The sequence below is a fragment of the Drosophila mauritiana genome, unplaced genomic scaffold (assembly GCF_004382145.1).
Source record: "Drosophila mauritiana strain mau12 unplaced genomic scaffold, ASM438214v1 U_39, whole genome shotgun sequence".
Lineage (NCBI taxonomy): Eukaryota > Metazoa > Arthropoda > Insecta > Diptera > Drosophilidae > Drosophila > Drosophila mauritiana.
The window spans coordinates 1-130,965 of NW_022881476.1; the positions used below are offsets into that span (position 1 = coordinate 1).

The 130,965-nt window shown below is 36.9% G+C and overlaps 25 non-coding genes and 2 pseudogenes across 25 annotated transcripts; 10 read left to right on the plus strand and 17 right to left on the minus strand.

Moving 5' to 3' along the window:
• Positions 1 to 5,576: 5,576 nt before the first annotated feature.
• LOC117149854 lies at positions 5,577 to 7,574 on the plus strand. Its single transcript, XR_004460567.1, has one exon. It is a non-coding gene; the product is annotated as a small subunit ribosomal RNA (ribosomal RNA).
• A 675-nt stretch (positions 7,575 to 8,249) lies between these two features.
• LOC117149844 lies at positions 8,250 to 8,426 on the plus strand (annotated as a pseudogene).
• Positions 8,427 to 8,818: 392 nt separating this feature from the next.
• LOC117149863 lies at positions 8,819 to 12,772 on the plus strand. The gene has a single exon (XR_004460575.1). It is a non-coding gene; the product is annotated as a large subunit ribosomal RNA (ribosomal RNA).
• Positions 12,773 to 16,833: 4,061 nt separating this feature from the next.
• LOC117149853 lies at positions 16,834 to 18,826 on the plus strand. Its single transcript, XR_004460566.1, has one exon. It is a non-coding gene; the product is annotated as a small subunit ribosomal RNA (ribosomal RNA).
• A 691-nt stretch (positions 18,827 to 19,517) lies between these two features.
• LOC117149845 lies at positions 19,518 to 19,698 on the plus strand (annotated as a pseudogene).
• Positions 19,699 to 20,092: 394 nt separating this feature from the next.
• Positions 20,093 to 24,048, plus strand: LOC117149864. The gene has a single exon (XR_004460576.1). It is a non-coding gene; the product is annotated as a large subunit ribosomal RNA (ribosomal RNA).
• A 10,730-nt stretch (positions 24,049 to 34,778) lies between these two features.
• On the plus strand, positions 34,779 to 34,957 carry LOC117149839. The gene has a single exon (XR_004460555.1). It is a non-coding gene; the product is annotated as a 5.8S ribosomal RNA (ribosomal RNA).
• Positions 34,958 to 35,349: 392 nt separating this feature from the next.
• Positions 35,350 to 39,284, plus strand: LOC117149865. The gene has a single exon (XR_004460577.1). It is a non-coding gene; the product is annotated as a large subunit ribosomal RNA (ribosomal RNA).
• A 4,512-nt stretch (positions 39,285 to 43,796) lies between these two features.
• On the plus strand, positions 43,797 to 45,791 carry LOC117149846. Its single transcript, XR_004460559.1, has one exon. It is a non-coding gene; the product is annotated as a small subunit ribosomal RNA (ribosomal RNA).
• A 686-nt stretch (positions 45,792 to 46,477) lies between these two features.
• Positions 46,478 to 46,656, plus strand: LOC117149851. Its single transcript, XR_004460564.1, has one exon. It is a non-coding gene; the product is annotated as a 5.8S ribosomal RNA (ribosomal RNA).
• Positions 46,657 to 52,329: 5,673 nt separating this feature from the next.
• On the minus strand, positions 52,330 to 56,291 carry LOC117149855. Its single transcript, XR_004460568.1, has one exon. It is a non-coding gene; the product is annotated as a large subunit ribosomal RNA (ribosomal RNA).
• Positions 56,292 to 56,686: 395 nt separating this feature from the next.
• On the minus strand, positions 56,687 to 56,865 carry LOC117149861. The gene has a single exon (XR_004460573.1). It is a non-coding gene; the product is annotated as a 5.8S ribosomal RNA (ribosomal RNA).
• Positions 56,866 to 57,551: 686 nt separating this feature from the next.
• Positions 57,552 to 59,546, minus strand: LOC117149847. Its single transcript, XR_004460560.1, has one exon. It is a non-coding gene; the product is annotated as a small subunit ribosomal RNA (ribosomal RNA).
• An 8,922-nt stretch (positions 59,547 to 68,468) lies between these two features.
• On the minus strand, positions 68,469 to 72,430 carry LOC117149857. Its single transcript, XR_004460569.1, has one exon. It is a non-coding gene; the product is annotated as a large subunit ribosomal RNA (ribosomal RNA).
• A 395-nt stretch (positions 72,431 to 72,825) lies between these two features.
• LOC117149866 lies at positions 72,826 to 73,004 on the minus strand. The gene has a single exon (XR_004460578.1). It is a non-coding gene; the product is annotated as a 5.8S ribosomal RNA (ribosomal RNA).
• A 686-nt stretch (positions 73,005 to 73,690) lies between these two features.
• Positions 73,691 to 75,685, minus strand: LOC117149848. The gene has a single exon (XR_004460561.1). It is a non-coding gene; the product is annotated as a small subunit ribosomal RNA (ribosomal RNA).
• Positions 75,686 to 81,340: 5,655 nt separating this feature from the next.
• Positions 81,341 to 85,302, minus strand: LOC117149858. Its single transcript, XR_004460570.1, has one exon. It is a non-coding gene; the product is annotated as a large subunit ribosomal RNA (ribosomal RNA).
• A 395-nt stretch (positions 85,303 to 85,697) lies between these two features.
• Positions 85,698 to 85,876, minus strand: LOC117149867. The gene has a single exon (XR_004460579.1). It is a non-coding gene; the product is annotated as a 5.8S ribosomal RNA (ribosomal RNA).
• Positions 85,877 to 86,562: 686 nt separating this feature from the next.
• LOC117149849 lies at positions 86,563 to 88,557 on the minus strand. The gene has a single exon (XR_004460562.1). It is a non-coding gene; the product is annotated as a small subunit ribosomal RNA (ribosomal RNA).
• Positions 88,558 to 93,242: 4,685 nt separating this feature from the next.
• Positions 93,243 to 97,204, minus strand: LOC117149859. The gene has a single exon (XR_004460571.1). It is a non-coding gene; the product is annotated as a large subunit ribosomal RNA (ribosomal RNA).
• A 395-nt stretch (positions 97,205 to 97,599) lies between these two features.
• On the minus strand, positions 97,600 to 97,778 carry LOC117149841. Its single transcript, XR_004460556.1, has one exon. It is a non-coding gene; the product is annotated as a 5.8S ribosomal RNA (ribosomal RNA).
• Positions 97,779 to 98,464: 686 nt separating this feature from the next.
• Positions 98,465 to 100,459, minus strand: LOC117149850. Its single transcript, XR_004460563.1, has one exon. It is a non-coding gene; the product is annotated as a small subunit ribosomal RNA (ribosomal RNA).
• Positions 100,460 to 106,276: 5,817 nt separating this feature from the next.
• On the minus strand, positions 106,277 to 110,238 carry LOC117149860. The gene has a single exon (XR_004460572.1). It is a non-coding gene; the product is annotated as a large subunit ribosomal RNA (ribosomal RNA).
• A 395-nt stretch (positions 110,239 to 110,633) lies between these two features.
• Positions 110,634 to 110,812, minus strand: LOC117149842. The gene has a single exon (XR_004460557.1). It is a non-coding gene; the product is annotated as a 5.8S ribosomal RNA (ribosomal RNA).
• Positions 110,813 to 111,498: 686 nt separating this feature from the next.
• LOC117149852 lies at positions 111,499 to 113,493 on the minus strand. Its single transcript, XR_004460565.1, has one exon. It is a non-coding gene; the product is annotated as a small subunit ribosomal RNA (ribosomal RNA).
• Positions 113,494 to 123,971: 10,478 nt separating this feature from the next.
• Positions 123,972 to 127,933, minus strand: LOC117149862. Its single transcript, XR_004460574.1, has one exon. It is a non-coding gene; the product is annotated as a large subunit ribosomal RNA (ribosomal RNA).
• Positions 127,934 to 128,329: 396 nt separating this feature from the next.
• LOC117149843 lies at positions 128,330 to 128,508 on the minus strand. The gene has a single exon (XR_004460558.1). It is a non-coding gene; the product is annotated as a 5.8S ribosomal RNA (ribosomal RNA).
• Between the last annotated feature and the right edge of the window lie 2,457 nt (positions 128,509 to 130,965).

Sequence of the window (130,965 nt, forward strand, 5' to 3'; positions counted from 1 at the left end):
TTTTAGGGTAGATCTCGCTCCTCAGCAAGGGGGAGTGCTTGCCCGGCAAGCAAGTACTCGAATTGCTACCGGGGTGGTCGCTATGTACATAGCTATAGCTTCTAGTCCGGGACGCTTGTCTGGCGTATCCAGACACATACACCATGTTGATACATGCACCACTTGTGGGTGTTCAGGGTGTCGTGGTTGTAATCCCTTCAGTGTGGAACACGCCACGTAAAACAAGTTCGGAGAGATCTGAAAAGTCGTCGTTGTCCCTATCTACTATCTAGCGAAACCACAGCCAAGGGAACGGGCTTGGAATAATTAGCGGGGAAAGAAGACCCTTTTGAGCTTGACTCTAATCTGGCAGTGTAAGGAGACATAAGAGGTGTAGAATAAGTGGGAGATATTAGACCTCGGTTTGGTATCGTCAATGAAATACCACTACTCTTATTGTTTCCTTACTTACTTGATTAAATGGAACGTGTATCATTTCCTAGCCATTATACGGATATATTTATTATATCTTATGGTATTGGGTTTTGATGCAAGCTTCTTGATCAAAGTATCACGAGTTTGTTATATAATCGCAAACAAATTCTTTAATAAAACGATGCATTTATGTATTTTTGATTTGAAAATTTGGTATAACTCCAATTACTCAGGTATGATCCAATTCAAGGACATTGCCAGGTAGGGAGTTTGACTGGGGCGGTACATCTCTCAAATAATAACGGAGGTGTCCCAAGGCCAGCTCAGTGCGGACAGAAACCACACATAGAGCAAAAGGGCAAATGCTGACTTGATCTCGGTGTTCAGTACACACAGGGACAGCAAAAGCTCGGCCTATCGATCCTTTTGGTTTAAAGAGTTTTTAACAAGAGGTGTCAGAAAAGTTACCATAGGGATAACTGGCTTGTGGCGGCCAAGCGTTCATAGCGACGTCGCTTTTTGATCCTTCGATGTCGGCTCTTCCTATCATTGTGAAGCAAAATTCACCAAGCGTTGGATTGTTCACCCATGCAAGGGAACGTGAGCTGGGTTTAGACCGTCGTGAGACAGGTTAGTTTTACCCTACTAATGACAAAACGTTGTTGCGACAGCATTCCTGCGTAGTACGAGAGGAACCGCAGGTACGGACCAATGGCACAATACTTGTTCGAGCGAACAGTGGTATGACGCTACGTCCGTTGGATTATGCCTGAACGCCTCTAAGGTCGTATCCGTGCTGGACTGCAATGATAAATAAGGGGCAATTTGCATTGTATGGCTTCTAAACCATTTAAAGTTTATAATTTATTTTATAAACGACAATGGATGTGATGCCAATGTAATTTGTAACATAGTAAATTAGGAGGATCTTCGATCACCTGATGCCGCGCTAGTTACATATAAAAGCATTATTTAATACAATGACAAAGCCTAGAATCAATTGTAAACGACTTTTGTAACAGGCAAGGTGTTGTAAGTGGTTGAGCAGCTGCCATACTGCGATCCACTGAAGCTTATCCTTTGCTTGATGATTCGATAAATAAATGATTTTTCCTGTAGCCAAACAAACACCTCGTCATCAATTTAGTGACGCATATGTATTGTCCCTATCATATAATTTTTGATATAAAGACTTTAAAGAATATATAGTCATAGTTGCCATAAGTTGCCAAACCTCGTCATCAATTTAGTGACGCATATGATATTGTCCCTATCATATAATTTTTGATATAAAGACTTTAAAGAATTCTATCAGTTGCCAAATACCTCGTCATCAATTTAGTGACGCATATGATATTGTCCTATCATATAATTAATATAAAGACTTTAATGAATTGTGTCAAGTTGCCAAACACCTCGTCATCAATTTAGTGACGCATATGATATTGTCCCTATCATATAATTTTTTGATATAAATTTAAAGAATTGTTCAAGTTGCCAAAACCTCGTCATCAATTTAGTGACGCATATGATATTGTCCCTATCATATAATTTAATATAAAGACTTTAATGAATCAAGTTGCCACCTCGTCATCAATTTAGTGACGCATATGATATTGTCCCTATCATATGATAAAGAATGATCAAGTTGCCAAACACCTCGTCATCAATTTAGTGACGCATATGATATTGTCCCTATCATATAATTATATAAAGACTTTAAAGAATTGTACAAGTTGCCAAATACCCGTCGAATTTAGTGGTAATATACGCCTTGTGATATGTAATATCAATTTTGATATAAAGACTTTAAAGAATTATATCAAGTTGCCAAATACCTCGTCATCAATTTAGTGACGCATATGATATTGTCTCTATCATATAATTAATATAAAGACTTTAATGAATTGTGTCAAGTTGCCAAACACCTCGTCATCAATTTAGTGACGCATATGATATTGTCCCTATCATATAATTTTTGATATAAAGACTTTAAAGAATTCTATCAAGTTGCCAAATACCTCGTCATCAATTTAGTGACGCATATGATATTGTCTCTATCATATAATTAATATAAAGACTTTAATGATTTGTGTCACGTTGCCAAACACCTCGTCATCAATTTAGTGACGCATATGATATTGTCCCTATCATATAATTAATATAAAGACTTTTTAAAGAATTGTATCAAGTTGCCAAACACCTCGTCATCAACTACTATATTATGGTTGCGCCGACCTCTCATATTGTATTCTCTTATGTCTTCATAGGATTTTGGCAATTATACGAGTAAATTAAATAATATACATATGAAAATGATTAATTATTATATGTATAAGGGAAAAAATGCTGAAATATTCCCATATTATCTTAGTATTATAGAGGAAAGACCGTTGCCGACCTCTGATATTGTTCAAAACTTATGTATTTATATGATTTTGGCAATTATATGAGTAAATTAAATAATATACATATAAAATGATTAAATATTATATGTATAAATGTATAAAGGAAAAAATGATGAAATATTCCCACATTATCTTAGTATTATAGAGGAAAGACCGTTGCTGACCTCTGATATTGTTCAAAACTTATGTATTTATATGATTTTGGCAATAATATGAGTAAATTAAATAATATACATATGAAAATGATTAATTATTATATGTATAAATGTATAAGGGAAAAAATGCTGAAAATATTCCCATATTATCTTAGTATTATAGAGGAAAGACCGTTGCTGACCTCTGATATTGTTCAAAACTTATGTATTTATATGATTTTGGCATTATAACATATGAAAATTAATTATTATATGTATAGGGGAAAAAATGCTGAAATATTCCCACATTCTCTTAGTATTATAGAGAAAAGCCATTATAGTGATAAGGCAGTGGTTGCCGTTTCTTACATATGAAAATTATTAATTATTATATGTATAGGGGAAAAAATGCTGAAATATTCCCACATTCTCTTAGTATTATAGAGAAAAGCCATTATAGTGAGAGGGTATAGTAGTGTAAACGACCGGAATTACGACAGAGGGTTCAAAAACTACTATAGGTAGGCAGTGGTTGCCGACCTCTCATATTGTTCAAAACTTATGTATTCATATGATTTTGGCAATTATATGAGTAAATTAAATAATATATATGAAAATTATTAATTATTATATGTATAAGGGAAAAAATGCTGAAAATATCCCACATTCTCTTAGTATATAGAGAAAAGCCATTATAGTGAGAGGGTATAGTAGTGTAAACGACCGGAATTACGACAGAGGGTTCAAAAACTACTATAGGTAGGCAGTGGTTGCCGACCTCTCATATTGTTCAAAACTTATGTATTCATATGATTTTGGCAATAATATGAGTAAATTAAATAATATACATATGAAAATGATTAATTATTATATGTATAAGGGAAAAAATTCTGAAAATATCCCACATTCTCTTAGTATTATAGAGAAAAGCCATTATAGTGAGAGGGTATAGTAGTGTAAACGACCGGAATTACGACAGAGGGTTCAAAAACTACTATAGGTAGGCAGTGGTTGCCGACCTCTCATATTGTTCAAAACTTATGTATTCATATGATTTTGGCAATAATATGAGTAAATTAAATAATATACATATGAAAATGATTAATTATTATATGTATAAGGGAAAAAATGCTGAAAATATCCCACATTCTCTTAGTATTATAGAGAAAAGCCATTATAGTGAGAGGGTATAGTAGTGTAAACGACCGGAATTACGACAGAGGGTTCAAAAACTACTATAGGTAGGCAGTGGTTGCCGACCTCTCATATTGTTCAAAACTTATGTATTCATATGATTTTGGCAATAATATGAGTAAATTAAATAATATACATATGAAAATGATTAATTATTATATGTATAAGGGAAAAAATGCTGAAAATATCCCACATTCTCTTAGTATTATAGAGAAAAGCCATTATAGTGAGAGGGTATAGTAGTGTAAACGACCGGAATTACGACAGAGGGTTCAAAAACTACTATAGGTAGGCAGTGGTTGCCGACCTCTCATATTGTTCAAAACTTATGTATTCATATGATTTTGGCAATAATATGAGTAAATTAAATAATATACATATGAAAATGATTAATTATTATATGTATAAGGGAAAAAATAATCATATTATATATGAATAATGGAAAAAAAATGAAATGTTCCTATAATCTCTTAATATATAAGAGAATAGCCCGTATGTTGGGTGGCAAACGGAATTGAAAATACCCGCTTTGAGGACAGCGGGTTCAAAAACTACTATAGGTAGGCAGTGGTTGCCGACCTCCCGCATTATTCGAAATATTTATTTCGGATTATGTTTATATTGGTTACATACAATAAAGTATATTATTATCCGTACAAATTTGTTTCTCAGTTCTATAGAACACGGGACTTGGCTCCGCGGATAATAGGAATATACGCTTTATAGATAATATCGTTGAAACAAAAGTCAAGTTTCTATTATATATAGAATAACAAATCGTTTCCATATATTATCGTTAATTTTTGGAGGCAGGCAAATATTAATTTATTACCTGCCGTATAGTTGGATTATTATATCGTTACGGTATAATACAAATATGGATTCTTATGAAAGAAATATAAAATTATATATTAAATGTGGAAATATTATCATATGCGCTTGGTTTTATGTTATATATTACCAGAGATATATATGAAAAGAGATAAATTTTAAATTTATCTTCAAAATGCAAATGATTTAACTTAATATTTATATTGGTTAAACAAAAATTGTACATGTGTGGATACAATAATTATGTATGTTGGAAATAAAATGATATTTTATAATGAAATATGTATGTATAAAAAGATAAAATTATAGAAATATATATATTACAATAATTAGATGAAATTCTTGTTATATTGGTAAAACAAGTATAAATTAAAAATGAAAATATGGATTACGAATGCTATATAAAAATGGCCGTAATCGAATGGATTTTTTTACTTATATATTTAAAATTTTACCCAAAGGCGAAATATTGAATTTTATTCAATATAATAAAAATCATGGAATTATATAAAGTGAAAAATCTATATATCTATATATCTATTATATTGCTTATTTCGATTCAAAATATATGAATGGAATATGAAGGAAAAACATTATTCTGGTTGATCCTGCCAGTAGTTATATGCTTGTCTCAAAGATTAAGCCATGCATGTCTAAGTACACACGAATTAAAAGTGAAACCGCAAAAGGCTCATTATATCAGTTATGGTTCCTTAGATCGTTAACAGTTACTTGGATAACTGTGGTAATTCTAGAGCTAATACATGCAATTAAAACATGAACCTTATGGGACATGTGCTTTTATTAGGCTAAAACCAAGCGATCGCAAGATCGTTATATTGGTTGAACTCTAGATAACATGCAGATCGTATGGTCTTGTACCGACGACAGATCTTTCAAATGTCTGCCCTATCAACTTTTGATGGTAGTATCTAGGACTACCATGGTTGCAACGGGTAACGGGGAATCAGGGTTCGATTCCGGAGAGGGAGCCTGAGAAACGGCTACCACATCTAAGGAAGGCAGCAGGCGCGTAAATTACCCACTCCCAGCTCGGGGAGGTAGTGACGAAAAATAACAATACAGGACTCATATCCGAGGCCCTGTAATTGGAATGAGTACACTTTAAATCCTTTAACAAGGACCAATTGGAGGGCAAGTCTGGTGCCAGCAGCCGCGGTAATTCCAGCTCCAATAGCGTATATTAAAGTTGTTGCGGTTAAAACGTTCGTAGTTGAACTTGTGCTTCATACGGGTAGTACAACTTACAATTGTGGTTAGTACTATACCTTTATGTATGTAAGCGTATTACCGGTGGAGTTCTTATATGTGATTAAATACTTGTATTTTTTCATATGTTCCTCCTATTTAAAAACCTGCACTAGTGCTCTTAAACGAGTGTTATTGTGGGCCGGTACTATTACTTTGAACAAATTAGAGTGCTTAAAGCAGGCTTCAAATGCCTGAATATTCTGTGCATGGGATAATGAAATAAGACCTCTGTTCTGCTTTCATTGGTTTTCAGATCAAGAGGTAATGATTAATAGAAGCAGTTTGGGGGCATTAGTATTACGACGCGAGAGGTGAAATTCTTGGACCGTCGTAAGACTAACTTAAGCGAAAGCATTTGCCAAAGATGTTTTCATTAATCAAGAACGAAAGTTAGAGGTTCGAAGGCGATCAGATACCGCCCTAGTTCTAACCATAAACGATGCCAGCTAGCAATTGGGTGTAGCTACTTTTATGGCTCTCTCAGTCGCTTCCCGGGAAACCAAAGCTTTTGGGCTCCGGGGGAAGTATGGTTGCAAAGCTGAAACTTAAAGGAATTGACGGAAGGGCACCACCAGGAGTGGAGCCTGCGGCTTAATTTGACTCAACACGGGAAAACTTACCAGGTCCGAACATAAGTGTGTAAGACAGATTGATAGCTCTTTCTCGAATCTATGGGTGGTGGTGCATGGCCGTTCTTAGTTCGTGGAGTGATTTGTCTGGTTAATTCCGATAACGAACGAGACTCAAATATATTAAATAGATATCTTCAGGATTATGGTGCTGAAGCTTATGTAGCCTTCATTCATGGTGGCAGTAAAATGTTTATTGTGTTTGAATGTGTTTATGTAAGTGGAGCCGTACCTGTTGGTTTGTCCCATTATAAGGACACTAGCTTCTTAAATGGACAAATTGCGTCTAGCAATAATGAGATTGAGCAATAACAGGTCTGTGATGCCCTTAGATGTCCTGGGCTGCACGCGCGCTACAATGAAAGTATCAACGTGGTATTTCCCTAGACCGAGAGGTCCGGTAAACCGCTGAACCACTTTCATGCTTGGGATTGTGAACTGAAACTGTTCACATGAACTTGGAATTCCCAGTAAGTGTGAGTCATTAAACTCGCATGATTACGTCCCTGCCCTTTGTACACACCGCCCGTCGCTACTACCGATTGAATTATTTAGTGGAGGTCTCCGGACGTGATCACTGTGACGCCTTGCGTGTTACGGTTGTTTCGCAAAAGTTGACCCGAACTTGATTATTTAGAGGAAGTAAAAGTCGTAACAAGGTTTCCGTAGGTGAACCTGCGGAAGGATCATTATTGTATAATATCCTTATCGTTAATAAACATTTGTTATAATACAAATAAATACAATTTACCAAAATAAAAATATTACAAAATGATTCCACGGAATCAAAAGTTAAAGTCAAAATAAAATGAAGATGGCTTTTATTTATATGTGGGGCTTGGCAACCTCATAAAAAGACTTTAACATTATTAATGTTGTTGTGCGTATTTGTGGCAGTACCTACTACAACAATGGCGTTTCCTATAAAAACAAATTCTCGAAAATGGAAATCGAAGAAACTGAACAAAATTTGAAAGTAGAAGTCGAATTAAAATTAAAATAATTTTGAATGTGGTATTCAAAATAAGTGTGTGTATATGGACCATAATATACACGCGTGCGAATATGTATGTTCATCTAGTATGAGCATACGTTGGCTAATGCAACAACCTAAAATATACAATGTTTGTACCTGTCATCCATCAGGTTAATGTTTATATAAATTTTGCAGTATGTGTCACCCAAAATAGCAAACCATAAACCAGATTTTATGATACATAATGCTTATATGAAACTAAGACATATCGCAACATTTATTTTTAGGTATAAAAATAAATTTATTGAAGGAATTGATATATGCCAGTAAAATGGTGTATTTTTAATTTCTTTCAATAAAAACAATATTGATATATTAAAAATGAATTATAAACTCTAAGCGGTGGATCACTCGGCTCATGGGTCGATGAAGAACGCAGCAAACTGTGCGTCATCGTGTGAACTGCAGGACACATGAACATCGACATTTTGAACGCATATCGCAGTCATGCTGTATGTACTTTAATTAATTTTATAGTGCTGCTTGGACTACATATGGTTGAGGGTTGTAAGACTATGCTAATTAAGTTGTTTATAAATTTTTTATAAGCATATGGTATATTATTGGATTAAATAATGATTTTATCATAATATTAAAAAAGAAATGAAAAACATATCTCACATTTGAATGTGAAAAACGAAGAGAAATATTTCTTTTTCAATCAAATAATACTGAGAAATGTCTAGCATAAAAAATTGAAATATTTTTCATCTAGAATTGTCTCTTATTAATGATTCGGAAAAAGAAAAATCTTGGTTTTGTTATTATTCTTCGTTGGTTCGTTAAATGGATAAAAAATAACTTTGCTTACAAGAACTATTGGAACTATTTATAACGAATTTAATTGATTGTTTTATCATTTATATATAAAGAATTTATGGCAAAAAATAGTTATATATACAACCTCAACTCATATGGGACTACCCCCTGAATTTAAGCATATTAATTAGGGGAGGAAAAGAAACTAACAAGGATTTCTTAGTAGCGGCGAGCGAAAAGAAAACAGTTCAGCACTAAGTCACTTTGTCTATATGGCAAATGTGAGATGCAGTGTATGGAGCGTCAATATTCTAGTATGAGAAATTAATGATTTAAGTCCTTCTTAAATGAGGCCATTTACCCATAGAGGGTGCCAGGCCCGTATAACGTTAATGATTACTAGATGATGTTTCCAAAGAGTCGTGTTGCTTGATAGTGCAGCACTAAGTGGGTGGTAAACTCCATCTAAAACTAAATATAACCATGAGAACCGATAGTAAACAAGTACCGTGAGGGAAAGTTGAAAAAGAACTCTGAATAGAGAGTTAAACAGTACGTGAAACTGCTTAGAGGTTAAGCCCGATGAACCTGAATATCCGTTATGGAAAATTCATCATTAAAATTGTAATATTAAATAATATTATAAGAATAATGTGCATTTTTTCCATATAAGGACATTGTAATCTATTAGCATATCCCAAATTTATCATAAAATATAACTTATAGTTTATTCCAATTAAATTGCTTGCATTTTAACACAGAATAAATGTTATTAATTTGATAAAGTGCTGATAGATTTATATTATTACAGAGCGTAATTTTTCGGAATTATATAATGGCATAATTATCATTGATTTTTGTGTTTATTATATGCTCTTGTATGATTAACAATGCGAAAGATTCAGGATACCTTCGGGACCCGTCTTGAAACACGGACCAAGGAGTCTAACATATGTGCAAGTTATTGGGATGTAAACCTAATAGCGTAATTAACTTGACTAATAATGGGATTAGTTTTTAGCTATTTATAGCTAATAACACAATCCCGGGGCGTTCTATATAGTTATGTATAATGTATATTTATATTATTTATGCCTCTAACTGGAACGTACCTTGAGCATATATGCTGTGACCCGAAAGATGGTGAAACTATACTTGATCAGTTGAAGTCAGGGGAAACCCTGATGGAAGACCGAAACAGTTCTGACGTGCAAATCGATTGTCAGAATGAGTATAGGGGCGAAAGACCAATCGAACCATCTAGTAGCTGGTTCCTTCCGAAGTTTCCCTCAGGATAGCTGGTGCATTTTAATATTATATAAAATAATCTTATCTGGTAAAGCGAATGATTAGAGGCCTTAGGGTCGAAACGATCTTAACCTATTCTCAAACTTTAAATGGGTAAGAACCTTAACTTCTTGATATGAAGTTCAAGGTTATGATATAATGTGCCCAGTGGGCCACTTTTGGTAAGCAGAACTGGCGCTGTGGGATGAACCAAACGTAATGTTACGGTGCCCAAATTAACAACTCATGCAGATACCATGAAAGGCGTTGGTTGCTTAAAACAGCAGGACGGTGATCATGGAAGTCGAAATCCGCTAAGGAGTGTGTAACAACTCACCTGCCGAAGCAACTAGCCCTTAAAATGGATGGCGCTTAAGTTGTATACCTATACATTACCGCTAAAGTAGATGATTTATATTACTTGTGATATAAATTTGAAACTTTAGTGAGTAGGAAGTACAATGGTATGCGTAGAAGTGTTTGGCGTAAGCCTGCATGGAGCTGCCATTGGTACAGATCTTGGTGGTAGTAGCAAATAATCGAATGAGACCTTGGAGGACTGAAGTGGAGAAGGGTTTCGTGTGAACAGTGGTTGATCACGAGTTAGTCGGTCCTAAGTTCAAGGCGAAAGCCGAAAATTTTCAAGTAAAACAAAAATGCCTAACTATATAAACAAAGCGAATATAATACACTTGAATAATTTTGAACGAAAGGGAATACGGTTCCAATTCCGTAACCTGTTGAGTATCCGTTTGTTATTAAATATGGGCCTCGTGCTCATCCTGGCAACAGGAACGACCATAAAGAAGCCGTCGAGAGATATCGGAAGAGTTTTCTTTTCTGTTTTATAGCCGTACTACCATGGAAGTCTTTCGCAGAGAGATATGGTAGATGGGCTAGAAGAGCATGACATATACTGTTGTGTCGATATTTTCTCCTCGGACCTTGAAAATTTATGGTGGGGACACGCAAACTTCTCAACAGGCCGTACCAATATCCGCAGCTGGTCTCCAAGGTGAAGAGTCTCTAGTCGATAGAATAATGTAGGTAAGGGAAGTCGGCAAATTAGATCCGTAACTTCGGGATAAGGATTGGCTCTGAAGATTGAGATAGTCGGGCTTGATTGGGAAACAATAACATGGTTTATGTGCTCGTTCTGGGTAAATAGAGTTTCTAGCATTTATGTTAGTTACTTGTTCCCCGGATAGTTTAGTTACGTAGCCAATTGTGGAACTTTCTTGCTAAAATTTTAAGAATACTATTTGGGTTAAACCAATTAGTTCTTATCAATTATAACGATTATCAATTAACAATCAATTCAGAACTGGCACGGACTTGGGGAATCCGACTGTCTAATTAAAACAAAGCATTGTGATGGCCCTAGCGGGTGTTGACACAATGTGATTTCTGCCCAGTGCTCTGAATGTCAAAGTGAAGAAATTCAAGTAAGCGCGGGGTCAACGGCGGGAGTAACTATGACTCTCTTAAGGTAGCCAAATGCCTCGTCATCTAATTAGTGACGCGCATGAATGGATTAACGAGATTCCTACTGTCCCTATCTACTATCTAGCGAAACCACAGCCAAGGGAACGGGCTTGGAATAATTAGCGGGGAAAGAAGACCCTTTTGAGCTTGACTCTAATCTGGCAGTGTAAGGAGACATAAGAGGTGTAGAATAAGTGGGAGATATTAGACCTCGGTTTGGTATCGTCAATGAAATACCACTACTCTTATTGTTTCCTTACTTACTTGATTAAATGGAACGTGTATCATTTCCTAGCCATTATACGGATATATTTATTATATCTTATGGTATTGGGTTTTGATGCAAGCTTCTTGATCAAAGTATCACGAGTTTGTTATATAATCGCAAACAAATTCTTTAATAAAACGATGCATTTATGTATTTTTGATTTGAAAATTTGGTATAACTCCAATTACTCAGGTATGATCCAATTCAAGGACATTGCCAGGTAGGGAGTTTGACTGGGGCGGTACATCTCTCAAATAATAACGGAGGTGTCCCAAGGCCAGCTCAGTGCGGACAGAAACCACACATAGAGCAAAAGGGCAAATGCTGACTTGATCTCGGTGTTCAGTACACACAGGGACAGCAAAAGCTCGGCCTATCGATCCTTTTGGTTTAAAGAGTTTTTAACAAGAGGTGTCAGAAAAGTTACCATAGGGATAACTGGCTTGTGGCGGCCAAGCGTTCATAGCGACGTCGCTTTTTGATCCTTCGATGTCGGCTCTTCCTATCATTGTGAAGCAAAATTCACCAAGCGTTGGATTGTTCACCCATGCAAGGGAACGTGAGCTGGGTTTAGACCGTCGTGAGACAGGTTAGTTTTACCCTACTAATGACAAAACGTTGTTGCGACAGCATTCCTGCGTAGTACGAGAGGAACCGCAGGTACGGACCAATGGCACAATACTTGTTCGAGCGAACAGTGGTATGACGCTACGTCCGTTGGATTATGCCTGAACGCCTCTAAGGTCGTATCCGTGCTGGACTGCAATGATAAATAAGGGGCAATTTGCATTGTATGGCTTCTAAACCATTTAAAGTTTATAATTTATTTTATAAACGACAATGGATGTGATGCCAATGTAATTTGTAACATAGTAAATTAGGAGGATCTTCGATCACCTGATGCCGCGCTAGTTACATATAAAAGCATTATTTAATACAATGACAAAGCCTAGAATCAATTGTAAACGACTTTTGTAACAGGCAAGGTGTTGTAAGTGGTTGAGCAGCTGCCATACTGCGATCCACTGAAGCTTATCCTTTGCTTGATGATTCGATAAATAAATGATTTTTCCTGTAGCCAAACAAACACCTCGTCATCAATTTAGTGACGCATATGATATTGTCCCTATCATATAATTTTTGATATAAAGACTTTAAAGAATTATATCAAGTTGCCAAATACCTCGTCATCAATTTAGTGACGCATATGATATTGTCCCTATCGTATAATTTTTGATATAAAGACTTTAAAGAATTCTATCACGTTGCCAAATACCTCGTCATCAATTTAGTGACGCATATGATATTGTCCCTATCATATAATTAATATAAAGACTTTAATGAATTGTGTCAAGTTGCCAAACACCTCGTCATCAATTTAGTGACGCATATGATATTGTCCCTATCATATAATTAATATAAAGACTTTAATGAATTGTGTCAAGTTGCCAAACACCTCGTCATCAATTTAGTGACGCATATGATATTGTCCCTATCATATAATTTTTGATATAAAACTTTAAAGAATTGTATCAAGTTGCCAAATACCTCGTCATCAATTTAGTGACGCATATGATATTGTCTCTATCATATAATTAATATAAAGACTTTAATGAATTGTGTCAAGTTGCCAAACACCTCGTCATCAATTTAGTGACGCATATGATATTGTCTCTATCATATAATTAATATAAAGACTTTAATGAATTGTGTCAAGTTGCCAAACACCTCGTCATCAATTTAGTGACGCATATGATATTGTCCCTATCATATAATTTTTGATATAAAGACTTTAAAGAATTCTATCAAGTTGCCAAATACCTCGTCATCAATTTAGTGACGCATATGATATTGTCTCTATCATATAATTAATATAAAGACTTTAATGATTTGTGTCACGTTGCCAAACACCTCGTCATCAATTTAGTGACGCATATGATATTGTCCCTATCATATAATTTTGATATAAAAACTTTAAAGAATTGTATCAAGTTGCCAAATACCTCGTCATCAATTTAGTGACGCATATGATATTGTCCCTATCATATAATTAATATAAAGACTTTAATGAATTGTGTCAAGTTGCCAAACACCTCGTCATCAATTTAGTGACGCATATGATATTGTCCCTATCATATAATTTTTGATATAAAAACTTTAAAGAATTGTATCAAGTTGCCAAATACCTCGTCATCAATTTAGTGACGCATATGATATTGTCCCTATCATATAATTAATATAAAGACTTTAATGAATGTGTCAAGTTGCCAAACACCTCGTCATCAATTTAGTGACGCATATGATATTGTCCCTATCATATAATATTTGATATAAAGACTTTAAAGAATTATATCAAGTTGCCAAATACCTCGTCATCAATTTAGTGACGCATATGATATTGTCTCTATCATATAATTAATATAAAGACTTTAATGAATTGTGTCAAGTTGCCAAAACACCTCGTCATCAATTTAGTGACGCATATGATATTGTCCCTATCATATAATTTTTGATATAAAGACTTTAAAGAATTCTATCAAGTTGCCAAATACCTCGTCATCAATTTAGTGACGCATATGATATTGTCTCTATCATATAATTAATATAAAGACTTTAATGATTGTGTCACGTTGCCAAACACCTCGTCATCAATTTAGTGACGCATATGATATTGTCCCTATCATATAATTAATATAAAGACTTTTTAAAGAATTGTATCAAGTTGCCAAACACCTCGTCATCAACTACTATATTATGGTTGCGCCGACCTCTCATATTGTATTCTCTTATGTCTTCATAGGATTTTGGCAATTATACGAGTAAATTAAATAATATACATATGAAAATGATTAATTATTATATGTATAAGGGAAAAAATGCTGAAATATTCCCATATTATCTTAGTATTATAGAGGAAAGACCGTTGCCGACCTCTGATATTGTTCAAAACTTATGTATTTATATGATTTTGGCAATTATATGAGTAAATTAAATAATATACATATAAAATGATTAAATATTATATGTATAAATGTATAAAGGAAAAAATGATGAAATATTCCCACATTATCTTAGTATTATAGAGGAAAGACCGTTGCTGACCTCTGATATTGTTCAAAACTTATGTATTTATATGATTTTGGCAATAATATGAGTAAATTAAATAATATACATATGAAAATGATTAATTATTATATGTATAAATGTATAAGGGAAAAAATGCTGAAAATATTCCCATATTATCTTAGTATTATAGAGGAAAGACCGTTGCTGACCTCTGATATTGTTCAAAACTTATGTATTTATATGATTTTGGCAATTATATGAGTAAATTAAATAATATACATATGAAAATTATTAATTATTATATGTATAGGGGAAAAAATGCTGAAAATATTCCCACATTCTCTTAGTATTATAGAGAAAAGCCATTATAGTGAGAGGGTATAGTAGTGTAAACGACCGGAATTACGACAGAGGGTTCAAAAACTACTATAGGTAGGCAGTGGTTGCCGACCTCTCATATTGTTCAAAACTTATGTATTCATATGATTTTGGCAATTATATGAGTAAATTAAATAATATACATATGAAAATTATTAATTATTATATGTATAGGGGAAAAAATGCTGAAATATTCCCACATTCTCTTAGTATTATAGAGAAAAGCCATTATAGTGAGAGGGTATAGTAGTGTAAACGACCGGAATTACGACAGAGGGTTCAAAAACTACTATAGGTAGGCAGTGGTTGCCGACCTCTCATATTGTTCAAAACTTATGTATTCATATGATTTTGGCAATTATATGAGTAAATTAAATAATATACATATGAAAATTATTAATTATTATATGTATAAGGGAAAAAATGCTGAAAATATCCCACATTCTCTTAGTATAATAGAAAAAGCCATTATAGTGAGAGGGTATAGTAGTGTAAACGACCGGAATTACGACAGAGGGTTCAAAAACTACTATAGGTAGGCAGTGGTTGCCGACCTCTCATATTGTTCAAAACTTATGTATTCATATGATTTTGGCAATAATATGAGTAAATTAAATAATATACATATGAAAATGATTAATTATTATATGTATAAGGGAAAAAATAATCATATTATATATGAATAATGGAAAAAAAATGAAATGTTCCTATAATCTCTTAATATATAAGAGAATAGCCCGTATGTTGGGTGGCAAACGGAATTGAAAATACCCGCTTTGAGGACAGCGGGTTCAAAAACTACTATAGGTAGGCAGTGGTTGCCGACCTCCCGCATTATTCGAAATATTTATTTCGGATTATGTTTATATTGGTTACATACAATAAAGTATATTATTATCCGTACAAATTTGTTTCTCAGTTCTATAGAACACGGGACTTGGCTCCGCGGATAATAGGAATATACGCTTTATAGATAATATCGTTGAAACAAAAGTCAAGTTTCTATTATATATAGAATAACAAATCGTTTCCATATATTATCGTTAATTTTGGAGGCAGGCAAATATTAATTTATTACCTGCCGTATAGTTGGATTATTATATCGTTACGGTATAATACAAATATGGATTCTTATGAAAGAAATATAAAATTATATATTAAATGTGGAAATATTATCATATGCGCTTGGTTTTATGTTATATATTACCAGAGATATATATGAAAAGAGATAAATTTTAAATTTATCTTCAAAATGCAAATGATTTAACTTAATATTTATATTGGTTAAACAAAAATTGTACATGTGTGGGATACAATAATTATGTATGTTGGAAATAAAATGATATTTTATAATGAAATATGTATGTATAAAAAGATAAAATTATAGAAATATATATATTACAATAATTAGATGAAATTCTTGTTATATTGGTAAAACAAGTATAAATTAAAAATGAAAATATGGATTACGAATGCTATATAAAAATGGCCGTAATCGAATGGATTTTTTTACTTATATATTTAAAATTTTACCCAAAGGCGAAATATTGAATTTTATTCAATATAATAAAAATCATGGAATTATATAAGTGAAAAATCTATATATCTATATATCTATTATATTGCTTATTTCGATTCAAAATATATGAATGGAATATGAAGGAAAAACATTATTCTGGTTGATCCTGCCAGTAGTTATATGCTTGTCTCAAAGATTAAGCCATGCATGTCTAAGTACACACGAATTAAAAGTGAAACCGCAAAAGGCTCATTATATCAGTTATGGTTCCTTAGATCGTTAACAGTTACTTGGATAACTGTGGTAATTCTAGAGCTAATACATGCAATTAAAACATGAACCTTATGGGACATGTGCTTTTATTAGGCTAAAACCAAGCGATCGCAAGATCGTTATATTGGTTGAACTCTAGATAACATGCAGATCGTATGGTCTTGTACCGACGACAGATCTTTCAAATGTCTGCCCTATCAACTTTTGATGGTAGTATCTAGGACTACCATGGTTGCAACGGGTAACGGGGAATCAGGGTTCGATTCCGGAGAGGGAGCCTGAGAAACGGCTACCACATCTAAGGAAGGCAGCAGGCGCGTAAATTACCCACTCCCAGCTCGGGGAGGTAGTGACGAAAAATAACAATACAGGACTCATATCCGAGGCCCTGTAATTGGAATGAGTACACTTTAAATCCTTTAACAAGGACCAATTGGAGGGCAAGTCTGGTGCCAGCAGCCGCGGTAATTCCAGCTCCAATAGCGTATATTAAAGTTGTTGCGGTTAAAACGTTCGTAGTTGAACTTGTGCTTCATACGGGTAGTACAACTTACAATTGTGGTTAGTACTATACCTTTATGTATGTAAGCGTATTACCGGTGGAGTTCTTATATGTGATTAAATACTTGTATTTTTTCATATGTTCCTCCTATTTAAAAACCTGCACTAGTGCTCTTAAACGAGTGTTATTGTGGCCGGTACTATTACTTTGAACAAATTAGAGTGCTTAAAGCAGGCTTCAAATGCCTGAATATTCTGTGCATGGGATAATGAAATAAGACCTCTGTTCTGCTTTCATTGGTTTTCAGATCAAGAGGTAATGATTAATAGAAGCAGTTTGGGGGCATTAGTATTACGACGCGAGAGGTGAAATTCTTGGACCGTCGTAAGACTAACTTAAGCGAAAGCATTTGCCAAAGATGTTTTCATTAATCAAGAACGAAAGTTAGAGGTTCGAAGGCGATCAGATACCGCCCTAGTTCTAACCATAAACGATGCCAGCTAGCAATTGGGTGTAGCTACTTTTATGGCTCTCTCAGTCGCTTCCCGGGAAACCAAAGCTTTTGGGCTCCGGGGGAAGTATGGTTGCAAAGCTGAAACTTAAAGGAATTGACGGAAGGGCACCACCAGGAGTGGAGCCTGCGGCTTAATTTGACTCAACACGGGAAAACTTACCAGGTCCGAACATAAGTGTGTAAGACAGATTGATAGCTCTTTCTCGAATCTATGGGTGGTGGTGCATGGCCGTTCTTAGTTCGTGGAGTGATTTGTCTGGTTAATTCCGATAACGAACGAGACTCAAATATATTAAATAGATATCTTCAGGATTATGGTGCTGAAGCTTATGTAGCCTTCATTCATGGTGGCAGTAAAATGTTTATTGTGTTTGAATGTGTTTATGTAAGTGGAGCCGTACCTGTTGGTTTGTCCCATTATAAGGACACTAGCTTCTTAAATGGACAAATTGCGTCTAGCAATAATGAGATTGAGCAATAACAGGTCTGTGATGCCCTTAGATGTCCTGGGCTGCACGCGCGCTACAATGAAAGTATCAACGTGTATTTCCTAGACCGAGAGGTCCGGGTAAACCGCTGAACCACTTTCATGCTTGGGATTGTGAACTGAAACTGTTCACATGAACTTGGAATTCCCAGTAAGTGTGAGTCATTAACTCGCATTGATTACGTCCCTGCCCTTTGTACACACCGCCCGTCGCTACTACGATTGAATTATTTAGTGAGGTCTCCGGACGTGATCACTGTGACGCCTTGCGTGTTACGGTTGTTTCGCAAAAGTTGACCGAACTTGATTATTTAGAGGAAGTAAAAGTCGTAACAAGGTTTCCGTAGGTGAACCTGCGGAAGGATCATTATTGTATAATATCCTTATCGTTAATAAACATTTGTTATAATACAAATAAATACAATTTACCAAAATAAAAAATATTACAAAATGATTCCACGGAATCAAAAGTTAAAGTCAAAATAAAATGAAGATGGCTTTTATTTTAATATGTGGGGCTTTGGGCAACCTCATAAAAAGACTTTAACATTATTAATGTTGTTGTGCGTATTTGTGGCAGTAACCTACTACAACAATGGCGTTTCCTATAAAAACAAATTCTCGAAAATGGAAATCGAAGAAACTGAACAAAATTTGAAAGTAGAAGTCGAATTAAAATTAAAATAATTTTGAATGTGGTATTCAAAATAAGTGTGTGTGTATATGGACCATAATATACACGCGTTGCGAATATGTATTGTTCATCTATGTTATGAGCATACGTTGGCTAATGCAACAACCTAAAATATACAATGTTTGTACCTGTCATCCATCAGGTTAATGTTTTATATAAATTTTGCAGTATGTGTCACCCCAAAATAGCAAACCATAACCAGATTTTTATGATACATAATGCTTATATGAAACTAAGACATATCGCAACATTTATTTTAGGTATAAAAATAAATTTATTGAAGGAATTGATATATGCCAGTAAAATGGTGTATTTTTTAATTTCTTTCAATAAAACAATATTGATATTATATAAAAATGAATTATAAAACTCTAAGCGGTGGATCACTCGGCTCATGGGTCGATGAAGAACGCAGCAAACTGTGGCGTCATCGTGTGAACTGCAGGACACATGAACATCGACATTTTGAACGCATATCGCAGTCCATGCTGTTATGTACTTTAATTAATTTTATAGTGCTTGCTTGGACTACATATGGTTGAGGGTTGTAAGACTATGCTAATTAAGTTGTTTTATAAATTTTTATAAGCATATGGTATATTAATTGGATTAAATAATGATTTTATTCATAATATTAAAAAGAAATGAAAAACATTATCTCACATTTGAATGTGAAAAACGAAGAGAAATATTTTCTTTTTCAATCATAATTACTGAGAAATGTCTAGCATAAAAATTGAAATATTTTTCATCTAGAATTGTCCTCTTATTAATGATTCGGAAAAAGAAAAATCTTGGTTTTGTTATTATTCTTCGTTGGTTCGTTAAATGGATAAAAAAATAACTTTGCTTACAAGAACTATTGGAACTATTTTAACGAATTTAATTGATTGTTTTATCATTTATATATAAAGAATTTATGGCAAAAAATAGTTATATATACAACCTCAACTCATATGGGACTACCCCCCTGAATTTAAGCATATTAATGTAGGGGAGGAAAAGAAACTAACAAGGATTTTCTTAGTAGCGGCGAGCGAAAAGAAACAGTTCAGCACTAAGTCACTTTGTCTATATGGCAAATGTGAGATGCAGTGTATGGAGCGTCAATATTCTAGTATGAGAAATTAATGATTTAAGTCCTTCTTAAATGAGGCCATTTACCCATAGAGGGTGCCAGGCCCGTATAACGTTAATGATTACTAGATGATGTTTCCAAAGAGTCGTGTTGCTTGATAGTGCAGCACTAAGTGGGTGGTAAACTCCATCTAAAACTAAATATAACCATGAGACCGATAGTAAACAAGTACCGTGAGGGAAAGTTGAAAAGAACTCTGAATAGAGAGTTAAACAGTACGTGAAACTGCTAGAGGTTAAGCCCGATGAACCTGAATATCCGTTATGGAAAATTCATCATTAAATTGTAATATTTAAATAATATTATTAAGAATAATGTGCATTTTTTCCATATAAGGACATTGTAATCTATTAGCATATCCCAAATTTATCATAAAATATAACTTATAGTTTATTCCAATTAAATTGCTTGCATTTTAACACAGAATAAATGTTATTAATTTGATAAAGTGCTGATAGATTTATATTATTACAGAGCGTTAATTTTTCGGAATTATATAATGGCATAATTATCATTGATTTTTGTGTTATTATATGCTCTTGTATGATTAACAATGCGAAAGATTCAGGATACCTTCGGGACCCGTCTTGAAACACGGACCAAGGAGTCTAACATATGTGCAAGTTATTGGGATGTAAACCTAATAGCGTAATTAACTTGACTAATAATGGGATTAGTTTTTTAGCTATTTATAGCTAATTAACACAATCCCGGGGCGTTCTATATAGTTATGTATAATGTATATTTATATTATTTATGCCTCTAACTGGAACGTACCTTGAGCATATATGCTGTGACCCGAAAGATGGTGAACTATACTTGATCAGGTTGAAGTCAGGGGAAACCCTGATGGAAGACCGAAACAGTTCTGACGTGCAATCGATTGTCAGAATTGAGTATAGGGGCGAAAGACCAATCGAACCATCTAGTAGCTGGTTCCTTCCGAAGTTTCCCTCAGGATAGCTGGTGCATTTTAATATTATATAAAATAATCTTATCTGGTAAAGCGAATGATTAGAGGCCTTAGGGTCGAAACGATCTTAACCTATTCTCAAACTTTAAATGGGTAAGAACCTTAACTTTCTTGATATGAAGTTCAAGGTTATGATATATGTGCCCAGTGGGCCACTTTTGGTAAGCAGAACTGGCGCTGTGGGATGAACCAAACGTAATGTTACGGTGCCCAAATTAACAACTCATGCAGATACCATGAAAGGCGTTGGTGCTTAAAACAGCAGGACGGTGATCATGGAAGTCGAAATCCGCTAAGGAGTGTGTAACAACTCACCTGCCGAAGCAACTAGCCCTTAAAATGGATGGCGCTTAAGTTGTATACCTATACATTACCGCTAAAGTAGATGATTTATATTACTTGTGATATAAATTTTGAAACTTTAGTGAGTAGGAAGGTACAATGGTATGCGTAGAAGTGTTTGGCGTAAGCCTGCATGGAGCTGCCATTGGTACAGATCTTGGTGGTAGTAGCAAATAATCGAATGAGACCTTGGAGGACTGAAGTGGAGAAGGGTTTCGTGTGAACAGTGGTTGATCACGAGTTAGTCGGTCCTAAGTTCAAGGCGAAAGCCGAAAATTTTCAAGTAAAACAAAAAATGCCTAACTATATAAACAAAGCGAATATAATACACTTGAATAATTTTGAACGAAAGGGAATACGGTTCCAATTCCGTAACCTGTTGAGTATCCGTTTGTTATTAAATATGGGCCTCGTGCTCATCCTGGCAACAGGAACGACCATAAAGAAGCCGTCGAGAGATATCGGAAGAGTTTTCTTTTCTGTTTTATAGCCGTACTACCATGGAAGTCTTTCGCAGAGAGATATGGTAGATGGGCTAGAAGAGCATGACATATACTGTTGTGTCGATATTTTCTCCTCGGACCTTGAAAATTTATGGTGGGGACACGCAAACTTCTCAACAGGCCGTACCAATATCCGCAGCTGGTCTCCAAGGTGAAGAGTCTCTAGTCGATAGAATAATGTAGGTAAGGGAAGTCGGCAAATTAGATCCGTAACTTCGGGATAAGGATTGGCTCTGAAGATTGAGATAGTCGGGCTTGATTGGGAAACAATAACATGGTTTATGTGCTCGTTCTGGGTAAATAGAGTTTCTAGCATTTATGTTAGTTACTTGTTCCCCGGATAGTTTAGTTACGTAGCCAATTGTGGAACTTTCTTGCTAAAATTTTTAAGAATACTATTTGGGTTAAACCAATTAGTTCTTATCAATTATAACGATTATCAATTAACAATCAATTCAGAACTGGCACGGACTTGGGGAATCCGACTGTCTAATTAAAACAAAGCATTGTGATGGCCCTAGCGGGTGTTGACACAATGTGATTTCTGCCCAGTGCTCTGAATGTCAAAGTGAAGAAATTCAAGTAAGCGCGGGTCAACGGCGGGAGTAACTATGACTCTCTTAAGGTAGCCAAATGCCTCGTCATCTAATTAGTGAGCGCATGAATGGATTAACGAGATTCCTACTGTCCCTATCTACTATCTAGCGAAACCACAGCCAAGGAACGGGCTTGGGAATAATTAGCGGGGAAAGAAGACCCTTTTGAGCTTGACTCTAATCTGGCAGTGTAAGGAGACATAAGAGGTGTAGAATAAGTGGGAGATATTAGACCTCGGTTTGGTATCGTCAATGAAATACCACTACTCTTATTGTTTCCTTACTACTTGATTAAATGGAACGTGTATCATTTCCTAGCCATTATACGGATATATTTATTATATCTTATGGTATTGGGGTTTTGATGCAAGCTTCTTGATCAAAGTATCACGAGTTTGTTATATAATCGCAAACAAATTCTTTAATAAAACGATGCATTTATGTATTTTGATTTTGAAAATTTGGTATAACTCCAATTACTCAGGTATGATCCAATTCAAGGACATTGCCAAGGTAGGGAGTTTGACTGGGGCGGTTACATCTCTCAAATAATAACGGAGGTGTCCCAAGCCAGCTCAGTGCGGACAGAAACCACACATAGAGCAAAAGGGCAAATGCTGACTTGATCTCGGTGTTCAGTACACACAGGGACAGCAAAAGCTCGGCCTATCGATCCTTTGGTTTAAAGAGTTTTAACAGAGGTGTCAGAAAGTTACCATAGGGATAACTGGCTTGTGGCGGCCAAGCGTTCATAGCGACGTCGCTTTTTGATCCTTCGATGTCGGCTCTTCCTATCATTGTGAAGCAAAATTCACCAAGCGTTGGATTGTTCACCCATGCAAAGGGAACGTGAGCTGGGTTTAGACCGTCGTGAGACAGGTTAGTTTTACCCTACTAATGACAAAACGTTGTTGCGACAGCATTCCTGCGTAGTACGAGAGGAACCGCAGGTACGGACCAATGGCAACAATACTTGTTCGAGCGAACAGTGGTATGACGCTACGTCCGTTGGATTATGCCTGAACGCCTCTAAGGTCGTATCCGTGCTGGACTGCAATGATAAATAAGGGGCAATTTGCATTGTATGGCTTCTAAACCATTTAAAGTTTATAATTTATTTTATAAACGACAATGGATGTGATGCCAATGTAATTTGTAACATAGTAAATTAGGAGGATCTTCGATCACCTGATGCCGCGCTAGTTACATATAAAAGCATTATTTAATACAATGACAAAGCCTAGAATCAATTGTAAACGACTTTTGTAACAGGCAAGGTGTTGTAAGTGGTTGAGCAGCTGCCATACTGCGATCCACTGAAGCTTATCCTTTGCTTGATGATTCGATAAATAAATGATTTTTCCTGTAGCCAACAAACACCTCGTCATCAATTTAGTGACGCATATGATATTGTCCTATCATATAATTTTTGATATAAAGACTTTAAAGAATTATATCAAGTTGCCAAATACCTCGTCATCAATTTAGTACGCATATGATATTGTCCCTATCGTATAATTTTGATATAAAGACTTTAAAGAATTCTATCACTTTGCTAAATACCTCGTCATCATTTAGTTTTTTTTTTTTTTTTTTTTTTTTAGCGTGCGTTTATTTATTTAAAATCTGTCCTAGTGACAATAATTAAATGGTTTTGCGGGGGGAAACATTAGCTTAAGGGGATACTATTGTACATGTATTTGTGGCGGGTTTTAATATGTGTTGTCTATTGTTGTGGAAGATCGAGAGGGTGTCTCCTCATGAGACGTCCTGCTTGTTTGGCTATTGTCTAACAGGTTGGTGGCGAGGTGGTTAGGGTGGTTTTCGAGCCTTTTTCAGGTATCTCTCGCTGAGCCTGGAGATTTCATCAGCGACTTGTGGGATTCCAAGTTCCCTATGTATGGCGACATTCTCGTGGTAGGGATGCGCATTACAGGCAATTCTCAAGCACCTATTCTGGAACCGCTGTATACGCAGGCGATTCGTGTGGCTTGCCGTGCCCCATAGCTGTATCCCGTAGGTCCAGATGGGCTTGAGAATTGCCTTGTACACCAGGATTTTGTGGTTCTGCCTTAGCTTGGACCCTCTCCCAATAAGCCAATGCATCTGCCTCAGACGCGCATCGGCCTGTATGCGTTTGCTGACGATGTGGGGACGCCAAGTGAGCCTGCGGTCCAGGGTAAGTCCTAGGTACTTGGGTGCGGGTGCGTTGGGAATGATGACTCCGTTTAGCGTGACCGGTGGGCAGTCTCCTCTCCTTAGTGCAAATGTTGTTTGGGTAGATTTTTCCGCGTTCACTACGATGTTCCACCTGCTGAGCCAGGGATGTAGCGCGTCCATTTGCCTTTGGATTGTTTCGGAGGCTTCTCGTGGGTCGGATGAGGAGGCGAGGAAAGCCGTGTCATCTGCATAAGTCGCTATAGTTAGGTTCCTGGAGGGGATTATGGGAAGGTCTGCGGTGTAAAGGGTGTACAGTATTGGTCCGAGCACACTGCCTTGCGGAACTCCAGCTCTGATCAGTCTGGGTAGGCTTATTGCACTTCCGCATCTGACTTGGAATGCTCTTCCCTCAGTGTAGGATTTGAGGAGGGTAAAATGGGGGCTTGGGAGGTAGGATTTGAGTTTATGGAGGAGTCCAGGATGCCAAACTCTGTCGAATGCCTGCTTCACGTCGAGCATTACAGCGCAGCAGTATTTCTTTTGCTCGAATGCCTCGAGGATCCGTTCGACTAGCCGGTGGCATTGCTCTGGTGTTCCGTGGGAGCGCCTGAAGCCAAACTGGTGATCGGGATCAAACCAGCCTCATCCAAGTACTGGCAATACTCTGCGCAAAAATACTCTATTCGAGTATTTTGGAGAGGATTGCCAGCAAACTAATCGGACGATAGGAGCGAGATTGGCTTCAGGCTTACCAGGCTTGAGGAGGACAATAACCTCTGCTCTTTTCCACTCTTCCGGAAGTACCCTAGCCGGAAGCAGCTGTTGTAAATGCTGGCCAGCATTTGTGTGCAGCGGAATGGGAGCATTTTTAGGGCCGCCGCATCTATACGATCCAGGCCTGGAGATTTGTTGTTCTTCAGTAGAGCAATTCTGCGCAACTTCCTCAGGGTCGACTGGTTCCAACGGGGGACCGGGAGAGCTTGGGCTATTGAGAAACCGGGCTGTTTCAGCATGTTCTTCGGCAGTGCAGCAGTCGAACGGAGAGAAGGCGTTGTAAGGTGTTCGGCGAAAGCTTCTGCTCTTTCAGCATCCGAACGGCACCAGGATCCATCTGCTTTGCGCACGCGGAAACCTTTTTGGCTGGTCGTTTTAATGTGGCGGGTGACGTTCCACAGATTGTGTCTGGGTCCCCGGGAGAGAGTTCCTCGAGGAATCTGAGGAAGGAGTCCTGGCGTAGGCTGGAGATCTTGTCCTTCAACTCCTTTGTGGCGTGATTGAGCGCTGTTTTGTCTCTTGGATTGCGCGTCAAGAACCAAACTCTCCTGAGACGCCTCTTCTCAGTCACGAGTGCCGCAATTTCCGGGGACCAGAGGTGGAGGTCCCTGCTAGGTGTTCTCGCAGTCTTTGGTGGCGGTGGGCTTGCGAATTCCGCAGCGTTTTGCATCTGCCTGGTGAGATTCCCGATAGCTTCATCAATGTTCCTGGGTGTGTTGAGGATGGGGTTCGGATTGACGGTGGAGAGCATCCAGGACGCGAACTTGGCGGCGTCGGTATATTTTCCAGTGAGCCTTCTGAGCGGGGTTTCCTGAGGACTGGCGTGTTGATTAGCACGTTTATTGCACAGTGGTCTGACAGGAGATCAGCATTTGTTGTGCAGCTGATCTTCGCATGCCCTATGCCTTTCGACACAGCAAAGTCCAGTAGGTCTGGAGTCTTGAGGGGATTCGTTGGCCAGTGAGTGGGCTCGCCAGTGGAGTGGCAGTCCAGTCGGTGGCGTTGCAGGTACCCAACAGAGTTTTCCCTTTGGGGTTGTTGGCGCGCGATCCCCACCAAGAATGTTTGGCGTTATAATCTCCAGCTGCTATGAAGCGGGGCCCAAAATGCTCGAAGAACTCACTGAGGTGAGATGCTGTTATGCGGTATCTGGGGGGAAAGTAGACCGCTCCAATGTCTAAATCTCCTTGCGGGCTGACAATCCTGATGACAGGACATTGTGCCCAGTCTTGCTGAAACGCGGGCAGCTCTAGGTATTGAATACCGTCCTGATGAGGATGGCTGCTCCACCGCGTGCTCTGCCAGAAGGATGGTCTGCATGGATGAGGTCATATCCGCTGATATTAAAGTGGATCTGGGGGAGAAGTGGGTTTCGGCTACGAGTAGGATATCGATCTGGTGGGTCTTCAGATGGTGCTCGACTATGGCCTTGCTGTTCTGCAGGCCGTTCGCATTCAGACGACTAGGTGGAGCTTTAGTTGCATGACTTGCTGTTGAGAATGGTGGCCACCAGCTGTGTCATCTGGTGTGAACATGCGCTCCATCATCCTTTCCATCATTCCTTCCATGCGAGCGAACATCGCTTCTATCTGACCGGAGTGTGGGGGTTCTGTTTGGGTTTGGACTGGGGTTGTGGGATTCTGCGGTGCTGCGTGCACTCCGTTGAGGGCGTCTCGGTAGCTCCTGCCAGAGGTGACGTTTGGTGATGCCACGGGCGGCGCCTTGTTAGCATTAGCGACGGGCCTTGTTTTCGGAGCAAGCGAGTGCTTTGGCCCTTTTGTATGCAGGGCATCCTTGAAAGACGCAGGATGGTCCGCCTGGCAGTGGAAGCAGCACGCTTTGTCTCCCCTCTTCTCACATGCCCTCGATTGTGAGGCCTCCACTTTAACATCGGTATTTCCAGGAAGCAGTAACGCTGTGTATGACGAATCCTTGGCACCTGAAGCATTGAGGCACGTCGTTGAACTTCTGCGGCGGTTCAATGGTTACTACCGACCTGCAGATCCGCTTGACTTGGTAGACGTCTTTTGTTGTTGCTGGAAGGCTCCAGGTTGGCGAAGAATATTCCCCAGGGTTTCTTAGTTCTTCTGCCATGGGATTGTGCAGATCTCTAACAGCGTGCCCTTGTTGCGAAGGTCTTCAATGATTTCCAGATCGTGGAGTGGTGGAGTCCTTTGATGACAACCTTGTATGCACGTTCATCTTTCGGCTGGAAAGTCCGATGCCTCTTGTTTTTGGGCCACAAGTTGGAGACCAGAGCTGTATAGGACTCTTTGTCGGCATCATGAACGTCGTTGTTTGCCATTCACGGTCTTGTAGGATAAAATTGTTCTTCGGGCTACAAGATCGTGATCATTTGACGAGTGCGATGATGTTGGTCACATCGGGGATAAAATCGGAGGTGGCTTGATGGTCTTCGGGGTGGGCTTTGGTTTCTCGGGGGTCTTGGGCTTGGAATCGTCTTTAGGTCCGGGTTCGTCATCAGAGCTTCTTGGTCGTACTCGTCTTCTTCGGTCGAGAGTAAAGCGAAGGCGTTGTTGGCGAGCTTCTTGCGCAGAGCTGCGCTAGTGCTTGGCTTATCTTCCAGCTCCTCTCCTGTGCTTTCTTTGCCGGTTTTTCGCTTTATCTGCCCGGTCTGTATGCGAGGTGCTTCCCTCGCTGCTGGAGCTGCTTTGCGTGTTCTCAGAGCCTTTTTGCGTGGTGTTGTTCCAAGCTTGTGGGTGCGCGGGGGGCCTGCCAGTCATCTTCTCCAAAGTTGATAAGGAGTGAGGAGGGGGGGGGGGGGGGGAAGCTGGGCACGTAAGCCGGTGAGCCAGGCAGCACGTGGCTGCTGCTTTGCAATTATACCGCTGCTTCGAGCACTGGGTTTTTTTGCGCTGATAACACGCACACTCGGGTGTGCGATGGTGTTAGTGCGAACTACCGTTAGGTACGTTGGCTGGGCCAATCAAACGCGCGACAAGATCACGCGACGCGAAGTGGCTGGGCACAAGTAACGGGACTTACAACTGTGAACAATTTGCTAACAATTTGCTGTCGATCGCAGGCACGTCTGCACTCGTCGAGTGTCATCCGATAAATTTAGTGAGATATAATTGTCTATATAAATTTTTATATAAAAATTAAAGAATTGTATCAAGTTAAATACTGTATCAATTTAGTGACGCATATGATATTGTCCTATCATATAATTAATATAAGACTTTAATGAATTGTGTCAAGTTGCCAAACACCTCGTCATCAATTTAGTGACGCATATGATATTGTCCCTATCATATAATTTTTGATATAAAACTTTAAAGAATTAGTATAAGTTGCCAAATACCTCGTCATCAATTTAGTGACGCATATGATATTGTCTCTATCATATAATTAATATAAAGACTTTAATGAATTTGTGTCAAGTTGCCAAACACCTCGTCATCAATTTAGTGACGCATATGATATTGTCCTATCATATAATTTTTGATATAAAGACTTTAAAGAATTCTATCAAGTTGCCAAATACCTCGTCAATCAATTTAGTGACGCAATATGATATTGTCTCTATCATATATATTAATTAATATTAAAGACTTTAATGATTTGTGTCACGTTGCCAAACACCTCGTCATCAATTTAGTGACGCATATGATATTGTCCCTATCATATAATTAATATAAAGACTTTTTAAAGAATTGTATCAAGTTGCCAAACACCTCGTCATCAACTACTATATTATGGTTGCGCCGACCTCTCATATTGTATTCTCTTATGTCTTCATAGGATTTTGGCAATTATACGAGTAAATTAAATAATATACATATGAAAATGATTAATTATTATATGTATAAGGGAAAAAATGCTGAAATATTCCATATTATTCTTAGTATTATAGAGGAAAGACCGTTGCCGACCTCTGATATTGTTCAAAACTTATGTATTTATATGATTTTGGCAATTATATGAGTAAATTAAATAATATACATATAAAATGATTAAATATTATATGTATAAATGTATAAAGGAAAAAATGATGAAATATTCCCACATTATCTTAGTATTATAGAGGAAAGACCGTTGCTGACCTCTGATATTGTTCAAAACTTATGTATTTATATGATTTTGGCAATAATATGAGTAAATTAAATAATATACATATGAAAATGATTAATTATTATATGTATAAATGTATAAGGGAAAAAATGCTGAAAATATTCCCATATTATTTAGTATTATAGAGGAAAGACCGTTGCTGACCTCTGATATTGTTCAAAACTTATGTATTATATGATTTTGGCAATTATATGAGTAAATTAAATAATATACATATGAAAATTATTAATTATTATATGTATAAGGGAAAAAATGCTGAAAATATCCCACATTCTTTAGTATTATAAGAAAAGCCATTATAGTGAGAGGTATAGTAGTGTAAACCGACCGGAATTACGACAGGAGGGTTCAAAAACTACTATAGGTAGGCAGTGGTTGCCGACCTCTCATATTGTTCAAACTTATGTATTCATATGATTTTGGCAATTATTGAGTAAATTAAATAATTACATATGAAAATATTAATTATTATATGTATAGGGAAAAATGCTGAATATTCCCACATTCTCTTAGTATTATAGAGAAAAGCATTATAGTGAGAGGGTATAGTAGTGTAAACGACCGGAATTACGACAGAGGGTTCAAAAACTACTATAGTAGGCAGTGGTTGCCGACTCTCATATGTTCAAAAATTATGTATTCATATGATTTGGCAATAATATGAGTAAATTAATAATATACATATGAAAATGATTAATTATTATATGTATAAGGGAAAATGCTGAAATATCCACATTCTCTTAGTATTATAGAGAAAACCATTATAGTGAGAGGTATAGTAGTGTAAACGACCGGAATTACGACAGAGGGTTCAAAAACTACTATAGGTAGGCAGTGGTTTGCGACCTCTATATTGTTCAAAACTATGTATTCATATGATTTTGGCAATAATATGAGTAATTAATAAATACATATGAAAATGATTAATTATTATATGTATAAGGGAAAAAATGCTGAAAATATCCACATTCTCTTAGTATTATAGAGAAAAGCCATTATAGTGAGAGGGTATAGTAGTGTAAACGACCGGAATTACGACAGAGGGTTCAAAAACTACTATAGTAGCAGGTTGCCGACCTCTCATATTGTTCAAAACTTATGTATTCATATGATTTTGCAATAATATGAGTAAATTAAATAATATACATATGAAAATGATTAATTATTATATGTATAAGGGAAAAAAATGCTGAAAATATCCCACATTCTCTAGTATTATAGAGAAAAGCCATTATAGTGAGAGGGTATAGTAGTGTAAACGACCGGAATTAGACAGAGGGTTCAAAAACTCTATAGGTAGGCAGTGGTGCCGACCTCTCATATTGTTCAAAACTTATGTATTCATATGATTTTGGCATAATATGAGTAAATTAAATAATATACATATGAAAATGATTAATTATTATATGTATAAGGGAAAAAATAATCATATTATATATGAATAATGAAAAAAAATGAAATGTTCCTATAATCTCTTAATATATAAGAGAATAGCCGTATGTTGGGTGGCAAACGGAATTGAAAATACCCGCTTTGAGGACAGCGGGTTCAAAAACTACTATAGGTAGGCAGTGGTTGCCGACCTCCCGCATTATTCGAAATATTATTTCGGATTATGTTTATATTGGTTACATACAATAAAGTATATTATTATCCGTACAATTTGTTTCTCCAGTTCTATAGAACACGGGACTTGGCTCCGCGGATAATAGGAATATACGCTTATAGATAATATCGTTGAAACAAAAGTCAAGTTTCTATATATATAGAATAACAAATCGTTTCCATATATTATCGTTAATTTTTGGAGGCAGGCAAATATTAATTTATTACCTGCCGTATAGTTGGATTATTAATCGTTACGGTAAATACAAATATGGATCTTATGAAAGAAATATAAATTAATATTAAATGTGGAAATATTATCATATGCGCTTGTTTTATGTTATATATTACCAGAGATATATATGAAAAGAGATAAATTTAAATTTATCTTCCAATGCAAATGATTTAACTAATATTTATATTGGTTAAACAAAAATTGTACATGTGTGGATACAATAATTATGTATGTTGGAATAAAATGAATTTTATAATGAAATATGTATGTATAAAAAGATAAAATTATAGAAATATATATATTACAATAATTAGATGAAATTCTTGTTATATTGGTAAAACAAATAAAATTAAAAATGAAAATGGATTACGAATGCTATATAAAAATGGCCGTAATCGAATGGATTTTTTTACTTATATATTAAAATTACCCAAAGGCGAAATATGAATTTATTCAATATAATAAAAATCATGGAATTATATAAAGTGAAAAATCTATATATCTATATATCTATTATAATTGCTTATTCGATTCAAAATATATGAATGGAAATGAAGGAAAACATTATTCTGGTTGATCCTGCAGTAGTTATATGCTTGTCTCAAAGATTAAGCCATGCATGTCTAAGTACACACGAATTAAAAGTGAAACCGCAAAAGGCTCATTATATCAGTTATGGTTCCTTAGATCGTTAAAGTTACTTGGATAACTGTGGTAATTCTAGAGCTAATACATGCAATTAAAACATGAACCTTATGGACATGTGCTTTTATTAGGCTAAAACAAGCGATCGCAAGATCGTTATATTGGTTGAACTCTAGATAACATGCAGATCGTATGGTCTTGTACCGACGACAGATCTTTCAAATGTCTGCCCTATCAACTTTTGATGGTAGTATCTAGGACTACCATGGTTGCAACGGGTAACGGGGAATCAGGGTCGATTCCGGAGAGGGAGCCTGAGAAACGGCTACCACATCTAAGGAAGGCAGCAGGCGCGTAAATTACCCACTCCCAGCTCGGGGAGGTAGTGACGAAAAATAACAATACAGGACTCATATCCGAGGCCCTGTAATTGGAATGAGTACACTTTAAATCCTTTAACAAGGACCAATTGGAGGGCAAGTCTGGTGCCAGCAGCCGCGGTAATTCCAGCTCCAATAGCGTATATTAAAGTTGTTGCGGTAAAACGTTCGTAGTTGAACTTGTGCTTCATACGGGTAGTACAACTTACAATTGTGGTTAGTACTATACTTTATGTATGTAAGCGTATTACCGGTGGAGTTCTTATATGTGATTAATACTTTATTTTTCATATGTTCCTCCTATTAAAAACCTGCACTAGTGCTCTTAAACGAGTGTTATTGTGGGCGGTATATTACTTTGAACAAATTAGAGTGCTTAAAGCAGGCTTCAAATGCCTGAAATTCTGTGCATGGGAATAAAATAAGACCTCTGTTCTGCTTTCATTGGTTTCAGATCAAGAGTAATGATTAATAGAAGCAGTTGGGGGCATTAGTATTACGACGCGAGAGTGAAATTCTTGGACCGTCGTAAGACTAACTTAAGCGAAAGCATTTGCAAAGATGTTTTCATTAATCAAGAACGAAAGTTAGAGGTTCGAAGGCGATCAGATACCGCCCTAGTTCTAACATAAACGATGCCAGCTAGCAATTGGGTGTAGCTACTTTTATGGCTCTCTCAGTCGCTTCCCGGGAAACCAAAGCTTTGGGCTCCGGGGGAAGTATGGTGCAAAGCTGAAACTTAAAGGAATTGACGGAAGGGCACCACAGGAGTGGAGCCTGCGGCTTAATTTGACTCAACACGGGAAAACTTACCAGGTCCGAACATAAGTGTGTAAGACAGATTGATAGCTCTTTCTCGAATCTATGGGTGGTGGTGCATGGCCGTTCTTAGTTCGTGAGTGATTTGTCTGGTTAATTCCGATAACGAACGAGACTCAAATATATTAAATAGATATTTCAGGATTATGGTGCTGAAGCTTATGTAGCCTTCATCATGGTGGCAGTAAAATGTTTATTGTGTTTGAATGTGTTTATGTAAGTGAGCCGTACCTGTTGGTTTGTCCCATTATAAGGACACTAGCTCTTAAATGGACAAAATTGCGTCTAGCAATAATGAGATTGAGCAATAACAGGTCTGTGATGCCCTTAGATGTCCTGGGCTGCACGCGCGCTACAATGAAAGTATCAACGTGTATTTCCTAGACCGAGAGGTCCGGGTAAACCGCTGAACCACTTTCATGCTTGGGATTGTGAACTGAAACTGTTCACATGAACTTGGAATTCCCAGTAAGTGTGAGTCATTAACTCGCATTGATTACGTCCCTGCCTTTGTACACACGCCCGTCGCTACTACCGATTGAATTATTTAGTGAGGTCTCCGGACGTGATCACTGTGACGCCTTGCGTGTTACGGTTGTTTCGCAAAAGTTGACCGAACTTGATTATTTAGAGGAAGTAAAAAGTCGTAACAAGGTTTCCGTAGGTGAACCTGCGGAAGGATCATTATTGTATAATATCCTTATCGTTAATAAACATTTGTTATAATACAAATAAATACAATTTACCAAAATAAAAATATTACAAAATGATTCCACGGAATCAAAAGTAAAAGTCAAAATAAAATGAAGATGCTTTTATTTATATGTGGGGCTTGGCAACCTCATAAAAAGACTTTAACATTATTAATGTTTGTGCGTATTTGTGGCAGTACCTACTACAACAATGGCGTTTCCTATAAAAACAAATTCTCGAAAATGGAAATCGAAGAAACTGAACAAAATTTGAAAGTAGAAGTCGAATTAAAATTAAAAATTTTGAATGTGGTATTCAAATAAGTGTGTGTGTATATGGACCATAATATACACGCGTTGCGAATATGTATTGTTCATCTATGTTATGAGCATACGTTGGCTAATGCAACAACCTAAAATATACAATTTTGTACCTGTCATCCATCAGGTTAATGTTTTATATAAATTTTGCAGTATGTGTCACCCAAAATAGCAAACCATAACCAGATTTTTATGATACATAAGCTTATATGAAACTAAGACATATCGCAACATTTATTTTTAGGTATAAAAATAAATTTTATTGAAGGAATTGATATATGCCATAAAATGGTGTATTTTTAATTTCTTCAATAAAAACAATATTGATATTATATAAAAATGAATTATAAAACTCTAAGCGGTGGATCACTCGGCTCATGGGTCGATGAAGAACGCAGCAAACTGTGCGTCATCGTGTGAACTGCAGGACACATGAACATCGACATTTTGAACGCATATCGCAGTCCATGCTGTTATGTACTTTAATTAATTTTATAGTGCTGCTTGGACTACATATGGTTGAGGGTTGTAAGACTATGCTAATTAAGTTGTTTATAAATTTTTTATAAGCATATGGTATATTATTGGATTAAATAATGATTTATTCATAATATTAAAAAAGAAATGAAAAACATTATCTCACATTTGAATGTGAAAAACGAAGAGAAATATTTCTTTTTCAATCAAATAATACTGGAGAAATGTCTAGCATAAAAAATTGAAATATTTTTCATCTAGAATTGTCTCTTATTAATGATTCGGAAAAAGAAAAATCTTGGTTTTGTTATTATTCTTCGTTGGTTCGTTAAATGGATAAAAAATAACTTTGCTTACAAGAACTATTGGAACTATTTATAACGAATTTAATTGATTGTTTTATCATTTATAATAAAGAATTTATGGCAAAAAATAGTTATATATACAACCTCAATCATATGGGACTACCCCTGAATTAAGCATATTAATTAGGGGAGGAAAAGAAACTAACAAGGATTTTCTTAGTAGCGGCGAGCGAAAAGAAAACAGTTCAGCACTAAGTCACTTTGTCTATATGGCAAATGTGAGATGCAGTGTATGGAGCGTCAATATTCTAGTATGAGAAATTAATGATTTAAGTCCTTCTTAAATGAGGCCATTTACCCATAGAGGGTGCCAGGCCCGTATAACGTTAATGATTACTAGATGATGTTTCCAAAGAGTCGTGTTGCTTGATAGTGCAGCACTAAGTGGGTGTAAACTCCATCTAAAACTAAATATAACCATGAGACCGATAGTAAACAAGTACCGTGAGGGAAAGTTGAAAAGAACTCTGAATAGAGAGTTAAACAGTACGTGAAACTGCTTAGAGGTTAAGCCCGATGAACCTGAATATCCGTTATGGAAAATTCATCATTAAAATTGTAATATTTAAATAATATTATTAAGAATAATGTGCATTTTTTCCATATAAGGACATTGTAACTATTAGCATATCCCAAATTTATCATAAAATATAACTTATAGTTTATTCCAATTAAATTGCTTGCATTTTAACACAGAATAAATGTTATTAATTTGATAAAGTGCTGATAGATTTATATTATTACAGAGCGTTAATTTTCGGAATTATATAATGGCATAATTATCATTGATTTTTGTGTTTATTATATGCTCTTGTATGATTAACAATGCGAAAGATTCAGGATACCTTCGGGACCCGTCTTGAAACACGGACCAAGGAGTCTAACATATGTGCAAGTTATTGGGATGTAAACCTAATAGCGTAATTAACTTGACTAATAATGGGATTAGTTTTTTAGCTATTTATAGCTAATTAACACAATCCCGGGGCGTTCTATATAGTTATGTATAATGTATATTATATATTTATGCCTCTAACTGGAACGTACCTTGAGCATATATGCTGTGACCCGAAAGATGGTGAACTATACTTGATCAGGTTGAAGTCAGGGGAAACCCTGATGGAAGACCGAAACAGTTCTGACGTGCAAATCGATTGTCAGAATTGAGTATAGGGGCGAAAGACCAATCGAACCATCTAGTAGCTGGTTCCTTCCGAAGTTTCCCTCAGGATAGCTGGTGCATTTTAATATTATATAAAATAATCTTATCTGGTAAAGCGAATGATTAGAGGCCTTAGGGTCGAAACGATCTAACCTATTCTCAAACTTTAAATGGGTAAGAACCTTAACTTTCTTGATATGAAGTTCAAGGTTATGATATAATGTGCCCAGTGGGCCACTTTGGTAAGCAGAACTGGCGCTGTGGGATGAACCAAACGTAATGTACGGTGCCCAAATTAACAACTCATGCAGATACCATGAAAGGCGTTGGTTGCTTAAAACAGCAGGACGGTGATCATGGAAGTCGAAATCCGCTAAGGAGTGTGTAACAACTCACCTGCCGAAGCAACTAGCCCTTAAAATGGATGGCGCTTAAGTTGTATACCTATACATTACCGCTAAAGTAGATGATTTATATTACTTGTGATATAAATTTTGAAACTTTAGTGAGTAGGAAGGTACAATGGTATGCGTAGAAGTGTTTGGCGTAAGCCTGCATGGAGCTGCCATTGGTACAGATCTTGGTGGTAGTAGCAAATAATCGAATGAGACCTTGGAGGACTGAAGTGGAGAAGGGTTTCGTGTGAACAGTGGTTGATCACGAGTTAGTCGGTCCTAAGTTCAAGGCGAAAGCCGAAAATTTTCAAGTAAAACAAAAATGCCTAACTATATAAACAAAGCGAATATAATACACTTGAATAATTTGAACGAAAGGGAATACGGTTCCAATTCCGTAACCTGTTGAGTATCCGTTTGTTATTAAATATGGGCCTCGTGCTCATCCTGGCAACAGGAACGACCATAAAGAAGCCGTCGAGAGATATCGGAAGAGTTTTCTTTTCTGTTTATAGCCGTACTACCATGGAAGTCTTTCGCAGAGAGATATGGTAGATGGCTAGAAGAGCATGACATATACTGTTGTGTCGATATTTCTCCTCGGACCTTGAAAATTTATGGTGGGGACACGCAAACTCTCAACAGGCCGTACCAATATCCGCAGCTGGTCTCCAAGGTGAAGAGTCTCTAGTCGATAGAATAATGTAGGTAAGGGAAGTCGGCAAATTAGATCCGTAACTTCGGGATAAGGATTGGCTCTGAAGATTGAGATAGTCGGGCTTGATTGGGAAACAATAACATGGTTTATGTGCTCGTTCTGGTAAATAGAGTTTCTAGCATTTATGTTAGTTACTTGTTCCCCGGATAGTTTAGTTACGTAGCCAATTGTGGAACTTTCTTGCTAAAATTTTAAGAATACTATTTGGGTTAAACCAATTAGTTCTTATCAATTATAACGATTATCAATTAACAATCAATTCAGAACTGGCACGGACTTGGGGAATCCGACTGTCTAATTAAAACAAAGCATTGTGATGGCCCTAGCGGGTGTTGACACAATGTGATTTCTGCCCAGTGCTCTGAATGTCAAAGTGAAGAAATTCAAGTAAGCGCGGGTCAACGGCGGGAGTAACTATGACTCTCTAAGGTAGCCAAATGCCTCGTCATCTAATTAGTGACGCGCATGAATGGATTAACGAGATTCCTACTGTCCCTATCTACTATCTAGCGAAACCACAGCCAAGGGAACGGCTTGGAATAATTAGCGGGGAAAGAAGACCCTTTTGAGCTTGACTCTAATCTGGCAGTGTAAGGAGACATAAGAGGTGTAGAATAAGTGGAGATATTAGACCTCGGTTGGTATCGTCAATGAAATACCACTACTCTTATTGTTTCCTACTTACTTGATTAAATGGAACGTGTATCATTCCTAGCCATTATACGGATATATTTATTATATCTTATGGTATTGGGTTTTGATGCAAGCTTCTTGATCAAAGTATCACGAGTTTGTTATATAATCGCAAACAAATTCTTTAATAAAACGATGCATTTATGTATTTTGATTTGAAAATTTGGTATAACTCCAATTACTCAGGTATGATCCAATTCAAGGACATTGCAGGTAGGGAGTTTGACTGGGCGGTACATCTCTCAAATAATAACGGAGGTGTCCCAAGGCCAGCTCAGTGCGGACAGAAACCACACATAGAGCAAAAGGGCAAATGCTGACTTGATCTCGGTGTTCAGTACACACAGGGACAGCAAAAGCTCGGCCTATCGATCCTTTTGGTTAAAGAGTTTTTAACAAGAGGTGTCAGAAAAGTTACCATAGGGATAACTGGCTTGTGGCGGCCAAGCGTTCATAGCGACGTCGCTTTTTGATCCTTCGATGTCGGCTCTTCCTATCATTGTGAAGCAAAATTCACCAAGCGTTGGATTGTTCACCCATGCAAGGGAACGTGAGCTGGGTTTAGACCGTCGTGAGACAGGTTAGTTTTACCCTACTAATGACAAAACGTTGTTGCGACAGCATTCCTGCGTAGTACGAGAGGAACCGCAGGTACGGACCAATGGCACAATACTTGTTCGAGCGAACAGTGGTATGACGCTACGTCCGTTGGATTATGCCTGAACGCCTCTAAGGTCGTATCCGTGCTGGACTGCAATGATAAATAAGGGGCAATTTGCATTGTATGGCTTCTAAACCATTTAAAGTTTATAATTTATTTTATAAACGACAATGGATGTGATGCCAATGTAATTTGTAACATAGTAAATTAGGAGGATCTTCGATCACCTGATGCCGCGCTAGTTACATATAAAAGCATTATTTAATACAATGACAAAGCCTAGAATCAATTGTAAACGACTTTTGTAACAGGCAAGGTGTTGTAAGTGGTTGAGCAGCTGCCATACTGCGATCCACTGAAGCTTATCCTTTGCTTGATGATTCGATAAATAAATGATTTTTCCTGTAGCCAAACAAACACCTCGTCATCAATTTAGTGACGCATATGATATTGTCCCTATCATATAATTTTGATATAAAGACTTTAAAGAATTCTATCACGTTGCCAAATACCTCGTCATCAATTTAGTGACGCATATGATATTGTCCCTATCATATAATTAATATAAAGACTTTAATGAATTGTGTCAAGTTGCCAAACACCTCGTCATCAATTTAGTGACGCATATGATATTGTCCCTATCATATAATTTTTGATATAAAAACTTTAAAGAATTGTATCAAGTTGCCAAATACCTCGTCATCAATTTAGTGACGCATATGATATTGTCCTATCATATAATTAATATAAAGACTTAATGAATTGTGTCAAGTTGCCAAACACCTCGTCATCAATTTAGTGACGCATATGATATTGTCCCTATCATATAATTTTTGAATATAAAGACTTTAAAGAATTATATCAAGTTGCCAAATACCTCGTCATCAATTTAGTGACGCATATGATATTGTCTCTATCATATAATTAATATAAAGACTTTAATGAATTGTGTCAAGTTGCCAAACACCTCGTCATCAATTTAGTGACGCATATGATATTGTCCCTATCATATAATTTTTGATATAAAAACTTTAAAGAATTGTATCAAGTTGCCAAATACCTCGTCATCAATTTAGTGACGCATATGATATTGTCCCTATCATATAATTAATATAAAGACTTTAATGAATTGTGTCAAGTTGCCAAACACCTCGTCATCAATTTAGTGACGCATATGATATTGTCCCTATCATATAATTTTTGATATAAAAACTTTAAAGAATTGTATCAAGTTGCCAAATACCTCGTCATCAATTTAGTGACGCATATGATATTGTCCCTATCATATAATTAATATAAAGACTTTAATGAATTGTGTCAAGTTGCCAAACACCTCGTCATCAATTTAGTGACGCATATGATATTGTCCCTATCATATAATATTTGATATAAAGACTTTAAAGAATTATATCAAGTTGCCAAATACCTCGTCATCAATTTAGTGACGCATATGATATTGTCTCTATCATATAATTAATATAAAGACTTTAATGAATTGTGTCAAGTTGCCAAACACCTCGTCATCAATTTAGTGACGCATATGATATTGTCCCTATCATATAATTTTTGATATAAAGACTTTAAAGAATTCTATCAAGTTGCCAAATACCTCGTCATCAATTTAGTGACGCATATGATATTGTCTCTATCATATAATTAATATAAAGACTTTAATGATTTGTGTCACGTTGCCAAACACCTCGTCATCAATTTAGTGACGCATATGATATTGTCCCTATCATATAATTAATATAAAGACTTTTTAAAGAATTGTATCAAGTTGCCAAACACCTCGTCATCAACTACTATATTATGGTTGCGCCGACCTCTCATATTGTATTCTCTTATGTCTTCATAGGATTTTGGCAATTATACGAGTAAATTAAATAATATACATATGAAAATGATTAATTATTATATGTATAAGGGAAAAAATGCTGAAAATATTCCCATATTATCTTAGTATTATAGAGGAAAGACCGTTGCCGGACCTCTGATATTGTTCAAAACTTATGTATTTATATGATTTTGGCAATTATATGAGTAAATTAAATAATATACATATAAAATGATTAAATATATATGTATAAATGTATAAAGGAAAAAATGATGAAATATTCCCACATTATCTTAGTATTATAGAGGAAAGACCGTTGCTGACCTCTGATATTGTTCAAAACTTATGTATTTATATGATTTTGGCAATAATATGAGTAAATTAAATAATATACATATGAAATGATTAATTATTATATGTATAAATGTATAAGGGAAAAAATGCTGAAAATATTCCCATATTATCTTAGTATTATAGAGGAAAGACCGTTGCTGACCTCTGATATTGTTCAAAACTTATGTATTTATATGATTTTGGCAATTATATGAGTAAATTAAATAATATACATATGAAAATTATTAATTATTATATGTATAAGGGAAAAAATGCTGAAAATATCCCACATTCTCTTAGTATTATAGAGAAAAGCCATTATAGTGAGAGGGTATAGTAGTGTAAACGACCGGAATTACGACAGAGGGTTCAAAAACTACTATAGGTAGGCAGTGGTTGCCGACCTCTCATATTGTTCAAAACTTATGTATTCATATGATTTTGGCAATTATATGAGTAAATTAAATAATATACATATGAAAATTATTAATTATTATATGTATAGGGGAAAAAATGCTGAAATATTCCCACATTCTCTTAGTATTATAGAGAAAAGCCATTATAGTGAGAGGGTATAGTAGTGTAAACGACCGGAATTACGACAGAGGGTTCAAAAACTACTATAGGTAGGCAGTGGTTGCCGACCTCTCATATTGTTCAAAACTTATGTATTCATATGATTTTGGCAATTATATGAGTAAATTAAATAATATACATATGAAAATTATTAATTATTATATGTATAGGGGAAAAAATGCTGAAATATTCCCACATTCTCTTAGTATTATAGAGAAAAGCCATTATAGTGAGAGGGTATAGTAGTGTAAACGACCGGAATTACGACAGAGGGTTCAAAAACTACTATAGGTAGGCAGTGGTTGCCGACCTCTCATATTGTTCAAAACTTATGTATTCATATGATTTTGGCAATAATATGAGTAAATTAAATAATATACATATGAAAATGATTAATTATTATATGTATAAGGGAAAAAATGCTGAAAATATCCCACATTCTCTTAGTATTATAGAGAAAAGCCATTATAGTGAGAGGGTATAGTAGTGTAAACGACCGGAATTACGACAGAGGGTTCAAAAACTACTATAGGTAGGCAGTGGTTGCCGACCTCTCATATTGTTCAAAACTTATGTATTCATATGATTTTGGCAATAATATGAGTAAATTAAATAATATACATATGAAAATGATTAATTATTATATGTATAAGGGAAAAAATGCTGAAAATATCCCACATTCTCTTAGTATTATAGAGAAAAGCCATTATAGTGAGAGGGTATAGTAGTGTAAACGACCGGAATTACGACAGAGGGTTCAAAAACTACTATAGGTAGGCAGTGGTTGCCGACCTCTCATATTGTTCAAAACTTATGTATTCATATGATTTTGGCAATAATATGAGTAAATTAAATAATATACATATGAAAATGATTAATTATTATATGTATAAGGGAAAAAATGCTGAAAATATCCCACATTCTCTTAGTATTATAGAGAAAAGCCATTATAGTGAGAGGGTATAGTAGTGTAAACGACCGGAATTACGACAGAGGGTTCAAAAACTACTATAGGTAGGCAGTGGTTGCCGACCTCTCATATTGTTCAAAACTTATGTATTCATATGATTTTGGCAATAATATGAGTAAATTAAATAATATACATATGAAAATGATTAATTATTATATGTATAAGGGAAAAAATAATCATATTATATATGAATAATGGAAAAAAAATGAAATGTTCCTATAATCTCTTAATATATAAGAGAATAGCCCGTATGTTGGGTGGCAAACGGAATTGAAAATACCCGCTTTGAGGACAGCGGGTTCAAAAACTACTATAGGTAGGCAGTGGTTGCCGACCTCCCGCATTATTCGAAATATTTATTTCGGATTATGTTTATATTGGTTACATACAATAAAGTATATTATTATCCGTACAAATTTGTTTCTCAGTTCTATAGAACACGGGACTTGGCTCCGCGGATAATAGGAATATACGCTTTATAGATAATATCGTTGAAACAAAAGTCAAGTTTCTATTATATATAGAATAACAAATCGTTTCCATATATTATCGTTAATTTTTGGAGGCAGGCAAATATTAATTTATTACCTGCCGTATAGTTGGATTATTATATCGTTACGGTATAATACAAATATGGATTCTTATGAAAGAAATATAAAATTATATATTAAATGTGGAAATATTATCATATGCGCTTGGTTTTATGTTATATATTACCAGAGATATATATGAAAAGAGATAAATTTTAAATTTATCTTCAAAATGCAAATGATTTAACTTAATATTTATATTGGTTAAACAAAAATTGTACATGTGTGGATACAATAATTATGTATGTTGGAAATAAAATGATATTTTATAATGAAATATGTATGTATAAAAGATAAAATTATAGAAATATATATATTACAATAATTAGATGAAATTCTTGTTATATTGGTAAAACAAGTATAAATTAAAAATGAAAATATGGATTACGAATGCTATATAAAAATGGCCGTAATCGAATGGATTTTTTTACTTATATATTTAAAATTTTACCCAAAGGCGAAATATTGAATTTTATTCAATATAATAAAAATCATGGAATTATATAAAGTGAAAAATCTATATATCTATATATCTATTATATTGCTTATTTCGATTCAAAATATATGAATGGAATATGAAGGAAAAACATTATTCTGGTTGATCCTGCCAGTAGTTATATGCTTGTCTCAAAGATTAAGCCATGCATGTCTAAGTACACACGAATTAAAAGTGAAACCGCAAAAGGCTCATTATATCAGTTATGGTTCCTTAGATCGTTAACAGTTACTTGGATAACTGTGGTAATTCTAGAGCTAATACATGCAATTAAAACATGAACCTTATGGGACATGTGCTTTTATTAGGCTAAAACCAAGCGATCGCAAGATCGTTATATTGGTTGAACTCTAGATAACATGCAGATCGTATGGTCTTGTACCGACGACAGATCTTTCAAATGTCTGCCCTATCAACTTTTGATGGTAGTATCTAGGACTACCATGGTTGCAACGGGTAACGGGGAATCAGGGTTCGATTCCGGAGAGGGAGCCTGAGAAACGGCTACCACATCTAAGGAAGGCAGCAGGCGCGTAAATTACCCACTCCCAGCTCGGGGAGGTAGTGACGAAAAATAACAATACAGGACTCATATCCGAGGCCCTGTAATTGGAATGAGTACACTTTAAATCCTTTAACAAGGACCAATTGGAGGGCAAGTCTGGTGCCAGCAGCCGCGGTAATTCCAGCTCCAATAGCGTATATTAAAGTTGTTGCGGTTAAAACGTTCGTAGTTGAACTTGTGCTTCATACGGGTAGTACAACTTACAATTGTGGTTAGTACTATACCTTTATGTATGTAAGCGTATTACCGGTGGAGTTCTTATATGTGATTAAATACTTGTATTTTTTCATATGTTCCTCCTATTTAAAAACCTGCACTAGTGCTCTTAAACGAGTGTTATTGTGGGCCGGTACTATTACTTTGAACAAATTAGAGTGCTTAAAGCAGGCTTCAAATGCCTGAATATTCTGTGCATGGGATAATGAAATAAGACCTCTGTTCTGCTTTCATTGGTTTTCAGATCAAGAGGTAATGATTAATAGAAGCAGTTTGGGGGCATTAGTATTACGACGCGAGAGGTGAAATTCTTGGACCGTCGTAAGACTAACTTAAGCGAAAGCATTTGCCAAAGATGTTTTCATTAATCAAGAACGAAAGTTAGAGGTTCGAAGGCGATCAGATACCGCCCTAGTTCTAACCATAAACGATGCCAGCTAGCAATTGGGTGTAGCTACTTTTATGGCTCTCTCAGTCGCTTCCCGGGAAACCAAAGCTTTTGGGCTCCGGGGGAAGTATGGTTGCAAAGCTGAAACTTAAAGGAATTGACGGAAGGGCACCACCAGGAGTGGAGCCTGCGGCTTAATTTGACTCAACACGGGAAAACTTACCAGGTCCGAACATAAGTGTGTAAGACAGATTGATAGCTCTTTCTCGAATCTATGGGTGGTGGTGCATGGCCGTTCTTAGTTCGTGGAGTGATTTGTCTGGTTAATTCCGATAACGAACGAGACTCAAATATATTAAATAGATATCTTCAGGATTATGGTGCTGAAGCTTATGTAGCCTTCATTCATGGTGGCAGTAAAATGTTTATTGTGTTTGAATGTGTTTATGTAAGTGGAGCCGTACCTGTTGGTTTGTCCCATTATAAGGACACTAGCTTCTTAAATGGACAAATTGCGTCTAGCAATAATGAGATTGAGCAATAACAGGTCTGTGATGCCCTTAGATGTCCTGGGCTGCACGCGCGCTACAATGAAAGTATCAACGTGTATTTCCTAGACCGAGAGGTCCGGGTAAACCGCTGAACCACTTTCATGCTTGGGATTGTGAACTGAAACTGTTCACATGAACTTGGAATTCCCAGTAAGTGTGAGTCATTAACTCGCATTGATTACGTCCCTGCCCTTTGTACACACCGCCCGTCGCTACTACCGATTGAATTATTTAGTGAGGTCTCCGGACGTGATCACTGTGACGCCTTGCGTGTTACGGTTGTTTCGCAAAAGTTGACCGAACTTGATTATTTAGAGGAAGTAAAAGTCGTAACAAGGTTTCCGTAGGTGAACCTGCGGAAGGATCATTATTGTATAATATCCTTATCGTTAATAAACATTTGTTATAATACAAATAAATACAATTTACCAAAATAAAAATATTACAAAATGATTCCACGGAATCAAAAGTTAAAGTCAAAATAAAATGAAGATGGCTTTTATTTTATATGTGGGGCTTGGCAACCTCATAAAAAGACTTTAACATTATTAATGTTGTTGTGCGTATTTGTGGCAGTACCTACTACAACAATGGCGTTTCCTATAAAAACAAATTCTCGAAAATGGAAATCGAAGAAACTGAACAAAATTTGAAAGTAGAAGTCGAATTAAAATTAAAATAATTTTGAATGTGGTATTCAAAATAAGTGTGTGTGTATATGGACCATAATATACACGCGTTGCGAATATGTATTGTTCATCTATGTTATGAGCATACGTTGGCTAATGCAACAACCTAAAATATACAATGTTTGTACCTGTCATCCATCAGGTTAATGTTTTATATAAATTTTGCAGTATGTGTCACCCAAAATAGCAAACCATAACCAGATTTTTATGATACATAATGCTTATATGAAACTAAGACATATCGCAACATTTATTTTTAGGTATAAAAATAAATTTATTGAAGGAATTGATATATGCCAGTAAAATGGTGTATTTTTAATTTCTTTCAATAAAAACAATATTGATATTATATAAAAATGAATTATAAAACTCTAAGCGGTGGATCACTCGGCTCATGGGTCGATGAAGAACGCAGCAAACTGTGCGTCATCGTGTGAACTGCAGGACACATGAACATCGACATTTTGAACGCATATCGCAGTCCATGCTGTTATGTACTTTAATTAATTTTATAGTGCTGCTTGGACTACATATGGTTGAGGGTTGTAAGACTATGCTAATTAAGTTGTTTATAAATTTTTTATAAGCATATGGTATATTATTGGATTAAATAATGATTTTATTCATAATATTAAAAAAGAAATGAAAAACATTATCTCACATTTGAATGTGAAAAACGAAGAGAAATATTTTCTTTTTCAATCAAATAATACTGAGAAATGTCTAGCATAAAAAATTGAAATATTTTTCATCTAGAATTGTCTCTTATTAATGATTCGGAAAAAGAAAAATCTTGGTTTTGTTATTATTCTTCGTTGGTTCGTTAAATGGATAAAAAATAACTTTGCTTACAAGAACTATTGGAACTATTTATAACGAATTTAATTGATTGTTTTATCATTTATATATAAAGAATTTATGGCAAAAAAATAGTTATATATACAACCTCAACTCATATGGGACTACCCCCTGAATTTAAGCATATTAATTAGGGGAGGAAAAGAAACTAACAAGGATTTTCTTAGTAGCGGCGAGCGAAAAGAAAACAGTTCAGCACTAAGTCACTTTGTCTATATGGCAAATGTGAGATGCAGTGTATGGAGCGTCAATATTCTAGTATGAGAAATTAATGATTTAAGTCCTTCTTAAATGAGGCCATTTACCCATAGAGGGTGCCAGGCCCGTATAACGTTAATGATTACTAGATGATGTTTCCAAAGAGTCGTGTTGCTTGATAGTGCAGCACTAAGTGGGTGGTAAACTCCATCTAAAACTAAATATAACCATGAGACCGATAGTAAACAAGTACCGTGAGGGAAAGTTGAAAAGAACTCTGAATAGAGAGTTAAACAGTACGTGAAACTGCTTAGAGGTTAAGCCCGATGAACCTGAATATCCGTTATGGAAAATTCATCATTAAAATTGTGTCAGTCGCGATCGAACACTCGACGAGTGCAGACGTGCCTGCGGATCGACAGCAAATTGTTAGCAAATTGTTCACAGTTGTAAGTCCCGTTACTTGTGCCCAGCCACTTCGCGTCGCGTGATCTTGTCGCGCGTTTTGATTGGCCCAGCCAACGTACCTAACGGTAGTTCGCACTAACACCATCGCACACCCGAGTGTGCGTGTTATCAGCGCAAAAAACCCAGTGCTCGAAGCAGCGGTATAATTGCAAAGCAGCAGCCACGTGCTGCCTGGCTCACCGGCTTACGGTGCCCAGCTTCCCCCCCCCCCCCCCCTCCTCACTCCTTATCAACTTTGGAGAAGATGGACTGGCAGGCCCCCCCGCGCACCCACAAGCTTGGAACAACACCACGCAAAAAGGCTCTGAGAACACGCAAGAGCAGCTCCAGCAGCGAGGGAAGCACCTCGCATACAGAGCCGGGCGAGATAAAGCGAAAACCGGCAAAGAAAGCACAGGGAGAGGAGCTGGAAGATAAGCCAAGCACTAGCGCAGCTCTGCGCAAGAAGCTCGCCAACAACGCCTTCGCTTTACTCTCGACCGAAGAAGACGAGTACGACCAAGAGAGCTCTGATGACGAACCCGGACCTAAAGACGATTCCAAGCCCAAGACCCCCGAGAAACCAAAGCCCACCCCGAAGACCATCAAGCCACCTCCGATTTTTATCCCCGATGTGACCAACATCTCGGCACTCGTCAAGATGATCACGACTCTTGTAGGCCCGAAGAACAATTTTACCTACAAGACCGTGAATGGCAACAACGTACGTGTCATGATGCCGGACAAAGAGTCCTATACAGCTCTGCGTCTCCAACTTGTGGCCCAAAACAAGAGGCATCGGACTTTCCAGCCGAAAGATGAACGTGCATACAAGGTTGTCATCAAAGGACTCCACCACTCCACCGATCGTGAGGAAATCATTGAAGACCTTCGCAGACAAGGGCACGCTGTTAGAGATCTGCACAATCCCATTGGCAGAAGAACTAAAGAACCGCTGGGAATATTCTTCGCCAACCTGGAGCCTTCCAGCAACAACAAAGACGTCTACCAAGTCAAGCGGATCTGCAGGTCGGTAGTAACCATTGAACCGCCGCAGAAGTTCAACGACGTGCCTCAATGCTTCAGGTGCCAAGGATTCGGTCATACACAGCGTTACTGCTTCCTGGAATACCGATGTGTAAAGTGTGGAGGCCCTCACGAATCGAGGGCATGTGAGAAGAGGGAGGACGACAAAGCGTGCTGCTTCCACTGCCAGGCGGACCATCCTGCGTCTTTCAAGGGATGCCCTGCATACAAAAGGGCCAAAGCACTCGCTGCTCCGAAAACAAGGCCCGTCGCTAATGCTAACAAGGCGCCGCCCGTGGCATCACCAAACGTCACCTCTGGCAGGAGCTACCGAGACGCCCTCAACGGAGTGCACGCAGCACCGCAGAATCCCACAACCCCAGTCCAAACCCAAACAGAAACCCCACACTCCGGTCAGATAGAAGCGATGTTCGCTCGCATGGAAGGAATGATGGAAAGGATGATGGAGCGCATGTTCACCCAGATGACACAGCTGGTGGCCACCATTCTCAACAGCAAGTCATGCAACTAAAGCTCCACCTAGTCGTCTGGAATGCGAACGGCCTGCAGAACAGCAAGGCCATAGTCGAGCACCATCTGAAGACCCACCAGATCGATATCCTACTCGTAGCCGAAACCCACTTCTCCCCCAGATCCCACTTTAATATCAGCGGATATGACCTCATCCATGCAGACCATCCTTCTGGCAGAGCACGCGGTGGAGCAGCCATCCTCATCAGGAGCGGTATTCAATACCTAGAGCTGCCCGCGTTTCAGCAAGACTGGGCACAATGTCCTGTCATCAGGATTGTCAGCCCGCAAGGAGATTTAGACATTGGAGCGGTCTACTTTCCCCCCAGATACCGCATAACAGCATCTCACCTCAGTGAGTTCTTCGAGCATTTTGGGCCCCGCTTCATAGCAGCTGGAGATTATAACGCCAAACATTCTTGGTGGGGATCGCGCGCCAACAACCCCAAAGGGAAAACTCTGTTTGGGTACCTGCAACGCCACCGACTGGACTGCCACTCCACTGGCGAGCCCACTCACTGGCCAACGAATCCCCTCAAGACTCCAGACCTACTGGACTTTGCTGTGTCGAAAGGCATAGGGCATGCGAAGATCAGCTGCACAACAAATGCTGATCTCCTGTCAGACCACTGTGCAATAAACGTGCTAATCAACACGCCAGTCCTCAGGAAAACCCCGCTCAGAAGGCTCACTGGAAAATATACCGACGCCGCCAAGTTCGCGTCCTGGATGCTCTCCACCGTCAATCCGAACCCCATCCTCAACACACCCAGGAACATTGATGAAGCTATCGGGAATCTCACCAGGCAGATGCAAAACGCTGCGGAATTCGCAAGCCCACCGCCACCAAAGACTGCGAGAACACCTAGCAGGGACCTCCACCTCTGGTCCCCGGAAATTGCGGCACTCGTGACTGAGAAGAGGCGTCTCAGGAGAGTTTGGTTCTTGACGCGCAATCCAAGAGACAAAACAGCGCTCAATCACGCCACAAAGGAGTTGAAGGACAAGATCTCCAGCCTACGCCAGGACTCCTTCCTCAGATTCCTCGAGGAACTCTCTCCCGGGGACCCAGACCACAATCTGTGGAACGTCACCCGCCACATTAAACGACCAGCCAAAAAGGTTTCCGCAGTGCGCAAAGCAGATGGATCCTGGTGCCGTTCGGATGCTGAAAGAGCAGAAGCTTTCGCCGAACACCTTTACAACGCCTTCTCTCCGTTCGACTGCTGCACTGCCGAAGAACATGCTGAAACAGCCCGGTTTCTCAATAGCCCAAGCTCTCCCGGTCCCCCGTTGGAACCAGTCGACCCTGAGGAAGTTGCGCAGGAGATTGCTCTACTGAAGAACAACAAATCTCCAGGCCTGGATCGTATAGATGCGGCGGCCCTAAAAATGCTCCCATTCCGCTGCACACAAATGCTGGCCAGCATTTACAACAGCTGCTTCCGGCTAGGGTACTTCCCGGAAGAGTGGAAAAGAGCAGAGGTTATTGTCCTCCTCAAGCCTGGTAAGCCTGAAGCCAATCTCGCCTCCTATCGTCCGATTAGTTTGCTGGCAATCCTCTCCAAAATACTCGAAAGAGTATTTTTGCGCAGAGTATTGCCAGTACTGGATGAGGCTGGTTTGATCCCCGATCACCAGTTTGGCTTCAGGCGCTCCCACGGAACACCAGAGCAATGCCACCGGCTAGTCGAACGGATCCTCGAGGCATTCGAGCAAAAGAAATACTGCTGCGCTGTAATGCTCGACGTGAAGCAGGCATTCGACAGAGTTTGGCATCCTGGACTCCTCCATAAACTCAAATCCTACCTCCCAAGCCCCCATTTTACCCTCCTCAAATCCTACACTGAGGGAAGAGCATTCCAAGTCAGATGCGGAAGTGCAATAAGCCTACCCAGACTGATCAGAGCTGGAGTTCCGCAAGGCAGTGTGCTCGGACCAATACTGTACACCCTTTACACCGCAGACCTTCCCATAATCCCCTCCAGGAACCTAACTATAGCGACTTATGCAGATGACACGGCTTTCCTCGCCTCCTCATCCGACCCACGAGAAGCCTCCGAAACAATCCAAAGGCAAATGGACGCGCTACATCCCTGGCTCAGCAGGTGGAACATCGTAGTGAACGCGGAAAAATCTACCCAAACAACATTTGCACTAAGGAGAGGAGACTGCCCACCGGTCACGCTAAACGGAGTCATCATTCCCAACGCACCCGCACCCAAGTACCTAGGACTTACCCTGGACCGCAGGCTCACTTGGCGTCCCCACATCGTCAGCAAACGCATACAGGCCGATGCGCGTCTGAGGCAGATGCATTGGCTTATTGGGAGAGGGTCCAAGCTAAGGCAGAACCACAAAATCCTGGTGTACAAGGCAATTCTCAAGCCCATCTGGACCTACGGGATACAGCTATGGGGCACGGCAAGCCACACGAATCGCCTGCGTATACAGCGGTTCCAGAATAGGTGCTTGAGAATTGCCTGTAATGCGCATCCCTACCACGAGAATGTCGCCATACATAGGGAACTTGGAATCCCACAAGTCGCTGATGAAATCTCCAGGCTCAGCGAGAGATACCTGAAAAGGCTCGAAAACCACCCTAACCACCTCGCCACCAACCTATTAGACAATAGCCAAACAAGCAGACGTCTCATGAGGAGACACCCTCTCGATCTTCCACAACAATAGACAACCATATAAAACCCGCCACAAATACATGTACAATAGTATCCCTTAAGCTAATGTTCCCCCGCAAAACCATTTAATTATTGTCCACTAGGACAGATTTTAAATAAATAAACGCACGCTAAAAAAAAAAAAAAAAAAAAACTAAATTGATGACGAGGTATTTGGCAACTTGATACAATTCTTTAAAGTTTTTATATCAAAAATTATATGATAGGGACAATATCATATGCGTCACTAAATTGATGACGAGGTGTTTGGCAACTTGACACAATTCATTAAAGTCTTTATATTAATTATATGATAGGGACAATATCATATGCGTCACTAAATTGATGACGAGGTATTTGGCAACGTGATAGAATTCTTTAAAGTCTTTATATCAAAAATTATATGATAGGGACAATATCATATGCGTCACTAAATTGATGACGAGGTGTTTGTTTGGCTACAGGAAAAATCATTTATTTATCGAATCATCAAGCAAAGGATAAGCTTCAGTGGATCGCAGTATGGCAGCTGCTCAACCACTTACAACACCTTGCCTGTTACAAAAGTCGTTTACAATTGATTCTAGGCTTTGTCATTGTATTAAATAATGCTTTTATATGTAACTAGCGCGGCATCAGGTGATCGAAGATCCTCCTAATTTACTATGTTACAAATTACATTGGCATCACATCCATTGTCGTTTATAAAATAAATTATAAACTTTAAATGGTTTAGAAGCCATACAATGCAAATTGCCCCTTATTTATCATTGCAGTCCAGCACGGATACGACCTTAGAGGCGTTCAGGCATAATCCAACGGACGTAGCGTCATACCACTGTTCGCTCGAACAAGTATTGTGCCATTGGTCCGTACCTGCGGTTCCTCTCGTACTACGCAGGAATGCTGTCGCAACAACGTTTTGTCATTAGTAGGGTAAAACTAACCTGTCTCACGACGGTCTAAACCCAGCTCACGTTCCCTTGCATGGGTGAACAATCCAACGCTTGGTGAATTTTGCTTCACAATGATAGGAAGAGCCGACATCGAAGGATCAAAAAGCGACGTCGCTATGAACGCTTGGCCGCCACAAGCCAGTTATCCCTATGGTAACTTTTCTGACACCTCTTGTTAAAAACTCTTTAAACCAAAAGGATCGATAGGCCGAGCTTTTGCTGTCCCTGTGTGTACTGAACACCGAGATCAAGTCAGCATTTGCCCTTTTGCTCTATGTGTGGTTTCTGTCCGCACTGAGCTGGCCTTGGGACACCTCCGTTATTATTTGAGAGATGTACCGCCCCAGTCAAACTCCCTACCTGGCAATGTCCTTGAATTGGATCATACCTGAGTAATTGGAGTTATACCAAATTTTCAAATCAAAAATACATAAATGCATCGTTTTATTAAAGAATTTGTTTGCGATTATATAACAAACTCGTGATACTTTGATCAAGAAGCTTGCATCAAAACCCAATACCATAAGATATAATAAATATATCCGTATAATGGCTAGGAAATGATACACGTTCCATTTAATCAAGTAAGTAAGGAAACAATAAGAGTAGTGGTATTTCATTGACGATACCAAACCGAGGTCTAATATCTCCCACTTATTCTACACCTCTTATGTCTCCTTACACTGCCAGATTAGAGTCAAGCTCAAAAGGGTCTTCTTTCCCCGCTAATTATTCCAAGCCCGTTCCCTTGGCTGTGGTTTCGCTAGATAGTAGATAGGGACAGTAGGAATCTCGTTAATCCATTCATGCGCGTCACTAATTAGATGACGAGGCATTTGGCTACCTTAAGAGAGTCATAGTTACTCCCGCCGTTGACCCGCGCTTACTTGAATTTCTTCACTTTGACATTCAGAGCACTGGGCAGAAATCACATTGTGTCAACACCCGCTAGGGCCATCACAATGCTTTGTTTTAATTAGACAGTCGGATTCCCCAAGTCCGTGCCAGTTCTGAATTGATTGTTAATTGATAATCGTTATAATTGATAAGAACTAATTGGTTTAACCCAAATAGTATTCTTAAAAATTTTAGCAAGAAAGTTCCACAATTGGCTACGTAACTAAACTATCCGGGGAACAAGTAACTAACATAAATGCTAGAAACTCTATTTACCCAGAACGAGCACATAAACCATGTTATTGTTTCCCAATCAAGCCCGACTATCTCAATCTTCAGAGCCAATCCTTATCCCGAAGTTACGGATCTAATTTGCCGACTTCCCTTACCTACATTATTCTATCGACTAGAGACTCTTCACCTTGGAGACCAGCTGCGGATATTGGTACGGCCTGTTGAGAAGTTTGCGTGTCCCCACCATAAATTTTCAAGGTCCGAGGAGAAAATATCGACACAACAGTATATGTCATGCTCTTCTAGCCCATCTACCATATCTCTCTGCGAAAGACTTCCATGGTAGTACGGCTATAAAACAGAAAAGAAAACTCTTCCGATATCTCTCGACGGCTTCTTTATGGTCGTTCCTGTTGCCAGGATGAGCACGAGGCCCATATTTAATAACAAACGGATACTCAACAGGTTACGGAATTGGAACCGTATTCCCTTTCGTTCAAAATTATTCAAGTGTATTATATTCGCTTTGTTTATATAGTTAGGCATTTTTGTTTTACTTGAAAATTTTCGGCTTTCGCCTTGAACTTAGGACCGACTAACTCGTGATCAACCACTGTTCACACGAAACCCTTCTCCACTTCAGTCCTCCAAGGTCTCATTCGATTATTTGCTACTACCACCAAGATCTGTACCAATGGCAGCTCCATGCAGGCTTACGCCAAACACTTCTACGCATACCATTGTACCTTCCTACTCACTAAAGTTTCAAAATTTATATCACAAGTAATATAAATCATCTACTTTAGCGGTAATGTATAGGTATACAACTTAAGCGCCATCCATTTTAAGGGCTAGTTGCTTCGGCAGGTGAGTTGTTACACACTCCTTAGCGGATTTCGACTTCCATGATCACCGTCCTGCTGTTTTAAGCAACCAACGCCTTTCATGGTATCTGCATGAGTTGTTAATTTGGGCACCGTAACATTACGTTTGGTTCATCCCACAGCGCCAGTTCTGCTTACCAAAAGTGGCCCACTGGGCACATTATATCATAACCTTGAACTTCATATCAAGAAAGTTAAGGTTCTTACCCATTTAAAGTTTGAGAATAGGTTAAGATCGTTTCGACCCTAAGGCCTCTAATCATTCGCTTTACCAGATAAGATTATTTTATATAATATTAAAATGCACCAGCTATCCTGAGGGAAACTTCGGAAGGAACCAGCTACTAGATGGTTCGATTGGTCTTTCGCCCCTATACTCAATTCTGACAATCGATTTGCACGTCAGAACTGTTTCGGTCTTCCATCAGGGTTTCCCCTGACTTCAACCTGATCAAGTATAGTTCACCATCTTTCGGGTCACAGCATATATGCTCAAGGTACGTTCCAGTTAGAGGCATAAATAATATAAATATACATTATACATAACTATATAGAACGCCCCGGGATTGTGTTAATTAGCTATAAATAGCTAAAAAACTAATCCCATTATTAGTCAAGTTAATTACGCTATTAGGTTTACATCCCAATAACTTGCACATATGTTAGACTCCTTGGTCCGTGTTTCAAGACGGGTCCCGAAGGTATCCTGAATCTTTCGCATTGTTAATCATACAAGAGCATATAATAAACACAAAAATCAATGATAATTATGCCATTATATAATTCCGAAAAATTAACGCTCTGTAATAATATAAATCTATCAGCACTTTATCAAATTAATAACATTTATTCTGTGTTAAAATGCAAGCAATTTAATTGGAATAAACTATAAGTTATATTTTATGATAAATTTGGGATATGCTAATAGATTACAATGTCCTTATATGGAAAAAATGCACATTATTCTTAATAATATTATTTAAATATTACAATTTTAATGATGAATTTTCCATAACGGATATTCAGGTTCATCGGGCTTAACCTCTAAGCAGTTTCACGTACTGTTTAACTCTCTATTCAGAGTTCTTTTCAACTTTCCCTCACGGTACTTGTTTACTATCGGTCTCATGGTTATATTTAGTTTTAGATGGAGTTTACCACCCACTTAGTGCTGCACTATCAAGCAACACGACTCTTTGGAAACATCATCTAGTAATCATTAACGTTATACGGGCCTGGCACCCTCTATGGGTAAATGGCCTCATTTAAGAAGGACTTAAATCATTAATTTCTCATACTAGAATATTGACGCTCCATACACTGCATCTCACATTTGCCATATAGACAAAGTGACTTAGTGCTGAACTGTTTTCTTTTCGCTCGCCGCTACTAAGAAAATCCTTGTTAGTTTCTTTTCCTCCCCTAATTAATATGCTTAAATTCAGGGGGTAGTCCCATATGAGTTGAGGTTGTATATATAACTATTTTTTGCCATAAATTCTTTATATATAAATGATAAAACAATCAATTAAATTCGTTATAAATAGTTCCAATAGTTCTTGTAAGCAAAGTTATTTTTTATCCATTTAACGAACCAACGAAGAATAATAACAAAACCAAGATTTTTCTTTTTCCGAATCATTAATAAGAGACAATTCTAGATGAAAAATATTTCAATTTTTTATGCTAGACATTTCTCAGTATTATTTGATTGAAAAAGAAAATATTTCTCTTCGTTTTTCACATTCAAATGTGAGATAATGTTTTTCATTTCTTTTTTAATATTATGAATAAAATCATTATTTAATCCAATAATATACCATATGCTTATAAAAAATTTATAAACAACTTAATTAGCATAGTCTTACAACCCTCAACCATATGTAGTCCAAGCAGCACTATAAAATTAATTAAAGTACATAACAGCATGGACTGCGATATGCGTTCAAAATGTCGATGTTCATGTGTCCTGCAGTTCACACGATGACGCACAGTTTGCTGCGTTCTTCATCGACCCATGAGCCGAGTGATCCACCGCTTAGAGTTTTATAATTCATTTTTATATAATATCAATATTGTTTTTATTGAAAGAAATTAAAAATACACCATTTTACTGGCATATATCAATTCCTTCAATAAATTTATTTTTATACCTAAAAATAAATGTTGCGATATGTCTTAGTTTCATATAAGCATTATGTATCATAAAAATCTGGTTATGGTTTGCTATTTTGGGTGACACATACTGCAAAATTTATATAAAACATTAACCTGATGGATGACAGGTACAAACATTGTATATTTTAGGTTGTTGCATTAGCCAACGTATGCTCATAACATAGATGAACAATACATATTCGCAACGCGTGTATATTATGGTCCATATACACACACACTTATTTTGAATACCACATTCAAAATTATTTTAATTTTAATTCGACTTCTACTTTCAAATTTTGTTCAGTTTCTTCGATTTCCATTTTCGAGAATTTGTTTTTATAGGAAACGCCATTGTTGTAGTAGGTACTGCCACAAATACGCACAACAACATTAATAATGTTAAAGTCTTTTTATGAGGTTGCCAAGCCCCACATATAAAATAAAAGCCATCTTCATTTTATTTTGACTTTAACTTTTGATTCCGTGGAATCATTTTGTAATATTTTTATTTTGGTAAATTGTATTTATTTGTATTATAACAAATGTTTATTAACGATAAGGATATTATACAATAATGATCCTTCCGCAGGTTCACCTACGGAAACCTTGTTACGACTTTTACTTCCTCTAAATAATCAAGTTCGGTCAACTTTTGCGAAACAACCGTAACACGCAAGGCGTCACAGTGATCACGTCCGGAGACCTCACTAAATAATTCAATCGGTAGTAGCGACGGGCGGTGTGTACAAAGGGCAGGGACGTAATCAATGCGAGTTAATGACTCACACTTACTGGGAATTCCAAGTTCATGTGAACAGTTTCAGTTCACAATCCCAAGCATGAAAGTGGTTCAGCGGTTTACCCGGACCTCTCGGTCTAGGAAATACACGTTGATACTTTCATTGTAGCGCGCGTGCAGCCCAGGACATCTAAGGGCATCACAGACCTGTTATTGCTCAATCTCATTATTGCTAGACGCAATTTGTCCATTTAAGAAGCTAGTGTCCTTATAATGGGACAAACCAACAGGTACGGCTCCACTTACATAAACACATTCAAACACAATAAACATTTTACTGCCACCATGAATGAAGGCTACATAAGCTTCAGCACCATAATCCTGAAGATATCTATTTAATATATTTGAGTCTCGTTCGTTATCGGAATTAACCAGACAAATCACTCCACGAACTAAGAACGGCCATGCACCACCACCCATAGATTCGAGAAAGAGCTATCAATCTGTCTTACACACTTATGTTCGGACCTGGTAAGTTTTCCCGTGTTGAGTCAAATTAAGCCGCAGGCTCCACTCCTGGTGGTGCCCTTCCGTCAATTCCTTTAAGTTTCAGCTTTGCAACCATACTTCCCCCGGAGCCCAAAAGCTTTGGTTTCCCGGGAAGCGACTGAGAGAGCCATAAAAGTAGCTACACCCAATTGCTAGCTGGCATCGTTTATGGTTAGAACTAGGGCGGTATCTGATCGCCTTCGAACCTCTAACTTTCGTTCTTGATTAATGAAAACATCTTTGGCAAATGCTTTCGCTTAAGTTAGTCTTACGACGGTCCAAGAATTTCACCTCTCGCGTCGTAATACTAATGCCCCCAAACTGCTTCTATTAATCATTACCTCTTGATCTGAAAACCAATGAAAGCAGAACAGAGGTCTTATTTCATTATCCCATGCACAGAATATTCAGGCATTTGAAGCCTGCTTTAAGCACTCTAATTTGTTCAAAGTAATAGTACCGGCCCACAATAACACTCGTTTAAGAGCACTAGTGCAGGTTTTTAAATAGGAGGAACATATGAAAAAATACAAGTATTTAATCACATATAAGAACTCCACCGGTAATACGCTTACATACATAAAGGTATAGTACTAACCACAATTGTAAGTTGTACTACCCGTATGAAGCACAAGTTCAACTACGAACGTTTTAACCGCAACAACTTTAATATACGCTATTGGAGCTGGAATTACCGCGGCTGCTGGCACCAGACTTGCCCTCCAATTGGTCCTTGTTAAAGGATTTAAAGTGTACTCATTCCAATTACAGGGCCTCGGATATGAGTCCTGTATTGTTATTTTTCGTCACTACCTCCCCGAGCTGGGAGTGGGTAATTTACGCGCCTGCTGCCTTCCTTAGATGTGGTAGCCGTTTCTCAGGCTCCCTCTCCGGAATCGAACCCTGATTCCCCGTTACCCGTTGCAACCATGGTAGTCCTAGATACTACCATCAAAAGTTGATAGGGCAGACATTTGAAAGATCTGTCGTCGGTACAAGACCATACGATCTGCATGTTATCTAGAGTTCAACCAATATAACGATCTTGCGATCGCTTGGTTTTAGCCTAATAAAAGCACATGTCCCATAAGGTTCATGTTTTAATTGCATGTATTAGCTCTAGAATTACCACAGTTATCCAAGTAACTGTTAACGATCTAAGGAACCATAACTGATATAATGAGCCTTTTGCGGTTTCACTTTTAATTCGTGTGTACTTAGACATGCATGGCTTAATCTTTGAGACAAGCATATAACTACTGGCAGGATCAACCAGAATAATGTTTTTCCTTCATATTCCATTCATATATTTTGAATCGAAATAAGCAATATAATAGATATATAGATATATAGATTTTTCACTTTATATAATTCCATGATTTTTATTATATTGAATAAAATTCAATATTTCGCCTTTGGGTAAAATTTTAAATATATAAGTAAAAAAATCCATTCGATTACGGCCATTTTTATATAGCATTCGTAATCCATATTTTCATTTTTAATTTATACTTGTTTTACCAATATAACAAGAATTTCATCTAATTATTGTAATATATATATTTCTATAATTTTATCTTTTTATACATACATATTTCATTATAAAATATCATTTTATTTCCAACATACATAATTATTGTATCCACACATGTACAATTTTTGTTTAACCAATATAAATATTAAGTTAAATCATTTGCATTTTGAAGATAAATTTAAAATTTATCTCTTTTCATATATATCTCTGGTAATATATAACATAAAACCAAGCGCATATGATAATATTTCCACATTTAATATATAATTTTATATTTCTTTCATAAGAATCCATATTTGTATTATACCGTAACGATATAATAATCCAACTATACGGCAGGTAATAAATTAATATTTGCCTGCCTCCAAAAATTAACGATAATATATGGAAACGATTTGTTATTCTATATATAATAGAAACTTGACTTTTGTTTCAACGATATTATCTATAAAGCGTATATTCCTATTATCCGCGGAGCCAAGTCCCGTGTTCTATAGAACTGAGAAACAAATTTGTACGGATAATAATATACTTTATTGTATGTAACCAATATAAACATAATCCGAAATAAATATTTCGAATAATGCGGGAGGTCGGCAACCACTGCCTACCTATAGTAGTTTTTGAACCCGCTGTCCTCAAAGCGGGTATTTTCAATTCCGTTTGCCACCCAACATACGGGCTATTCTCTTATATATTAAGAGATTATAGGAACATTTCATTTTTTTTCCATTATTCATATATAATATGATTATTTTTTCCCTTATACATATAATAATTAATCATTTTCATATGTATATTATTTAATTTACTCATATTATTGCCAAAATCATATGAATACATAAGTTTGAACAATATGAGAGTCGCAACCACTGCTACTATAGTTTTGAACCTCTGTCGTAAATTGTCCATATTCAATATGCCTCTATAATACATAAGTTTTGAACAATATGAGAGGTCGGCAACCACTGCCTACCTATAGTAGTTTTTGAACCCTCTGTCGTAATTCCGGTCGTTTACACTACTATACCCTCTCACTATAATGGCTTTTCTCTATAATACTAAGAGAATGTGGGATATTTTCAGCATTTTTTCCCTTATACATATAATAATTAATCATTTTCATATGTATATTATTTAATTTACTCATATTATTGCCAAAATCATATGAATACATAAGTTTTGAACAATATGAGAGGTCGGCAACCACTGCCTACCTATAGTAGTTTTTGAACCCTCTGTCGTAATTCCGGTCGTTTACACTACTATACCCTCTCACTATAATGGCTTTTCTCTATAATACTAAGAGAATGTGGGATATTTTCAGCATTTTTTCCCTTATACATATAATAATTAATCATTTTCATATGTATATTATTTAATTTACTCATATTATTGCCAAAATCATATGAATACATAAGTTTTGAACAATATGAGAGGTCGGCAACCACTGCCTACCTATAGTAGTTTTTGAACCCTCTGTCGTAATTCCGGTCGTTTACACTACTATACCCTCTCACTATAATGGCTTTTCTCTATAATACTAAGAGAATGTGGGATATTTTCAGCATTTTTTCCCTTATACATATAATAATTAATCATTTTCATATGTATATTATTTAATTTACTCATATTATTGCCAAAATCATATGAATACATAAGTTTTGAACAATATGAGAGGTCGGCAACCACTGCCTACCTATAGTAGTTTTTGAACCCTCTGTCGTAATTCCGGTCGTTTACACTACTATACCCTCTCACTATAATGGCTTTTCTCTATAATACTAAGAGAATGTGGGATATTTTCAGCATTTTTTCCCTTATACATATAATAATTAATAATTTTCATATGTATATTATTTAATTTACTCATATAATTGCCAAAATCATATGAATACATAAGTTTTGAACAATATGAGAGGTCGGCAACCACTGCCTACCTATAGTAGTTTTTGAACCCTCTGTCGTAATTCCGGTCGTTTACACTACTATACCCTCTCACTATAATGGCTTTTCTCTATAATACTAAGAGAATGTGGGAATATTTCAGCATTTTTTCCCCTATACATATAATAATTAATAATTTTCATATGTATATTATTTAATTTACTCATATAATTGCCAAAATCATATGAATACATAAGTTTTGAACAATATGAGAGGTCGGCAACCACTGCCTACCTATAGTAGTTTTTGAACCCTCTGTCGTAATTCCGGTCGTTTACACTACTATACCCTCTCACTATAATGGCTTTTCTCTATAATACTAAGAGAATGTGGGATATTTTCAGCATTTTTTCCCCTATACATATAATAATTAATAATTTTCATATGTATATTATTTAATTTACTCATATAATTGCCAAAATCATATAAATACATAAGTTTTGAACAATATCAGAGGTCAGCAACGGTCTTTCCTCTATAATACTAAGATAATATGGGAATATTTTCAGCATTTTTTCCCTTATACATTTATACATATAATAATTAATCATTTTCATATGTATATTATTTAATTTACTCATATTATTGCCAAAATCATATAAATACATAAGTTTTGAACAATATCAGAGGTCAGCAACGGTCTTTCCTCTATAATACTAAGATAATGTGGGAATATTTCATCATTTTTTCCTTTATACATTTATACATATAATATTTAATCATTTTATATGTATATTATTTAATTTACTCATATAATTGCCAAAATCATATAAATACATAAGTTTTGAACAATATCAGAGGTCGGCAACGGTCTTTCCTCTATAATACTAAGATAATATGGGAATATTTCAGCATTTTTTCCCTTATACATATAATAATTAATCATTTTCATATGTATATTATTTAATTTACTCGTATAATTGCCAAAATCCTATGAAGACATAAGAGAATACAATATGAGAGGTCGGCGCAACCATAATATAGTAGTTGATGACGAGGTGTTTGGCAACTTGATACAATTCTTTAAAAAGTCTTTATATTAATTATATGATAGGGACAATATCATATGCGTCACTAAATTGATGACGAGGTGTTTGGCAACGTGACACAAATCATTAAAGTCTTTATATTAATTATATGATAGAGACAATATCATATGCGTCACTAAATTGATGACGAGGTATTTGGCAACTTGATAGAATTCTTTAAAGTCTTTATATCAAAAATTATATGATAGGGACAATATCATATGCGTCACTAAATTGATGACGAGGTGTTTGGCAACTTGACACAATTCATTAAAGTCTTTATATTAATTATATGATAGAGACAATATCATATGCGTCACTAAATTGATGACGAGGTATTTGGCAACTTGATATAATTCTTTAAAGTCTTTATATCAAATATTATATGATAGGGACAATATCATATGCGTCACTAAATTGATGACGAGGTGTTTGGCAACTTGACACAATTCATTAAAGTCTTTATATTAATTATATGATAGGGACAATATCATATGCGTCACTAAATTGATGACGAGGTATTTGGCAACTTGATACAATTCTTTAAAGTTTTTATATCAAAAATTATATGATAGGGACAATATCATATGCGTCACTAAATTGATGACGAGGTGTTTGGCAACTTGACACAATTCATTAAAGTCTTTATATTAATTATATGATAGGGACAATATCATATGCGTCACTAAATTGATGACGAGGTATTTGGCAACTTGATACAATTCTTTAAAGTTTTTATATCAAAAATTATATGATAGGGACAATATCATATGCGTCACTAAATTGATCAAGTCGCGATCGAACACTCGACGAGTGCAGACGTGCCTGCGGATCGACAGCAAATTGTTAGCAAATTGTTAGCAAATTGTTCACAGTTGTAAGTCCCGTTACTTGTGCCCAGCCACTTCGCGTCGCGTGATCTTGTCGCGCGTTTTGATTGGCCCAGCCAACGTACCTAACGGTAGTTCGCACTAACACCATCGCACACCCGAGTGTGCGTGTTATCAGCGCAAAAAAACCCAGTGCTCGAAGCAGCGGTATAATTGCAAAGCAGCAGCCACGTGCTGCCTGGCTCACCGGCTTACGGTGCCCAGCTTCCCCCCCCCCCCCCCTCCTCACTCCTTATCAACTTTGGAGAAGATGGACTGGCAGGCCCCCCCGCGCACCCACAAGCTTGGAACAACACCACGCAAAAAGGCTCTGAGAACACGCAAGAGCAGCTCCAGCAGCGAGGGAAGCACCTCGCATACAGAGCCGGGCGAGATAAAGCGAAAACCGGCAAAGAAAGCACAGGGAGAGGAGCTGGAAGATAAGCCAAGCACTAGCGCAGCTCTGCGCAAGAAGCTCGCCAACAACGCCTTCGCTTTACTCTCGACCGAAGAAGACGAGTACGACCAAGAGAGCTCTGATGACGAACCCGGACCTAAAGACGATTCCAAGCCCAAGACCCCCGAGAAACCAAAGCCCACCCCGAAGACCATCAAGCCACCTCCGATTTTTATCCCCGATGTGACCAACATCTCGGCACTCGTCAAGATGATCACGACTCTTGTAGGCCCGAAGAACAATTTTACCTACAAGACCGTGAATGGCAACAACGTACGTGTCATGATGCCGGACAAAGAGTCCTATACAGCTCTGCGTCTCCAACTTGTGGCCCAAAACAAGAGGCATCGGACTTTCCAGCCGAAAGATGAACGTGCATACAAGGTTGTCATCAAAGGACTCCACCACTCCACCGATCGTGAGGAAATCATTGAAGACCTTCGCAGACAAGGGCACGCTGTTAGAGATCTGCACAATCCCATTGGCAGAAGAACTAAAGAACCGCTGGGAATATTCTTCGCCAACCTGGAGCCTTCCAGCAACAACAAAGACGTCTACCAAGTCAAGCGGATCTGCAGGTCGGTAGTAACCATTGAACCGCCGCAGAAGTTCAACGACGTGCCTCAATGCTTCAGGTGCCAAGGATTCGGTCATACACAGCGTTACTGCTTCCTGGAATACCGATGTGTAAAGTGTGGAGGCCCTCACGAATCGAGGGCATGTGAGAAGAGGGAGGACGACAAAGCGTGCTGCTTCCACTGCCAGGCGGACCATCCTGCGTCTTTCAAGGGATGCCCTGCATACAAAAGGGCCAAAGCACTAGCTGCTCCGAAAACAAGGCCCGTCGCTAATGCTAACAAGGCGCCGCCCGTGGCATCACCAAACGTCACCTCTGGCAGGAGCTACCGAGACGCCCTCAACGGAGTGCACGCAGCACCGCAGAATCCCACAACCCCAGTCCAAACCCAAACAGAAACCCCACACTCCGGTCAGATAGAAGCGATGTTCGCTCGCATGGAAGGAATGATGGAAAGGATGATGGAGCGCATGTTCACCCAGATGACACAGCTGGTGGCCACCATTCTCAACAGCAAGTCATGCAACTAAAGCTCCACCTAGTCGTCTGGAATGCGAACGGCCTGCAGAACAGCAAGGCCATAGTCGAGCACCATCTGAAGACCCACCAGATCGATATCCTACTCGTAGCCGAAACCCACTTCTCCCCCAGATCCCACTTTAATATCAGCGGATATGACCTCATCCATGCAGACCATCCTTCTGGCAGAGCACGCGGTGGAGCAGCCATCCTCATCAGGAGCGGTATTCAATACCTAGAGCTGCCCGCGTTTCAGCAAGACTGGGCACAATGTCCTGTCATCAGGATTGTCAGCCCGCAAGGAGATTTAGACATTGGAGCGGTCTACTTTCCCCCCAGATACCGCATAACAGCATCTCACCTCAGTGAGTTCTTCGAGCATTTTGGGCCCCGCTTCATAGCAGCTGGAGATTATAACGCCAAACATTCTTGGTGGGGATCGCGCGCCAACAACCCCAAAGGGAAAACTCTGTTTGGGTACCTGCAACGCCACCGACTGGACTGCCACTCCACTGGCGAGCCCACTCACTGGCCAACGAATCCCCTCAAGACTCCAGACCTACTGGACTTTGCTGTGTCGAAAGGCATAGGGCATGCGAAGATCAGCTGCACAACAAATGCTGATCTCCTGTCAGACCACTGTGCAATAAACGTGCTAATCAACACGCCAGTCCTCAGGAAAACCCCGCTCAGAAGGCTCACTGGAAAATATACCGACGCCGCCAAGTTCGCGTCCTGGATGCTCTCCACCGTCAATCCGAACCCCATCCTCAACACACCCAGGAACATTGATGAAGCTATCGGGAATCTCACCAGGCAGATGCAAAACGCTGCGGAATTCGCAAGCCCACCGCCACCAAAGACTGCGAGAACACCTAGCAGGGACCTCCACCTCTGGTCCCCGGAAATTGCGGCACTCGTGACTGAGAAGAGGCGTCTCAGGAGAGTTTGGTTCTTGACGCGCAATCCAAGAGACAAAACAGCGCTCAATCACGCCACAAAGGAGTTGAAGGACAAGATCTCCAGCCTACGCCAGGACTCCTTCCTCAGATTCCTCGAGGAACTCTCTCCCGGGGACCCAGACCACAATCTGTGGAACGTCACCCGCCACATTAAACGACCAGCCAAAAAGGTTTCCGCAGTGCGCAAAGCAGATGGATCCTGGTGCCGTTCGGATGCTGAAAGAGCAGAAGCTTTCGCCGAACACCTTTACAACGCCTTCTCTCCGTTCGACTGCTGCACTGCCGAAGAACATGCTGAAACAGCCCGGTTTCTCAATAGCCCAAGCTCTCCCGGTCCCCCGTTGGAACCAGTCGACCCTGAGGAAGTTGCGCAGGAGATTGCTCTACTGAAGAACAACAAATCTCCAGGCCTGGATCGTATAGATGCGGCGGCCCTAAAAATGCTCCCATTCCGCTGCACACAAATGCTGGCCAGCATTTACAACAGCTGCTTCCGGCTAGGGTACTTCCCGGAAGAGTGGAAAAGAGCAGAGGTTATTGTCCTCCTCAAGCCTGGTAAGCCTGAAGCCAATCTCGCCTCCTATCGTCCGATTAGTTTGCTGGCAATCCTCTCCAAAATACTCGAAAGAGTATTTTTGCGCAGAGTATTGCCAGTACTGGATGAGGCTGGTTTGATCCCCGATCACCAGTTTGGCTTCAGGCGCTCCCACGGAACACCAGAGCAATGCCACCGGCTAGTCGAACGGATCCTCGAGGCATTCGAGCAAAAGAAATACTGCTGCGCTGTAATGCTCGACGTGAAGCAGGCATTCGACAGAGTTTGGCATCCTGGACTCCTCCATAAACTCAAATCCTACCTCCCAAGCCCCCATTTTACCCTCCTCAAATCCTACACTGAGGGAAGAGCATTCCAAGTCAGATGCGGAAGTGCAATAAGCCTACCCAGACTGATCAGAGCTGGAGTTCCGCAAGGCAGTGTGCTCGGACCAATACTGTACACCCTTTACACCGCAGACCTTCCCATAATCCCCTCCAGGAACCTAACTATAGCGACTTATGCAGATGACACGGCTTTCCTCGCCTCCTCATCCGACCCACGAGAAGCCTCCGAAACAATCCAAAGGCAAATGGACGCGCTACATCCCTGGCTCAGCAGGTGGAACATCGTAGTGAACGCGGAAAAATCTACCCAAACAACATTTGCACTAAGGAGAGGAGACTGCCCACCGGTCACGCTAAACGGAGTCATCATTCCCAACGCACCCGCACCCAAGTACCTAGGACTTACCCTGGACCGCAGGCTCACTTGGCGTCCCCACATCGTCAGCAAACGCATACAGGCCGATGCGCGTCTGAGGCAGATGCATTGGCTTATTGGGAGAGGGTCCAAGCTAAGGCAGAACCACAAAATCCTGGTGTACAAGGCAATTCTCAAGCCCATCTGGACCTACGGGATACAGCTATGGGGCACGGCAAGCCACACGAATCGCCTGCGTATACAGCGGTTCCAGAATAGGTGCTTGAGAATTGCCTGTAATGCGCATCCCTACCACGAGAATGTCGCCATACATAGGGAACTTGGAATCCCACAAGTCGCTGATGAAATCTCCAGGCTCAGCGAGAGATACCTGAAAAGGCTCGAAAACCACCCTAACCACCTCGCCACCAACCTGTTAGACAATAGCCAAACAAGCAGACGTCTCATGAGGAGACACCCTCTCGATCTTCCACAACAATAGACAACACATATAAAACCCGCCACAAATACATGTACAATAGTATCCCTTAAGCTAATGTTCCCCCGCAAAACCATTTAATTATTGTCCACTAGGACAGATTTTAAATAAATAAACGCACGCTAAAAAAAAAAAAAAAAAAAAAAAAAAAAAAACTAAATTGATGACGAGGTGTTTGGCAACTTGACACAATTCATTAAAGTCTTTATATTAATTATATGATAGGGACAATATCATATGCGTCACTAAATTGATGACGAGGTGTTTGGCAACTTGACACAATTCATTAAAGTCTTTATATTAATTATATGATAGGGACAATATCATATGCGTCACTAAATTGATGACGAGGTATTTGGCAACGTGATAGAATTCTTTAAAGTCTTTATATCAAAAATTATACGATAGGGACAATATCATATGCGTCACTAAATTGATGACGAGGTATTTGGCAACTTGATATAATTCTTTAAAGTCTTTATATCAAAAATTATATGATAGGGACAATATCATATGCGTCACTAAATTGATGACGAGGTGTTTGTTTGGCTACAGGAAAAATCATTTATTTATCGAATCATCAAGCAAAGGATAAGCTTCAGTGGATCGCAGTATGGCAGCTGCTCAACCACTTACAACACCTTGCCTGTTACAAAAGTCGTTTACAATTGATTCTAGGCTTTGTCATTGTATTAAATAATGCTTTTATATGTAACTAGCGCGGCATCAGGTGATCGAAGATCCTCCTAATTTACTATGTTACAAATTACATTGGCATCACATCCATTGTCGTTTATAAAATAAATTATAAACTTTAAATGGTTTAGAAGCCATACAATGCAAATTGCCCCTTATTTATCATTGCAGTCCAGCACGGATACGACCTTAGAGGCGTTCAGGCATAATCCAACGGACGTAGCGTCATACCACTGTTCGCTCGAACAAGTATTGTGCCATTGGTCCGTACCTGCGGTTCCTCTCGTACTACGCAGGAATGCTGTCGCAACAACGTTTTGTCATTAGTAGGGTAAAACTAACCTGTCTCACGACGGTCTAAACCCAGCTCACGTTCCCTTGCATGGGTGAACAATCCAACGCTTGGTGAATTTTGCTTCACAATGATAGGAAGAGCCGACATCGAAGGATCAAAAAGCGACGTCGCTATGAACGCTTGGCCGCCACAAGCCAGTTATCCCTATGGTAACTTTTCTGACACCTCTTGTTAAAAACTCTTTAAACCAAAAGGATCGATAGGCCGAGCTTTTGCTGTCCCTGTGTGTACTGAACACCGAGATCAAGTCAGCATTTGCCCTTTTGCTCTATGTGTGGTTTCTGTCCGCACTGAGCTGGCCTTGGGACACCTCCGTTATTATTTGAGAGATGTACCGCCCCAGTCAAACTCCCTACCTGGCAATGTCCTTGAATTGGATCATACCTGAGTAATTGGAGTTATACCAAATTTTCAAATCAAAAATACATAAATGCATCGTTTTATTAAAGAATTTGTTTGCGATTATATAACAAACTCGTGATACTTTGATCAAGAAGCTTGCATCAAAACCCAATACCATAAGATATAATAAATATATCCGTATAATGGCTAGGAAATGATACACGTTCCATTTAATCAAGTAAGTAAGGAAACAATAAGAGTAGTGGTATTTCATTGACGATACCAAACCGAGGTCTAATATCTCCCACTTATTCTACACCTCTTATGTCTCCTTACACTGCCAGATTAGAGTCAAGCTCAAAAGGGTCTTCTTTCCCCGCTAATTATTCCAAGCCCGTTCCCTTGGCTGTGGTTTCGCTAGATAGTAGATAGGGACAGTAGGAATCTCGTTAATCCATTCATGCGCGTCACTAATTAGATGACGAGGCATTTGGCTACCTTAAGAGAGTCATAGTTACTCCCGCCGTTGACCCGCGCTTACTTGAATTTCTTCACTTTGACATTCAGAGCACTGGGCAGAAATCACATTGTGTCAACACCCGCTAGGGCCATCACAATGCTTTGTTTTAATTAGACAGTCGGATTCCCCAAGTCCGTGCCAGTTCTGAATTGATTGTTAATTGATAATCGTTATAATTGATAAGAACTAATTGGTTTAACCCAAATAGTATTCTTAAAAATTTTAGCAAGAAAGTTCCACAATTGGCTACGTAACTAAACTATCCGGGGAACAAGTAACTAACATAAATGCTAGAAACTCTATTTACCCAGAACGAGCACATAAACCATGTTATTGTTTCCCAATCAAGCCCGACTATCTCAATCTTCAGAGCCAATCCTTATCCCGAAGTTACGGATCTAATTTGCCGACTTCCCTTACCTACATTATTCTATCGACTAGAGACTCTTCACCTTGGAGACCAGCTGCGGATATTGGTACGGCCTGTTGAGAAGTTTGCGTGTCCCCACCATAAATTTTCAAGGTCCGAGGAGAAAATATCGACACAACAGTATATGTCATGCTCTTCTAGCCCATCTACCATATCTCTCTGCGAAAGACTTCCATGGTAGTACGGCTATAAAACAGAAAAGAAAACTCTTCCGATATCTCTCGACGGCTTCTTTATGGTCGTTCCTGTTGCCAGGATGAGCACGAGGCCCATATTTAATAACAAACGGATACTCAACAGGTTACGGAATTGGAACCGTATTCCCTTTCGTTCAAAATTATTCAAGTGTATTATATTCGCTTTGTTTATATAGTTAGGCATTTTTGTTTTACTTGAAAATTTTCGGCTTTCGCCTTGAACTTAGGACCGACTAACTCGTGATCAACCACTGTTCACACGAAACCCTTCTCCACTTCAGTCCTCCAAGGTCTCATTCGATTATTTGCTACTACCACCAAGATCTGTACCAATGGCAGCTCCATGCAGGCTTACGCCAAACACTTCTACGCATACCATTGTACCTTCCTACTCACTAAAGTTTCAAAATTTATATCACAAGTAATATAAATCATCTACTTTAGCGGTAATGTATAGGTATACAACTTAAGCGCCATCCATTTTAAGGGCTAGTTGCTTCGGCAGGTGAGTTGTTACACACTCCTTAGCGGATTTCGACTTCCATGATCACCGTCCTGCTGTTTTAAGCAACCAACGCCTTTCATGGTATCTGCATGAGTTGTTAATTTGGGCACCGTAACATTACGTTTGGTTCATCCCACAGCGCCAGTTCTGCTTACCAAAAGTGGCCCACTGGGCACATTATATCATAACCTTGAACTTCATATCAAGAAAGTTAAGGTTCTTACCCATTTAAAGTTTGAGAATAGGTTAAGATCGTTTCGACCCTAAGGCCTCTAATCATTCGCTTTACCAGATAAGATTATTTTATATAATATTAAAATGCACCAGCTATCCTGAGGGAAACTTCGGAAGGAACCAGCTACTAGATGGTTCGATTGGTCTTTCGCCCCTATACTCAATTCTGACAATCGATTTGCACGTCAGAACTGTTTCGGTCTTCCATCAGGGTTTCCCCTGACTTCAACCTGATCAAGTATAGTTCACCATCTTTCGGGTCACAGCATATATGCTCAAGGTACGTTCCAGTTAGAGGCATAAATAATATAAATATACATTATACATAACTATATAGAACGCCCCGGGATTGTGTTAATTAGCTATAAATAGCTAAAAAACTAATCCCATTATTAGTCAAGTTAATTACGCTATTAGGTTTACATCCCAATAACTTGCACATATGTTAGACTCCTTGGTCCGTGTTTCAAGACGGGTCCCGAAGGTATCCTGAATCTTTCGCATTGTTAATCATACAAGAGCATATAATAAACACAAAAATCAATGATAATTATGCCATTATATAATTCCGAAAAATTAACGCTCTGTAATAATATAAATCTATCAGCACTTTATCAAATTAATAACATTTATTCTGTGTTAAAATGCAAGCAATTTAATTGGAATAAACTATAAGTTATATTTTATGATAAATTTGGGATATGCTAATAGATTACAATGTCCTTATATGGAAAAAATGCACATTATTCTTAATAATATTATTTAAATATTACAATTTTAATGATGAATTTTCCATAACGGATATTCAGGTTCATCGGGCTTAACCTCTAAGCAGTTTCACGTACTGTTTAACTCTCTATTCAGAGTTCTTTTCAACTTTCCCTCACGGTACTTGTTTACTATCGGTCTCATGGTTATATTTAGTTTTAGATGGAGTTTACCACCCACTTAGTGCTGCACTATCAAGCAACACGACTCTTTGGAAACATCATCTAGTAATCATTAACGTTATACGGGCCTGGCACCCTCTATGGGTAAATGGCCTCATTTAAGAAGGACTTAAATCATTAATTTCTCATACTAGAATATTGACGCTCCATACACTGCATCTCACATTTGCCATATAGACAAAGTGACTTAGTGCTGAACTGTTTTCTTTTCGCTCGCCGCTACTAAGAAAATCCTTGTTAGTTTCTTTTCCTCCCCTAATTAATATGCTTAAATTCAGGGGGTAGTCCCATATGAGTTGAGGTTGTATATATAACTATTTTTTGCCATAAATTCTTTATATATAAATGATAAAACAATCAATTAAATTCGTTATAAATAGTTCCAATAGTTCTTGTAAGCAAAGTTATTTTTTATCCATTTAACGAACCAACGAAGAATAATAACAAAACCAAGATTTTTCTTTTTCCGAATCATTAATAAGAGACAATTCTAGATGAAAAATATTTCAATTTTTTATGCTAGACATTTCTCAGTATTATTTGATTGAAAAAGAAAATATTTCTCTTCGTTTTTCACATTCAAATGTGAGATAATGTTTTTCATTTCTTTTTTAATATTATGAATAAAATCATTATTTAATCCAATAATATACCATATGCTTATAAAAAATTTATAAACAACTTAATTAGCATAGTCTTACAACCCTCAACCATATGTAGTCCAAGCAGCACTATAAAATTAATTAAAGTACATAACAGCATGGACTGCGATATGCGTTCAAAATGTCGATGTTCATGTGTCCTGCAGTTCACACGATGACGCACAGTTTGCTGCGTTCTTCATCGACCCATGAGCCGAGTGATCCACCGCTTAGAGTTTTATAATTCATTTTTATATAATATCAATATTGTTTTTATTGAAAGAAATTAAAAATACACCATTTTACTGGCATATATCAATTCCTTCAATAAATTTATTTTTATACCTAAAAATAAATGTTGCGATATGTCTTAGTTTCATATAAGCATTATGTATCATAAAAATCTGGTTATGGTTTGCTATTTTGGGTGACACATACTGCAAAATTTATATAAAACATTAACCTGATGGATGACAGGTACAAACATTGTATATTTTAGGTTGTTGCATTAGCCAACGTATGCTCATAACATAGATGAACAATACATATTCGCAACGCGTGTATATTATGGTCCATATACACACACACTTATTTTGAATACCACATTCAAAATTATTTTAATTTTAATTCGACTTCTACTTTCAAATTTTGTTCAGTTTCTTCGATTTCCATTTTCGAGAATTTGTTTTTATAGGAAACGCCATTGTTGTAGTAGGTACTGCCACAAATACGCACAACAACATTAATAATGTTAAAGTCTTTTTATGAGGTTGCCAAGCCCCACATATAAAATAAAAGCCATCTTCATTTTATTTTGACTTTAACTTTTGATTCCGTGGAATCATTTTGTAATATTTTTATTTTGGTAAATTGTATTTATTTGTATTATAACAAATGTTTATTAACGATAAGGATATTATACAATAATGATCCTTCCGCAGGTTCACCTACGGAAACCTTGTTACGACTTTTACTTCCTCTAAATAATCAAGTTCGGTCAACTTTTGCGAAACAACCGTAACACGCAAGGCGTCACAGTGATCACGTCCGGAGACCTCACTAAATAATTCAATCGGTAGTAGCGACGGGCGGTGTGTACAAAGGGCAGGGACGTAATCAATGCGAGTTAATGACTCACACTTACTGGGAATTCCAAGTTCATGTGAACAGTTTCAGTTCACAATCCCAAGCATGAAAGTGGTTCAGCGGTTTACCCGGACCTCTCGGTCTAGGAAATACACGTTGATACTTTCATTGTAGCGCGCGTGCAGCCCAGGACATCTAAGGGCATCACAGACCTGTTATTGCTCAATCTCATTATTGCTAGACGCAATTTGTCCATTTAAGAAGCTAGTGTCCTTATAATGGGACAAACCAACAGGTACGGCTCCACTTACATAAACACATTCAAACACAATAAACATTTTACTGCCACCATGAATGAAGGCTACATAAGCTTCAGCACCATAATCCTGAAGATATCTATTTAATATATTTGAGTCTCGTTCGTTATCGGAATTAACCAGACAAATCACTCCACGAACTAAGAACGGCCATGCACCACCACCCATAGATTCGAGAAAGAGCTATCAATCTGTCTTACACACTTATGTTCGGACCTGGTAAGTTTTCCCGTGTTGAGTCAAATTAAGCCGCAGGCTCCACTCCTGGTGGTGCCCTTCCGTCAATTCCTTTAAGTTTCAGCTTTGCAACCATACTTCCCCCGGAGCCCAAAAGCTTTGGTTTCCCGGGAAGCGACTGAGAGAGCCATAAAAGTAGCTACACCCAATTGCTAGCTGGCATCGTTTATGGTTAGAACTAGGGCGGTATCTGATCGCCTTCGAACCTCTAACTTTCGTTCTTGATTAATGAAAACATCTTTGGCAAATGCTTTCGCTTAAGTTAGTCTTACGACGGTCCAAGAATTTCACCTCTCGCGTCGTAATACTAATGCCCCCAAACTGCTTCTATTAATCATTACCTCTTGATCTGAAAACCAATGAAAGCAGAACAGAGGTCTTATTTCATTATCCCATGCACAGAATATTCAGGCATTTGAAGCCTGCTTTAAGCACTCTAATTTGTTCAAAGTAATAGTACCGGCCCACAATAACACTCGTTTAAGAGCACTAGTGCAGGTTTTTAAATAGGAGGAACATATGAAAAAATACAAGTATTTAATCACATATAAGAACTCCACCGGTAATACGCTTACATACATAAAGGTATAGTACTAACCACAATTGTAAGTTGTACTACCCGTATGAAGCACAAGTTCAACTACGAACGTTTTAACCGCAACAACTTTAATATACGCTATTGGAGCTGGAATTACCGCGGCTGCTGGCACCAGACTTGCCCTCCAATTGGTCCTTGTTAAAGGATTTAAAGTGTACTCATTCCAATTACAGGGCCTCGGATATGAGTCCTGTATTGTTATTTTTCGTCACTACCTCCCCGAGCTGGGAGTGGGTAATTTACGCGCCTGCTGCCTTCCTTAGATGTGGTAGCCGTTTCTCAGGCTCCCTCTCCGGAATCGAACCCTGATTCCCCGTTACCCGTTGCAACCATGGTAGTCCTAGATACTACCATCAAAAGTTGATAGGGCAGACATTTGAAAGATCTGTCGTCGGTACAAGACCATACGATCTGCATGTTATCTAGAGTTCAACCAATATAACGATCTTGCGATCGCTTGGTTTTAGCCTAATAAAAGCACATGTCCCATAAGGTTCATGTTTTAATTGCATGTATTAGCTCTAGAATTACCACAGTTATCCAAGTAACTGTTAACGATCTAAGGAACCATAACTGATATAATGAGCCTTTTGCGGTTTCACTTTTAATTCGTGTGTACTTAGACATGCATGGCTTAATCTTTGAGACAAGCATATAACTACTGGCAGGATCAACCAGAATAATGTTTTTCCTTCATATTCCATTCATATATTTTGAATCGAAATAAGCAATATAATAGATATATAGATATATAGATTTTTCACTTTATATAATTCCATGATTTTTATTATATTGAATAAAATTCAATATTTCGCCTTTGGGTAAAATTTTAAATATATAAGTAAAAAAATCCATTCGATTACGGCCATTTTTATATAGCATTCGTAATCCATATTTTCATTTTTAATTTATACTTGTTTTACCAATATAACAAGAATTTCATCTAATTATTGTAATATATATATTTCTATAATTTTATCTTTTTATACATACATATTTCATTATAAAATATCATTTTATTTCCAACATACATAATTATTGTATCCACACATGTACAATTTTTGTTTAACCAATATAAATATTAAGTTAAATCATTTGCATTTTGAAGATAAATTTAAAATTTATCTCTTTTCATATATATCTCTGGTAATATATAACATAAAACCAAGCGCATATGATAATATTTCCACATTTAATATATAATTTTATATTTCTTTCATAAGAATCCATATTTGTATTATACCGTAACGATATAATAATCCAACTATACGGCAGGTAATAAATTAATATTTGCCTGCCTCCAAAAATTAACGATAATATATGGAAACGATTTGTTATTCTATATATAATAGAAACTTGACTTTTGTTTCAACGATATTATCTATAAAGCGTATATTCCTATTATCCGCGGAGCCAAGTCCCGTGTTCTATAGAACTGAGAAACAAATTTGTACGGATAATAATATACTTTATTGTATGTAACCAATATAAACATAATCCGAAATAAATATTTCGAATAATGCGGGAGGTCGGCAACCACTGCCTACCTATAGTAGTTTTTGAACCCGCTGTCCTCAAAGCGGGTATTTTCAATTCCGTTTGCCACCCAACATACGGGCTATTCTCTTATATATTAAGAGATTATAGGAACATTTCATTTTTTTTCCATTATTCATATATAATATGATTATTTTTTCCCTTATACATATAATAATTAATCATTTTCATATGTATATTATTTAATTTACTCATATTATTGCCAAAATCATATGAATACATAAGTTTTGAACAATATGAGAGGTCGGCAACCACTGCCTACCTATAGTAGTTTTTGAACCCTCTGTCGTAATTCCGGTCGTTTACACTACTATACCCTCTCACTATAATGGCTTTTCTCTATAATACTAAGAGAATGTGGGATATTTTCAGCATTTTTTCCCTTATACATATAATAATTAATCATTTTCATATGTATATTATTTAATTTACTCATATTATTGCCAAAATCATATGAATACATAAGTTTTGAACAATATGAGAGGTCGGCAACCACTGCCTACCTATAGTAGTTTTTGAACCCTCTGTCGTAATTCCGGTCGTTTACACTACTATACCCTCTCACTATAATGGCTTTTCTCTATAATACTAAGAGAATGTGGGATATTTTCAGCATTTTTTCCCTTATACATATAATAATTAATCATTTTCATATGTATATTATTTAATTTACTCATATTATTGCCAAAATCATATGAATACATAAGTTTTGAACAATATGAGAGGTCGGCAACCACTGCCTACCTATAGTAGTTTTTGAACCCTCTGTCGTAATTCCGGTCGTTTACACTACTATACCCTCTCACTATAATGGCTTTTCTCTATAATACTAAGAGAATGTGGGATATTTTCAGAATTTTTTCCCTTATACATATAATAATTAATCATTTTCATATGTATATTATTTAATTTACTCATATTATTGCCAAAATCATATGAATACATAAGTTTTGAACAATATGAGAGGTCGGCAACCACTGCCTACCTATAGTAGTTTTTGAACCCTCTGTCGTAATTCCGGTCGTTTACACTACTATACCCTCTCACTATAATGGCTTTTCTCTATTATACTAAGAGAATGTGGGATATTTTCAGCATTTTTTCCCTTATACATATAATAATTAATAATTTTCATATGTATATTATTTAATTTACTCATATAATTGCCAAAATCATATGAATACATAAGTTTTGAACAATATGAGAGGTCGGCAACCACTGCCTACCTATAGTAGTTTTTGAACCCTCTGTCGTAATTCCGGTCGTTTACACTACTATACCCTCTCACTATAATGGCTTTTCTCTATAATACTAAGAGAATGTGGGAATATTTCAGCATTTTTTCCCCTATACATATAATAATTAATAATTTTCATATGTATATTATTTAATTTACTCATATAATTGCCAAAATCATATGAATACATAAGTTTTGAACAATATGAGAGGTCGGCAACCACTGCCTACCTATAGTAGTTTTTGAACCCTCTGTCGTAATTCCGGTCGTTTACACTACTATACCCTCTCACTATAATGGCTTTTCTCTATAATACTAAGAGAATGTGGGATATTTTCAGCATTTTTTCCCTTATACATATAATAATTAATCATTTTCATATGTATATTATTTAATTTACTCATATTATTGCCAAAATCATATGAATACATAAGTTTTGAACAATATGAGAGGTCGGCAACCACTGCCTACCTATAGTAGTTTTTGAACCCTCTGTCGTAATTCCGGTCGTTTACACTACTATACCCTCTCACTATAATGGCTTTTCTCTATAATACTAAGAGAATGTGGGATATTTTCAGCATTTTTTCCCTTATACATATAATAATTAATCATTTTCATATGTATATTATTTAATTTACTCATATTATTGCCAAAATCATATGAATACATAAGTTTTGAACAATATGAGAGGTCGGCAACCACTGCCTACCTATAGTAGTTTTTGAACCCTCTGTCGTAATTCCGGTCGTTTACACTACTATACCCTCTCACTATAATGGCTTTTCTCTATAATACTAAGAGAATGTGGGATATTTTCAGAATTTTTTCCCTTATACATATAATAATTAATCATTTTCATATGTATATTATTTAATTTACTCATATTATTGCCAAAATCATATGAATACATAAGTTTTGAACAATATGAGAGGTCGGCAACCACTGCCTACCTATAGTAGTTTTTGAACCCTCTGTCGTAATTCCGGTCGTTTACACTACTATACCCTCTCACTATAATGGCTTTTCTCTATTATACTAAGAGAATGTGGGATATTTTCAGCATTTTTTCCCTTATACATATAATAATTAATAATTTTCATATGTATATTATTTAATTTACTCATATAATTGCCAAAATCATATGAATACATAAGTTTTGAACAATATGAGAGGTCGGCAACCACTGCCTACCTATAGTAGTTTTTGAACCCTCTGTCGTAATTCCGGTCGTTTACACTACTATACCCTCTCACTATAATGGCTTTTCTCTATAATACTAAGAGAATGTGGGAATATTTCAGCATTTTTTCCCCTATACATATAATAATTAATAATTTTCATATGTATATTATTTAATTTACTCATATAATTGCCAAAATCATATGAATACATAAGTTTTGAACAATATGAGAGGTCGGCAACCACTGCCTACCTATAGTAGTTTTTGAACCCTCTGTCGTAATTCCGGTCGTTTACACTACTATACCCTCTCACTATAATGGCTTTTCTCTATAATACTAAGAGAATGTGGGAATATTTCAGCATTTTTTCCCCTATACATATAATAATTAATAATTTTCATATGTATATTATTTAATTTACTCATATAATTGCCAAAATCATATAAATACATAAGTTTTGAACAATATCAGAGGTCAGCAACGGTCTTTCCTCTATAATACTAAGATAATATGGGAATCAATATCAAGCATATTTTTTCCCTATATACATATTAATAATTAATCATTTTCATATGTATATTATTTAATTTACTCGTATAATTGCCAAAATCCTATGAAGACATAAGAGAATACAATATGAGAGGTCGGCGCAACCATAATATAGTAGTTGATGACGAGGTGTTTGGCAACTTGATACAATTCTTTAAAAAGTCTTTATATTAATTATATGATAGGGACAATATCATATGCGTCACTAAATTGATGACGAGGTGTTTGGCAACGTGACACAAATCATTAAAGTCTTTATATTAATTATATGATAGAGACAATATCATATGCGTCACTAAATTGATGACGAGGTATTTGGCAACTTGATAGAATTCTTTAAAGTCTTTATATCAAAAATTATATGATAGGGACAATATCATATGCGTCACTAAATTGATGACGAGGTGTTTGGCAACTTGACACAATTCATTAAAGTCTTTATATTAATTATATGATAGAGACAATATCATATGCGTCACTAAATTGATGACGAGGTATTTGGCAACTTGATATAATTCTTTAAAGTCTTTATATCAAATATTATATGATAGGGACAATATCATATGCGTCACTAAATTGATGACGAGGTGTTTGGCAACTTGACACAATTCATTAAAGTCTTTATATTAATTATATGATAGGGACAATATCATATGCGTCACTAAATTGATGACGAGGTATTTGGCAACTTGATACAATTCTTTAAAGTTTTTATATCAAAAATTATATGATAGGGACAATATCATATGCGTCACTAAATTGATGACGAGGTGTTTGGCAACTTGACACAATTCATTAAAGTCTTTATATTAATTATATGATAGGGACAATATCATATGCGTCACTAAATTGATGACGAGGTATTTGGCAACTTGATACAATTCTTTAAAGTTTTTATATCAAAAATTATATGATAGGGACAATATCATATGCGTCACTAAATTGATGACGAGGTGTTTGGCAACGTGACACAAATCATTAAAGTCTTTATATTAATTATATGATAGAGACAATATCATATGCGTCACTAAATTGATGACGAGGTATTTGGCAACTTGATAGAATTCTTTAAAGTCTTTATATCAAAATTATATGATAGGGACAATATCATATGCGTCACTAAATTGATGACGAGGTGTTTGGCAACTTGACACAATTCATTAAAGTCTTTATATTAATTATATGATAGAGACAATATCATATGCGTCACTAAATTGATGACGAGGTGTTTGGCAACTTGACACAATTCATTAAAGTCTTTATATTAATTATATGATAGAGACAATATCATATGCGTCACTAAATTGATGACGAGGTATTTGGCAACTTGATACAATTCTTTAAAGTTTTTATATCAAAAATTATATGATAGGGACAATATCATATGCGTCACTAAATTGATGACGAGGTGTTTGGCAACTTGACACAATTCATTAAAGTCTTTATATTAATTATATGATAGGGACAATATCATATGCGTCACTAAATTGATGACGAGGTGTTTGGCAACTTGACACAATTCATTAAAGTCTTTATATTAATTATATGATAGGGACAATATCATATGCGTCACTAAATTGATGACGAGGTATTTGGCAACGTGATAGAATTCTTTAAAGTCTTTATATCAAAAATTATACGATAGGGACAATATCATATGCGTCACTAAATTGATGACGAGGTATTTGGCAACTTGATATAATTCTTTAAAGTCTTTATATCAAAAATTATATGATAGGGACAATATCATATGCGTCACTAAATTGATGACGAGGTGTTTGTTTGGCTACAGGAAAAATCATTTATTTATCGAATCATCAAGCAAAGGATAAGCTTCAGTGGATCGCAGTATGGCAGCTGCTCAACCACTTACAACACCTTGCCTGTTACAAAAGTCGTTTACAATTGATTCTAGGCTTTGTCATTGTATTAAATAATGCTTTTATATGTAACTAGCGCGGCATCAGGTGATCGAAGATCCTCCTAATTTACTATGTTACAAATTACATTGGCATCACATCCATTGTCGTTTATAAAATAAATTATAAACTTTAAATGGTTTAGAAGCCATACAATGCAAATTGCCCCTTATTTATCATTGCAGTCCAGCACGGATACGACCTTAGAGGCGTTCAGGCATAATCCAACGGACGTAGCGTCATACCACTGTTCGCTCGAACAAGTATTGTGCCATTGGTCCGTACCTGCGGTTCCTCTCGTACTACGCAGGAATGCTGTCGCAACAACGTTTTGTCATTAGTAGGGTAAAACTAACCTGTCTCACGACGGTCTAAACCCAGCTCACGTTCCCTTGCATGGGTGAACAATCCAACGCTTGGTGAATTTTGCTTCACAATGATAGGAAGAGCCGACATCGAAGGATCAAAAAGCGACGTCGCTATGAACGCTTGGCCGCCACAAGCCAGTTATCCCTATGGTAACTTTTCTGACACCTCTTGTTAAAAACTCTTTAAACCAAAAGGATCGATAGGCCGAGCTTTTGCTGTCCCTGTGTGTACTGAACACCGAGATCAAGTCAGCATTTGCCCTTTTGCTCTATGTGTGGTTTCTGTCCGCACTGAGCTGGCCTTGGGACACCTCCGTTATTATTTGAGAGATGTACCGCCCCAGTCAAACTCCCTACCTGGCAATGTCCTTGAATTGGATCATACCTGAGTAATTGGAGTTATACCAAATTTTCAAATCAAAAATACATAAATGCATCGTTTTATTAAAGAATTTGTTTGCGATTATATAACAAACTCGTGATACTTTGATCAAGAAGCTTGCATCAAAACCCAATACCATAAGATATAATAAATATATCCGTATAATGGCTAGGAAATGATACACGTTCCATTTAATCAAGTAAGTAAGGAAACAATAAGAGTAGTGGTATTTCATTGACGATACCAAACCGAGGTCTAATATCTCCCACTTATTCTACACCTCTTATGTCTCCTTACACTGCCAGATTAGAGTCAAGCTCAAAAGGGTCTTCTTTCCCCGCTAATTATTCCAAGCCCGTTCCCTTGGCTGTGGTTTCGCTAGATAGTAGATAGGGACAGTAGGAATCTCGTTAATCCATTCATGCGCGTCACTAATTAGATGACGAGGCATTTGGCTACCTTAAGAGAGTCATAGTTACTCCCGCCGTTGACCCGCGCTTACTTGAATTTCTTCACTTTGACATTCAGAGCACTGGGCAGAAATCACATTGTGTCAACACCCGCTAGGGCCATCACAATGCTTTGTTTTAATTAGACAGTCGGATTCCCCAAGTCCGTGCCAGTTCTGAATTGATTGTTAATTGATAATCGTTATAATTGATAAGAACTAATTGGTTTAACCCAAATAGTATTCTTAAAAATTTTAGCAAGAAAGTTCCACAATTGGCTACGTAACTAAACTATCCGGGGAACAAGTAACTAACATAAATGCTAGAAACTCTATTTACCCAGAACGAGCACATAAACCATGTTATTGTTTCCCAATCAAGCCCGACTATCTCAATCTTCAGAGCCAATCCTTATCCCGAAGTTACGGATCTAATTTGCCGACTTCCCTTACCTACATTATTCTATCGACTAGAGACTCTTCACCTTGGAGACCAGCTGCGGATATTGGTACGGCCTGTTGAGAAGTTTGCGTGTCCCCACCATAAATTTTCAAGGTCCGAGGAGAAAATATCGACACAACAGTATATGTCATGCTCTTCTAGCCCATCTACCATATCTCTCTGCGAAAGACTTCCATGGTAGTACGGCTATAAAACAGAAAAGAAAACTCTTCCGATATCTCTCGACGGCTTCTTTATGGTCGTTCCTGTTGCCAGGATGAGCACGAGGCCCATATTTAATAACAAACGGATACTCAACAGGTTACGGAATTGGAACCGTATTCCCTTTCGTTCAAAATTATTCAAGTGTATTATATTCGCTTTGTTTATATAGTTAGGCATTTTTGTTTTACTTGAAAATTTTCGGCTTTCGCCTTGAACTTAGGACCGACTAACTCGTGATCAACCACTGTTCACACGAAACCCTTCTCCACTTCAGTCCTCCAAGGTCTCATTCGATTATTTGCTACTACCACCAAGATCTGTACCAATGGCAGCTCCATGCAGGCTTACGCCAAACACTTCTACGCATACCATTGTACCTTCCTACTCACTAAAGTTTCAAAATTTATATCACAAGTAATATAAATCATCTACTTTAGCGGTAATGTATAGGTATACAACTTAAGCGCCATCCATTTTAAGGGCTAGTTGCTTCGGCAGGTGAGTTGTTACACACTCCTTAGCGGATTTCGACTTCCATGATCACCGTCCTGCTGTTTTAAGCAACCAACGCCTTTCATGGTATCTGCATGAGTTGTTAATTTGGGCACCGTAACATTACGTTTGGTTCATCCCACAGCGCCAGTTCTGCTTACCAAAAGTGGCCCACTGGGCACATTATATCATAACCTTGAACTTCATATCAAGAAAGTTAAGGTTCTTACCCATTTAAAGTTTGAGAATAGGTTAAGATCGTTTCGACCCTAAGGCCTCTAATCATTCGCTTTACCAGATAAGATTATTTTATATAATATTAAAATGCACCAGCTATCCTGAGGGAAACTTCGGAAGGAACCAGCTACTAGATGGTTCGATTGGTCTTTCGCCCCTATACTCAATTCTGACAATCGATTTGCACGTCAGAACTGTTTCGGTCTTCCATCAGGGTTTCCCCTGACTTCAACCTGATCAAGTATAGTTCACCATCTTTCGGGTCACAGCATATATGCTCAAGGTACGTTCCAGTTAGAGGCATAAATAATATAAATATACATTATACATAACTATATAGAACGCCCCGGGATTGTGTTAATTAGCTATAAATAGCTAAAAAACTAATCCCATTATTAGTCAAGTTAATTACGCTATTAGGTTTACATCCCAATAACTTGCACATATGTTAGACTCCTTGGTCCGTGTTTCAAGACGGGTCCCGAAGGTATCCTGAATCTTTCGCATTGTTAATCATACAAGAGCATATAATAAACACAAAAATCAATGATAATTATGCCATTATATAATTCCGAAAAATTAACGCTCTGTAATAATATAAATCTATCAGCACTTTATCAAATTAATAACATTTATTCTGTGTTAAAATGCAAGCAATTTAATTGGAATAAACTATAAGTTATATTTTATGATAAATTTGGGATATGCTAATAGATTACAATGTCCTTATATGGAAAAAATGCACATTATTCTTAATAATATTATTTAAATATTACAATTTTAATGATGAATTTTCCATAACGGATATTCAGGTTCATCGGGCTTAACCTCTAAGCAGTTTCACGTACTGTTTAACTCTCTATTCAGAGTTCTTTTCAACTTTCCCTCACGGTACTTGTTTACTATCGGTCTCATGGTTATATTTAGTTTTAGATGGAGTTTACCACCCACTTAGTGCTGCACTATCAAGCAACACGACTCTTTGGAAACATCATCTAGTAATCATTAACGTTATACGGGCCTGGCACCCTCTATGGGTAAATGGCCTCATTTAAGAAGGACTTAAATCATTAATTTCTCATACTAGAATATTGACGCTCCATACACTGCATCTCACATTTGCCATATAGACAAAGTGACTTAGTGCTGAACTGTTTTCTTTTCGCTCGCCGCTACTAAGAAAATCCTTGTTAGTTTCTTTTCCTCCCCTAATTAATATGCTTAAATTCAGGGGGTAGTCCCATATGAGTTGAGGTTGTATATATAACTATTTTTTGCCATAAATTCTTTATATATAAATGATAAAACAATCAATTAAATTCGTTATAAATAGTTCCAATAGTTCTTGTAAGCAAAGTTATTTTTTATCCATTTAACGAACCAACGAAGAATAATAACAAAACCAAGATTTTTCTTTTTCCGAATCATTAATAAGAGACAATTCTAGATGAAAAATATTTCAATTTTTTATGCTAGACATTTCTCAGTATTATTTGATTGAAAAAGAAAATATTTCTCTTCGTTTTTCACATTCAAATGTGAGATAATGTTTTTCATTTCTTTTTTAATATTATGAATAAAATCATTATTTAATCCAATAATATACCATATGCTTATAAAAAATTTATAAACAACTTAATTAGCATAGTCTTACAACCCTCAACCATATGTAGTCCAAGCAGCACTATAAAATTAATTAAAGTACATAACAGCATGGACTGCGATATGCGTTCAAAATGTCGATGTTCATGTGTCCTGCAGTTCACACGATGACGCACAGTTTGCTGCGTTCTTCATCGACCCATGAGCCGAGTGATCCACCGCTTAGAGTTTTATAATTCATTTTTATATAATATCAATATTGTTTTTATTGAAAGAAATTAAAAATACACCATTTTACTGGCATATATCAATTCCTTCAATAAATTTATTTTTATACCTAAAAATAAATGTTGCGATATGTCTTAGTTTCATATAAGCATTATGTATCATAAAAATCTGGTTATGGTTTGCTATTTTGGGTGACACATACTGCAAAATTTATATAAAACATTAACCTGATGGATGACAGGTACAAACATTGTATATTTTAGGTTGTTGCATTAGCCAACGTATGCTCATAACATAGATGAACAATACATATTCGCAACGCGTGTATATTATGGTCCATATACACACACACTTATTTTGAATACCACATTCAAAATTATTTTAATTTTAATTCGACTTCTACTTTCAAATTTTGTTCAGTTTCTTCGATTTCCATTTTCGAGAATTTGTTTTTATAGGAAACGCCATTGTTGTAGTAGGTACTGCCACAAATACGCACAACAACATTAATAATGTTAAAGTCTTTTTATGAGGTTGCCAAGCCCCACATATAAAATAAAAGCCATCTTCATTTTATTTTGACTTTAACTTTTGATTCCGTGGAATCATTTTGTAATATTTTTATTTTGGTAAATTGTATTTATTTGTATTATAACAAATGTTTATTAACGATAAGGATATTATACAATAATGATCCTTCCGCAGGTTCACCTACGGAAACCTTGTTACGACTTTTACTTCCTCTAAATAATCAAGTTCGGTCAACTTTTGCGAAACAACCGTAACACGCAAGGCGTCACAGTGATCACGTCCGGAGACCTCACTAAATAATTCAATCGGTAGTAGCGACGGGCGGTGTGTACAAAGGGCAGGGACGTAATCAATGCGAGTTAATGACTCACACTTACTGGGAATTCCAAGTTCATGTGAACAGTTTCAGTTCACAATCCCAAGCATGAAAGTGGTTCAGCGGTTTACCCGGACCTCTCGGTCTAGGAAATACACGTTGATACTTTCATTGTAGCGCGCGTGCAGCCCAGGACATCTAAGGGCATCACAGACCTGTTATTGCTCAATCTCATTATTGCTAGACGCAATTTGTCCATTTAAGAAGCTAGTGTCCTTATAATGGGACAAACCAACAGGTACGGCTCCACTTACATAAACACATTCAAACACAATAAACATTTTACTGCCACCATGAATGAAGGCTACATAAGCTTCAGCACCATAATCCTGAAGATATCTATTTAATATATTTGAGTCTCGTTCGTTATCGGAATTAACCAGACAAATCACTCCACGAACTAAGAACGGCCATGCACCACCACCCATAGATTCGAGAAAGAGCTATCAATCTGTCTTACACACTTATGTTCGGACCTGGTAAGTTTTCCCGTGTTGAGTCAAATTAAGCCGCAGGCTCCACTCCTGGTGGTGCCCTTCCGTCAATTCCTTTAAGTTTCAGCTTTGCAACCATACTTCCCCCGGAGCCCAAAAGCTTTGGTTTCCCGGGAAGCGACTGAGAGAGCCATAAAAGTAGCTACACCCAATTGCTAGCTGGCATCGTTTATGGTTAGAACTAGGGCGGTATCTGATCGCCTTCGAACCTCTAACTTTCGTTCTTGATTAATGAAAACATCTTTGGCAAATGCTTTCGCTTAAGTTAGTCTTACGACGGTCCAAGAATTTCACCTCTCGCGTCGTAATACTAATGCCCCCAAACTGCTTCTATTAATCATTACCTCTTGATCTGAAAACCAATGAAAGCAGAACAGAGGTCTTATTTCATTATCCCATGCACAGAATATTCAGGCATTTGAAGCCTGCTTTAAGCACTCTAATTTGTTCAAAGTAATAGTACCGGCCCACAATAACACTCGTTTAAGAGCACTAGTGCAGGTTTTTAAATAGGAGGAACATATGAAAAAATACAAGTATTTAATCACATATAAGAACTCCACCGGTAATACGCTTACATACATAAAGGTATAGTACTAACCACAATTGTAAGTTGTACTACCCGTATGAAGCACAAGTTCAACTACGAACGTTTTAACCGCAACAACTTTAATATACGCTATTGGAGCTGGAATTACCGCGGCTGCTGGCACCAGACTTGCCCTCCAATTGGTCCTTGTTAAAGGATTTAAAGTGTACTCATTCCAATTACAGGGCCTCGGATATGAGTCCTGTATTGTTATTTTTCGTCACTACCTCCCCGAGCTGGGAGTGGGTAATTTACGCGCCTGCTGCCTTCCTTAGATGTGGTAGCCGTTTCTCAGGCTCCCTCTCCGGAATCGAACCCTGATTCCCCGTTACCCGTTGCAACCATGGTAGTCCTAGATACTACCATCAAAAGTTGATAGGGCAGACATTTGAAAGATCTGTCGTCGGTACAAGACCATACGATCTGCATGTTATCTAGAGTTCAACCAATATAACGATCTTGCGATCGCTTGGTTTTAGCCTAATAAAAGCACATGTCCCATAAGGTTCATGTTTTAATTGCATGTATTAGCTCTAGAATTACCACAGTTATCCAAGTAACTGTTAACGATCTAAGGAACCATAACTGATATAATGAGCCTTTTGCGGTTTCACTTTTAATTCGTGTGTACTTAGACATGCATGGCTTAATCTTTGAGACAAGCATATAACTACTGGCAGGATCAACCAGAATAATGTTTTTCCTTCATATTCCATTCATATATTTTGAATCGAAATAAGCAATATAATAGATATATAGATATATAGATTTTTCACTTTATATAATTCCATGATTTTTATTATATTGAATAAAATTCAATATTTCGCCTTTGGGTAAAATTTTAAATATATAAGTAAAAAAATCCATTCGATTACGGCCATTTTTATATAGCATTCGTAATCCATATTTTCATTTTTAATTTATACTTGTTTTACCAATATAACAAGAATTTCATCTAATTATTGTAATATATATATTTCTATAATTTTATCTTTTTATACATACATATTTCATTATAAAATATCATTTTATTTCCAACATACATAATTATTGTATCCACACATGTACAATTTTTGTTTAACCAATATAAATATTAAGTTAAATCATTTGCATTTTGAAGATAAATTTAAAATTTATCTCTTTTCATATATATCTCTGGTAATATATAACATAAAACCAAGCGCATATGATAATATTTCCACATTTAATATATAATTTTATATTTCTTTCATAAGAATCCATATTTGTATTATACCGTAACGATATAATAATCCAACTATACGGCAGGTAATAAATTAATATTTGCCTGCCTCCAAAAATTAACGATAATATATGGAAACGATTTGTTATTCTATATATAATAGAAACTTGACTTTTGTTTCAACGATATTATCTATAAAGCGTATATTCCTATTATCCGCGGAGCCAAGTCCCGTGTTCTATAGAACTGAGAAACAAATTTGTACGGATAATAATATACTTTATTGTATGTAACCAATATAAACATAATCCGAAATAAATATTTCGAATAATGCGGGAGGTCGGCAACCACTGCCTACCTATAGTAGTTTTTGAACCCGCTGTCCTCAAAGCGGGTATTTTCAATTCCGTTTGCCACCCAACATACGGGCTATTCTCTTATATATTAAGAGATTATAGGAACATTTCATTTTTTTTCCATTATTCATATATAATATGATTATTTTTTCCCTTATACATATAATAATTAATCATTTTCATATGTATATTATTTAATTTACTCATATTATTGCCAAAATCATATGAATACATAAGTTTTGAACAATATGAGAGGTCGGCAACCACTGCCTACCTATAGTAGTTTTTGAACCCTCTGTCGTAATTCCGGTCGTTTACACTACTATACCCTCTCACTATAATGGCTTTTCTCTATAATACTAAGAGAATGTGGGATATTTTCAGCATTTTTTCCCTTATACATATAATAATTAATCATTTTCATATGTATATTATTTAATTTACTCATATTATTGCCAAAATCATATGAATACATAAGTTTTGAACAATATGAGAGGTCGGCAACCACTGCCTACCTATAGTAGTTTTTGAACCCTCTGTCGTAATTCCGGTCGTTTACACTACTATACCCTCTCACTATAATGGCTTTTCTCTATAATACTAAGAGAATGTGGGATATTTTCAGCATTTTTTCCCTTATACATATAATAATTAATCATTTTCATATGTATATTATTTAATTTACTCATATTATTGCCAAAATCATATGAATACATAAGTTTTGAACAATATGAGAGGTCGGCAACCACTGCCTACCTATAGTAGTTTTTGAACCCTCTGTCGTAATTCCGGTCGTTTACACTACTATACCCTCTCACTATAATGGCTTTTCTCTATAATACTAAGAGAATGTGGGATATTTTCAGAATTTTTTCCCTTATACATATAATAATTAATCATTTTCATATGTATATTATTTAATTTACTCATATTATTGCCAAAATCATATGAATACATAAGTTTTGAACAATATGAGAGGTCGGCAACCACTGCCTACCTATAGTAGTTTTTGAACCCTCTGTCGTAATTCCGGTCGTTTACACTACTATACCCTCTCACTATAATGGCTTTTCTCTATTATACTAAGAGAATGTGGGATATTTTCAGCATTTTTTCCCTTATACATATAATAATTAATAATTTTCATATGTATATTATTTAATTTACTCATATAATTGCCAAAATCATATGAATACATAAGTTTTGAACAATATGAGAGGTCGGCAACCACTGCCTACCTATAGTAGTTTTTGAACCCTCTGTCGTAATTCCGGTCGTTTACACTACTATACCCTCTCACTATAATGGCTTTTCTCTATAATACTAAGAGAATGTGGGAATATTTCAGCATTTTTTCCCCTATACATATAATAATTAATAATTTTCATATGTATATTATTTAATTTACTCATATAATTGCCAAAATCATATGAATACATAAGTTTTGAACAATATGAGAGGTCGGCAACCACTGCCTACCTATAGTAGTTTTTGAACCCTCTGTCGTAATTCCGGTCGTTTACACTACTATACCCTCTCACTATAATGGCTTTTCTCTATAATACTAAGAGAATGTGGGAATATTTCAGCATTTTTTCCCCTATACATATAATAATTAATAATTTTCATATGTATATTATTTAATTTACTCATATAATTGCCAAAATCATATAAATACATAAGTTTTGAACAATATCAGAGGTCAGCAACGGTCTTTCCTCTATAATACTAAGATAATATGGGAATATTTTCAGCATTTTTTCCCTTATACATTTATACATATAATAATTAATCATTTTCATATGTATATTATTTAATTTACTCATATTATTGCCAAAATCATATAAATACATAAGTTTTGAACAATATCAGAGGTCAGCAACGGTCTTTCCTCTATAATACTAAGATAATGTGGGAATATTTCATCATTTTTTCCTTTATACATTTATACATATAATATTTAATCATTTTATATGTATATTATTTAATTTACTCATATAATTGCCAAAATCATATAAATACATAAGTTTTGAACAATATCAGAGGTCGGCAACGGTCTTTCCTCTATAATACTAAGATAATATGGGAATATTTCAGCATTTTTTCCCTTATACATATAATAATTAATCATTTTCATATGTATATTATTTAATTTACTCGTATAATTGCCAAAATCCTATGAAGACATAAGAGAATACAATATGAGAGGTCGGCGCAACCATAATATAGTAGTTGATGACGAGGTGTTTGGCAACTTGATACAATTCTTTAAAAAGTCTTTATATTAATTATATGATAGGGACAATATCATATGCGTCACTAAATTGATGACGAGGTGTTTGGCAACGTGACACAAATCATTAAAGTCTTTATATTAATTATATGATAGAGACAATATCATATGCGTCACTAAATTGATGACGAGGTATTTGGCAACTTGATAGAATTCTTTAAAGTCTTTATATCAAAAATTATATGATAGGGACAATATCATATGCGTCACTAAATTGATGACGAGGTGTTTGGCAACTTGACACAATTCATTAAAGTCTTTATATTAATTATATGATAGAGACAATATCATATGCGTCACTAAATTGATGACGAGGTATTTGGCAACTTGATATAATTCTTTAAAGTCTTTATATCAAATATTATATGATAGGGACAATATCATATGCGTCACTAAATTGATGACGAGGTGTTTGGCAACTTGACACAATTCATTAAAGTCTTTATATTAATTATATGATAGGGACAATATCATATGCGTCACTAAATTGATGACGAGGTATTTGGCAACTTGATACAATTCTTTAAAGTTTTTATATCAAAAATTATATGATAGGGACAATATCATATGCGTCACTAAATTGATGACGAGGTGTTTGGCAACTTGACACAATTCATTAAAGTCTTTATATTAATTATATGATAGGGACAATATCATATGCGTCACTAAATTGATGACGAGGTATTTGGCAACTTGATACAATTCTTTAAAGTTTTTATATCAAAAATTATATGATAGGGACAATATCATATGCGTCACTAAATTGATGACGAGGTGTTTGGCAACTTGACACAATTCATTAAAGTCTTTATATTAATTATATGATAGAGACAATATCATATGCGTCACTAAATTGATGACGAGGTATTTGGCAACTTGATAAATTCTTTAAAGTCTTTATATCAAAAATTATATGATAGGGACAATATCATATGCGTCACTAAATTGATGACGAGGTGTTTGGCAACTTGACACAATTCATTAAAGTCTTTATATTAATTATATGATAGGGACAATATCATATGCGTCACTAAATTGATGACGAGGTATTTGGCAACTTGATACAATTCTTTAAAGTTTTATATCAAAAATTATATGATAGGGACAATATCATATGCGTCACTAAATTGATGACGAGGTGTTTGGCAACTTGACACAATTCATTAAAGTCTTTATATTAATTATATGATAGGGACAATATCATATGCGTCACTAAATTGATGACGAGTTTTGCAATTGAAAATTTTAAATTTTATATAATTATATGATAGGGACAATATCATATGCGTCACTAAATTGATGACGAGGTATTTGGCAACGTGATAGAATTCTTTAAAGTCTTTATATCAAAAATTATACGATAGGGACAATATCATATGCGTCACTAAATTGATGACGAGGTATTTGGCAACTTGATATAATTCTTTAAAGTCTTTATATCAAAAATTATATGATAGGGACAATATCATATGCGTCACTAAATTGATGACGAGGTGTTTGTTTGGCTACAGGAAAAATCATTTATTTATCGAATCATCAAGCAAAGGATAAGCTTCAGTGGATCGCAGTATGGCAGCTGCTCAACCACTTACAACACCTTGCCTGTTACAAAAGTCGTTTACAATTGATTCTAGGCTTTGTCATTGTATTAAATAATGCTTTTATATGTAACTAGCGCGGCATCAGGTGATCGAAGATCCTCCTAATTTACTATGTTACAAATTACATTGGCATCACATCCATTGTCGTTTATAAAATAAATTATAAACTTTAAATGGTTTAGAAGCCATACAATGCAAATTGCCCCTTATTTATCATTGCAGTCCAGCACGGATACGACCTTAGAGGCGTTCAGGCATAATCCAACGGACGTAGCGTCATACCACTGTTCGCTCGAACAAGTATTGTGCCATTGGTCCGTACCTGCGGTTCCTCTCGTACTACGCAGGAATGCTGTCGCAACAACGTTTTGTCATTAGTAGGGTAAAACTAACCTGTCTCACGACGGTCTAAACCCAGCTCACGTTCCCTTGCATGGGTGAACAATCCAACGCTTGGTGAATTTTGCTTCACAATGATAGGAAGAGCCGACATCGAAGGATCAAAAAGCGACGTCGCTATGAACGCTTGGCCGCCACAAGCCAGTTATCCCTATGGTAACTTTTCTGACACCTCTTGTTAAAAACTCTTTAAACCAAAAGGATCGATAGGCCGAGCTTTTGCTGTCCCTGTGTGTACTGAACACCGAGATCAAGTCAGCATTTGCCCTTTTGCTCTATGTGTGGTTTCTGTCCGCACTGAGCTGGCCTTGGGACACCTCCGTTATTATTTGAGAGATGTACCGCCCCAGTCAAACTCCCTACCTGGCAATGTCCTTGAATTGGATCATACCTGAGTAATTGGAGTTATACCAAATTTTCAAATCAAAAATACATAAATGCATCGTTTTATTAAAGAATTTGTTTGCGATTATATAACAAACTCGTGATACTTTGATCAAGAAGCTTGCATCAAAACCCAATACCATAAGATATAATAAATATATCCGTATAATGGCTAGGAAATGATACACGTTCCATTTAATCAAGTAAGTAAGGAAACAATAAGAGTAGTGGTATTTCATTGACGATACCAAACCGAGGTCTAATATCTCCCACTTATTCTACACCTCTTATGTCTCCTTACACTGCCAGATTAGAGTCAAGCTCAAAAGGGTCTTCTTTCCCCGCTAATTATTCCAAGCCCGTTCCCTTGGCTGTGGTTTCGCTAGATAGTAGATAGGGACAGTAGGAATCTCGTTAATCCATTCATGCGCGTCACTAATTAGATGACGAGGCATTTGGCTACCTTAAGAGAGTCATAGTTACTCCCGCCGTTGACCCGCGCTTACTTGAATTTCTTCACTTTGACATTCAGAGCACTGGGCAGAAATCACATTGTGTCAACACCCGCTAGGGCCATCACAATGCTTTGTTTTAATTAGACAGTCGGATTCCCCAAGTCCGTGCCAGTTCTGAATTGATTGTTAATTGATAATCGTTATAATTGATAAGAACTAATTGGTTTAACCCAAATAGTATTCTTAAAAATTTTAGCAAGAAAGTTCCACAATTGGCTACGTAACTAAACTATCCGGGGAACAAGTAACTAACATAAATGCTAGAAACTCTATTTACCCAGAACGAGCACATAAACCATGTTATTGTTTCCCAATCAAGCCCGACTATCTCAATCTTCAGAGCCAATCCTTATCCCGAAGTTACGGATCTAATTTGCCGACTTCCCTTACCTACATTATTCTATCGACTAGAGACTCTTCACCTTGGAGACCAGCTGCGGATATTGGTACGGCCTGTTGAGAAGTTTGCGTGTCCCCACCATAAATTTTCAAGGTCCGAGGAGAAAATATCGACACAACAGTATATGTCATGCTCTTCTAGCCCATCTACCATATCTCTCTGCGAAAGACTTCCATGGTAGTACGGCTATAAAACAGAAAAGAAAACTCTTCCGATATCTCTCGACGGCTTCTTTATGGTCGTTCCTGTTGCCAGGATGAGCACGAGGCCCATATTTAATAACAAACGGATACTCAACAGGTTACGGAATTGGAACCGTATTCCCTTTCGTTCAAAATTATTCAAGTGTATTATATTCGCTTTGTTTATATAGTTAGGCATTTTTGTTTTACTTGAAAATTTTCGGCTTTCGCCTTGAACTTAGGACCGACTAACTCGTGATCAACCACTGTTCACACGAAACCCTTCTCCACTTCAGTCCTCCAAGGTCTCATTCGATTATTTGCTACTACCACCAAGATCTGTACCAATGGCAGCTCCATGCAGGCTTACGCCAAACACTTCTACGCATACCATTGTACCTTCCTACTCACTAAAGTTTCAAAATTTATATCACAAGTAATATAAATCATCTACTTTAGCGGTAATGTATAGGTATACAACTTAAGCGCCATCCATTTTAAGGGCTAGTTGCTTCGGCAGGTGAGTTGTTACACACTCCTTAGCGGATTTCGACTTCCATGATCACCGTCCTGCTGTTTTAAGCAACCAACGCCTTTCATGGTATCTGCATGAGTTGTTAATTTGGGCACCGTAACATTACGTTTGGTTCATCCCACAGCGCCAGTTCTGCTTACCAAAAGTGGCCCACTGGGCACATTATATCATAACCTTGAACTTCATATCAAGAAAGTTAAGGTTCTTACCCATTTAAAGTTTGAGAATAGGTTAAGATCGTTTCGACCCTAAGGCCTCTAATCATTCGCTTTACCAGATAAGATTATTTTATATAATATTAAAATGCACCAGCTATCCTGAGGGAAACTTCGGAAGGAACCAGCTACTAGATGGTTCGATTGGTCTTTCGCCCCTATACTCAATTCTGACAATCGATTTGCACGTCAGAACTGTTTCGGTCTTCCATCAGGGTTTCCCCTGACTTCAACCTGATCAAGTATAGTTCACCATCTTTCGGGTCACAGCATATATGCTCAAGGTACGTTCCAGTTAGAGGCATAAATAATATAAATATACATTATACATAACTATATAGAACGCCCCGGGATTGTGTTAATTAGCTATAAATAGCTAAAAAACTAATCCCATTATTAGTCAAGTTAATTACGCTATTAGGTTTACATCCCAATAACTTGCACATATGTTAGACTCCTTGGTCCGTGTTTCAAGACGGGTCCCGAAGGTATCCTGAATCTTTCGCATTGTTAATCATACAAGAGCATATAATAAACACAAAAATCAATGATAATTATGCCATTATATAATTCCGAAAAATTAACGCTCTGTAATAATATAAATCTATCAGCACTTTATCAAATTAATAACATTTATTCTGTGTTAAAATGCAAGCAATTTAATTGGAATAAACTATAAGTTATATTTTATGATAAATTTGGGATATGCTAATAGATTACAATGTCCTTATATGGAAAAAATGCACATTATTCTTAATAATATTATTTAAATATTACAATTTTAATGATGAATTTTCCATAACGGATATTCAGGTTCATCGGGCTTAACCTCTAAGCAGTTTCACGTACTGTTTAACTCTCTATTCAGAGTTCTTTTCAACTTTCCCTCACGGTACTTGTTTACTATCGGTCTCATGGTTATATTTAGTTTTAGATGGAGTTTACCACCCACTTAGTGCTGCACTATCAAGCAACACGACTCTTTGGAAACATCATCTAGTAATCATTAACGTTATACGGGCCTGGCACCCTCTATGGGTAAATGGCCTCATTTAAGAAGGACTTAAATCATTAATTTCTCATACTAGAATATTGACGCTCCATACACTGCATCTCACATTTGCCATATAGACAAAGTGACTTAGTGCTGAACTGTTTTCTTTTCGCTCGCCGCTACTAAGAAAATCCTTGTTAGTTTCTTTTCCTCCCCTAATTAATATGCTTAAATTCAGGGGGTAGTCCCATATGAGTTGAGGTTGTATATATAACTATTTTTTGCCATAAATTCTTTATATATAAATGATAAAACAATCAATTAAATTCGTTATAAATAGTTCCAATAGTTCTTGTAAGCAAAGTTATTTTTTATCCATTTAACGAACCAACGAAGAATAATAACAAAACCAAGATTTTTCTTTTTCCGAATCATTAATAAGAGACAATTCTAGATGAAAAATATTTCAATTTTTTATGCTAGACATTTCTCAGTATTATTTGATTGAAAAAGAAAATATTTCTCTTCGTTTTTCACATTCAAATGTGAGATAATGTTTTTCATTTCTTTTTTAATATTATGAATAAAATCATTATTTAATCCAATAATATACCATATGCTTATAAAAAATTTATAAACAACTTAATTAGCATAGTCTTACAACCCTCAACCATATGTAGTCCAAGCAGCACTATAAAATTAATTAAAGTACATAACAGCATGGACTGCGATATGCGTTCAAAATGTCGATGTTCATGTGTCCTGCAGTTCACACGATGACGCACAGTTTGCTGCGTTCTTCATCGACCCATGAGCCGAGTGATCCACCGCTTAGAGTTTTATAATTCATTTTTATATAATATCAATATTGTTTTTATTGAAAGAAATTAAAAATACACCATTTTACTGGCATATATCAATTCCTTCAATAAATTTATTTTTATACCTAAAAATAAATGTTGCGATATGTCTTAGTTTCATATAAGCATTATGTATCATAAAAATCTGGTTATGGTTTGCTATTTTGGGTGACACATACTGCAAAATTTATATAAAACATTAACCTGATGGATGACAGGTACAAACATTGTATATTTTAGGTTGTTGCATTAGCCAACGTATGCTCATAACATAGATGAACAATACATATTCGCAACGCGTGTATATTATGGTCCATATACACACACACTTATTTTGAATACCACATTCAAAATTATTTTAATTTTAATTCGACTTCTACTTTCAAATTTTGTTCAGTTTCTTCGATTTCCATTTTCGAGAATTTGTTTTTATAGGAAACGCCATTGTTGTAGTAGGTACTGCCACAAATACGCACAACAACATTAATAATGTTAAAGTCTTTTTATGAGGTTGCCAAGCCCCACATATAAAATAAAAGCCATCTTCATTTTATTTTGACTTTAACTTTTGATTCCGTGGAATCATTTTGTAATATTTTTATTTTGGTAAATTGTATTTATTTGTATTATAACAAATGTTTATTAACGATAAGGATATTATACAATAATGATCCTTCCGCAGGTTCACCTACGGAAACCTTGTTACGACTTTTACTTCCTCTAAATAATCAAGTTCGGTCAACTTTTGCGAAACAACCGTAACACGCAAGGCGTCACAGTGATCACGTCCGGAGACCTCACTAAATAATTCAATCGGTAGTAGCGACGGGCGGTGTGTACAAAGGGCAGGGACGTAATCAATGCGAGTTAATGACTCACACTTACTGGGAATTCCAAGTTCATGTGAACAGTTTCAGTTCACAATCCCAAGCATGAAAGTGGTTCAGCGGTTTACCCGGACCTCTCGGTCTAGGAAATACACGTTGATACTTTCATTGTAGCGCGCGTGCAGCCCAGGACATCTAAGGGCATCACAGACCTGTTATTGCTCAATCTCATTATTGCTAGACGCAATTTGTCCATTTAAGAAGCTAGTGTCCTTATAATGGGACAAACCAACAGGTACGGCTCCACTTACATAAACACATTCAAACACAATAAACATTTTACTGCCACCATGAATGAAGGCTACATAAGCTTCAGCACCATAATCCTGAAGATATCTATTTAATATATTTGAGTCTCGTTCGTTATCGGAATTAACCAGACAAATCACTCCACGAACTAAGAACGGCCATGCACCACCACCCATAGATTCGAGAAAGAGCTATCAATCTGTCTTACACACTTATGTTCGGACCTGGTAAGTTTTCCCGTGTTGAGTCAAATTAAGCCGCAGGCTCCACTCCTGGTGGTGCCCTTCCGTCAATTCCTTTAAGTTTCAGCTTTGCAACCATACTTCCCCCGGAGCCCAAAAGCTTTGGTTTCCCGGGAAGCGACTGAGAGAGCCATAAAAGTAGCTACACCCAATTGCTAGCTGGCATCGTTTATGGTTAGAACTAGGGCGGTATCTGATCGCCTTCGAACCTCTAACTTTCGTTCTTGATTAATGAAAACATCTTTGGCAAATGCTTTCGCTTAAGTTAGTCTTACGACGGTCCAAGAATTTCACCTCTCGCGTCGTAATACTAATGCCCCCAAACTGCTTCTATTAATCATTACCTCTTGATCTGAAAACCAATGAAAGCAGAACAGAGGTCTTATTTCATTATCCCATGCACAGAATATTCAGGCATTTGAAGCCTGCTTTAAGCACTCTAATTTGTTCAAAGTAATAGTACCGGCCCACAATAACACTCGTTTAAGAGCACTAGTGCAGGTTTTTAAATAGGAGGAACATATGAAAAAATACAAGTATTTAATCACATATAAGAACTCCACCGGTAATACGCTTACATACATAAAGGTATAGTACTAACCACAATTGTAAGTTGTACTACCCGTATGAAGCACAAGTTCAACTACGAACGTTTTAACCGCAACAACTTTAATATACGCTATTGGAGCTGGAATTACCGCGGCTGCTGGCACCAGACTTGCCCTCCAATTGGTCCTTGTTAAAGGATTTAAAGTGTACTCATTCCAATTACAGGGCCTCGGATATGAGTCCTGTATTGTTATTTTTCGTCACTACCTCCCCGAGCTGGGAGTGGGTAATTTACGCGCCTGCTGCCTTCCTTAGATGTGGTAGCCGTTTCTCAGGCTCCCTCTCCGGAATCGAACCCTGATTCCCCGTTACCCGTTGCAACCATGGTAGTCCTAGATACTACCATCAAAAGTTGATAGGGCAGACATTTGAAAGATCTGTCGTCGGTACAAGACCATACGATCTGCATGTTATCTAGAGTTCAACCAATATAACGATCTTGCGATCGCTTGGTTTTAGCCTAATAAAAGCACATGTCCCATAAGGTTCATGTTTTAATTGCATGTATTAGCTCTAGAATTACCACAGTTATCCAAGTAACTGTTAACGATCTAAGGAACCATAACTGATATAATGAGCCTTTTGCGGTTTCACTTTTAATTCGTGTGTACTTAGACATGCATGGCTTAATCTTTGAGACAAGCATATAACTACTGGCAGGATCAACCAGAATAATGTTTTTCCTTCATATTCCATTCATATATTTTGAATCGAAATAAGCAATATAATAGATATATAGATATATAGATTTTTCACTTTATATAATTCCATGATTTTTATTATATTGAATAAAATTCAATATTTCGCCTTTGGGTAAAATTTTAAATATATAAGTAAAAAAATCCATTCGATTACGGCCATTTTTATATAGCATTCGTAATCCATATTTTCATTTTTAATTTATACTTGTTTTACCAATATAACAAGAATTTCATCTAATTATTGTAATATATATATTTCTATAATTTTATCTTTTTATACATACATATTTCATTATAAAATATCATTTTATTTCCAACATACATAATTATTGTATCCACACATGTACAATTTTTGTTTAACCAATATAAATATTAAGTTAAATCATTTGCATTTTGAAGATAAATTTAAAATTTATCTCTTTTCATATATATCTCTGGTAATATATAACATAAAACCAAGCGCATATGATAATATTTCCACATTTAATATATAATTTTATATTTCTTTCATAAGAATCCATATTTGTATTATACCGTAACGATATAATAATCCAACTATACGGCAGGTAATAAATTAATATTTGCCTGCCTCCAAAAATTAACGATAATATATGGAAACGATTTGTTATTCTATATATAATAGAAACTTGACTTTTGTTTCAACGATATTATCTATAAAGCGTATATTCCTATTATCCGCGGAGCCAAGTCCCGTGTTCTATAGAACTGAGAAACAAATTTGTACGGATAATAATATACTTTATTGTATGTAACCAATATAAACATAATCCGAAATAAATATTTCGAATAATGCGGGAGGTCGGCAACCACTGCCTACCTATAGTAGTTTTTGAACCCGCTGTCCTCAAAGCGGGTATTTTCAATTCCGTTTGCCACCCAACATACGGGCTATTCTCTTATATATTAAGAGATTATAGGAACATTTCATTTTTTTTCCATTATTCATATATAATATGATTATTTTTTCCCTTATACATATAATAATTAATCATTTTCATATGTATATTATTTAATTTACTCATATTATTGCCAAAATCATATGAATACATAAGTTTTGAACAATATGAGAGGTCGGCAACCACTGCCTACCTATAGTAGTTTTTGAACCCTCTGTCGTAATTCCGGTCGTTTACACTACTATACCCTCTCACTATAATGGCTTTTCTCTATAATACTAAGAGAATGTGGGATATTTTCAGCATTTTTTCCCTTATACATATAATAATTAATCATTTTCATATGTATATTATTTAATTTACTCATATTATTGCCAAAATCATATGAATACATAAGTTTTGAACAATATGAGAGGTCGGCAACCACTGCCTACCTATAGTAGTTTTTGAACCCTCTGTCGTAATTCCGGTCGTTTACACTACTATACCCTCTCACTATAATGGCTTTTCTCTATAATACTAAGAGAATGTGGGATATTTTCAGCATTTTTTCCCTTATACATATAATAATTAATCATTTTCATATGTATATTATTTAATTTACTCATATTATTGCCAAAATCATATGAATACATAAGTTTTGAACAATATGAGAGGTCGGCAACCACTGCCTACCTATAGTAGTTTTTGAACCCTCTGTCGTAATTCCGGTCGTTTACACTACTATACCCTCTCACTATAATGGCTTTTCTCTATAATACTAAGAGAATGTGGGATATTTTCAGATTTTTTCCCTTATACATATAATAATTAATCATTTTCATATGTATATTATTTAATTTACTCATATTATTGCCAAAATCATATGAATACATAAGTTTTGAACAATATGAGAGGTCGGCAACCACTGCCTACCTATAGTAGTTTTTGAACCCTCTGTCGTAATTCCGGTCGTTTACACTACTATACCCTCTCACTATAATGGCTTTTCTCTATAATACTAAGAGAATGTGGGATATTTTCAGCATTTTTTCCCTTATACATATAATAATTAATCATTTTCATATGTATATTATTTAATTTACTCATATTATTGCCAAAATCATATGAATACATAAGTTTTGAACAATATGAGAGGTCGGCAACCACTGCCTACCTATAGTAGTTTTTGAACCCTCTGTCGTAATTCCGGTCGTTTACACTACTATACCCTCTCACTATAATGGCTTTTCTCTATAATACTAAGAGAATGTGGGAATATTTCAGCATTTTTTCCCCTATACATATAATAATTAATAATTTTCATATGTATATTATTTAATTTACTCATATAATTGCCAAAATCATATGAATACATAAGTTTTGAACAATATGAGAGGTCGGCAACCACTGCCTACCTATAGTAGTTTTTGAACCCTCTGTCGTAATTCCGGTCGTTTACACTACTATACCCTCTCACTATAATGGCTTTTCTCTATAATACTAAGAGAATGTGGGATATTTTCAGCATTTTTTCCCTTATACATATAATAATTAATCATTTTCATATGTATATTATTTAATTTACTCATATTATTGCCAAAATCATATGAATACATAAGTTTTGAACAATATGAGAGGTCGGCAACCACTGCCTACCTATAGTAGTTTTTGAACCCTCTGTCGTAATTCCGGTCGTTTACACTACTATACCCTCTCACTATAATGGCTTTTCTCTATAATACTAAGAGAATGTGGGATATTTCAGCATTTTTTCCCTTATACATATAATAATTAATATTTTCATATGTATATTATTTAATTTACTCATATTATTGCCAAAATCATATGAATACATAAGTTTTGAACAATATGAGAGGTCGGCAACCACTGCCTACCTATAGTAGTTTTTGAACCCTCTGTCGTAATTCCGGTCGTTTACACTACTATACCCTCTCACTATAATGGCTTTTCTCTATAATACTAAGAGAATGTGGGATATTTTCAGCATTTTTTCCCTTATACATATAATAATTAATCATTTTCATATGTATATTATTTAATTTACTCATATTATTGCCAAAATCATATGAATACATAAGTTTTGAACAATATGAGAGGTCGGCAACCACTGCCTACCTATAGTAGTTTTTGAACCCTCTGTCGTAATTCCGGTCGTTTACACTACTATACCCTCTCACTATAATGGCTTTTCTCTATTATACTAAGAGAATGTGGGATATTTTCAGCATTTTTTCCCTTATACATATAATAATTAATAATTTTCATATGTATATTATTTAATTTACTCATATAATTGCCAAAATCATATGAATACATAAGTTTTGAACAATATGAGAGGTCGGCAACCACTGCCTACCTATAGTAGTTTTTGAACCCTCTGTCGTAATTCCGGTCGTTTACACTACTATACCCTCTCACTATAATGGCTTTTCTCTATAATACTAAGAGAATGTGGGAATATTTCAGCATTTTTTCCCCTATACATATAATAATTAATAATTTTCATATGTATATTATTTAATTTACTCATATAATTGCCAAAATCATATGAATACATAAGTTTTGAACAATATGAGAGGTCGGCAACCACTGCCTACCTATAGTAGTTTTTGAACCCTCTGTCGTAATTCCGGTCGTTTACACTACTATACCCTCTCACTATAATGGCTTTTCTCTATAATACTAAGAGAATGTGGGAATATTTCAGCATTTTTTCCCCTATACATATAATAATTAATAATTTTCATATGTATATTATTTAATTTACTCATATAATTGCCAAAATCATATAAATACATAAGTTTTGAACAATATCAGAGGTCAGCAACGGTCTTTCCTCTATAATACTAAGATAATGTGGGAATATTTCATCATTTTTTCCTTTATACATTTATACATATAATATTTAATCATTTTATATGTATATTATTTAATTTACTCATATAATTGCCAAAATCATATAAATACATAAGTTTTGAACAATATCAGAGGTCGGCAACGGTCTTTCCTCTATAATACTAAGATAATATGGGAATATTTCAGCATTTTTTCCCTTATACATATAATAATTAATCATTTTCATATGTATATTATTTAATTTACTCGTATAATTGCCAAAATCCTATGAAGACATAAGAGAATACAATATGAGAGGTCGGCGCAACCATAATATAGTAGTTGATGACGAGGTGTTTGGCAACTTGATACAATTCTTTAAAAAGTCTTTATATTAATTATATGATAGGGACAATATCATATGCGTCACTAAATTGATGACGAGGTGTTTGGCAACGTGACACAAATCATTAAAGTCTTTATATTAATTATATGATAGAGACAATATCATATGCGTCACTAAATTGATGACGAGGTATTTGGCAACTTGATAGAATTCTTTAAAGTCTTTATATCAAAAATTATATGATAGGGACAATATCATATGCGTCACTAAATTGATGACGAGGTGTTTGGCAACTTGACACAATTCATTAAAGTCTTTATATTAATTATATGATAGAGACAATATCATATGCGTCACTAAATTGATGACGAGGTATTTGGCAACTTGATATAATTCTTTAAAGTCTTTATATCAAATATTATATGATAGGGACAATATCATATGCGTCACTAAATTGATGACGAGGTGTTTGGCAACTTGACACAATTCATTAAAGTCTTTATATTAATTATATGATAGGGACAATATCATATGCGTCACTAAATTGATGACGAGGTATTTGGCAACTTGATACAATTCTTTAAAGTTTTTATATCAAAAATTATATGATAGGGACAATATCATATGCGTCACTAAATTGATGACGAGGTGTTTGGCAACTTGACACAATTCATTAAAGTCTTTATATTAATTATATGATAGGGACAATATCATATGCGTCACTAAATTGATGACGAGGTATTTGGCAACTTGATACAATTCTTTAAAGTTTTTATATCAAAAATTATATGATAGGGACAATATCATATGCGTCACTAAATTGATGACGAGGTGTTTGGCAACGTGACACAAATCATTAAAGTCTTTATATTAATTATATGATAGAGACAATATCATATGCGTCACTAAATTGATGACGAGGTATTTGGCAACTTGATAGAATTCTTTAAAGTCTTTATATCAAAAATTATATGATAGGGACAATATCATATGCGTCACTAAATTGATGACGAGGTGTTTGGCAACTTGACACAATTCATTAAAGTCTTTATATTAATTATATGATAGAGACAATATCATATGCGTCACTAAATTGATGACGAGGTGTTTGGCAACTTGACACAATTCATTAAAGTCTTTATATTAATTATATGATAGAGACAATATCATATGCGTCACTAAATTGATGACGAGGTATTTGGCAACTTGATACAATTCTTTAAAGTTTTTATATCAAAAATTATATGATAGGGACAATATCATATGCGTCACTAAATTGATGACGAGGTGTTTGGCAACTTGACACAATTCATTAAAGTCTTTATATTAATTATATGATAGGGACAATATCATATGCGTCACTAAATTGATGACGAGGTGTTTGGCAACTTGACACAATTCATTAAAGTCTTTATATTAATTATATGATAGGGACAATATCATATGCGTCACTAAATTGATGACGAGGTATTTGGCAACGTGATAGAATTCTTTAAAGTCTTTATATCAAAAATTATACGATAGGGACAATATCATATGCGTCACTAAATTGATGACGAGGTATTTGGCAACTTGATATAATTCTTTAAAGTCTTTATATCAAAAATTATATGATAGGGACAATATCATATGCGTCACTAAATTGATGACGAGGTGTTTGTTTGGCTACAGGAAAAATCATTTATTTATCGAATCATCAAGCAAAGGATAAGCTTCAGTGGATCGCAGTATGGCAGCTGCTCAACCACTTACAACACCTTGCCTGTTACAAAAGTCGTTTACAATTGATTCTAGGCTTTGTCATTGTATTAAATAATGCTTTTATATGTAACTAGCGCGGCATCAGGTGATCGAAGATCCTCCTAATTTACTATGTTACAAATTACATTGGCATCACATCCATTGTCGTTTATAAAATAAATTATAAACTTTAAATGGTTTAGAAGCCATACAATGCAAATTGCCCCTTATTTATCATTGCAGTCCAGCACGGATACGACCTTAGAGGCGTTCAGGCATAATCCAACGGACGTAGCGTCATACCACTGTTCGCTCGAACAAGTATTGTGCCATTGGTCCGTACCTGCGGTTCCTCTCGTACTACGCAGGAATGCTGTCGCAACAACGTTTTGTCATTAGTAGGGTAAAACTAACCTGTCTCACGACGGTCTAAACCCAGCTCACGTTCCCTTGCATGGGTGAACAATCCAACGCTTGGTGAATTTTGCTTCACAATGATAGGAAGAGCCGACATCGAAGGATCAAAAAGCGACGTCGCTATGAACGCTTGGCCGCCACAAGCCAGTTATCCCTATGGTAACTTTTCTGACACCTCTTGTTAAAAACTCTTTAAACCAAAAGGATCGATAGGCCGAGCTTTTGCTGTCCCTGTGTGTACTGAACACCGAGATCAAGTCAGCATTTGCCCTTTTGCTCTATGTGTGGTTTCTGTCCGCACTGAGCTGGCCTTGGGACACCTCCGTTATTATTTGAGAGATGTACCGCCCCAGTCAAACTCCCTACCTGGCAATGTCCTTGAATTGGATCATACCTGAGTAATTGGAGTTATACCAAATTTTCAAATCAAAAATACATAAATGCATCGTTTTATTAAAGAATTTGTTTGCGATTATATAACAAACTCGTGATACTTTGATCAAGAAGCTTGCATCAAAACCCAATACCATAAGATATAATAAATATATCCGTATAATGGCTAGGAAATGATACACGTTCCATTTAATCAAGTAAGTAAGGAAACAATAAGAGTAGTGGTATTTCATTGACGATACCAAACCGAGGTCTAATATCTCCCACTTATTCTACACCTCTTATGTCTCCTTACACTGCCAGATTAGAGTCAAGCTCAAAAGGGTCTTCTTTCCCCGCTAATTATTCCAAGCCCGTTCCCTTGGCTGTGGTTTCGCTAGATAGTAGATAGGGACAGTAGGAATCTCGTTAATCCATTCATGCGCGTCACTAATTAGATGACGAGGCATTTGGCTACCTTAAGAGAGTCATAGTTACTCCCGCCGTTGACCCGCGCTTACTTGAATTTCTTCACTTTGACATTCAGAGCACTGGGCAGAAATCACATTGTGTCAACACCCGCTAGGGCCATCACAATGCTTTGTTTTAATTAGACAGTCGGATTCCCCAAGTCCGTGCCAGTTCTGAATTGATTGTTAATTGATAATCGTTATAATTGATAAGAACTAATTGGTTTAACCCAAATAGTATTCTTAAAAATTTTAGCAAGAAAGTTCCACAATTGGCTACGTAACTAAACTATCCGGGGAACAAGTAACTAACATAAATGCTAGAAACTCTATTTACCCAGAACGAGCACATAAACCATGTTATTGTTTCCCAATCAAGCCCGACTATCTCAATCTTCAGAGCCAATCCTTATCCCGAAGTTACGGATCTAATTTGCCGACTTCCCTTACCTACATTATTCTATCGACTAGAGACTCTTCACCTTGGAGACCAGCTGCGGATATTGGTACGGCCTGTTGAGAAGTTTGCGTGTCCCCACCATAAATTTTCAAGGTCCGAGGAGAAAATATCGACACAACAGTATATGTCATGCTCTTCTAGCCCATCTACCATATCTCTCTGCGAAAGACTTCCATGGTAGTACGGCTATAAAACAGAAAAGAAAACTCTTCCGATATCTCTCGACGGCTTCTTTATGGTCGTTCCTGTTGCCAGGATGAGCACGAGGCCCATATTTAATAACAAACGGATACTCAACAGGTTACGGAATTGGAACCGTATTCCCTTTCGTTCAAAATTATTCAAGTGTATTATATTCGCTTTGTTTATATAGTTAGGCATTTTTGTTTTACTTGAAAATTTTCGGCTTTCGCCTTGAACTTAGGACCGACTAACTCGTGATCAACCACTGTTCACACGAAACCCTTCTCCACTTCAGTCCTCCAAGGTCTCATTCGATTATTTGCTACTACCACCAAGATCTGTACCAATGGCAGCTCCATGCAGGCTTACGCCAAACACTTCTACGCATACCATTGTACCTTCCTACTCACTAAAGTTTCAAAATTTATATCACAAGTAATATAAATCATCTACTTTAGCGGTAATGTATAGGTATACAACTTAAGCGCCATCCATTTTAAGGGCTAGTTGCTTCGGCAGGTGAGTTGTTACACACTCCTTAGCGGATTTCGACTTCCATGATCACCGTCCTGCTGTTTTAAGCAACCAACGCCTTTCATGGTATCTGCATGAGTTGTTAATTTGGGCACCGTAACATTACGTTTGGTTCATCCCACAGCGCCAGTTCTGCTTACCAAAAGTGGCCCACTGGGCACATTATATCATAACCTTGAACTTCATATCAAGAAAGTTAAGGTTCTTACCCATTTAAAGTTTGAGAATAGGTTAAGATCGTTTCGACCCTAAGGCCTCTAATCATTCGCTTTACCAGATAAGATTATTTTATATAATATTAAAATGCACCAGCTATCCTGAGGGAAACTTCGGAAGGAACCAGCTACTAGATGGTTCGATTGGTCTTTCGCCCCTATACTCAATTCTGACAATCGATTTGCACGTCAGAACTGTTTCGGTCTTCCATCAGGGTTTCCCCTGACTTCAACCTGATCAAGTATAGTTCACCATCTTTCGGGTCACAGCATATATGCTCAAGGTACGTTCCAGTTAGAGGCATAAATAATATAAATATACATTATACATAACTATATAGAACGCCCCGGGATTGTGTTAATTAGCTATAAATAGCTAAAAAACTAATCCCATTATTAGTCAAGTTAATTACGCTATTAGGTTTACATCCCAATAACTTGCACATATGTTAGACTCCTTGGTCCGTGTTTCAAGACGGGTCCCGAAGGTATCCTGAATCTTTCGCATTGTTAATCATACAAGAGCATATAATAAACACAAAAATCAATGATAATTATGCCATTATATAATTCCGAAAAATTAACGCTCTGTAATAATATAAATCTATCAGCACTTTATCAAATTAATAACATTTATTCTGTGTTAAAATGCAAGCAATTTAATTGGAATAAACTATAAGTTATATTTTATGATAAATTTGGGATATGCTAATAGATTACAATGTCCTTATATGGAAAAAATGCACATTATTCTTAATAATATTATTTAAATATTACAATTTTAATGATGAATTTTCCATAACGGATATTCAGGTTCATCGGGCTTAACCTCTAAGCAGTTTCACGTACTGTTTAACTCTCTATTCAGAGTTCTTTTCAACTTTCCCTCACGGTACTTGTTTACTATCGGTCTCATGGTTATATTTAGTTTTAGATGGAGTTTACCACCCACTTAGTGCTGCACTATCAAGCAACACGACTCTTTGGAAACATCATCTAGTAATCATTAACGTTATACGGGCCTGGCACCCTCTATGGGTAAATGGCCTCATTTAAGAAGGACTTAAATCATTAATTTCTCATACTAGAATATTGACGCTCCATACACTGCATCTCACATTTGCCATATAGACAAAGTGACTTAGTGCTGAACTGTTTTCTTTTCGCTCGCCGCTACTAAGAAAATCCTTGTTAGTTTCTTTTCCTCCCCTAATTAATATGCTTAAATTCAGGGGGTAGTCCCATATGAGTTGAGGTTGTATATATAACTATTTTTTGCCATAAATTCTTTATATATAAATGATAAAACAATCAATTAAATTCGTTATAAATAGTTCCAATAGTTCTTGTAAGCAAAGTTATTTTTTATCCATTTAACGAACCAACGAAGAATAATAACAAAACCAAGATTTTTCTTTTTCCGAATCATTAATAAGAGACAATTCTAGATGAAAAATATTTCAATTTTTTATGCTAGACATTTCTCAGTATTATTTGATTGAAAAAGAAAATATTTCTCTTCGTTTTTCACATTCAAATGTGAGATAATGTTTTTCATTTCTTTTTTAATATTATGAATAAAATCATTATTTAATCCAATAATATACCATATGCTTATAAAAAATTTATAAACAACTTAATTAGCATAGTCTTACAACCCTCAACCATATGTAGTCCAAGCAGCACTATAAAATTAATTAAAGTACATAACAGCATGGACTGCGATATGCGTTCAAAATGTCGATGTTCATGTGTCCTGCAGTTCACACGATGACGCACAGTTTGCTGCGTTCTTCATCGACCCATGAGCCGAGTGATCCACCGCTTAGAGTTTTATAATTCATTTTTATATAATATCAATATTGTTTTTATTGAAAGAAATTAAAAATACACCATTTTACTGGCATATATCAATTCCTTCAATAAATTTATTTTTATACCTAAAAATAAATGTTGCGATATGTCTTAGTTTCATATAAGCATTATGTATCATAAAAATCTGGTTATGGTTTGCTATTTTGGGTGACACATACTGCAAAATTTATATAAAACATTAACCTGATGGATGACAGGTACAAACATTGTATATTTTAGGTTGTTGCATTAGCCAACGTATGCTCATAACATAGATGAACAATACATATTCGCAACGCGTGTATATTATGGTCCATATACACACACACTTATTTTGAATACCACATTCAAAATTATTTTAATTTTAATTCGACTTCTACTTTCAAATTTTGTTCAGTTTCTTCGATTTCCATTTTCGAGAATTTGTTTTTATAGGAAACGCCATTGTTGTAGTAGGTACTGCCACAAATACGCACAACAACATTAATAATGTTAAAGTCTTTTTATGAGGTTGCCAAGCCCCACATATAAAATAAAAGCCATCTTCATTTTATTTTGACTTTAACTTTTGATTCCGTGGAATCATTTTGTAATATTTTTATTTTGGTAAATTGTATTTATTTGTATTATAACAAATGTTTATTAACGATAAGGATATTATACAATAATGATCCTTCCGCAGGTTCACCTACGGAAACCTTGTTACGACTTTTACTTCCTCTAAATAATCAAGTTCGGTCAACTTTTGCGAAACAACCGTAACACGCAAGGCGTCACAGTGATCACGTCCGGAGACCTCACTAAATAATTCAATCGGTAGTAGCGACGGGCGGTGTGTACAAAGGGCAGGGACGTAATCAATGCGAGTTAATGACTCACACTTACTGGGAATTCCAAGTTCATGTGAACAGTTTCAGTTCACAATCCCAAGCATGAAAGTGGTTCAGCGGTTTACCCGGACCTCTCGGTCTAGGAAATACACGTTGATACTTTCATTGTAGCGCGCGTGCAGCCCAGGACATCTAAGGGCATCACAGACCTGTTATTGCTCAATCTCATTATTGCTAGACGCAATTTGTCCATTTAAGAAGCTAGTGTCCTTATAATGGGACAAACCAACAGGTACGGCTCCACTTACATAAACACATTCAAACACAATAAACATTTTACTGCCACCATGAATGAAGGCTACATAAGCTTCAGCACCATAATCCTGAAGATATCTATTTAATATATTTGAGTCTCGTTCGTTATCGGAATTAACCAGACAAATCACTCCACGAACTAAGAACGGCCATGCACCACCACCCATAGATTCGAGAAAGAGCTATCAATCTGTCTTACACACTTATGTTCGGACCTGGTAAGTTTTCCCGTGTTGAGTCAAATTAAGCCGCAGGCTCCACTCCTGGTGGTGCCCTTCCGTCAATTCCTTTAAGTTTCAGCTTTGCAACCATACTTCCCCCGGAGCCCAAAAGCTTTGGTTTCCCGGGAAGCGACTGAGAGAGCCATAAAAGTAGCTACACCCAATTGCTAGCTGGCATCGTTTATGGTTAGAACTAGGGCGGTATCTGATCGCCTTCGAACCTCTAACTTTCGTTCTTGATTAATGAAAACATCTTTGGCAAATGCTTTCGCTTAAGTTAGTCTTACGACGGTCCAAGAATTTCACCTCTCGCGTCGTAATACTAATGCCCCCAAACTGCTTCTATTAATCATTACCTCTTGATCTGAAAACCAATGAAAGCAGAACAGAGGTCTTATTTCATTATCCCATGCACAGAATATTCAGGCATTTGAAGCCTGCTTTAAGCACTCTAATTTGTTCAAAGTAATAGTACCGGCCCACAATAACACTCGTTTAAGAGCACTAGTGCAGGTTTTTAAATAGGAGGAACATATGAAAAAATACAAGTATTTAATCACATATAAGAACTCCACCGGTAATACGCTTACATACATAAAGGTATAGTACTAACCACAATTGTAAGTTGTACTACCCGTATGAAGCACAAGTTCAACTACGAACGTTTTAACCGCAACAACTTTAATATACGCTATTGGAGCTGGAATTACCGCGGCTGCTGGCACCAGACTTGCCCTCCAATTGGTCCTTGTTAAAGGATTTAAAGTGTACTCATTCCAATTACAGGGCCTCGGATATGAGTCCTGTATTGTTATTTTTCGTCACTACCTCCCCGAGCTGGGAGTGGGTAATTTACGCGCCTGCTGCCTTCCTTAGATGTGGTAGCCGTTTCTCAGGCTCCCTCTCCGGAATCGAACCCTGATTCCCCGTTACCCGTTGCAACCATGGTAGTCCTAGATACTACCATCAAAAGTTGATAGGGCAGACATTTGAAAGATCTGTCGTCGGTACAAGACCATACGATCTGCATGTTATCTAGAGTTCAACCAATATAACGATCTTGCGATCGCTTGGTTTTAGCCTAATAAAAGCACATGTCCCATAAGGTTCATGTTTTAATTGCATGTATTAGCTCTAGAATTACCACAGTTATCCAAGTAACTGTTAACGATCTAAGGAACCATAACTGATATAATGAGCCTTTTGCGGTTTCACTTTTAATTCGTGTGTACTTAGACATGCATGGCTTAATCTTTGAGACAAGCATATAACTACTGGCAGGATCAACCAGAATAATGTTTTTCCTTCATATTCCATTCATATATTTTGAATCGAAATAAGCAATATAATAGATATATAGATATATAGATTTTTCACTTTATATAATTCCATGATTTTTATTATATTGAATAAAATTCAATATTTCGCCTTTGGGTAAAATTTTAAATATATAAGTAAAAAAATCCATTCGATTACGGCCATTTTTATATAGCATTCGTAATCCATATTTTCATTTTTAATTTATACTTGTTTTACCAATATAACAAGAATTTCATCTAATTATTGTAATATATATATTTCTATAATTTTATCTTTTTATACATACATATTTCATTATAAAATATCATTTTATTTCCAACATACATAATTATTGTATCCACACATGTACAATTTTTGTTTAACCAATATAAATATTAAGTTAAATCATTTGCATTTTGAAGATAAATTTAAAATTTATCTCTTTTCATATATATCTCTGGTAATATATAACATAAAACCAAGCGCATATGATAATATTTCCACATTTAATATATAATTTTATATTTCTTTCATAAGAATCCATATTTGTATTATACCGTAACGATATAATAATCCAACTATACGGCAGGTAATAAATTAATATTTGCCTGCCTCCAAAAATTAACGATAATATATGGAAACGATTTGTTATTCTATATATAATAGAAACTTGACTTTTGTTTCAACGATATTATCTATAAAGCGTATATTCCTATTATCCGCGGAGCCAAGTCCCGTGTTCTATAGAACTGAGAAACAAATTTGTACGGATAATAATATACTTTATTGTATGTAACCAATATAAACATAATCCGAAATAAATATTTCGAATAATGCGGGAGGTCGGCAACCACTGCCTACCTATAGTAGTTTTTGAACCCGCTGTCCTCAAAGCGGGTATTTTCAATTCCGTTTGCCACCCAACATACGGGCTATTCTCTTATATATTAAGAGATTATAGGAACATTTCATTTTTTTTCCATTATTCATATATAATATGATTATTTTTTCCCTTATACATATAATAATTAATCATTTTCATATGTATATTATTTAATTTACTCATATTATTGCCAAAATCATATGAATACATAAGTTTTGAACAATATGAGAGGTCGGCAACCACTGCCTACCTATAGTAGTTTTTGAACCCTCTGTCGTAATTCCGGTCGTTTACACTACTATACCCTCTCACTATAATGGCTTTTCTCTATAATACTAAGAGAATGTGGGATATTTTCAGCATTTTTTCCCTTATACATATAATAATTAATCATTTTCATATGTATATTATTTAATTTACTCATATTATTGCCAAAATCATATGAATACATAAGTTTTGAACAATATGAGAGGTCGGCAACCACTGCCTACCTATAGTAGTTTTTGAACCCTCTGTCGTAATTCCGGTCGTTTACACTACTATACCCTCTCACTATAATGGCTTTTCTCTATAATACTAAGAGAATGTGGGATATTTTCAGCATTTTTTCCCTTATACATATAATAATTAATCATTTTCATATGTATATTATTTAATTTACTCATATTATTGCCAAAATCATATGAATACATAAGTTTTGAACAATATGAGAGGTCGGCAACCACTGCCTACCTATAGTAGTTTTTGAACCCTCTGTCGTAATTCCGGTCGTTTACACTACTATACCCTCTCACTATAATGGCTTTTCTCTATAATACTAAGAGAATGTGGGATATTTTCAGAATTTTTTCCCTTATACATATAATAATTAATCATTTTCATATGTATATTATTTAATTTACTCATATTATTGCCAAAATCATATGAATACATAAGTTTTGAACAATATGAGAGGTCGGCAACCACTGCCTACCTATAGTAGTTTTTGAACCCTCTGTCGTAATTCCGGTCGTTTACACTACTATACCCTCTCACTATAATGGCTTTTCTCTATTATACTAAGAGAATGTGGGATATTTTCAGCATTTTTTCCCTTATACATATAATAATTAATAATTTTCATATGTATATTATTTAATTTACTCATATAATTGCCAAAATCATATGAATACATAAGTTTTGAACAATATGAGAGGTCGGCAACCACTGCCTACCTATAGTAGTTTTTGAACCCTCTGTCGTAATTCCGGTCGTTTACACTACTATACCCTCTCACTATAATGGCTTTTCTCTATAATACTAAGAGAATGTGGGAATATTTCAGCATTTTTTCCCCTATACATATAATAATTAATAATTTTCATATGTATATTATTTAATTTACTCATATAATTGCCAAAATCATATGAATACATAAGTTTTGAACAATATGAGAGGTCGGCAACCACTGCCTACCTATAGTAGTTTTTGAACCCTCTGTCGTAATTCCGGTCGTTTACACTACTATACCCTCTCACTATAATGGCTTTTCTCTATAATACTAAGAGAATGTGGGATATTTTCAGCATTTTTTCCCTTATACATATAATAATTAATCATTTTCATATGTATATTATTTAATTTACTCATATTATTGCCAAAATCATATGAATACATAAGTTTTGAACAATATGAGAGGTCGGCAACCACTGCCTACCTATAGTAGTTTTTGAACCCTCTGTCGTAATTCCGGTCGTTTACACTACTATACCCTCTCACTATAATGGCTTTTCTCTATAATACTAAGAGAATGTGGGATATTTTCAGCATTTTTTCCCTTATACATATAATAATTAATCATTTTCATATGTATATTATTTAATTTACTCATATTATTGCCAAAATCATATGAATACATAAGTTTTGAACAATATGAGAGGTCGGCAACCACTGCCTACCTATAGTAGTTTTTGAACCCTCTGTCGTAATTCCGGTCGTTTACACTACTATACCCTCTCACTATAATGGCTTTTCTCTATAATACTAAGAGAATGTGGGATATTTTCAGAATTTTTTCCCTTATACATATAATAATTAATCATTTTCATATGTATATTATTTAATTTACTCATATTATTGCCAAAATCATATGAATACATAAGTTTTGAACAATATGAGAGGTCGGCAACCACTGCCTACCTATAGTAGTTTTTGAACCCTCTGTCGTAATTCCGGTCGTTTACACTACTATACCCTCTCACTATAATGGCTTTTCTCTATTATACTAAGAGAATGTGGGATATTTTCAGCATTTTTTCCCTTATACATATAATAATTAATAATTTTCATATGTATATTATTTAATTTACTCATATAATTGCCAAAATCATATGAATACATAAGTTTTGAACAATATGAGAGGTCGGCAACCACTGCCTACCTATAGTAGTTTTTGAACCCTCTGTCGTAATTCCGGTCGTTTACACTACTATACCCTCTCACTATAATGGCTTTTCTCTATAATACTAAGAGAATGTGGGAATATTTCAGCATTTTTTCCCCTATACATATAATAATTAATAATTTTCATATGTATATTATTTAATTTACTCATATAATTGCCAAAATCATATGAATACATAAGTTTTGAACAATATGAGAGGTCGGCAACCACTGCCTACCTATAGTAGTTTTTGAACCCTCTGTCGTAATTCCGGTCGTTTACACTACTATACCCTCTCACTATAATGGCTTTTCTCTATAATACTAAGAGAATGTGGGAATATTTCAGCATTTTTTCCCCTATACATATAATAATTAATAATTTTCATATGTATATTATTTAATTTACTCATATAATTGCCAAAATCATATAAATACATAAGTTTTGAACAATATCAGAGGTCAGCAACGGTCTTTCCTCTATAATACTAAGATAATATGGGAATATTTTCAGCATTTTTTCCCTTATACATTTATACATATAATAATTAATCATTTTCATATGTATATTATTTAATTTACTCATATTATTGCCAAAATCATATAAATACATAAGTTTTGAACAATATCAGAGGTCAGCAACGGTCTTTCCTCTATAATACTAAGATAATGTGGGAATATTTCATCATTTTTTCCTTTATACATTTATACATATAATATTTAATCATTTTATATGTATATTATTTAATTTACTCATATAATTGCCAAAATCATATAAATACATAAGTTTTGAACAATATCAGAGGTCGGCAACGGTCTTTCCTCTATAATACTAAGATAATATGGGAATATTTCAGCATTTTTTCCCTTATACATATAATAATTAATCATTTTCATATGTATATTATTTAATTTACTCGTATAATTGCCAAAATCCTATGAAGACATAAGAGAATACAATATGAGAGGTCGGCGCAACCATAATATAGTAGTTGATGACGAGGTGTTTGGCAACTTGATACAATTCTTTAAAAAGTCTTTATATTAATTATATGATAGGGACAATATCATATGCGTCACTAAATTGATGACGAGGTGTTTGGCAACGTGACACAAATCATTAAAGTCTTTATATTAATTATATGATAGAGACAATATCATATGCGTCACTAAATTGATGACGAGGTATTTGGCAACTTGATAGAATTCTTTAAAGTCTTTATATCAAAAATTATATGATAGGGACAATATCATATGCGTCACTAAATTGATGACGAGGTGTTTGGCAACTTGACACAATTCATTAAAGTCTTTATATTAATTATATGATAGAGACAATATCATATGCGTCACTAAATTGATGACGAGGTATTTGGCAACTTGATATAATTCTTTAAAGTCTTTATATCAAATATTATATGATAGGGACAATATCATATGCGTCACTAAATTGATGACGAGGTGTTTGGCAACTTGACACAATTCATTAAAGTCTTTATATTAATTATATGATAGGGACAATATCATATGCGTCACTAAATTGATGACGAGGTATTTGGCAACTTGATACAATTCTTTAAAGTTTTTATATCAAAAATTATATGATAGGGACAATATCATATGCGTCACTAAATTGATGACGAGGTGTTTGGCAACTTGACACAATTCATTAAAGTCTTTATATTAATTATATGATAGGGACAATATCATATGCGTCACTAAATTGATGACGAGGTATTTGGCAACTTGATACAATTCTTTAAAGTTTTTATATCAAAAATTATATGATAGGGACAATATCATATGCGTCACTAAATTGATGACGAGGTGTTTGGCAACGTGACACAAATCATTAAAGTCTTTATATTAATTATATGATAGAGACAATATCATATGCGTCACTAAATTGATGACGAGGTATTTGGCAACTTGATAGAATTCTTTAAAGTCTTTATATCAAAAATTATATGATAGGGACAATATCATATGCGTCACTAAATTGATGACGAGGTGTTTGGCAACTTGACACAATTCATTAAAGTCTTTATATTAATTATATGATAGAGACAATATCATATGCGTCACTAAATTGATGACGAGGTGTTTGGCAACTTGACACAATTCATTAAAGTCTTTATATTAATTATATGATAGAGACAATATCATATGCGTCACTAAATTGATGACGAGGTATTTGGCAACTTGATACAATTCTTTAAAGTTTTTATATCAAAAATTATATGATAGGGACAATATCATATGCGTCACTAAATTGATGAGTCGCGATCGAACACTCGACGAGTGCAGACGTGCCTGCGGATCGACAGCAAATTGTTAGCAAATTGTTCACAGTTGTAAGTCCCGTTACTTGTGCCCAGCCACTTCGCGTCGCGTGATCTTGTCGCGCGTTTTGATTGGCCCAGCCAACGTACCTAACGGTAGTTCGCACTAACACCATCGCACACCCGAGTGTGCGTGTTATCAGCGCAAAAAACCCAGTGCTCGAAGCAGCGGTATAATTGCAAAGCAGCAGCCACGTGCTGCCTGGCTCACCGGCTTACGGTGCCCAGCTTCCCCCCCCCCCCCCCTCCTCACTCCTTATCAACTTTGGAGAAGATGGACTGGCAGGCCCCCCCGCGCACCCACAAGCTTGGAACAACACCACGCAAAAAGGCTCTGAGAACACGCAAGAGCAGCTCCAGCAGCGAGGGAAGCACCTCGCATACAGAGCCGGGCGAGATAAAGCGAAAACCGGCAAAGAAAGCACAGGGAGAGGAGCTGAAAGATAAGTCAAGCACTAGCGCAGCTCTGCGCAAGAAGCTCGCCAACAACGCCTTCGCTTTACTCTCGACCGAAGAAGACGAGTACGACCAAGAGAGCTCTGATGACGAACCCGGACCTAAAGACGATTCCAAGCCCAAGACCCCCGAGAAACCAAAGCCCACCCCGAAGACCATCAAGCCACCTCCGATTTTTATCCCCGATGTGACCAACATCTCGGCACTCGTCAAGATGATCACGACTCTTGTAGGCCCGAAGAACAATTTTACCTACAAGACCGTGAATGGCAACAACGTACGTGTCATGATGCCGGACAAAGAGTCCTATACAGCTCTGCGTCTCCAACTTGTGGCCCAAAACAAGAGGCATCGGACTTTCCAGCCGAAAGATGAACGTGCATACAAGGTTGTCATCAAAGGACTCCACCACTCCACCGATCGTGAGGAAATCATTGAAGACCTTCGCAGACAAGGGCACGCTGTTAGAGATCTGCACAATCCCATTGGCAGAAGAACTAAAGAACCGCTGGGAATATTCTTCGCCAACCTGGAGCCTTCCAGCAACAACAAAGACGTCTACCAAGTCAAGCGGATCTGCAGGTCGGTAGTAACCATTGAACCGCCGCAGAAGTTCAACGACGTGCCTCAATGCTTCAGGTGCCAAGGATTCGGTCATACACAGCGTTACTGCTTCCTGGAATACCGATGTGTAAAGTGTGGAGGCCCTCACGAATCGAGGGCATGTGAGAAGAGGGAGGACGACAAAGCGTGCTGCTTCCACTGCCAGGCGGACCATCCTGCGTCTTTCAAGGGATGCCCTGCATACAAAAGGGCCAAAGCACTCGCTGCTCCGAAAACAAGGCCCGTCGCTAATGCTAACAAGGCGCCGCCCGTGGCATCACCAAACGTCACCTCTGGCAGGAGCTACCGAGACGCCCTCAACGGAGTGCACGCAGCACCGCAGAATCCCACAACCCCAGTCCAAACCCAAACAGAAACCCCACACTCCGGTCAGATAGAAGCGATGTTCGCTCGCATGGAAGGAATGATGGAAAGGATGATGGAGCGCATGTTCACCCAGATGACACAGCTGGTGGCCACCATTCTCAACAGCAAGTCATGCAACTAAAGCTCCACCTAGTCGTCTGGAATGCGAACGGCCTGCAGAACAGCAAGGCCATAGTCGAGCACCATCTGAAGACCCACCAGATCGATATCCTACTCGTAGCCGAAACCCACTTCTCCCCCAGATCCCACTTTAATATCAGCGGATATGACCTCATCCATGCAGACCATCCTTCTGGCAGAGCACGCGGTGGAGCAGCCATCCTCATCAGGAGCGGTATTCAATACCTAGAGCTGCCCGCGTTTCAGCAAGACTGGGCACAATGTCCTGTCATCAGGATTGTCAGCCCGCAAGGAGATTTAGACATTGGAGCGGTCTACTTTCCCCCCAGATACCGCATAACAGCATCTCACCTCAGTGAGTTCTTCGAGCATTTTGGGCCCCGCTTCATAGCAGCTGGAGATTATAACGCCAAACATTCTTGGTGGGGATCGCGCGCCAACAACCCCAAAGGGAAAACTCTGTTTGGGTACCTGCAACGCCACCGACTGGACTGCCACTCCACTGGCGAGCCCACTCACTGGCCAACGAATCCCCTCAAGACTCCAGACCTACTGGACTTTGCTGTGTCGAAAGGCATAGGGCATGCGAAGATCAGCTGCACAACAAATGCTGATCTCCTGTCAGACCACTGTGCAATAAACGTGCTAATCAACACGCCAGTCCTCAGGAAAACCCCGCCCAGAAGGCTCACTGGAAAATATACCGACGCCGCCAAGTTCGCGTCCTGGATGCTCTCCACCGTCAATCCGAACCCCATCCTCAACACACCCAGGAACATTGATGAAGCTATCGGGAATCTCACCAGGCAGATGCAAAACGCTGCGGAATTCGCAAGCCCACCGCCACCAAAGACTGCGAGAACACCTAGCAGGGACCTCCACCTCTGGTCCCCGGAAATTGCGGCACTCGTGACTGAGAAGAGGCGTCTCAGGAGAGTTTGGTTCTTGACGCGCAATCCAAGAGACAAAACAGCGCTCAATCACGCCACAAAGGAGTTGAAGGACAAGATCTCCAGCCTACGCCAGGACTCCTTCCTCAGATTCCTCGAGGAACTCTCTCCCGGGGACCCAGACCACAATCTGTGGAACGTCACCCGCCACATTAAACGACCAGCCAAAAAGGTTTCCGCAGTGCGCAAAGCAGATGGATCCTGGTGCCGTTCGGATGCTGAAAGAGCAGAAGCTTTCGCCGAACACCTTTACAACGCCTTCTCTCCGTTCGACTGCTGCACTGCCGAAGAACATGCTGAAACAGCCCGGTTTCTCAATAGCCCAAGCTCTCCCGGTCCCCCGTTGGAACCAGTCGACCCTGAGGAAGTTGCGCAGGAGATTGCTCTACTGAAGAACAACAAATCTCCAGGCCTGGATCGTATAGATGCGGCGGCCCTAAAAATGCTCCCATTCCGCTGCACACAAATGCTGGCCAGCATTTACAACAGCTGCTTCCGGCTAGGGTACTTCCCGGAAGAGTGGAAAAGAGCAGAGGTTATTGTCCTCCTCAAGCCTGGTAAGCCTGAAGCCAATCTCGCCTCCTATCGTCCGATTAGTTTGCTGGCAATCCTCTCCAAAATACTCGAAAGAGTATTTTTGCGCAGAGTATTGCCAGTACTGGATGAGGCTGGTTTGATCCCCGATCACCAGTTTGGCTTCAGGCGCTCCCACGGAACACCAGAGCAATGCCACCGGCTAGTCGAACGGATCCTCGAGGCATTCGAGCAAAAGAAATACTGCTGCGCTGTAATGCTCGACGTGAAGCAGGCATTCGACAGAGTTTGGCATCCTGGACTCCTCCATAAACTCAAATCCTACCTCCCAAGCCCCCATTTTACCCTCCTCAAATCCTACACTGAGGGAAGAGCATTCCAAGTCAGATGCGGAAGTGCAATAAGCCTACCCAGACTGATCAGAGCTGGAGTTCCGCAAGGCAGTGTGCTCGGACCAATACTGTACACCCTTTACACCGCAGACCTTCCCATAATCCCCTCCAGGAACCTAACTATAGCGACTTATGCAGATGACACGGCTTTCCTCGCCTCCTCATCCGACCCACGAGAAGCCTCCGAAACAATCCAAAGGCAAATGGACGCGCTACATCCCTGGCTCAGCAGGTGGAACATCGTAGTGAACGCGGAAAAATCTACCCAAACAACATTTGCACTAAGGAGAGGAGACTGCCCACCGGTCACGCTAAACGGAGTCATCATTCCCAACGCACCCGCACCCAAGTACCTAGGACTTACCCTGGACCGCAGGCTCACTTGGCGTCCCCACATCGTCAGCAAACGCATACAGGCCGATGCGCGTCTGAGGCAGATGCATTGGCTTATTGGGAGAGGGTCCAAGCTAAGGCAGAACCACAAAATCCTGGTGTACAAGGCAATTCTCAAGCCCATCTGGACCTACGGGATACAGCTATGGGGCACGGCAAGCCACACGAATCGCCTGCGTATACAGCGGTTCCAGAATAGGTGCTTGAGAATTGCCTGTAATGCGCATCCCTACCACGAGAATGTCGCCATACATAGGGAACTTGGAATCCCACAAGTCGCTGATGAAATCTCCAGGCTCAGCGAGAGATACCTGAAAAGGCTCGAAAACCACCCTAACCACCTCGCCACCAACCTGTTAGACAATAGCCAAACAAGCAGACGTCTCATGAGGAGACACCCTCTCGATCTTCCACAACAATAGGCAACACATATAAAACCCGCCACAAATACATGTACAATAGTATCCCTTAAGCTAATGTTCCCCCGCAAAACCATTTAATTATTGTCCACTAGGACAGATTTTAAATAAATAAACGCACGCTAAAAAAAAAAAAAAAAAAAAAAAAAAAAAAAACTAAATTGATGACGAGGTGTTTGGCAACTTGACACAATTCATTAAAGTCTTTATATTAATTATATGATAGGGACAATATCATATGCGTCACTAAATTGATGACGAGGTGTTTGGCAACTTGACACAATTCATTAAAGTCTTTATATTAATTATATGATAGGGACAATATCATATGCGTCACTAAATTGATGACGAGGTATTTGGCAACGTGATAGAATTCTTTAAAGTCTTTATATCAAAAATTATACGATAGGGACAATATCATATGCGTCACTAAATTGATGACGAGGTATTTGGCAACTTGATATAATTCTTTAAAGTCTTTATATCAAAAATTATATGATAGGGACAATATCATATGCGTCACTAAATTGATGACGAGGTGTTTGTTTGGCTACAGGAAAAATCATTTATTTATCGAATCATCAAGCAAAGGATAAGCTTCAGTGGATCGCAGTATGGCAGCTGCTCAACCACTTACAACACCTTGCCTGTTACAAAAGTCGTTTACAATTGATTCTAGGCTTTGTCATTGTATTAAATAATGCTTTTATATGTAACTAGCGCGGCATCAGGTGATCGAAGATCCTCCTAATTTACTATGTTACAAATTACATTGGCATCACATCCATTGTCGTTTATAAAATAAATTATAAACTTTAAATGGTTTAGAAGCCATACAATGCAAATTGCCCCTTATTTATCATTGCAGTCCAGCACGGATACGACCTTAGAGGCGTTCAGGCATAATCCAACGGACGTAGCGTCATACCACTGTTCGCTCGAACAAGTATTGTGCCATTGGTCCGTACCTGCGGTTCCTCTCGTACTACGCAGGAATGCTGTCGCAACAACGTTTTGTCATTAGTAGGGTAAAACTAACCTGTCTCACGACGGTCTAAACCCAGCTCACGTTCCCTTGCATGGGTGAACAATCCAACGCTTGGTGAATTTTGCTTCACAATGATAGGAAGAGCCGACATCGAAGGATCAAAAAGCGACGTCGCTATGAACGCTTGGCCGCCACAAGCCAGTTATCCCTATGGTAACTTTTCTGACACCTCTTGTTAAAAACTCTTTAAACCAAAAGGATCGATAGGCCGAGCTTTTGCTGTCCCTGTGTGTACTGAACACCGAGATCAAGTCAGCATTTGCCCTTTTGCTCTATGTGTGGTTTCTGTCCGCACTGAGCTGGCCTTGGGACACCTCCGTTATTATTTGAGAGATGTACCGCCCCAGTCAAACTCCCTACCTGGCAATGTCCTTGAATTGGATCATACCTGAGTAATTGGAGTTATACCAAATTTTCAAATCAAAAATACATAAATGCATCGTTTTATTAAAGAATTTGTTTGCGATTATATAACAAACTCGTGATACTTTGATCAAGAAGCTTGCATCAAAACCCAATACCATAAGATATAATAAATATATCCGTATAATGGCTAGGAAATGATACACGTTCCATTTAATCAAGTAAGTAAGGAAACAATAAGAGTAGTGGTATTTCATTGACGATACCAAACCGAGGTCTAATATCTCCCACTTATTCTACACCTCTTATGTCTCCTTACACTGCCAGATTAGAGTCAAGCTCAAAAGGGTCTTCTTTCCCCGCTAATTATTCCAAGCCCGTTCCCTTGGCTGTGGTTTCGCTAGATAGTAGATAGGGACAGTAGGAATCTCGTTAATCCATTCATGCGCGTCACTAATTAGATGACGAGGCATTTGGCTACCTTAAGAGAGTCATAGTTACTCCCGCCGTTGACCCGCGCTTACTTGAATTTCTTCACTTTGACATTCAGAGCACTGGGCAGAAATCACATTGTGTCAACACCCGCTAGGGCCATCACAATGCTTTGTTTTAATTAGACAGTCGGATTCCCCAAGTCCGTGCCAGTTCTGAATTGATTGTTAATTGATAATCGTTATAATTGATAAGAACTAATTGGTTTAACCCAAATAGTATTCTTAAAAATTTTAGCAAGAAAGTTCCACAATTGGCTACGTAACTAAACTATCCGGGGAACAAGTAACTAACATAAATGCTAGAAACTCTATTTACCCAGAACGAGCACATAAACCATGTTATTGTTTCCCAATCAAGCCCGACTATCTCAATCTTCAGAGCCAATCCTTATCCCGAAGTTACGGATCTAATTTGCCGACTTCCCTTACCTACATTATTCTATCGACTAGAGACTCTTCACCTTGGAGACCAGCTGCGGATATTGGTACGGCCTGTTGAGAAGTTTGCGTGTCCCCACCATAAATTTTCAAGGTCCGAGGAGAAAATATCGACACAACAGTATATGTCATGCTCTTCTAGCCCATCTACCATATCTCTCTGCGAAAGACTTCCATGGTAGTACGGCTATAAAACAGAAAAGAAAACTCTTCCGATATCTCTCGACGGCTTCTTTATGGTCGTTCCTGTTGCCAGGATGAGCACGAGGCCCATATTTAATAACAAACGGATACTCAACAGGTTACGGAATTGGAACCGTATTCCCTTTCGTTCAAAATTATTCAAGTGTATTATATTCGCTTTGTTTATATAGTTAGGCATTTTTGTTTTACTTGAAAATTTTCGGCTTTCGCCTTGAACTTAGGACCGACTAACTCGTGATCAACCACTGTTCACACGAAACCCTTCTCCACTTCAGTCCTCCAAGGTCTCATTCGATTATTTGCTACTACCACCAAGATCTGTACCAATGGCAGCTCCATGCAGGCTTACGCCAAACACTTCTACGCATACCATTGTACCTTCCTACTCACTAAAGTTTCAAAATTTATATCACAAGTAATATAAATCATCTACTTTAGCGGTAATGTATAGGTATACAACTTAAGCGCCATCCATTTTAAGGGCTAGTTGCTTCGGCAGGTGAGTTGTTACACACTCCTTAGCGGATTTCGACTTCCATGATCACCGTCCTGCTGTTTTAAGCAACCAACGCCTTTCATGGTATCTGCATGAGTTGTTAATTTGGGCACCGTAACATTACGTTTGGTTCATCCCACAGCGCCAGTTCTGCTTACCAAAAGTGGCCCACTGGGCACATTATATCATAACCTTGAACTTCATATCAAGAAAGTTAAGGTTCTTACCCATTTAAAGTTTGAGAATAGGTTAAGATCGTTTCGACCCTAAGGCCTCTAATCATTCGCTTTACCAGATAAGATTATTTTATATAATATTAAAATGCACCAGCTATCCTGAGGGAAACTTCGGAAGGAACCAGCTACTAGATGGTTCGATTGGTCTTTCGCCCCTATACTCAATTCTGACAATCGATTTGCACGTCAGAACTGTTTCGGTCTTCCATCAGGGTTTCCCCTGACTTCAACCTGATCAAGTATAGTTCACCATCTTTCGGGTCACAGCATATATGCTCAAGGTACGTTCCAGTTAGAGGCATAAATAATATAAATATACATTATACATAACTATATAGAACGCCCCGGGATTGTGTTAATTAGCTATAAATAGCTAAAAAACTAATCCCATTATTAGTCAAGTTAATTACGCTATTAGGTTTACATCCCAATAACTTGCACATATGTTAGACTCCTTGGTCCGTGTTTCAAGACGGGTCCCGAAGGTATCCTGAATCTTTCGCATTGTTAATCATACAAGAGCATATAATAAACACAAAAATCAATGATAATTATGCCATTATATAATTCCGTAAAATTAACGCTCTGTAATAATATAAATCTATCAGCACTTTATCAAATTAATAACATTTATTCTGTGTTAAAATGCAAGCAATTTAATTGGAATAAACTATAAGTTATATTTTATGATAAATTTGGGATATGCTAATAGATTACAATGTCCTTATATGGAAAAAATGCACATTATTCTTAATAATATTATTTAAATATTACAATTTTAATGATGAATTTTCCATAACGGATATTCAGGTTCATCGGGCTTAACCTCTAAGCAGTTTCACGTACTGTTTAACTCTCTATTCAGAGTTCTTTTCAACTTTCCCTCACGGTACTTGTTTACTATCGGTCTCATGGTTATATTTAGTTTTAGATGGAGTTTACCACCCACTTAGTGCTGCACTATCAAGCAACACGACTCTTTGGAAACATCATCTAGTAATCATTAACGTTATACGGGCCTGGCACCCTCTATGGGTAAATGGCCTCATTTAAGAAGGACTTAAATCATTAATTTCTCATACTAGAATATTGACGCTCCATACACTGCATCTCACATTTGCCATATAGACAAAGTGACTTAGTGCTGAACTGTTTTCTTTTCGCTCGCCGCTACTAAGAAAATCCTTGTTAGTTTCTTTTCCTCCCCTAATTAATATGCTTAAATTCAGGGGGTAGTCCCATATGAGTTGAGGTTGTATATATAACTATTTTTTGCCATAAATTCTTTATATATAAATGATAAAACAATCAATTAAATTCGTTATAAATAGTTCCAATAGTTCTTGTAAGCAAAGTTATTTTTTATCCATTTAACGAACCAACGAAGAATAATAACAAAACCAAGATTTTTCTTTTTCCGAATCATTAATAAGAGACAATTCTAGATGAAAAATATTTCAATTTTTTATGCTAGACATTTCTCAGTATTATTTGATTGAAAAAGAAAATATTTCTCTTCGTTTTTTCACATTCAAATGTGAGATAATGTTTTTCATTTCTTTTTTAATATTATGAATAAAATCATTATTTAATCCAATAATATACCATATGCTTATAAAAAATTTATAAACAACTTAATTAGCATAGTCTTACAACCCTCAACCATATGTAGTCCAAGCAGCACTATAAAATTAATTAAAGTACATAACAGCATGGACTGCGATATGCGTTCAAAATGTCGATGTTCATGTGTCCTGCAGTTCACACGATGACGCACAGTTTGCTGCGTTCTTCATCGACCCATGAGCCGAGTGATCCACCGCTTAGAGTTTTATAATTCATTTTTATATAATATCAATATTGTTTTTATTGAAAGAAATTAAAAATACACCATTTTACTGGCATATATCAATTCCTTCAATAAATTTATTTTTATACCTAAAAATAAATGTTGCGATATGTCTTAGTTTCATATAAGCATTATGTATCATAAAAATCTGGTTATGGTTTGCTATTTTGGGTGACACATACTGCAAAATTTATATAAAACATTAACCTGATGGATGACAGGTACAAACATTGTATATTTTAGGTTGTTGCATTAGCCAACGTATGCTCATAACATAGATGAACAATACATATTCGCAACGCGTGTATATTATGGTCCATATACACACACACTTATTTTGAATACCACATTCAAAATTATTTTAATTTTAATTCGACTTCTACTTTCAAATTTTGTTCAGTTTCTTCGATTTCCATTTTCGAGAATTTGTTTTTATAGGAAACGCCATTGTTGTAGTAGGTACTGCCACAAATACGCACAACAACATTAATAATGTTAAAGTCTTTTTATGAGGTTGCCAAGCCCCACATATAAAATAAAAGCCATCTTCATTTTATTTTGACTTTAACTTTTGATTCCGTGGAATCATTTTGTAATATTTTTATTTTGGTAAATTGTATTTATTTGTATTATAACAAATGTTTATTAACGATAAGGATATTATACAATAATGATCCTTCCGCAGGTTCACCTACGGAAACCTTGTTACGACTTTTACTTCCTCTAAATAATCAAGTTCGGTCAACTTTTGCGAAACAACCGTAACACGCAAGGCGTCACAGTGATCACGTCCGGAGACCTCACTAAATAATTCAATCGGTAGTAGCGACGGGCGGTGTGTACAAAGGGCAGGGACGTAATCAATGCGAGTTAATGACTCACACTTACTGGGAATTCCAAGTTCATGTGAACAGTTTCAGTTCACAATCCCAAGCATGAAAGTGGTTCAGCGGTTTACCCGGACCTCTCGGTCTAGGAAATACACGTTGATACTTTCATTGTAGCGCGCGTGCAGCCCAGGACATCTAAGGGCATCACAGACCTGTTATTGCTCAATCTCATTATTGCTAGACGCAATTTGTCCATTTAAGAAGCTAGTGTCCTTATAATGGGACAAACCAACAGGTACGGCTCCACTTACATAAACACATTCAAACACAATAAACATTTTACTGCCACCATGAATGAAGGCTACATAAGCTTCAGCACCATAATCCTGAAGATATCTATTTAATATATTTGAGTCTCGTTCGTTATCGGAATTAACCAGACAAATCACTCCACGAACTAAGAACGGCCATGCACCACCACCCATAGATTCGAGAAAGAGCTATCAATCTGTCTTACACACTTATGTTCGGACCTGGTAAGTTTTCCCGTGTTGAGTCAAATTAAGCCGCAGGCTCCACTCCTGGTGGTGCCCTTCCGTCAATTCCTTTAAGTTTCAGCTTTGCAACCATACTTCCCCCGGAGCCCAAAAGCTTTGGTTTCCCGGGAAGCGACTGAGAGAGCCATAAAAGTAGCTACACCCAATTGCTAGCTGGCATCGTTTATGGTTAGAACTAGGGCGGTATCTGATCGCCTTCGAACCTCTAACTTTCGTTCTTGATTAATGAAAACATCTTTGGCAAATGCTTTCGCTTAAGTTAGTCTTACGACGGTCCAGAATTTCACCTCTCGCGTCGTAATACTAATGCCCCCAAACTGCTTCTATTAATCATTACCTCTTGATCTGAAAACCAATGAAAGCAGAACAGAGGTCTTATTTCATTATCCCATGCACAGAATATTCAGGCATTTGAAGCCTGCTTTAAGCACTCTAATTTGTTCAAAGTAATAGTACCGGCCCACAATAACACTCGTTAAGAGCACTAGTGCAGGTTTTTAAATAGGAGGAACATATGAAAAAATACAAGTATTTAATCACATATAAGAACTCCACCGGTAATACGCTTACATACATAAAGGTATAGTACTAACCACAATTGTAAGTTGTACTACCCGTATGAAGCACAAGTTCAACTACGAACGTTTTAACCGCAACAACTTTAATACGCTATTGGAGCTGGAATTACCGCGGCTGCTGGCACCAGACTTGCCCTCCAATTGGTCCTTGTTAAAGGATTTAAAGTGTACTCATTCCAATTACAGGGCCTCGGATATGAGTCCTGTATTGTTATTTTTCGTCACTACCTCCCCGAGCTGGGAGTGGTAATTTACGCGCCTGCTGCCTTCCTTAGATGTGTAGCCGTTTCTCAGGCTCCCTCTCCGGAATCGAAACCCTGATTCCCCGTTACCCGTTGCAACCATGGTAGTCCTAGATACTACCATCAAAAGTTGATAGGGCAGACATTTGAAAGATCTGTCGTCGGTACAAGACCATACGATCTGCATGTTATCTAGAGTTTCAACCAATATAACGATCTTGCGATCGCTTGG